The sequence below is a fragment of the Episyrphus balteatus genome, chromosome 1 (assembly GCF_945859705.1).
Source record: "Episyrphus balteatus chromosome 1, idEpiBalt1.1, whole genome shotgun sequence".
In the NCBI taxonomy this organism is placed as follows: Eukaryota; Metazoa; Arthropoda; class Insecta; order Diptera; family Syrphidae; genus Episyrphus; species Episyrphus balteatus.
Window position 1 is genome coordinate 51085247 of NC_079134.1, and position 144179 is coordinate 51229425.

At 32.4% G+C, this 144179-nt stretch overlaps 1 protein-coding gene across 1 annotated transcript; it reads right to left on the bottom strand.

Moving 5' to 3' along the window:
- Positions 1–14456: 14456 nt before the first annotated feature.
- On the bottom strand, positions 14457–94105 carry LOC129906054 (protein sax-3). Its single transcript, XM_055981685.1, has 14 exons — positions 93591–94105; positions 44897–45087; positions 41167–41269; positions 36463–36747; positions 36120–36260; positions 33142–33273; positions 32065–33005; positions 31859–31978; positions 31374–31734; positions 27397–27492; positions 25540–25786; positions 25210–25373; positions 19705–19909; positions 14457–16226 (listed from the first exon to the last, which is right to left on the bottom strand). Exons 1-14 carry the CDS (start codon positions 93688–93690, stop codon positions 14975–14977), a joined length of 4338 nt encoding a protein of 1445 aa, XP_055837660.1. The 5' UTR covers positions 93691–94105; the 3' UTR covers positions 14457–14974.
- Between the last annotated feature and the right edge of the window lie 50074 nt (positions 94106–144179).

Consider the following 144179-nt stretch of genomic DNA (forward strand, 5'->3'; position numbering starts at 1 on the left):
ATCATGTCATGTTATTAGTCAGCAGGCAGAGCACAGTCACCCCTCATCTTTGATTCTTTTAATTACATTGAATCCATCATATAGTATTTTTTTTTTGTATGGGTGGCAGAAGGACACAAAAACTTGAACCCCCTTGATACTCTTCAGCTCAGTGTACACTCCTGTTGTAATAACTTCTTCATGCTCTGAATTAATTTCGGGCAGCATTTTTGGTGTTTCCAAGCAATAAAGGATAAGAAAACGACTTAACATAGCATCACAAGCTATCCTTTTTTGAAGAAGATGATTAATTTTGGGAAATTGTTGGGTATTTCTAAAATACATGTTCATTCGTCTTCGTGGAAGATTTTTTTGTGATAAAGGTTACCAGTTACTTAGCGCATGTGTTTATAATACATATTTGTCCTACAGGCTACAGTAAACAATACAATATAAGCATTTTACCATTGCCATTGTGTTACATGGCTGAAAAAACAGACTAAGTAAATCCTAGTATGTTCTTTTTTTACTTCTCTGGTTGATTTTTATAGACTGGATTTCGAAGTTTCATGAAAACATTGCTAATGTGAACCTAGCCTGCGACTGACGTGGAAGTATGATAGAAACGACAAAATCGAAAAAAATGGAATTCCGCCGAACCACCGCCGCGACGCACTGTGGGATGAAATGGGAATCTAGCTTTGTTTGTTTGAGCAGACTGTACTAGATTAAATTGAATTGTTACACAAAATGGAGCAAGGTTTCAAAAAAACGTATATGGGAATGCAAAAATGATATGAAAACCATATCAAGCAGGTTCCAGACTCATAAAAACTTCTGCATTAGCCAAATTATTCATTTCTGAAGGTTTGCCAACATGAAAAATTTTAACAGCTGTTCGAGTCAATGCGGAGCGGACCGATTTAAAAAAAAAAAAAAACAACTTAGTTTCGGTCCCTACTTCTGCATTTGTAATGGTTTCTTTCTTTTGACGGTATCTTCATTGATCACTGGAACCATCACTTTAAAATCTTTTTGACCAAGTTGATCTAAATCTTACCCGGGTATTTGACATATTCTCTGAGCCGTATCGTTCAGAAAATCTAGCAAAAAAATTTACCCACCAACTTAGGATTTCTGCAATTTTCATAAAATAGCAGCGTTTTTTAGGTTTATGGAGTCTGATTCGATTCGATTTAAAGCTTGCGCTGTATTGCTCTACGTTTACCCGATTTATATAACTTCGAAGCTGCAGCTTCAACCATTTTAGTTGTTGTGCAAACTATATTCTAGCTGATTTTCGCTGTTGAGATCTCCTTGCACAGTATTCGAAACTTTTTGCTGGTCGACCGAAATTATTTAACCTAGCTTGTAGGATGCGAAAATTGTGGTAGCATTTCAAAATCTGCTTAAAACCAATCTGGTTTTCATTTTGTGTTTTTTTGGTTCTATGGTGTTTTGAGCGGCTGAGTATAAAAATATTCCCGATGTTCTGTAGTTATTGGAAGTATTGGCTTATCTAAGTTAGAGTTTATCCTTAATTTTTCATATAGGTAATATAATTTTTTTTTCAAAGCTGGCCTCATTTTTAAACATTAGTTATTTATTTTTGTATCTAATATTGAAAACAAAACACACCATTTAACTTTCCTACAATTTGTAACCTTCAAATTTATTTGGCACTTTTCAATTCTTACTTTTATATTCAATATAAAGTACACAAGCACCATAAAAAACACCTAACACGCACTTGTACTTGGAAGCTTAACTGAACACCATTTTCCCGAAAGTCCATTAAAGTTAAGTAATGTTTATACGACTGACAAACAATGGTAAATAGGTAGCACCCAACTTTCCAGTCAGGAAAAACACAGATGAAACGTCTGTTAGATTCATCAGTTAAAAAAAAAGAGTTAAAATGACTAAGATCCCGTGCAGAGAATCGGTAAAGTTACAAAGTTTTGTTTCAATTTTTGGGGGAGATTACTTTTCTACAGATGGCAAAGTCCTTTTTTGAAAATTGTGTGGTAAAAAAGTAAGTCACGAGAAAAAATATTATATCGAGCAACACATAAAACGAGAAAAATACAAGCAAGCAGTGGCATTGAAAACTAAAAAAATCAAAAATCAAAATCAAACCATAACATCTCATGTGACTGGGATTAAAAAAAGATGAATTTAGTGCCGATCTAACTAAAATGTTTTTGGCATGTGACATTCCTTTATATAAACTCAACCGTCCAGAGTTCAGTGCATTTATAGAAAAATATGTGCAAAAAAAAGTTCCAGACGAGTCAACGCTGCGAAAAATTATGTGGATGACTGTTATTTGGATGTACTTGGCAAGATCCGGGTCTGAAATTGGCGAAGAAAACATATTTGTATCCATAGACGAGACAACAAATAAAGCCGGGCGATGCGTAACAAATGTGGTAGTGGGGCCCTTGCAAAAAGGTGGTCGTGTTTATTTTCTAACATCTGAGGTTTAAGAAAGAGTTAACGCGACTACAATTGCTACTTTATTTGACAATTGGCAAATCTTTGCAAGTTTTATACCCCAAATTGATTCATGTCAATAGCTCACGGCTTACACAGAGTATGTGAAACCATCAGAAGCAGCTTCCCGAAAGTCGATTCCTTTATATCAAATATGAAGAAAGTTTTTTTTAAAATGCCCTTCTCGGATCGCAGTTTTCAAAGAGAAAGAACCAGGGTTGCTCTGTCTCCACAACCGGTAAATATGTTTAAAATAAACAAATAAAGCTTCAATAAAAATTTTATATTGAACAGGTATTGACTCGTTGGGGTACTTGGTTGGCAGCAGCGTCGTTTTACGCGCAGTACTTTGAAAAAATTAAAAAAATCATCGATGAAATGGTAGACGATGCAAGTTGTGTTAAATTTGCAAAGGAGTTAATTTCAGACAGAGAAGTACGAACGCAGTTAGCTTACATTAAAACCAATTTTGGGTTTTTAGTTGACCCAGAACAACACATTTTTAAAACCTTGCAAAGAGGAGGTAAGGTAATTTGAAGCTAATATTTTGTCTAAATTCCAACAGTACCTATTTTTTTTTTTTTAATCAAGGATATACGATTGGAGAAGTTCTTTAGATTTTGGATAAAATCAAGAAAGAGTTGGAAGCCGCAAGAGGGCCAGTCGCAAAAGATGTTGTTGCGAAGTTGAACAAATAAATTGTGTAGTAAATGGGGATTGGGGACACAAACCAAGAGCTCCCGGAAAATGTTGAAGTGGGTGATGTCGAGTGCTTTAATTGGGTAGAGAGATCTTTTAGCTCCTTTAAAGCACTCTTAAGGAACAATCGCAGGCGCTTGTTACCTGAAAATTAAAAAAAAAACTCATGATTGTTCAAAATTACTACAATTAATATTTACATATATTTAATTCTTTCGCTGAATAAATGCCTATTTATGCCTTTTTGGGAGTTTTATTTTGCCTTTTTTTTAAGTTTTTAGGTCCCTGTTCATCACATAATCAGAATCTCTTTTCATTTTTCTTTGAAAAGAAATGTAAGGATCTGGCATAAGCTGTAAGTGATTCATAACTTCCTTACAGTTGTAAGATCTTAAAGATTTTCTTTTTTCTCGCATGATTAAGCCTAGTTTGGCGGAAGGTTTTGTGTAAGCCTTCAAGAGCTTCCTCAGAAAATTTTCCAATTGGTGGTATGTCAAAATTTATCATCACATCTACACTATGAAAAAATTATTTGTGAACAGGACATTTTATAATACTAACCATATACAAGAAACTAAATTTTTCTCGTTTCACAGAATTCAATTTTCAAATCAATGTTAGGTTCAATTTTGTTATTTTGTAACTATTTTGATGATCAGAAAGGAATTTCCAAGCGGTGTTACTGTTTTATTTGGCGGCGGAAAGCATTGCTTCGGTCGGTCAACATTTAGCCGACATGAATTTGGCCTGTATGCTTATAAAAAATGTGCAATCAATATGCATTTGAATGATCTTGTCCACAGAGATAGACCGAAACGAAAGTTTTCTTCAATTGGTTTTTTTCTCAAAACATTTGGCTGTGTTCATTGCACCAAACTGAGTGCCACAGATATATAGCACTTAGAGGAAGAATTTGTTTCAGATAAAACATTACACACACTCCCATCACACAGTTATGTGAAACTCATAAGAAACAATGCAATTTTGCCCTACTATTTATTTCAGTATGGTCATAAAGGTTCATAAAGGTTGCATAATAGCCTCCTCTCGTCTAACAAGTTCTGAAGATTTCTTTTTTTTTTTAAATAAGAACAACAATACGAGTATAATATAGATTCAGGGCGTTCATTTGCCCAAACAGAAACGCTAGAATCGCTATTCAAAGAAAAATTGCCTTAGTTTGCCGTAGTGAAAAATTTTAGAAAGCAGTCCTTGTGCAGAGCATTCGCCTTTTTTATCAGAATTTCAACAATATTTCAAATTTACGTTCGGTCAAATCAAGGCCAAGGTACACAGAGATAAATATGACCACCTAAAAACTAACAGTGCCTTATTGTTTTTCTGCCCATATGTTTTATATTCAGTACTGACAGATCTGTAGCATATCTTAGCTCTTCTAGCAATCTTGTCCTGATCAAATCGTCAACTCTCTGTTTTTTGGTTTTGTTGCAACACTTTACAAACTCTTTTTTCGGGTTTGTCTCTTGCGAGTTATATATTGGCTTCTCGAAAACTTATCGGAGTTCTTTACATTTTTGTAACTCAGAAAAATCTTTCCCGATAAAAAAAGTTTGATATTGAGTCCAGTGTTGCCAGAGCCGGCTATTTATCCCCAAACAGGGTCCTTGAACATTTCACTCGCTCCTTAAAATTTGGACTTACGATTTATCGGAATTCGACTCTTTCAATTGTGAACATGGCGATTTAAGGCTCCTTTGAAATCAAGGGATTATACAGCAAGAATCCAAAGATGTGACCAGAGATAACCAATTTGCATACATTTTTCATTTTATGTATTACAAATTTAATTTAACACCCGTAAATGAGCATAAAAACCAGAATATATCAACAAAATGAAAAACAAATAATTTATAGGTACTTGAAGTCTGATAAACAAAAGTTTTCCTGAAAATAAAAAAAATAAAAAATCTCATACCACAAAAAATTGTTTTAAGTTTTTTCAAACCATTTTTGAAAGCGGCTATTTTTGGCTCCCAGATTTTTCAAAATCGGCTCCTTGCCTCAAAAATATTCTGGCAACACTGATTGATGCTTATATCATTTGGTGACTAGTTGTTTCGCAGAGTGTTAACAACAGATCAACCATTTAGATATTATACAGCCGACCTTTCTTTTTCCAAATAAAATAAACTTTTCTAAAATTTACAAGTCATGACGAACTTAAACTGAAAAGCTTTGAATATAAAATTGTACATCCTTTCCCTATTTCTGACCTTTCTCTTTGTCCTTACGTAAGTCGTACTACCATAAAGTTCCTAGAAAGGATTTCTCATCGCAACAGCTACAATTCCACTCCATGACTGGTTCAGTGAACGACCCCCAAGATAAATTCATATCCACTTTTGGTTATGATACTTTATTGCCATAATGAAAATCATCTTCAAAAAGTTCTCCTCATCTCATCTTGAAGGATTTTCTCTCTTTGCTGAAAATCCTTCGACACAGCATGGCGCAAAATGTGTAGATATAGGGTGGCTTTTTCTTCATAAATAGGTGGTTTCGAAGGACTGGTGTGTATAGTCTTTGTTAAAGGTAATGGTCTCTATGGAAAGAATGATGTTGCGTACTTACATATATACCAAACCGATGATGATATGAGATGGTAAAGGAAGTCCCACACCTATAATGGGAAGGATATAAAGAAGGTGGAGGTCTGAAAAAGTCCTTTTCACATCCAAACGAACGTTCACAAAAATATTATTATGTGAAGGTATGTTTCTCAATTTTATTATTTTCGTTCAAGTTATGATTACGTTTTGGTGTTGCGAACTGAATCTTGAATATTGTAAGTTTTGACAAGATTTATGTTGTTCGGCATTTCTGCGTTCAAGTTCATAATGCGAGTAATAATATTAATAATGGAGACCATTTCTTTTGGTCTGGATCTGATGGATGTAAATTTGTTACAAAGTGTCTTTAAGGACTTCAATTTTTTTTTTCTTTCAATGTTATATAGGTTGGGTAGGTACCTATTTTCTTTTTAGCTTTGAATGTTTTGAAATGGCACTTTTTTTTCTGAGAAAAATATTTCAAGACCACATGGTGTTGTTAACATGGTGTGAAGTGGAAAGTTCTTTTACTTTTTTTTTCATTTTTTTAAATATCACATGGCCTAGTTTACAACAGCTTTGGGATGAGTTTGGTGACAATAATTTATGGAATTCCTTTGACAGGGAATTGTATTTCAAGAAGGAAATGAATGTTTCATTGGCGGAAGAGGCAAAAAAAAAATAAAGGAAGAAACGTGTATGTGGAAATATGAAAAATATAAATCATTGATATTGCTGTGTTTTTCGGTTCAGATTAAGGTAAATGTATGGTGATTTATTCTTCGCCAAGAGTTTAAGGTTAAGAGCTTTAAATATAATATGTATAAGCAAAGCTGAAGAATATAACGATGCTTTCTATATACCTGCTAAAGTTTGTTTGGGTTAAGTGGAAAAATTTCAGTTCGTTTGACACTTTTCATATTCATGTATATTTATGGATACAATCATAGGTTATATCAAAATAATAAATTGTGCCCAAGATTTCAATGACTTTGATTTAAAAATTCTATGAATAGCTATAACTTACAAGGACTATACAACCTTAAGTTCGGCTAACTGATAAGGTCGTATATGAGTAAACAGTCCTTTAAATAATATTTTGATAGTGACAATGGGGTATTCATTCTTGGTTTGCTTTCAAAAGCACTAAAATTTCGAAGTTAGTGTCATTGAGACTTTGTCGTCGAGGATTTTATACGATTCCCGCAAAAGAAAACAGTCAGTATGTAGCTACTCCATTGATATTTTTGATTTTTCTAACACTTTTGATACAAGTAGGTCGTTCCTCCAGTTGTTAAGAGACGTATTTCTATCCATAAAATATTAAAGGTTAAGGTTGTTTCTTGTGGTTTTTCCAAACTCGACTCAAAGGTGGGAGATAGCAGCAATGATAACTGTCCTCGCTCTTTCAGAGAGCTCATACACATTTTAAAAACGATCGAAGAGATTTTGTGCATTGTAATTAAAATGTCGTTTAAAAATACCAATTGATCGTCGTTAATCATTTGAACGGTTTTCGCTTTTAATGTTGCTAAAAATGGAATCAGCATTAGCCTTGCAAGATATCCAGCATTTCAGCAAAGAGTTTCATGAGCTTGCAGTATTCCTTCAAATATGCTTTGTCAGATGCTGTAAAAATATCGCATTTAACCTGGGGGTTCTCCACCCCCAGGATTTGTATTACTGAGTCATACAAAGAGTTCCAGTGAGTAACCACTGGAGTCTTCGTTGAACTATTTATGAGGTCTTTGATTTTATTTTAGAGGATGTTGACCAGATTGATATCTTTCATAGCTGATTGTGATTTGATTACCCTTAGAAAAAGCCTTCATACAAAAATTAAAAATAAAAGCTAGCCTTAATTAGATTTAACAGGGAATGAATTTTAAAAATATCTAATTTTGTTTTCAAAGGTGACGTAAAATCACTTGTTGTTACTATATTTAACGTGTGACCGGCACAACGAAAATGTTTTGACAAAATAATGTTATTTCATTCATCTCCACAAAATCTATGTTTTCATTATTTTACTGTGCAACATTATCAGCAGCCTTCGTTATCTGAGCCGATTGTCCGTTTCGTGGGCTTGGTTACTTATTTCGAGGTTGTTGGAAATTTTTCTCAAGGTTTCAGGTTTCCTGGGAAGCTTTAACGAAGTTCGATTCATTATCAGTGATAGTTTATTTGTTGTTTAAGGAATTCAAATATAAAAAATTATTAAATACTAGTTGGATGTCGCCTTTAAAATTGCATTCGTTTTCGGCGCCTGCCAAATACTAATATGCCCGACCTTGGTTGCTTGAGATGAGCAAGTACTTGCCCCAATCTCCTTCTAAAGTAACGCGAGCGCGGAGAGACACGTTAGTACTATAGATTCTTGGACTGGATCTTGGCGGTTCGTTGACTGCGCGGGGGATATCTACTCGACTTCTAGATATGACTCCTCTATTTGGAAGGGCGGTCCTCTGCGGGTGCACCCGTTCGTTGATTTTGGCCCCTGACCCCTCTCTTTTCTAGCTTTGATTTTTTTTCGACTGACGAACGCCAGTCTTGTTGTCGCCGTGATAGTGATAATTGACCGTAGGTATAACCGGTCTTTCTCCGAGCCTCGGTCTCCCCTTAGCAGGTGGGCATTCGTTTGGGTCTGGCTAGGGTTTGCTTCCTGAACCACGACTGGGCTGCTTACTGAAAACTGGAGTTCGTTCCTTCAACACGTGCAATTTTGAAGTTGCGAAGATGGCTGTTAATATATCTAATGGTACTCTGATTTGTCTTTGAGTTTTGACTGTCTTCAATACAACGGTAGAGTCGAATTTCACCACTTGGCAGAAGTGAAAATCATAGCATTTGCATTGTGTACAAAATATTCATTGGAACAATGTGAACCCTAAAAATGTATTTTTGTAGTTTTGAAACAGTAACGCGTTTTACTTTGTCCTTGAAATAATATGCTATCAAACTAGATTCACAACCTCTGCAAATTTCAATAGACAAATGTATAAGTACAGATGTAAATAGAAAACCGATATGCTCTCATCAACCATTAACCAACCCTACTTCATTCCACATCATTAGTTGGATAATTACTTCTCAAAATGTCTCTCTCAACAAATCTAAATTAAGTCACCAACAAGCATTCACATTCTCGAATGTTTTTGACACGACTTTCGAGATATCCAAAAAATAAAGTAATTCCCCTTGGACACTTTCATTTCACTTGAGCACCTCAATTACTTTCGTTGATTTTGACATAATGCTAACCAACTCATATAAACAACACACTCTCATTTGTTGTACATTTTAATCGTCGACAGAACAGAACTAGACTAGACCTTTATAGCTGGAGAGGTCTACAACCCCCTTTTTACAAAGCAGCTATCAACAAAATTCGGTCGTCATTACGACGACGACGATGCTACCGGCGACGACGACGGTATCGATACCATAATTTATAGATAACCCGACTTCGATTCTTCTTCCTCGATACACAAATTGTCAGAACAGAGATAGCTAGGTACAACGAATAATTGAAGCACCCTTTTTCCATTGCCACCATAGGTTCCATATACCCGGCTTAGCATATGTGTAGACTAACAAACATCCTTTCTGTGGGCATTCTCAAAAAAAAAAAAATAAAAACGTGATAGAGATGACAAAAAAAAAAAAAAGAGAAGAGGATTCCCCGAAAAAATTCATCCATGTGGAAGGTGTTAAATCATCTGGAAATATTGCCTAATGGATAGTTAACACGATTTTTGCCTTAGAGCCCAGGTCAGATGATCCTTGTGTTGTCCCAGGGAACACGACACCGACCGACACCAGGAGAGCGGCGCGACGGACCAAATTTTTAAGCCCTTATTCATGCGAAATCCATTCAAAAATAAGAAAAGAAAAAATACTTTTCCCATTTTCATGGGAATGGGTATAAAGCGGGGCAATTGTAAGTGAGATAAGCCATACTACGTTCATGGTGGGTTCGCTTGCATTTGCAGTTCTCCATACATCTCCATCTTCATCCCCATAGCCGACCCCCTGAAAAAAAAAAGAATATCATTTTTAACTATTCAGAAGGATAAATGCCTTCAAACGGAAGGAACATTATATCAGAATCCTTATAAATCATAAACTTGTGGTGTTTTGTTTGCGTGAAAGCTCGTATCATATACAAAAGAGAAAAGGGTCGAATGGACAGATTTATTTTTCTTGTAAAACTCGACAAACGATAAGAATTTATATATGTACGAAGAAAAAGCTAACCGCAGTATGCTTAAAATTGATGGCTTGTTATTTTGAGAGGGGATAGTTTATAACATAAGCATAAATCCTTGCTATATCAAAACCATCAAAGAAAAGCTTAAGTTTGACCTTTCTTTCTCTAATCAATCCATTAGTATTCAAACGTGACAGATGAAGGATCAAAACAAGTTCCTTTACATCAGAGCAGAGTAACACAGTAGAAACAGAGGAGCATTTTGGTCCTTTAACCGCACATAACTTATTTAATTAAAGTTAACCCAAGAGGGTCAGAGATAATAATCGATTTGGGGGCTATGGAAATTAGAGACAGAAAGCCAGTAAGTATAGAGGGAAGGAAGTGTGTATACAGTTTATGGTTAGACAACGACGACGACACAACCAAAGGCAATATTGTTTTGGAATAGCCTTGAAGGAGAATGTTGGGTCATCGCACGTAATTTTCAAATTCCAGTTAACATTAATTGGTTGAAAAAGCAAAACAATGCGTTTTAGGGTTTTGTTAAATTTTATAAAAGTCTTGTAAAATTTTGTAGAAAGGTTAGTTAATTAATAGAAATGAGTGTTTTCAATAAAGGAAGTTAGGGAATTTGATTTCAAGAGTTTGCTTGGAAGTTTTTTTTTAGTAATTTGTTGGTCGTAAAGTAGGTGATTTTTCTAATCGAAGGAGCTGTACGTGCTTGGCATTCTTGGCAAGGAATAAAATTGATATTAGTATCCTATTTTTGCTGATATTCGTCAAATAAAAAATTGACAGTTCTTTGACGTTGTGTACAAAGGGGTTAAGAAATCCAGAAAAAATAAGCTCCCCATTAATTTTTTTTGGCATCAAAAATAAAAACATAAAGGAACTCCTTGTTACAGCAATAAACGTGTCAGTCCTCAAAAACTAATCGTTCCGCCCGTTATAATGACTACAACCCTTAGTACCTTCAGTTAAAGGTTTTATTTTGTGAAAATATAACCAGCTGTAAAATTTTAATTGAACAAAAAGGAGAGTTTGCACTTTGTACAAATTAAGTTCTAAATTTTAAGAGGATATGATTGGTCAGATATCATAAAAAAATAAAAAGAAGAATGTAAATTACAATTTCATATGAAAATTACAAAAGTTTATTTTGTTTTTTTTTTTTTTTATATAAAAAAAATAACAACGAAGATGCGTTCTTTAGTTTATCTTTTGATTACAATTTTAATGATTTGTGACACAAAAGTTATTATTGAGAAATAAAATAAAGGGCAGTATGAGAAAGCAAGTACGATATCAGAAACTATTGCGATATGCAAGAGCATGCCTGCAAAATTTGAACAGATTAGACCAACCCCGGGCGCCATTAAGTACTTCGTTGAGGCTATTAACAGACAAATAACTTTCTTGAAAATACAATCGACGAATTTCTTGTAAAATTGGACATACTGCGATAAAACGGTAAATATCGTCTAGTTCTCTTCTATTGCACAGGTTACATATTTGCGGCAGACGGCAGAAAAGCTATGTCCGTAGTCTTTAAGTAAAAAATTTTGTACAAAATTAAATTGAAAAAAATAAAGAATCTTAATAATAATAATAATAAATAATGAATATTTTCATGTAGTCGTTTTTGGTAGATGTGAAAATATGTTGTAAATTTTGCACCCTCCTAACCCCGCTCCACCATTTTTTTATCGAGTTAGTAATATTTTTGTATATGAATTTGAATGAATGAATTTGTTTATAAATTTAAAAAAACAACAACGGCGGTACTTAAGTATTCGGTATCACCGAGCCCGATCGTAATAAAAAATTTCATACAAATCGCCACTACGCCAAATCGCCTTCGATACGAATGGAAGGCTCCCGGAAATTACGCCAGAATTTTTTTTGGAAAAAAAGCCAAAACATTTTTCATACAAAATCTGGCTTTTTTTCTTAGGCAAAAAGTGCAAAACTTTTCTGGGAATATTTCCGATTTGTTGGCAATTTTTCCAAAAAAATTTCTGGTGCCTTTTCCAGGAAAAAAAATTGGAAAAAAAGCCAAAAAGTATCCTTTTTTTTTTTTGGAAAATGAACCATACAAAAATTCTGGCGTTTTTACCTTTTTTTTGGAAAAAGGGTCAGAACAAAAGCAATTATAAAAAAAAATATTGTTACAAGGATATTGTACTAAGTGTATATTTGCTTTGTTAAGAACTGTGAAGCAAAAATGATGTTGAGTGTTGATGGAGTGAGTTTGAAAGTAAAATATGTATAGAAACAAAAATATACTTTTCTAAAGGTTTTCGGTGTGCTGAACTCGAATCCGAAGTCATAAACAACTAATCAGCTCCCGTTTTTGAGATATTACCGTTAGAAAATGCAAAATAATTCTTCGGACCTTATTCTTTTGTATAAGGAAAATTGTTTGAGCATATTTAGTAACGTTTAAATATTTTCAATATCTTTTGTATTGCCCGAGATATCTTAAAATGAAGTAAGTGGGTTTGGCTTTATACGTCATCATAAAGGAGATAATGACGTTATAAAGTTTATAAAAATACCAAACAACTGAGGATACCTCGGGCAGTAAAAAAGATATCGGAAAGTTTTAAACAGATTTAAAAAGGTGGAAAATAGTTCTTTTAAAAACCGTTACTAAATATGCAACACTTTCCTTATATAAAAGAATAAGGCCCGAAGTACTGCATTTTCTAACGATAATATTTCAAAAACGGGAGCTGATTGATTTTTTTTGACTTCGGATTCGATTCAGCACACCGAAAACCTTCAGAAAAGTATATTTTTGTTTCGGCAACAAAAAAAATTTAATTCTGCTAACCAGTGTAATGACAGCGACCAAAAAAAATTCTACGAAGAGTTAAAGGTGCTTAACAAAATAAAGGGAGAGTGCATGAATTCCACATTAGTGTTGAATGATACAAATGCTATGATCGGTATTCACCGAGCTTTGAGAACAGTTTGCGAAAGGAATAAATAATGTTCAATTTATTAATTATATAACCATACTTAAAACTGACATTTTGACAGTAATCACGATGCTGCAACGGAATTATGTTTCCCAAAATTTGAAAGGGGTCTACGATACTTGACCACCAAAATCTTCGTTTCCTCGCCAAGGTCACCTGTAGAAGTCATTGAAGTATTCCAAAAAAAGTCGATTTGGAACGACTACGGCCTTACTAAACACGGGAGCCATCCTCGCCCGTTTTTTAAGGCATGTATTGATGAAAGCGATTTTGCGTTCTGCATTTTAGCATCTGAAATGATAATCGTAATCGTATAATCGTGATAGATGATACTTAAAAAATTGTTCCTATTGGTTGTTTTAAATAGCTAATAATTATACACATATACCTACACTACTTCGAGCATGTGAGTTAAAAAAAAAAAACATAAATATTGAACTAAACAATCTTTGTAGTTTACAGAGATATATCCAGTGTTTTTTGTTCTAATGACAAAAAAATTGGAACAATGCTATACAAAATTATTTTCCTATATAGATGAAGTTTCAAACTTAAAAGCTTTTCAGTTTTAGTGACCGAAAAAACTGGGCAAAATCATAATGACCATTTTCGAGATAAGCCTTTTGTAAACGGTTACATAGCAAGTAGCAATTTATTATTAGTTTTGGTTCTTAAAAAAGTATCTCTACTTAAATACTATAGAAAATCACTAAAAACTCATAAATACTGAGTTTGAAATAAAATAATTTATTTAGTACTTGAGGATAACAAAGAGAATTGCAGAATCAAATTTTGTTGTCTTTGCTCTATCATCGAAATGTAATGAAGGATTATTACTTTGAGATTTGTCTTATTTTCAGAGATCCTCACGCTTTCAAACGTTTATACTCGTACATATATTATGAATTAATTGCATGCTTATCCAAATATGAGAGTGGCTAGGTTTCTTCATTATGTCGAATTACCCAACTATCTAATTGAAAGCCAAGTCAAGTTTTGAGTTCCACTTTTGAAAAAAAAACAACACATATTGAATTTATATTTTTATATTTATTTTTATTTCATTAAATTTTATTTCTTTTTAAGTCTATTCCGAAATATTTAACATTGTAAACAGTTTTTATATAATACAGTATTTTGACCAGCTTTGGTTTTCTTCTAAGCAATTTGTAGGTATTCTAGAATTTTTCTTTTACTTTTATTTTTATTATTTTTTTTAGTATTTTAAAGTTACACAGTCAATCAGAAGTTTATATAATGTATATATAGTTTTTTTTCTTGTTCTGTTTAGGCCTAAAAATTAATATTAATTTATACAATATTAGATTTTTTGTTTTTTATTTTTATGTTCAGCAATGGCCCACACATTCATATTTCTATAATTTTATTAATAATTAATAATAATTTAACGAACCACTTCCACGTTAAAACCACTTTATTCACAAATAATAATAAACTTAATTATAATTAATTAATTAGTACATAATTATTAATATGATTTTATTTACATTTTTTTTATATTTTTATTAATTTTTAATTTTTTGTTCAAATGAATATCTACTCTTCTTAATTATATTTGTTTGCATTTTATCATTTGTTAAATATATATCAGCCTAACTAGAATCTATATAGAGAGAGACTCACATTAGGGATTTTTTTTAGGATCATTTTATGGCAGCTTTGCCCAAGACTATATTTTTTATTTTTTGTGGGCAAAGCTATTTTGTAGGTAAAACTAAGCAGCATCCCCCTTTAATCTACATATATGTCTTAAAATTTGCATCTCTCTTCATCAGTCTTAGTAAAATAAAAAAAAAAACAAAAGAAAAAATACAACAGTTATAGAATTCCTATTTTATGGATCTCCCTGCAACGAGAAAAGTCCTTTATCGCATAGCAACAACCCTCTTTAATAAATCATATCTCCCCAACCCAGTTCACCATTCTCTTGTTTTCTCTCCTTACATCCATTCATTCAATCTTTAATTTCAAAGAGTTTGCTTTTAGGATTTTCGCAAAGGGCTGATGACAGGTCACACGTTATCCACCTGAGTATTATAACTAATAAGACTCCGATCACTAGATGGCGCATAAATCACATCGTTATCGTTTGCCGTGGAAAGCGACGACGATGCAGCCACCGCTGCTGCCGCCGACACCTGTCGTCGTCTATTGTCAGCCACCGTAGACGACGCCATTAGATTATCACCTCCATTGTCATTCTGTTCCAGGCTTAGAGTGCTACTACCGCCAATGCTGCTGCTTGCTCCAATACTACGACTACTATACGAGCCCCGCGTTGGCTGGCCCCGCCAATTGAGGTAAGTATTATCCGGTGGATTGGTTTCGCCAACTTTTATATAAAGTTGCTCGTCCTGAGCATGCAACAGCGACGGTGATCCGCAACCACTATCGCAGCCTGTTCCGATTCCACCACTGCCACCACCAACGCCGCCACCAAATCCCGAATCGACCATTACCGTCGACTCGAAATCGAGGAGACTTTTGTTGGCAGAAGAAGCCGTCGACACGATGGTTGCGTTGTTCGCAACCGTATTCCCCGAAGAACCGCCATTGTACTTCATCTGCGATTGTGGCGGCAGAGTTGGTGGTGGTATCGCCTCAACACGTTTTCCATTGTCACCCAGATGATGGTGGTTGAGGAAATTCTGATTCTGATTCAGATTTTGTGGGTGTGCTACTTTGAAGCGATTGTTGTTCCGTCTTATTGTTCCCATGGGGCTGCCCTGCTGCAAGACTCCCGGAGCTGTACCCGGTGTTGGCTGAATTCCAACATGGGTTCGTGGGTTAAATGTAAGGCAATTTGTCATATTGTTCAGTTTGTTCTCGGTTATGTGAATCTTTTCCTTGGGATAGTAATATTGTTCGGAATAGGTGGACCTATTTGAATTACCACCACCTGGATACATATCGTTGGCGGTTTGGTAGACGTTTGACGAATTCGAATGCTGATGATGGTGATTACTGTGATGGTAGCCAGTGCTACTGCCATTGAATCGTTGATGTTGCATAGAATTTGGATAATTTTGTTGTTGTTGTTGTTGGTGATGATTGTAAAGTTGGGCATGAGTTGATTGGCTATGATATCCGGTCGATCCACTGCTGTATTCATTTGGATAACGGGTCGTGCCAACTATTGAGGAAGTGGCATAGGGGGCCGGTGAATGTTTTCCAGTTGTACTGCCTCCGTATTCACTTGGGGCCTTACCAAAGCTCGACACCTCAGCATAATCCGTCGGAATATTGGAATACTCGCCCACGTATCTGTAAATATAACAAAAAAAAGATATATTATATAAACGACCCTTGATTAATAAATTGCCAGATTATCGGAGTGCGAAAATAATTTTCTATGGATTAAAAACGATTTACGGAGTGTGTGGTGGGTACTTTGTGTGTGTATCAGTGGCCACAAGGGCTGAAGTTGGACTGTGGACAAGGACAAGGACACACATTGGGGATGCGACATGGTTTTTGTGTCCGGGTGAGATAGCATTGAATTTTATGCGATTCGACGCGACGTGTGTGTTGGTTGGTTGGTCAACGACAGTTTTACGAATGAATATTTAATTGTAAAATCCTTTTTTTTTTTTTTGGGAAGGAGTGAAAGGATATTTCCAGAATCCTACAATAGAGCAATGGTCTCTGGTCCTTTCTCTCTCTCGTCTAGAGTAAACTTTTTATCAGCCAGCAGGCACATAGGTAGAAACAATACGACAGGTAAGCCGCTTAAAATGTTTTTCATTAATATGCTCGTGGGTTTTAATGAATGCCATAAATAAATACGTAAATTAAGGATCCGTCCAGCCAGCCAGTATACAGCACAGCAAAAGGTGGACTAGTTCTCCAACGCTTTAAAATTAGGTATATAAATCGACTTTAATTTTATTATGGAAAAAAAAATCACTGAATTCGTTGGTGGTTTTTAATAAGTAATCAACTTATGATTTCATAAGAATTCAGTGCCGTAATTAACAATATACAAAGTTTAAATAAATGGAAATTGGATGAATTGATAAAATAAAAAAAAAAAAAAAACATTGAAGTTTTTTATACGAATTGTTAATTATGTTGGTAATTATCAAAAGAAGCTCTTGATTTTTGGATACCGTTTAAGCTTCAGAGGTTTTCAGATATGGAAGAATCAATGATTCACCCAGGTTTTTGTGGGAAAATATAGTCCTTAAGTGGCTCAAGAAGTATCAATTAAAATAATTGCAATTTATTTGAAAAACATTTTTTAATCAGTTTTTAAGAAAAAAGATAAAATTTTGGTATTTTAATGCAGTTACCAAAGCTTTTTTGATTTTTTCAAAAACTAGTAAGAAGACATATCATTGATAATATCTTCTCTAAGAGTCATCGACTATTGTGGCAAATTAGAAGAAACGTCCGAAGTTGTGCTTCCAACAAATTCTTCGTTCTGAGGAACTAATCGCAGAAAATTGTTTTACATAATGTGGTCATAACGAATTGCATCCGATGAGCAGATTGAAAGAACCAATTGATCGATTTGTAAATCAGACAACCACTATTTCAGCACCAAATATAGACCTATACGACTTTTGAACATCGAGTAAAATTTAATTTCAAGTGGTTTGTATCAACATTTCAAGGTTATTACTAAAAATCTAATTAGACCCTATCAATGAGTCATCAGGACTCGAGTGCCAAATAAGATTGGTGACATGCAATTATTTACCATCCAGAAGGGTACATTGTACCCCTTAAAAAATGTCTGGGTGTTTCGTAGTGATGGGAACTATCGAATGATTTGAACAATCGATAGTTAGTAACTGAATAATTGAACTATCGAATAGTTTTTTCATTCATTCATTTATTCATTGGAATAAAAACTATCGAATAAGAAAACTATTCAAATGAAAAAACTATCGTTTAATAAAACTATTTGAATGAAAATAGTAACTAAATGAATGAATGATTTAAAACTATCGAATAAATGAATGTTTTACAACTATCGATAGTTTAATAGTTTCTATTCGATAGTTCACTAGTGTCTCGCTTGACAGTCCTTCTCGCAGTAACTTTTAATCTACTGGGAACTTCTAGTTAGGCTATTTCACAGAAACTCTTCTTGAAAAAAAGACTTATGTAACTTCAGATGAAAATTTATTACTAGGCGACTGATAATGCACAATCCGCCGGGAAAGGGTTAAGGATACGATATACCAGAGGTTTTAGACAGTATCGTGTGTCTTCTAAAAGTATCCTCTTCAAAAAGTAAGGATTCTGATACTGACGAGCCGTCCGAATTTACAACAAAAAGCTAAAATATCGTTATGGTTTTTGGAAAAAAGCAGTCAATCAGCCTTTACTTTGCTATTAAACCTCATAGTCCCACAATCTACTAAAAATTATTAGGTTCGAAAGAGAAATGGGATGATAACGATCCTATTTCGAATCTCTAGGGCTTAGACCAGTGCTTTAAAGCAGCACTTATATTTTCGTAGAACCAAACAAGAAAATTTTTGTCGACTAACATGAGCAACAAAGTTAAGATTTTCTCTGCTTTGTTGGATGAGAAAAAGTTTGCGACTCTTGTTTGCAATGCAAGTTGAAGAGATCCTCAAACAATTTCTCGAGCGTTACTAGAGGCAGCTGTCTTAGGACAGTACTCGCTGGAAAAGCTTATTGGTATAAAACTAGAGTAGATTGTGGCGTCATCCAAGGACGATGGTTGCAAGAAAGAAGTGTAGCCAATTCAGTAAACATTCATAATAGTTCATTTAAATTTTCAAGTCATAATTTTATTAATACATTTCTTATATGTACATTTTAGACTACATTCTAAGCAAAAAAGAGATATATTCTTCTTTAGGGGATTAAAATGAAAGTGTGATCGTAGAGATCTTTAAGTTTATCAAATTGAAATTAATATTTAAAACATATTAAAATCTATCACAAAATTGTATGAGAGCTTAAATCTTTTAAATTGATTATAGTTGTAAAATGAGAAATATTATACATAATTGAGACTTTCATTTTGTCTGAACAATATAATGATTTACTGTCATTAAATTTCAAAATAACAAAAGTATTTATATCAGAAATTATTCGACTAGACAACAATTGGACAAATGTGTCTCTTCAACATTTAATATGTGTATATGTTTGGCAAATTGGAAAATGTTCAATGTTATTTACCATAGAAAATGCTCAACAGATCCGAATAACAACAACAAGCCTTTTCAAATATAAATTATTTATGTTTCTAGCAAATAATTACCGTTGTTGTGTATATGTAACTGTTAATGCCCTGAAAACCCAAACTCAACATATTGTTTTATCATTTTAGTGAAAATTGGCAAAGTGTGTAGTAGAGGTATAGTAGGAGTAGGGACTCGTTAGAAAAACAAAAGCCAGAAACCCTTTACAACAACAGAAACCAACCGTAATTATTGTGCACAAAACTCCAAAAACATATAGTAACTACCTATCTACTCGTACTCTTTACAAAACCCTAGTAACCTAGAGCAAAACAATATCCCTTCGAGTTAAATTCGAAAATGCATCAGTTACAATAATTTTGTCAATATTCTCGCTACAAGGACTTTCTACAGAAACTACACACACAATAGAGTTGCTATACAAACATTATAGAGAGAGAAATGTATCGCTAACAAACACAACATGGAGTTTTGTGTTACATGAATTATTTCTCTATCTCTCTCTCGTCCGTCGTTGTTCTATAAAATTCAACTCAATAGTTGATAGTACATACCTTTGATTTCGATGCTGTTCAGATGGCAATGTTGTTGTTGTTAGACAAACGGGTGCATAGTCGGCAATTTGATCCTTTTGCATGTCCATTGCATCAGTAGCTGAAGGACGCCAAACCATACCACCAGTCGAGGCATCCAACCAGAAACCATTTCCATTGCGCGATAGACTCGGCATTTTGAGGACATCGTTTGGATGATGTGTGCCTGCAGGATGAGCAAAAAAAAACATTCATAGATTGAACAAAACTGTCATAATTAATATACACAAGGAAACAGGACTAAAAAATAAAGGAACAAAATAAAAAAGCATAAATGTCCTGAAATTATTATTAAAAATAAAAAAAAAAAAAATTGAAACCGATGTACGAGTATATAGGTTGACATACAGCAGCAGTGATGATGTCCTGAATGAATTCTTCTGCCAAGAAAAAGGATGAATACACAACAATGTGTTTAAATTATGAATGTTGTGATGGTGGTTGTATACATATGTAGTGACAGTTTTCTTTCGAAATTTATGGCATGCTAAGTTTAATTTTTGCTTTTTTTATTTTTTTGTTGTTGTATATTTTTTGGTTGCCTATATTTTTTTTAATTAAAAATTTGTCCGACTGTCAACTGGGTGAAAAAATGGATAAACAACATAAAATGTCCTGTCTGTTTGGATTCAGATACATACAGGCGAGATATACATATACAAAATACATGACTATACATTGTCAGCTACTGAGTGGGTGGATAAATGGTTGGGTGGGAAGCTAGCAGGATGTATGGAAATGAATCATCATCATCCATTTTGGTAGACCAAAAATGCTCATACAAACAGGGATGGATTTGGTAATATCTGTATACAGGGCTAAAAACCCTTTTAAGTGAATTCAATGACTGAAGAATGTTAAAAAACGCTGCCGACGTCGGTGATTTTGCTGGACAAAAATTGCAAATAGCGGATCGACGAAGTTCAGGTGTAGAATTTTTCATACAAAAACGCTTTAGACAGCGTTTTTTGTGGTTGGTCTTCATTCGTCCCAAAGGCTTTGGAGATATATATCAGCGATACTCTTGGAAGCTTTTGTCAATTCTGATATGGGTTTCCCTGAAGCAGCGAGGAGTTCCAGAAATGTACATGCGGATGATTATGGGACATGTACGAGCAAATAAAAAGAAAGGTAAGATGCCCCGCAGGTGTCACCAAAGAGCTCCCAATCAATGTTGGTGTGTACCAGGGAAGCGTTTTGAGTCCTTTATTCTTTTTCACAGTCTTTGACTTTCTGCTTTAAGTATGAGTGACGGATCCGAATGTGAATCAGTAATTTGCTAATGATGAATCCATCGTTAGTGAAAATTTTACACTCTTGCAACGAGCATTTGATGTATTTCTGGAAGAAGGGATGTGGATACCGCATTAGCTCGAAAGAGCTGCTGTCCAGTTTCAAACCTAGATGTTCCTATTCCGGACAATTATTTGAATGAAACAGAAGCAAGAAAATTCGTCAAAAATAGCTTCTTTGACGTAATAAAGCATGGCCGACTAAGCTGGGACTATCATGCATAAAGAAAATACCCTGAAAGCTCAGTTCAAAGACTGATAGTATTATAGCACATCGCGAAGAAGAAGCAGACCAACAAAACTCATGGAGAGAACAATGCAGGGCAACTACATTAAGTAAGCTTTAGACATGGAACATTGAAAAACCGGGAGGCTTATCGAAGTTTCCTCAGCTCAAACCAGCAAACCCCACATTTAGAGCCGTAATGTTAAGCAGTAAAGTGGGAAAGTTTTCATCCCATCAGAGATCATGATTGTCGTTGATAATAGAGAAAAACTGTACCCCTGAAAAAGATGTCAAGGTGGTATTAGAAACCAGGGCCTGTGGCGTGACAGGCGATCAGATTATCTCGAAAAATGGAAGGCTAGAAATGGAGGAATCAACTTATTATGGTCATTATTAAAAATAATCAACTTATTGCAACTCATGAAAAAGTGCTTCAAAAATTTATTTCTTTGAGGACACTTTAAAAAAACTATGGACCAAGGCCCGGAAGTCAAAGTGAACAGCTTTGATGTTATTCTCAAAGGTATATCCCGCGTCAGCAGGACAATGACGAGGTACAGAGAATTGGAACCCATTTCAGTGGTAGGTAGGTTTACGAAGCGCGATCAAACAGACAAAAGTGCAATTAAACAACGCCTTTCTACCTTCATCGTCATCCCAGCACGACAGAATAAAGTTAAAAAATAAAGAATAAAAAAACTGTATCTTCTCTCCCTCAAATGAAAAAACAATAAAAGAAAAAAAAAAAACACACCAGAGAGCATTCAACGAACGAGCTTTATTTAATTTAACACTGTGCTAACGTTATCCTTGGCGTTTTCGTGTTTGCAGTTATTAAAGCAACGCGTGTAGATGTATATATATTTGAGTTGTGCTATTCCGACTTGAGAACTGTTATGTGTTTGATAGGATCATGGGAATGCCACGCGTGTGCTAGACTTTCCTGTTTTTTTTTTTTTTCAGTTTATGCAATTTTCATTCATATATAGATAGAAAGTGTAGAACGAGTATGTGTGAACAATTTTTAAAAACTGCCACATAACCATAGCAGAGGGCTATCCTTTGCAACTTCCCACATTACATTACCTGAATGCTGCTGGTTGGCACCATGAACGCAGTAAAATAATCAAAAAAGAATAACATGATGATGAAACACATACAGCAGCTAGCAAACGAATGAATAAATGCAAAAAGGGGATTTAAAGTAGAAAACTGCACAAAACGGAAGCAGTTAGCACAAATATTACAAGGATCAAAATGGAGAGATATAGGTGAGAAGAGTAGGTAGATATAGGGTTTGGTTGGGGAAAGTCGTTTCATTCGTAGTCAGTTTTGTTTTGAACTTTTTTTTTATTTTTCTGGTGAAATTTTACAATTTTGAGTTGAATATTTCCACAGAGATAAATGTAGGTGGTAAGGTAGATATGTATAATAGAACGTGTCTAGAGAAATATTGAAATGTGAATTGAGAGAGTAGATATATCCCACAATGAGCGTAATTAATTTAATAAATTTATATTAAGTTGGTTAAAGTATTTAGTGGGAGTATATCTGGTTTTAGATTATACTTAGATATCTAAGAATAGGTTCCTGGAAGAGAATTAACTGAATTGTGATTTTTTATTATTCAAAGTTCAGATTTCTATTCATTTGGCACTTGAACTTAATTATGAAGATTTTAATTAAGAGGTTTTTGAATATGTAAACGGCCAACAGTCATAAAATTTACCACTTAAAAAGAATGTGTACTTGTATAGTAACTACTTTTAATTATGATATTTAGCTTGAAAATTAACAAAGTTTTGTAACTATCAACAGTTATGAAAAACTATTAAAATTGGTGTTTGAGAAGGTACTTCTATTCGGTTTTTTTTGAAGATCACATATGTACATGTATTTTTTTTTCTTGGTTTTTCTGAATTGTGAATTAATTGTGATATTTGGTAATACTGCGGATAGCGAAAGAAAAAAATATTAAAAACATTTCCGCCGTCAACACACCGTTTGCTTTTAATTTCATATAAAAAATCCTCAATTAAATTTATGAGCAGTCGTTCATTGCTTGAAAAATGAATAGTTCATTAAGAAATTTGTATGTAGAATATTAATTTGAAAATGAATGAAGATTTTAAACATTTTTTATCAACTTTTTTTTTTGTTGCGTATACGCCCCAGTGAACCAAAGTAGAAAAGATATCTATGGGCTTTGTTGTGATTTAAATATGTAATTTTATTTTATATACTTGAATGAATAATTTAAAAAGTCAGGTATATTTACGGAGACCACGCTCAAAATTTTAAATACTTTTTACGGAAAAAACCAAAAATAGTTGCTGGAAAATAAAAGTTTTTCAAATTTTTTTTAATTTTTTAAATTTGTTTCGTCAATTATTTAGTTCCGGCATGTGTTTGTCTGGTTGAAAAGAACCCAGCTAAATTTTAAAAACTTTTAAAAACTATTTAAATTTAAATTAAATATTACAAATTTCAAAATCACTTAAAATAAAATTAAAATGTTAAAAACAGCTCTCAAAATTTTTATTAAAAAAAATATTTTCTTAGAAGTTATTAAGACTAGCTTTTATAAAACCGGTTTCTTGATTTCTGACTCCCTCGTAAGCGACTTAAATGATTTCAACAAAAATGTACCCAAAAAATGGTTCAAGAAATCTTGACATATAAAAATTAGGAAAAAATTATAAAAACTCATTTTACGAATTTTGTATTTGTCCAGGCTTTTTAAACAAATATAATTTTAATTTAAAAATAAAAAGAATTAAAAAAAATAAAGTTCGCTGTTCAACTCTTTTGTTCGAAGGGGGCCGAAATACTTGGTTTACTTTAGCACGCGATAATTGAAATCTGGTTTTCTCATACATTTCTCTTACTGGTAACCATTTAACCATTTCAACGATAGAAATTTCTTTGGGTACAAACTTAAGCGCATAAAATATAATTTTTTTTAATTTTTTACAATTCATTATTTCCTCACTATCCATATATTTAATGAATGAACTCAAAAATAGCTTGTGGTATTTTATAATTACTCGCACATAATTAGCATTGGATTTATTTTATAAAAAAAAAGAATATAAACCTAATGGATTTTCTGTTTATGACTTTTTTTTAAATACAATTACTTAAATTTGTTAACTTTTTAGAAAAACCAACTTTGATTATATTTAAGGGTATTATTTTAGTTAAATTATTTATTCAAGCCGATATAATTCACTAAACAATGCTAAATTTAATTTTTTCTTTCTATTTTAATAAATTAATTATGTAATAAATAAAACATATAAATAACTAATAGATTTTTTTTTATATATAAATAATAAAAAAAAAACAACAATTGTTTTTTATCGATCGACTAATCCAAACCAAACCAAGCAATAAAAAACTGTTGTAGAAAAAAAAATTATAAAAATTCAATTCCATTAATAGCTTCATGCTCATTTACATTCTCCCATTCCTACTCTCTCTTTCTCACACTCTTTTATCCCTTAGGTTCAACTAGCCGCAATGATTTAATTTTCATCTGATTAAAATTGATAAATGTCCATTAATAGCATTCCATATATAAAAAAAAATTACTGTGCGTAAAAATCAAAGTTAAAATTAAAATTAAAAAAAAAAAAAAAAAAAAACAGATTTACCATATTCACATTTCGCAGTCAATTTAACACACCAACCAAAAAATAATATATTCAGTGTTCATTTGACTGCACTTCAACCATTCTCGTAACAAAAATAAAAAAAAATAATAACAAAAACAGAAAAAAAACACAACAGGAAAGCAAATTCCACTATGTTTATAGAATTTTTTGTTACAGTTCAGCAATTAACCCTTTTTTTTGGGGGGTGAAAACAAGGATGAGCTACTGTTGTGAATGTCTGATACAAAATTTTTTGTAGTATAAAAAATGTTGAATATCATATATAACTAACCTCGAATTGAATTTAATGCCGATTGCTTCATCAGCATATGTTTCCTCTTCACAAATACCATTGCACCAAAGGACAACATCATCACAGCCAAAATTGTTCCCAATAATATGATGAACCATGGTTGGGTAAGGACATCATCCACATGTTCTTGATTGATGGGATATCTATAAAATGAAATAAAAAAAAAAAAAAATAAATTTAATACAACTTTTGAAAAACAAAAAATTTAAAAGAAAATAAAAACACTCACAAAGGGAATCGGTATCGATCGAAGGATTTTTTTTTTTATTTTTTTTTTTTTACTTTTTTATTTTGTTCACTCAAACTCACCTTTGATTAATAAACGGATCTAATCTCTTTGTTATTGGATCCAAGCGCAATGTTGCTGGTGAACAATATGGCCCAATGCCAGCTCTATTACCACCAGCCACACTAACCGTATACATAACCCCTTCGGTTAAATTTGCTAGCACAAGGGTTGGTGATGCAGCATCGATTGTTACGTTCGTGAGGATACGAGATAAATTCATTTTCATGTCGACTCCACGAACTACAATATGATAGTGAAGGAGTATTCCTGCAAAATAAAAAAAATCGAATTGATGAAAAAAATAGGTAAAAAGCAACTTAAAATGTTGGTATATCCTTAAAGCAAAGGTGAATTTCATCAGGTTGAGATTTAATATCATTTATTGTATTCTAACCACTTTGAAATGAGATTTTGACCCTTTTTTAATGAAATTTTTATCATGACCGACGGACGGCAAAACAAAAACGAGGGTTATGATTTCAACGTTATCTATGAATGTGGGTTTGTATGCGTGTTCGAATTTTTATTTTCACACCTCAAAATTGATTCTCCCGTGGGCAAAATTTTTTTCCGCTTCGCGTTTGGCTTGTGCAATTTAAATAGATTCTCATGTGAGCAAATTTGTTTTTAATCTCCATGTGATAATTAATTAGCCCGCTTTGTTTGCGAGATAGTTTCCCAAATAAGTGGCGATTATCACTATGAGACTCCAAACTAATCTTCTTTCGAACAAAATTTTTTGTTCTTCTTTGCTTTGTGCGAGTTTTCGAAAATTACTTCAATAAGCTTTACAAACAAAACTCGAGTCAGTTAAGAAAAAAAAACATAAAATTAAAAAAAATTTATAAAAATAACTAAAAAATCAATTTACAAAAATTGTTGAAAAAAATTAGCGTTTCAACATTCTTTACAAATTAATATTCCTTAAGCACCTTCCACATCTTTTACGACATTATGAAGTTCTGGCTCACTTTTTTGTGGGTTTCTGACACCCTTGGGTGGGTTGAAAGTCCATAATTGATTTGTGGACTTATAACCCACCCAAGTGAGTCACTAGTCCATTATGGACTTTTGGCTCGTGGACTTATGACCCTGCACCTGTCTTATCAGATTCTAAGATTCGTCTCTAACCAAATATCCCTGCCCTTATTACGATGACCTGTGGATGCAAATCTATGTGGATTTTACACAAATTTGATTAATTCCGAAATTCTTTCCATTAAACTATTATAAACCACTGCATTAAAACGTTAAATTGAAAATAAAAAGAATTGAAAAAAAAATAAAGTTCGCTGCTCAGCTCTTTCGTTTGAACGAGGCCTATTTTTAAATTTTAATCTTTTATGAAAAATAAAAGTGAAAAACAAATATAAAAAGTGATTTCATGTACATATATTAACAGGAGATATTAAAAATGTCATTTTTTTTCAAACTGCAATTCAAAAATTTGAACTTGGGATTTTAATCAAATTTGAATTATAAAAATATAAAAAAACACAAAAAAGGTAAGTCTATTGATTTCTATTAAGGTAATATTCCTTCGGTCAGTTTCATCAAGCCTAAAATCATTTGGCTATTGAAATAACACTTTCAAAAAAATCAAGAATTACTTCCTATCTTCAAAGTGAAACCCTATAAATTAGGTCAATCTTTAGAAATACATGAAAATTCATTGTTAAATCCAATTCACATCTATTTTCTTTTTTATTTTAACATCAATGTTTTTCTCAAGTAAGTAAATTTACCTCTTTTTAAGAGAATGAAAAAAAAATACAAAGCACCCTATATCGCTTCGCAAAGGATATAATATAAATACAATACAATACACTTCTAACCCCCAAGTAGATTATATTGAATGACCATTTTTTAGTACTCACCGTGGTTTTTTTTCATTATTGGGGCTTTCCATTTCAAGAATACAGCCGATGAATTGACTAGAGCAGCTTCCATTCCATATGGAGGTTCAACAGGAGCTAAAAATAATAAAAAAAACAAGGAAAATTCATTTTATTTCTTTTCGTTTTTTTTTTTTTTCTATCAATTTGCCAGACATTTACGCGCATTTAAAACAGAGCTCTAAATATATTCATCCATCAAGTCCTTTAGAGAAAAAATAAAATAAAAACAAACAAAAAAACACAAACAAAAAAATCTACTACCTACATAAAAACACGCTCCTGATTGCTATCACCCGCACTCAAATCAACCCAACAACACACAGGAATCAGGATAAGGATTCTTTTGCTGTTGTTATTTTTATTTGCTTGCTCTACGAGCGGCAACCGAAAAAGGATGTCAATCAAAGGGATACTATCGGGTAATATATGGATTTTTATTTCAAGTTTTTTTTTTTTAATTTTATAATGTTTTGTGTGTGTGTGGGGGTTGTTTGTTCATACATATTTATTTGATCATCAGAGGGATCATGTCGACGGGCAGGAAGCAAAAATTGGAAAATTGATTAATTTTTTGGCTTTTGCCAAAAGACGAGAGAAGTGCAATGCATATATCGGATGTCAGCACTATATGAATATCGTATCGAAAAAAATATAGGGAGGGTAGATTTTTCTGTTCATTTTTATTGGAATATATGTTTGTGATGCATATGTGCAAAATTTCATTAAAGGTTTTTTTTTTTTTTGAAGAGGTAATGGGCAATTTTGAATAGGTAATGTAATATTTTTTTTTTGAGATTTTAGATTTCAATTTTGATTATTACAGAATTGGTATAATGTTGACCCAGGAAGAAGGACTCTTTTGTTATTTGGGTAATTTTTATTTTACCAAATAGAAAATGTGTGATGAATATCTAATAATGGGGTGATGTAAGAATTTTGAGGGAATTCACTATTATTACAGGACATCTGTTGACTTAATGGCATTAGATAAGGAATAAATTAGGAAATGACTTAAAAATGAATAGAGTTTTAGAAATTTGAAAAAGATAATTTAATTCAGTTTTTCAATCCTTCTCCAACATTTTTAGCCATGATTTCATCCTTTTCCAGTTCCTTTTCACCATTATTCTTGTGGGAATTAATTTTTTCCAATTTTAAGTCTCCTTCCAAATATTGCCCCAAATACATCCTTAAAAAGTGCACTTAATCTGAGACTGTGTTACCTCCAAGGCATTTTTCAGACGCAATATCCACCCATGTTTGAGAATAATAATTAAGCCCAATAATGTATCCTTACCAAACAGCCCCAACAACAACAACAACAAGAACAAAAATCAAGCTAAGTACAGGAAGTCAAAGCAGGAAAGCAATTCATTTCTCCCACCAAATAAACTTCGCTTTTTCCAATTGTCAACATAAACAACTCAGCACAAATGAACACACACAAATATACAATAAACATATACACCTGCAGAAAACATTATACACACCAAAATACTCGTATATAAAAATTGCTCAAGTGAAGAAGAAATTAAACAAATATAAAACACCATTGGGGAGACTCTTTACCTCTGTGTTATTTAAAGGAAACAACTCAATTGTCTATGTATGGTTAGGGAAGAGAATCCTTTTTTTTTGTTGCTTTGTTTTTGTTTTATCAAAACACCGCTTGTTTCTTTCTCAAAACAAAGAAGAAGATAAAAAAAAAACAGATTCAGGATTCAGCAGACGTGTGCTTTAGTTCTACCATATACATATGCGTGTTTCTCTGTTTTTTCGAAGAGAAGGAAAAGCATCAGACATTGTTAACCAAAGCATCGCAGGTATTTAAATAGGAAGTCCCGCCGCCGACGACGCTGCAAGCTTTTTTTTTTTTGCTAAAAAAAGCAAGGACTTTTGTATCTTTTCAGCAGTGCTTTGCACAAACTCTGTGTATCCTTATATAGAATACCTACCTATTTCTACATATATGCAAAGGAAACCAAAAATAAACACTAAATCGACAAATAAAACCGCTGAACAAAGAGACAGACAGATAGATTCATATACTGAAGCGGTTCTATAATGAAAAAAAAAAGAAATACAGCAAGAAAAGGGTTTTCGCCGGTAACTCCGTCTAGAGGTAGGTGATGTACCAAAAGTATACCAAAAAAGGATGTGAAAATCCTCGGGGATTTCCTTCCGTCCCAAAGCTGAAATAAAGTTAAAAACAAAAGCCCGCCAAAACAGAAATGAAACAAATGAGGAAAAATCGGGATCGTTAAGAGAATTCGAAGCAAGAAAGATTCTTAAAAACAGGGACGAATCTTGAGAATTAGGTTTTATAAAATTTTAGATTTTTTTCAATTTTCATTAAGCCTTGGAACACTTTGGCTGTAGGTTCTGCGTTGCTAATTTTCTATAGGTTTTTTCCCTTAAACTATCAATTGAATCTTTAATTGTTTTTAAGTTTGAATCTTTCAGTTGAGTAACAACTTTTTTGATGAGGATTAGGTCAATTTTTTGAACCTTAAATATTAAATATCCTAGCTAAATGTTTAAAAACTAAACAAAATCCAACTTAGAATCCTAAAAAAAAATTATTTGAAACATCACTTTTCTTGATCCACTCAAAGAACACATGTGAGCTAAGAGGTCATATGGAAAATATTCAAAACTTTAATTTTGAAGGCCTTAAACTGTCTAAGGAATAAACACTGGCGATGAAAATTAACACAAATAAAACCTTGAGGTCTTAAGCAAATTTTTCAAATTTCGTATTCTAGTTGTAGATCACAAATTTCCAAAGTTTTACTTTGATTTTGAGAACCTAAACTTGTTGAAATTGAATGAAATTTAACATAAAATTTTATTAATTTTGAGAAGCAATGCTTAGAGGTCCAAGGGCGTTTTTCATTTTATTTATTTTTAGGACCTTTCACAATTTTCAAAAACTTCGAAACCAAATAAAATTTAACACAAAAATTCATTTATTCAAAAATAATAACTTATAGAGGTCTTGCGGAAATTTGTGGAAACTTCGATTTTAAGTGCCAATCAATTTACAGAATTTAAAAAGTTGGGGTAGAAAGTAGCGACCCTAAAAGGATTTTTGTAGTTAAAAACAATTACATTACATATTTTATTAATTTTGATAAGCACAGCTTAGAGGTCCTATGGTGTTTTATCAAGTAGTTTATCATTTTATTTATTTTTAGGAACCTCCACAATTTTTAAAAACTAAATAACCAGTAGCGAACTTAAGTATTTTCGAAACCAAAAATTTAACACAGAAAATCATTTGTTTAAAATTAATTAATTAGAGGTCTTACGGAAGTTTGTGGAAACTTCGACTTTAAATGTCAATCAATTTTCAAAAATTTAAAAGTAGAAAATAGCGACCACAAAAGGATTGTGTGGTTAAAAATAATCTAAGAAGCTCCATTACATATTTTAAAACCTCGATTCAAAGAAAAACTTTATGACCCTAAGGTTAATATTTGATTCAAAATTGAAAATTTTACAACCGTATGATTGAACTTGCCACTTCAGAGCTAAAATTAACAGTATTTAACCCTTTAAACTTCTCAAGGCCGTTAAGAACCTTAAATACAGCCCCTAATTCATATGTATGCTAAATGAACTCCATTTAAAGATAAAACACCAAAAACAGTCTTCTTGCTTTGGATATAAAAGTTTTGTTTTTTGTATTTCTTTCTTTCAAAAGATACCCAGACTGTGGAGAATCGACTTCAATTTAAATAAAAGAATGCAATGAATGAAAACGAATGAAATGAATCAACAGAGAAGAACAGTTTAAAAAAACAACAACAACAAACACAAGAAAAAGACAAACAAACATATTATGGAAGAGGCTCTAGCACACACAAGCTCCCTCACAGCTCCACACAAAGTTAAGCAATGAAAGCACAATCACACACACACACATTACGAACAACACAAAAAGGATAACTTACCATCCTCTAGAGTACGTGCGATCCTTGAATTGGATGGTTTCCCTTCGACAGACTTATAGAAGGGTACGATAAAAAATTCATACCGTGTGTACTTCATCAGACCGGTAACTGTACATGTTGATGCTCCGCCACCGTTCAGTATCGTTAGCATTTTGTAAACGGTACCAGAGATACTCGTCCTGATATTCCCAATACCGCCACCGCCGCCATTATTTTTGGTGGAATGTTCGAGAGCAGTTGGTGGGTCTGTTGAGTCTGGTGCTGCCACCAATGCATTCGAGCGTGTACTGACGACGACCGATGAATCGGGTAATTGTCGTGCATAGATGTAGAATCCTTCTACGTATTTGCCATTGATTATCTGCAAAACAGAAAAAAAGGATATACACAGGCATAGAGTTTTGTACATTTTCGTTGTAGTTCTTTTTTTTTGTTATTTGCTTGGTGAAAATAGAGAAGAGACAGAGTCTCTTTATACTACTAACCTGCCACGTTAATTTCATGCTTGTCGATTCTGGAGATGTCGCATTGATCAGTTCCACAACGTCGCCCGAAAGAAGGCTTGCCCGAGCCTCACTTAAATCCAAACCGCTGTTAAAGCTCTTCTACAAAAAGGAAAAGACACGTTTACCATATCAGTTGACTCGAAATCGACTCGTTTGTATGCTGCAAACTCTTTGTTGTTACTTACCATTCCAACAGCTATTGGTTCCGACAAAGCACTTGGCAGTGATAGGCCATGCGAGTTTTCGGCACGTATCACAAAAAAATAATTGACTCCCGCATTCAGGCCTACCTGAGTAAAGGTGGTATTCTGAATACGAGCCCCCACCGCAATCCAACCTTCTGTTTCGTTCTTCCCAAACATTTCCACCACGTATCCTTTCAAAGCAGACGCCCCGATTTTATTGCTACGAGTCCATGAAATCGTGACCGTATCTTCTGTTTTCTCGACCACTTGAGGCTTTCCCGGTGGTCCAGGATATGTCGACAATTCTGGAGCTCGAAAGAACTTAATATTCGGATTGGTTGGGGCTTCTAACTTGAGATATCCACTCCACGAGGACTTTCCATTTCGATTGCTTGCTATACAAGTGTACAATCCTTCGTCTTCTGTCTTTTGTAAGTCGCTGATGGTAAGTGCCCCTGACTCTGAGATATTTCTTCGATCATCATCGGGACTCTCATCAACTGGGATACCATCTCGATACCAGGACACCATAGGAGCTGGTGTTCCAACTGTTCGACAGGGTAAAGTTACAATTGACTTGACTGGCAACGTTTGATTTACTGGGCCCTGAGCAATTATCGGTGGCGGTAGTTCAAACTGAGTATCGACTGTCACAACAGTTCGACTGCTCACACTACCGACAGCGTTAAGTGCATTACAAACAACCACTTTGCCAGAATCCTCTCGAGCGAATCGAATAATTGACAAAACACTTCGTCCTTCAGGTGTGAGGGTGGCTTCCATGCGGCCATCCCGATAGCCGGGAAACATCAGTGAGCTATTTCCTTCGACGGACCAGTAAAGTGTTGGCTTTGGATATCCGGTTGCTTGGCACTCAAATAGTACTTCATCTCCAATTTCTACAAGTTGATTTTTCGGACGAGTAATGAACTTTGGAGGAGCTTAATGGAAAACGGATGTCAGTTAGTTAAATATTTTATATAGAGAAGAAGAGATACTTTTTTTTTCTATTTTATTTAGCTTTTGATGCTTCGACATCGTAGAAAGTTTAATAGAAATAGAATATATATAACTCACCATGTACTGTAAGGGTTCCAGTGGCGGTAATTGAACCGACAGCATTGTCTGCTTCGCAACTATACTCGCCCATATCTTCGAGTGTAACATCGTCTAATTTAAGGCTACGATCTTCAAGAATGTGTACACGTCCTAAATAAATAAAACTTTTAGTTAAACAGCAAAATATAGACGAAAGTAGTAACAAAAAAAAAAAGAGAATAAAACTACATAGAATCCAAAGGAAGAGAAGAAAAACAAAATTGTTTGTATCACTGTGGGCGATGATGATTGTGTTTTGAGGAAGAAAAGGATAATATAAATGCGCGTTCAGCAAAGGACGAACTGACTGTTAAACAACGAAATTAAAAAAAAAAAAATAGAGATTTGTGCGATGAGAAAAGTTTTTGTGAGTTTTGTGTGTAATTGCACACTTTGACACTGAGTGTTAGATGAAGTTTTAATTAGGAAGCAGTAAGCCGATGGCACAACACGCGGTAACGGCCCAAACAGTTTAAACAAAAACCAAAAGGAGTGAATTTGGTTTTTGTGGTGGTGACGAGATGGAGAAGAGAGAGTTGGAAACATATTGAAGTGATATGATTGAGATTTTTTTTAAATTGAGGGTAAGGGATCCTCTTGGTTTAGAAAATTTTATCTTTTAGAATAATGACAATGGTTTTGAGAGAACTGTCAATTGGGGTTTTAATTTATTTTTAAATTTAGAGAGACTTACTGTGAGTACGAAGAAAGGAAATTGAGTTTGTGAAGAAAAACAGATAAATTTTTGGCTTGGTTGGAAGAAATTCTTGAAAGTTTTTAGTTAATATTATTTACTAAAACAAAATTTGGATATGTAATTTAGAGGTTCTACAGTAATTCTTCAAAACTTCTACGTAAGGGTATATCCCACGTAAGTGAAGAAGTGAAATTAGAGTCAACTACCGTAAGCCCCTAAAAATTATCGAAATTGAGTGAAATTTCACAAAAAGTCAATAGGTCTTATTCCAGCTTTTCGAAACAACTATTTATGGGACTAACTTCAATATTCAGGGTGAAATGAAGAAGATTTAAAGGTGTCGAACCGAGTGAAATTTAAAAAAAAATTAAATTTTTCTTCGAAGACGGTAGTAAAAGGTCCTTCAGAAAACGTCAGTTTTAAGGGTCAATCACAACTTGGTGAATTTGAAATTACGGAAGTAGCCTCTTAAATCTGTTGAAATTTCATTCAAAAGAAAACTTAGTTTGGAGGTCGTTGGGAAATTTTAGGTATTTCTATCCTCTTCTTCGGAAGCTGACCATACAATTTTAAACAATGTTCAAAGTAGGAGTACAGCAGTGTGGTTGTCAAGTTTATTCTATGACTGTGACAAAAGGTTTTGACTTCCGACAATAGATTTCTTAAGGCACTGCAAGACACCTGATATTTGATATGAAGGTCTCAAGGTAAGAGAAGCAAGAGAAAGTCTTCGTCACTACTTTGCACTTTCTTAAGTTTTTTATGTTATATGCTTTACTGAGTGGAGGGCTCCCAGACAATGGAGCTGTAAGATGTAAGTTAGGTCTTATATTCTTAATTGATTTAAGTCCCATTTTTTTAAAACTTGCTTGAATTCTTCTCTCCTTTACCATGGATATAATCTCCATTTCTGATGGAGTTCTCTACTTCAAATATCACTAAGGCCTCGAGAAAAGACTCGGTTAGGACATTGGTAAAAGCTCCATCTACATTTTAGAAGTTAGCTAGAGTATATACCGCGAAGGACTGTTTCCGTAGATTTACCCATCATATAGGCGTACTACGAACTCGCCAGGGACATCTTTTAAAAATGGCTCAGATGTGAGTTTTTTAAGCTGATGGGCCGAAAATCTTTTGCTGATGAATGTGCCATTTTACCCACATTGGATTACATTTACTTGTCTCTACGACTTGGACACATGGTTAAGAAGAAGACAACCTTCTTAGAAGTTTTCAAGCCAATGGATCTGAATCTTTTCCTGATTTTATAGCATGATAGACAGAATACCATTGGGTTCTGGAGATTTATACGGATAGAAAGTGATAAAAGCCCCAGGCTGATTTATAGCAAGTTGAGATTTATGTTCACTTCTGGGGTGCTGCCACTAACACAACGGAAATGAGTATTCGTTATCAGTTCCAAGGACTAAGCTAGTGATATAGTAAAGGATCCGTCAGACTTTTTAAGGAACGAGGGAATGAAATGGCAGTACTCCTCCCAGGTTTCTTTTTTAAATGATGCTATGGTACGCTTATTGACTCTTTAGAAATTTGTATAGTTTGAGAGAATTTGTGTTTGTGACAGATGTTGAAGATATTTCTAGTCTTTTTCTTCAGATTAGACAGGTCCACCAAGGAGGAAAGGTTTACCTGCTCCTATGTCTTACCGGGCACGAGCCATTAAAGGTGACGGTAACGATATACCCTCAAAAGTGTATGCAAATTATACAATACAGAATTTGAATAAAATTTTTATTATCAACTGATAACATTTTTCTTTAAAACTCCAACCACTTCTTAATATTTTTGAATGGATAACAGTGTCAACTCAAAAGCTTTTTCAATTCTCAAAAAAAAAAAAATATATAAAATATAAACAAATGAAAATCTCAACTAGAGTGATAGTCGGCTGTCAATTAGCGGGATTAAATACAAAATGCAACCAAACGTTATAACAACACAAAGACACAAAAACACAAACCCATCATATATAAAGAGAAGAGGACTAAAAATATTTCAAAAACAAAAAAAGCAAAAAGGTAAAAAAAGACAGCTAACACAAGACGTCGACAAAAATAAAACCTCACGCCATCCAACTTTTTTACTAATTGACAATCTGATGAGGGTTCATCGCTTTTCCCATCGTTCAAATCCCCCTTTTTTCCCTCTTTAAAATTCAAACAATTTATTTCTCTTCCTTCCATTGGATACATATTTTGTTGTTTTTCTTTTTTTTTTTAATTTTTTCATTTATACTTACGTAATGGCATATTGCCACCAGATGCAGTTCGACGCCACAGGACATCAGGCAAAGGATCACCACCAATACGACATTGAAATATCACAGAGTTGCCAACCACTGCGGTTTGATTTTGTGGTCCTCGAATGAGGAATGGTTTAACTGCAATTCAAAAAAAGAATAAATATATCAGTACAAAATATGTATAGGTATAGAAAAAGGGCTCGCATACTCTTGTTATTTATGTATGCAAAATGCAAATCAAAAGGACACTTAAATAGTGGCAAAGTGCAGACAAAACTACCTTCAACTAAACACTAATATACAAATACACACAACATCATCATTCTCTCTCACAACTCACCATGAACTTTTAGAAATGCAACCGCAGATTCTCGCGTCCCAACAATATTCTTTACCACACACTGATATCGTCCATCGTCCGATTGTCGTGCATCCTGAATTGCCAGATTACCGCCATCCACAATGCGTATCCTCTTTGATGCACTCAAATTTAGTGTTTGTCCATTTTTACGCCATGTGATTGTGGGCTCGGGCGAGCCGCGTGGTGCACCGCATTCCATCAGTGCTACATCACCCTGTGCAACACGGGTGTTTTGTGGTTCCAAACGGAATTCCTCACGAAGGACTAGGAAAATTTTATAATAGGAAAATTATTATTATTTTACATACATAGGTATATGGTAGTCTATACATGCTAAATTAAAATCAAGGATTTGTTAAAGGTATGTGTGAGTGTGTGGCACATAAAATTAAGTTTAAGGGATATTTGTTGTGGTTTTTAGGGTGACCAGAAACATAGGTTTTGCTTGTTTGTTTATTGAATTTTTCAATCGATTGGAAACTGATTTAAGGGAAATTTGCAATTGATTTTAAACTGTTTTTTTCCACAAAGGATTGGATTTAAATTAAGAACTAATTGGAAACAAATCTTTACTGATCTTCAACCGAATTTTGAAAGAGTAAGAGTTTTTATACACAATCCGAAACTATTTGGGAAGAATAATTTTAACTTACATGAAACCGATTTGAAACTTATTTGCAACTAGTAACTTGATTTAACTTCCAATTTATTTTAAACATATTTCGGGATACATAAATGTTTGTGAAAAGCAATGTTAACTGATTTGAAACTTTTTTTTAACGAATTTGATTCTTATTTTTAACTGAATGCAAACAAATCAAACATGTTTTTAAACTAAGGCCTGAATTAACTGTTATTTTAAAAAAACGAATTTAAACAAATTGGAAAGCGAACATTTGCAACCAATTTGAAACTTTTTTTCAACCAATTTGAAACGAATTTAAACAAAGTTGTCTCCATCTTTAAAATATTTCGGGATAAAGTACAGAATTTCAAGATACTCGTTGTACAAATGTGTTTCAACAAAACAAGTTTTACCAACTTGCAACCAATTTCAAACTTATTTCCAATCGATTATAATCTAATTCTGAACTAATTTTATGCTCATCTTCAATCATTTAACACAGTTTGAAGTTTTAAATCAATTTTTGTAATTTGTTTTCTCATAAATAAAGTCATGGTCACCATTGTAATTATAGATAAGTTGGAGCACAAATCCCCCCACATTTATAGCCTTTTTAGATTTGTCATGGTATTATAGAGATAAAGTCCTTGCGTCGATGATGGAGACTTTTGTGTAGAGAGGCAGATAAAATGCAACATAATAATAAGGGCTTTGATATAATTTCTAATCGATTTCAAGAGTATGGGCATTTGGAGGGGGGCTGAGATATATTGTAAACGAGAAGACAAGAATAATTCAGTTTAACGGCAATTACTGGTGGGGTGGTTGCAATTTATATATCTTTAGCTTTATTGGAGATAAATCCTTAAGGGCAGATGAGCTCTCCCCTAAGAGACAGAGATACCTATCGTTTATTTGAAGTAAATCCTTCGTAATTGGCTATGTATTTGGTGGTGGTGAGATATAAAAGTATTTCTATATTCACAAAGGAAATGTGATTTTTGACATACTCGCAGGATGATACTTTCCATATTTACCGTTTAAGATCTATTTACAAATAATTTATAAATTTGATTTTGTAATTTTTTGCTTCGTTGCAGAATCCTGCAAGGAAAAAAAATGAGAGGATTCCACAGGTATAGAAGTTCCTTCTGTTTTTTTTCACGGTTCTAAGGGATGCAATATTCAATTGAGATCGCTTCCTATTATCTTCGCTCCTTTTTTTTGTCCTCGCAACTCCTTTTATGTATTTTTTTTTGCGTTATACAAGGAGTCAGATAAATTAAATTCAATTACTTGTTGGCATCGACTTTTATATTTTTATTTGTAGTACAAAAAAAAAAACTGTACAATCGTTTGAAAAAACGAAGTAAAAGACACAAACAAAAAAAATGTAACGATGAAGACAGGCAGAAATTTATACCCAGAAAAGAGATGATGATGTAGGTGGATAAGGTCTGTTGCTTTTCATCTGCAGACGACGACGAAGGATATTCCTAAGATGTCCTTATGAGGAGTGTGAGTAATTTTCTTTTTACTTTAGTTTTTTTTTTTTTTTGCCTGTTGTATTTGTTGATGGGTATGGATTTTCTTGAGACTTTTTTTTTCTATGTACTATATTTTTTTTCGATAGAAAGGGAAAGCATTTTTTTCTTAAGAAGGCTTGTGTGCACTTTTGAAAGGATGAGTAATTAGGTAACATGGATGTGATGATATATCGATGAAAGAAAATATCTTGATATCAGATGTTCGGCAGACAGAAAATATTTTACCAATAGATATAGACGAGTCGGGTAGAAAAACTGTTTTTTGTCGGTGATTCATTGTTAAGAAAAAGTTATTTAATTTAATTGGATCTTTAATGATAGTGATTGGAATTTGGGAAGTTTTTTTTATGGAAAATTTATTTTTTCTTCAAAGAATTTTGGCGACAATGTATGACGAAAGTAGGTATAATAAAGTGATTTTTTTAGGAGACATTTCGTCAGGAAATATGGCTTTTTTTCGATAGAAATGTCTAAGTTTTTGAGATAATAAAAAATACTTGTCAATTATCTATATTCCTAAATAAATAAATTACTCTTTAAGGAAAACAAGAAAAAAAGGTATTTTTGGGGATTTTTAAATTTTCAGTAGATGCACTGTGGTGTATGCGTAATATTTTATGGGAATTTTTAAAATTAGTTTTTTGAATTTCTCCTAAACGTAGGGTGTACAAACGATGCATTTTGGTTTATATAAAAAAAAATGTTTTTTGGGGATCTTAGAAAAAAATAAAGGTAAATAAAGGAGGGTTGACAAACGATGATTTTTGATATATGTAAAGAACTTTCTTTCTAAAAATACAAGTTTTAAAATTTTGTTCAAGTTTCAAGGCCAATCCGGAGGCAGAAGATATTAACCGATTTATTTTTTAAACTCTTCTTAGTCTTCACCATTCGCAACTTTTCCGCGCTATTAGGATTTGAAATTCCAAAAAGTGTTTTTCTGACCCACTCTAATGTATACAGAACTCGAGGTGGACAAACGATTGCAATTGGTTTTATACGTCTATCTAAAAATTTGAGCGTTTTAGGCGATTTTTCATTTTGCAGACTTCTTATAAAAAAAATTGCCCCAAACTTTTTTTGAACGGTATAAAAACGAAAATTTTGGGTTGACAAAAATGGTCAACCGAATTAGAAAAGTCTGGTTCAAAAATTTTGAGGTCGGAGTTCTTGCTTCACGGAGCTGAGGTTAAATACTCCAAAAAAGGAAGTTAGAAGGAAGGCAGGCCCAAATACTTCTCGTACAATTTTTGAGTTGAATCCGTGGAACCACACAGGCGGAAAACTAGTATGAAGCAGATACGAGGGAGAGTTACGATCCACTTTAAATCGAGATTATGTATCGTATAGTTTCCTCGAAAACTCTTTTCTTCTCTAGAATCGACCTAAATTGAACTAGAACATTCTTGTTGATGAGAATAGATCTAAAATGTCTTAAACTAGGAACTTGTAGAACATAATTGAAGACATAGAAGGCTATCAGAAGAGTGTATTTTTTATAAGTGGCTAAGTAAAGTGGTTTTGAACTAATTAATTGTAAGTTTTTTTCGTTCAAAAATGCCGGATTTTCCCTCTGAATATCCTAAAATTTCTATTCGCTTACACCCTCCCGGAAGATGATGAGGGTATACCATGACAAAAATCCTCCTTATTTTTGCCTCAACTTTAATTAAAAAAAAAAAGAAAATTACAAACAAATCAATAACTCAAAAATAAGAAAAACCGCTATAGTGTTGACATCTCTGTTTTAATGTCTAACCTTTTCTAGATTTTTTTTTACAATTAGGGGTTTCTACAAGTATGTTACCAACTAACAAAAAAAAGTATCTATTTCAGCTGTTACCTAAAAACATATCTCTCCCTCCATACTGTGTCGTCTTTTATTTTCTCATTAACAATATAATACAAAAACCAAACTTAAACCTTTTAAACTCGTGTCTCGTATGTATAACTTTATACATCCCATTAACCCTTTTGACTTTTAAAAACTCATTAAAATTACAAAGAACAATTATTGTTAAATTAATAATAACTCAATTTGATACCCTTTTTCGTATATATGGTACGTATACACCACCGTGTACGTACATATTCTATACAACAAAAAAAAACCAAAAATCTGTTACTCATAGAGCAACACAAAAATGTGGTGTTGTGGCCTTAGACTTTTGGCGCACCCTCGTTCATAGATTCTTTATTAATTACAGAAAAACCCCCGATTCTAGGTTATAATTATTGCATCGTAAGTTACCCCCAATACCTCTACACATTGTAACATCTGTGGGTTTTAGTATCACATTTCCAACACAAAAAATCAAAGGAAAAAAAAAACAACAACAAAAAACAATCACTATGTGCTGTGTAGTGTACTGGCAATCCCCTTTTAATGAAATTAAATTAATCATATAACATTTTTTGCCAAAAGGGCATTTTTATAGAAGACTTAACGTTAACACTTAAAATATATACAATATAATCGATCATATGCACTATAATAACTAAAATACTTACAAGCAACTTGAAGGGTTGCATTTCGACTTCGAGCAACGCCAAACTCATTCTTCCCTTGACACCAATAGACGCCAGCATCACTTTCCCTCCGGGAATGGATTACCTAGAAGGATACAAAAAAATAAGGATACAAATTATATTAAAGCCATAAGTCCTGGTTTGGTGTAGACGAAAAATATAAAAAAAGTAACTATAGCGAGGGAGAAAATCCTCTAAAATTATGAAAAGATGGAGGCAGATATAGAAAAAAAAAAATAAAATTCAGAACATGACACAGAAAAAGTGCTTCGAGCAGCCTTCCTTTCATATCTACTATGTCGATGTTTTGATGTCGGTTGGGTGGAAGGCTAAGTGAGTGAATGAGCAGCAGTGAACAGCAGCGTCCTCGTCCTCGGCATCATAATTTTTGTGATGCAGACGGCGGCGGTGGCGATGAAAACGACGACGACAACGCTGATGATGACTACGATGACTATGACGACGACACAGATGACTATGATGACGGAAAAAGTCCCTTGACTCCAATTAGATGACATACTGGCGACTTTCGTTTCAAGTGCAACCAGACAAACGCACTTCAAAGTATCTTAACCAGCTGCTGCTATAACTGCTGCTGCTTAAAGCAGCTCACGTTTGAAATTACAATTCACAGTAGTTAAGCGAGAGTTCCTATCCTACCTATTTTCTTTTTTTTTCTATACATTTAATTTTGATATTTTTTATACTCGCTTCAGCTTCTTCGTTTTCACCACCACTTTTATGAGGCTGTGTGCTGTTTGCTCTTTGAAGTGGGTCACAGTCGCGAAGTGCATAAATATTCATTGGAACGAGAAAAGATGAAATAAGATACTCGTCATCTTGGAGGATGACATTGCATGAAGACAATTGTGGCCTCTACTTTAGAGCTCATACCTATATAGGCTTCCAAATAAGACGCTCTTCATGATTGATGCTGTGAGCGGAATGCGTGAGCAATAATTGAAGTATGTTCTTTGAGAATAGTAGGCACTTATAGTGAGGTTGACTGATTATGAAATTAATTTAGTTACGGACGACAGGTTTGTTTTATAGTAGTTCTTGGGGATCTAGCTCATTTCCATTAAGAGAAGAGTTTTCAAGTTATCGTGAGAACAAAGTTGGAGAAGTGTATCTATTAGGGACAAATCATGAAGGTCTTATAAATCAAAGCTTGAGATTTCAGTTCAGTGTAGAATGATTACTTTTTTTTTATAATTCCTGCCGTAGAAAGAGATGTGAAGTCGGGGAATAAGCCAGTCACGAAGGGAGTTGATTTATCCTTTCTCTTTTTTTAATGAACAGCAATGACATGCACATGATACATGTTACATTATCGGATTTGGAAGTGCAGGCGGTACAAGCCCTGTGCTTCGACTATGTACAGCCCGAAGAAACCCTTACCCTAGTCGTAGAACAGCCAGCCAAAACGATGCTACCCACCATCAGTGTTGCCAGAATATTTTAGAGGAAAGGAGCCGATTATGAAATATCTTGGAGCAAAAAATAGCCGCTTTCAAAAATGCTCCAAAAAAACGCAAAAATTTTTTGTGGAATGAGATTTAATTTTTTTTTAATTTTCAAATAGCTTTTGCTTATCAGACTTTAATTATAATTATTTTTTTCATTTTGTTGTTATATTCTTTACTAGTTTTCATGCTCATTTACGGGCGTAAAATTAAATTTTAAATGAAAATCAAATGAAAAATGTAGGCATGCAAATTGGTTGTCTGTTCACATTTTTGTGGATTTTTGCTGTAAAATGCTTTGATTTTAAAGAGCCTGAAATCGCCAAGTTCAAACTTAAAAGAGCCAAAATCCGATAAATAGAAAATCGGCTTTGGCAACACCTCCCACCATAAGAAAAGTGCAGCAAGTTCCTATGAACTTTTTTTCATTTATTTCTATTCTATTAAGAAAATCGACAAAAAATGAAATGTGCATACTAAAAATGAACCTATTTTAATTTAATGTGAAAATCTGCTTATAGCATTAATTTTTGCTTTTTTTCCCAGATATTTTCTTTAGTTGATTTCAACAGAGAGCAGTGGTCAGTAATAATAGTGATAGCACATTTGAAAGGAAAAACTTAAAAATGTATTGATTTTTTTGTAAAAAAAAGTGCTTTTATTTGTAAGCTTACGTTTAGAAACATAAATTGTTTCAGTAGTTAAAAAAATTAAAAATAAAACTAATTTGTCTTACTGTTAAAAGCCTCATTTTGTACAGACTTCTTAAGAGAAAAATTGAGAAGATGTTATTATAAAAGTAAAAAATTTACTCCTAATGATATTTTCATCGAAGTATTTTTTATTTGATTCGGAAAGGGCAAAATTTTCTGAAAAAAATTAATCTTAAGACTTATTATATTAATTTCTGTGCATTCTTTTATTGAATCCCAAATTCTATTTAAGTTAATTCAATGAAAACCCACCTTAAATTATAATCGGTCCCAGCGAGGTACCCTTTGGAACGGAAATTTGTCCGATTTCATACGAATCAGAGAGTTTTCACCTGTCGTTAGTTCACCTCGAAGCGAATTTCGTATGAAATCGGCTCCGACGGATACCTCGCTAGGGCCGAATGTCTTCACATGAAAATTAAAAGATTTTCTTATTAAATTAAATGGATTCTTTTAAATTGAAACATTTAACAAATTAAGCAGATTTGTCCTTTATATTCTTTGCAAAAAATCATGCAGAAATATTCTTTATTTAATACAGAAATTATTTCTCTGTAGCATGTCTTTTCCTCAGTTTGTATATCCTTTCCAAATTAAATTTTCTTTTAACCCTCTGTAAGCACACCTCTTTTTTGTGACGTGGCACACGGGTGCGAATTTGGTTTATACTTTTTCATGTCGCTAGAACTTTTTTCGTTCACAATATTTTATAGAGAATCAAGTATGAAATTGATGTAGAATATTCCGAGGAACTCGAATATTGTATTCACAATTCCGAAAAAAAATATTTTCACCCTTATAAAGAGACTTTTTGTGACCACTTTTTTGAAAAATCATAATTTTTTTATTTTTATCCTGCCAAATTCGCACCCGTGTGCCGACAGAGGCTTAATTGTAAGCATTTCTAAACATCGATTCCATTATGTTCTGTCTTGTATCTACTGTTTCTAATCTAAGAAACACATTATTAGCTCTTTGTTTCTTAAAATTCAGAATTTTTTGTATTTTATTTGTTAACAAACTATTTTCTTTTGCACCATTTTACTTTTGATAAATTTTTCCTGGAACGGTATGAGCTATCAATCAATGAATATATAAATTTTGAAATATATTAAATTGATTTCAATATAAAATGGGTGTTATTGACAAATTATAAGCCCATTTCGTTTATCCAGATATATAGTATAGTATAGTATAGAAATATATTCTCTTGTAGGGTCTGAAAACGTTTAATGAATTATCCTTTCCAAAACTTTTTCGTGTTTCCAACAAATTCTCGAGGAAACTTCCGAGCATCATTTTATTTTTTTTTTATAATTCAAAATAAACCCCCATTATAATTAACTGCATTTCAAAAAAATGCATTCAAAAACATTAACACGCCCATCACACTTCACTGAATGTTAATTAAAATAAAACCAAAGTCATCAATATCCTATACCTACTGGGCTCATCTGCATCATCTTCTATTGAACAATGCACAATATTTTTTTTTCAACTTAATAGAAAAAAAAAAACAAAATTGGTACCCACCTTTAGAAAAAATAATCCACCAGCTGGTAATAAAAGCCTATGTGATCCCGTATCGACTTTTAATTCCTGTCCATCCTTATACCATTGTATCGATGGCATCGGATCACCCTCGGCTTTGCAATTTAACGTAAGGGGATCATTTTTTGGCACAGTCACGTCCATAGGATGTTCAACGATGCGAGGATTTTCTCCTAAAAAAAAAAAAGAAAAGAGAGAGAATAGGTAAAAAATTATTTTCAATAAAAAAAGGAAAATAAAAAAAAGATATGTAGGCACAGATTTCTATCTTGATTCTTGTTAGATAGCAGAAAATAAAAATTGGAAGCAGATGCACATTCCTGAACAACGAAAAAAATATCCCCAATCTAGAAAATATTTATTAAACCCTCAATTAGTTGGTTGAATGGACATGAAATTATGTTTGATGCAAGGCGAATTCTTATTTTTCTTACCAAGGACCTTCTCTTAAAAACTTGCTTTAATATTTGATTTTTTGGGAAGTTTGAAAGTTGCAAAAAAAACCATAAACTTGGCTAGGAAATGCTGTTTCATTTAAATTGATGAATAATAAATTGTCAATCCTTATTGTTCCTTTGCCATCAAATAAAGCCTTTATTTAACATTGTAGCTCTAAAAAGTATGAAATAATAAATTTATGCGGAAAGAAAATAAAAAAAAAATATATTATTTTCATTGCATAAATTTCAAAAATAATAATAATTATAGCACAAAGAACTCTAAAAAAAAAATATCTCATAATCGAACATAACAGTTAATGGCTGTTTACAACCTAGAAACTGACATTAATCTTATAGACATTTTTCCTTTGAAAGGGTATAGTCAAAAAGGACCTCTGTCATTCATTTCATTTTAATTTACTTAAAATCGTCGTCGTCGTCCCTACATTAATCTCTTACTTCTACAAAATAATGGTTTTCATTTTCAATAATCGTAATCCCTTTTTATATAGTACCTTTATACCTACCTCTCGTAGGTAAGGTAGAGGTAGGTATCCTGGAAAGGCAAAACAAAATATTTATACACTCTCTCATAAATATTCACTCAAAGGTATTTTTCAGTTCTTTAATAAAGCCTTGTTTATACCTTCCGGCGTCGACATCCCGGTCGTTCGTCGAGTCGGGATGGTGCGCGGCATCAAACGTCTCAAGGACATATCCTTACAATCAAAAAAACAACAACAACAAAAAACAGTAATCACACAAGAAAAAAAAAAAAGGACGAGAAACGTATTTTTGCCACATAATTGAATCCGAAGCGAATTTAATGGCAGATTTATGGTATAAATGGAATGGGACGTGGGAGTAAAGTCAAATTAAGTCCTGGCATATTTATACAGTTTTTTTTTTCCTGCTGTTTTTTTTTTAATAGAACTCACAAAAGGGAACAAAAGAAACAGGACGAAAATAAAAATCGACGACAATAACGTAGTTTCGCAGAAAAGTTATTATAGATGGGAAGAGGGGGGGGGGGGGGGGGAAGGAGGGAAGGACAGGCTTCTGTAGTGGAAGTGGAGGTAAAAATATACATAAATCCGGCCTGGAGAGAATATTCATGATAATTGCTGTTGTCAATTTGCAATTTTGTTCGATAAATTCAATCTGACCTTAGTTTCGTGTTCAATTAGATGTCGTTTGGCGAGTTGCTATGTTTACCTAGTCAGGGTATAGTACCATCTACTCCTTGCTAGATGGTATTTTAAATATTTAAAATTCCAAAAGGTATTTCTTCTCTCTTTAATTTCACCTCGAATCTTTCCCGAAATATCCTTTCTTGCTGTTTGCTTGCTTGCTTGCTTTTTTGCAAGCCCTATTTAAGTTTAAGTTTTATAACAACCTAGGTACCCTCCTTCCTCCCTCTTTTTATCTAGCTACGTATACGTATATAATCGTCCTGGTTGGCTAGGTATGCAAATTTTCTTCCTTTATTTCTCTCTATAGGATACCTTTCTATGCCATAGTTATTTTAAGGATAAGAATATATATGTATTTTTTGAGCTTTTTCCTATGGTTCATTTATTTCGGAATTGCACAGGAAGCTGATATAGAGACAATCGGGATTTTTTTTTGTTATAGTGCTTTGCTCTGTTGTAATAGTGAACCAAAAATCCTTGAAGCAAGAAAAAAAGGAATTTTCTAGTAACTATAACTGTGTAACTGGGTGCGGTATAAGGAATGCTGCAAATCCCTGCAAATTGCAATTATAAAATAAATACATTCCTTACCTATCTTTTGTCGAATATTCATATATACATATATAAATATCTATAAACGTGGATAGAATCTACCTCCTACGTAGTTAGAGATGTTTTGGAGTACCTTCTATTACAGGCTTTTTGTGTTTTTGCGAAGGAGTATAAAATCTCTTTAAACGTTGGCTGGGGCGGCCTTAAACATTTTCTAAATACCTAGTAAAGCTAATAATAGAGAGAAAGAATGGGAGAGATATGGGTATTCTAAGGCAGATGTAACACGAAAATCGGTCGGTCTTTATGGGTGCGAACAAGTTTGCATAAAATTCAAATAATCGTGGTAATTTATAAAATATAACACAAACAAAAAAAAGGACTACATATTGTATACAAAAGGTATTCAATGTCACCTTTATTGCTCCCCTAAGCAGACATGTTTGGGTCAGTAATTTTAAGGTTATAGAATTTGTAGGAAGACTGTTTTTTTTTTGTTCATAGGTGAAGATTAGTGACATATTTTTAGGGGTTGTTGGATGTTATTAAATGAGGGTGACATTCTAGGGAAACATTAGAAAATAATTGAGGTAATTTTTTTAGTGAAGATTATTTGAAGTGTGAAATGCTATAGGTTTTTGGTAACTCGACGGAAAGGAATGTAAATTTTAGAGCTGTAGCTTGGCTGAGATATTAAAGAAAGGGTGATTGCCTTTCAGCTTTAATATGTCACTTTCAATCAACAAATCATGAGTGAACAAATGTTGCATGTATGTATGATGGGTTGTCTTGGTTAGTATAATAGGTTCCATACCTGATACCTCAGTATCATGGTTTTCTGAAATAAGTATCACAGGTTGTCTATGTTAGTATCACGGGAAGCTTACTGTTGTGTTAAATATCACAGGTTGTTTCGCTAAGAATCAATATTTTCTACAGTAAGTAGGACGGATTGACCGAGTAAGCATCACTGTTTGCTTTGTTAAGTATCACAGGTTGTCTGGTAAATATCACGGGCTGCTAACGTTAGCATAAAGGTTTTCTGAGGTAATTATCACAGGTTTCTTATGTAGGTAACACGGAACGATCATTGTGTGTTTAGTATCACAGGTTATTCCACTCAATATCACAGGTTGCCGCTGTAAGTATCACTGATTTCCTGGTAAGTTCTATGGGTTGCAACTCGTAAGTATCACGTGTTTGCTCAGTAAGTTTCATAAACCGTCTCAGTTAGCACCTCGGATAACACGTAGCACGGATAAGTATCAACAGTGTTGTCGTTAAGTATCACAAGTTGTCCAGGCCAGTGTACCAAGTTCGAAAGGTAAATATAATGCATTTTTCGCCAAGTTTCATGTGCTTACTTGGCCAGTACCACGAGTCGTATGACAGTTAGTGCCGGTAAGAATCAACTAGTTGTGGTACGTAAGTATCACAAGTTGTCCCGGTAAACATCTCGGCATTTCAATGTAAGTATCAGGCGTTTTCGCGACAAGTTTGATGTGCGGGCTCGTTTAGGACAACGGATTGTCTTGGTAAGTGAAACCAAAAGCACCAGGTAGTATCAACAGTGTTCCCGGTAGGTATCACAAGTTGTCCGGGTCATTATCACAGTTCAGCATAGCGAGTATCACGAGTTTTCCCGGTGAGATTCTTGCACTGCCTTATTTAGTACCACGGTAGTGCTGTTAATAATCACAAGTTGTGATAAATATCACAAGTTGCGCAGGTAAGTATCACAAATTGTCCCGGTAAGTACTTCGTCTTGCTAGTGCCAGTATCACGCGTTTTCGAAGCAAGTTTCATATGCTACCTCTGTTAGTACCAAGTTTTGTCTCTGTTAGTGTAACACGTAGCACAGGTAAGTATCAACAATATTCCTGGTAGGTATCACAAGTTGTATGGGCCAGTATCACGGCAAAATTGATGTCGTACCTCAGTTAGTTCCCGGGTTATCTCAGTAACTATGATAGGTTGTACCGGTAAGATTCAAAAGTTGATGTAAGTATCACAAATCGCCCCGGTAAATATCACAAGTTTCCCAGGTTGGTATCATGGGTTGTCTTGAAGTTTTATAAAAGAATGAACTTATGAAAAAGTCTTTCTAGTTTCCTTTAAAATTCAAGGTAACTAAAAGATCATAAAATCAAAAAATGTACATAAAGCAGAAATACTATTGACAAGGAACTAATATTTGCTTCGAAATATGTATTTATTTCAAAAAAAAATTGTCAACCTAACGTGCATAGATATAAACCAGTTATTAGTTGCAAACAAAACAATTTCTATTCTTTTGCCAAAAGCCAAACAAAAGGTAGGCACTTGATTTGAGTGGAAACGAAGTCTTTGCACCCTTTATATTCTCATTCATATTCCACCAGATTTAAGGTACACAATCGTAGATATATGTACCAAGAGAGTATATCCAACATATCATTCTATACATCATTCCATCAGGACCGCTGCTGTATACCTATACCTTTCAACATGCCTAGTAGGTACATGAATGCTAACAAAATGCACGTCCAAGAGTCAACAATGGAAAGCACTCAAACAATCGGAATGTGTGAAGACAAAACACAACGATTGTCGTGTGATTTATACTATATCACACTCCAAAAACTCGTCGTCCCGCTGATGTTATATGTTGTATATGCCTACTACGTGTCTGAAGAAGGTGTCCTATTCTAGCACTCTTTTGCATATATTGCTCTGCATAAATAAATAAGCAAAGTACCAACATATCTTCTTCTAAAGAAAATACAACAAAAAAAAAAAAATAAATCCATGGAAATAAAGCAAAAAAAAAAAGGAAAAACTGAATATCAGGATCCTGACACGGGCAGATGAAGATGACAACGTTTGTGCTAAGGGGGTTTTGCATTGCAACTCTCTCTCTCTCTAACTGTGTTTATGTCAGAGACAAAAGCTTCATCGTTCCTCTTATACAGTTCGCTCCTTTACGAGGTGAGATTGAAGTCGAATAGAGGTAGTAGGTAGAGATGATATACAAATACATATAGGTACAACGAGGATTGTTTGTACATTTGCCTCCATGGGATATAGAGGTAGTACCTACCTACCCAAGAGCATTCAGCTTCCTTATACCTATCTTCTAATGCACTGTCATGCACCGTTATATGAGAGGGATGACGCCAACTATGACGATGAAGCTGCTTCTGATGAGAATGATGATGATAACCTGGGAATAAGGAGGTCTTTCTTGCTCCACCTAACAGAATGATCTATAGAATTAGTTGACGTTTTCTACCGGAACTGGAACTCTAAGTCATCAGGGTGGTCCTTTGGCAAATATCCTTAAAGATAAAGAAGAACAAAAACAAAAAAAAAGAAAGAAATACCAAGGACTTGTATTTATCTAGCTTGTTAGAGCGAGAGTTTACGTAGTTAGCTCAGGTGCAAACATAAAAAAAACACAACTTTACTTTACGACCAAGAGTTGTGATCCCATCCCTTCTTCATCACCCTGTGCTATTTACCTTTCGACCACCATGTAGGGATATAATAGCTAGAAGTCAAGTGGAATTTCGTCCTTTTATTTAAGTTTGTTTGTTTTTTTTTTTTTCTCTCTCGTTTTTTTTTTTTTTTCTTATTTTTCATTACCCAGGATGTTTGGTTGATTAAGGTTGAATAAAGAGACTAGTGATGAATGAGAAAGGAAACCAAAAGGCAATGGCTAGCAAATAGGTTTTTATTATTCCTACCTTATATGTAAGTATATATGACGTTGTCAGTATGTCCTTACACTGGCCACATTCCCACACACCAGAACAGTGGGATTTTTTTTTGTCTCCCTGTCAGAGCTGTTATCACCAAAGAGAAGAAACGTGGCAACATCACGCAGCTGGTGGTCTTCCCGCAGATAATGAGAATACATTATGACATTGACTGTTTTTTTTTTTGACAATTTATTTTTTTTTAAGAATCCAAAAAAGATTTTCGGTATGAATGTCACGTTTTATCACCACTTAGGTAGGTATTATACTTTTCCCGCATATATTCATTAACTTTTTGCCTGCAGGTGATTCCAATAAAATAAGGTGTAAATAATCTTCCAAAAATATTTTTTTTTTTCCTTGCCAACACCAAAAAACAGGAGCAAATATTATGTTTAGAAGGATATACACGCGTCAGCCAGAGTCACAATGTATATGGGGGAAACAGGGACATCCGCCTTTCAAACAAAAATGAAACTTCATTAGGGTCTGTATCTCATATGATTTTGACTTAATTACAAGATATTTTCAACCCACCCGCTGGGGCTTGAGTCCCCTGTTTCTTCATCATCATCAGGATCAACATTCACATACAGGAAGACAAAGGAAATACTGCCTTTAGGCCAAAAACAGAGGGAGCTTCCTTACTCATGCTTAGGCAAAACAGAATACAAACACAAGATTCATCGTTTTCGTCGTCATCGTTTGTGCGAATTTTGTTTTTTTTTTTTTTTGGGAAATTTCATTTGATTTGTCCTGAGGGCCATTCAAATATTTGTGCTGCGTTTTCTTCTGTGATACAGCACACACAGCAATGGAATGTACGAACGAAGGATATGACAAAACCACTTTAGCACCACAATTCACATATAATTCTCAAGGAGTCATCGTCGTCGTTGGTCGTTCTCTCTCTCTCTTTAATGTGTATTCTTATGTTGTTTTCTTTACAGTAAGCACACACATATTAGCATAATTTAGTTTAGTCCTTTACCTTTCTACGTTCTACCTAAGGCTACAATTATTCATCAGCGCAAAAATCAAAGAGGTCCTTTTTTGCAAATTCGTATTTTTTTTTTGTTCTTATCTTTTTTTGGTCTTTAAGTGTGTCGTCTGTGTTGTTTTTTCCCATTACACATGCAGGGACACACATGTATATATAAGTGTGGGGACAAATATGCTAAATAAGGTTTGACTCAAGTCATAAGCTTATGGTTGCCAAGGTTGATAAGTTTCTATGATAGGGAAATACCTTGACGTGGTTACTTGTTTTCCTGTATATTGTTTTGAATACTCGACTTCTAAGAGTCGCAGCAAGAAGAAACATTTTCTCAGCGGCGCATGACACCCGACGGAAAGTGACCAATAATAAATGTCGACGATGAAGGCAACATTTCCTTCTTTCCCGACCAAAACGAACTGAAAAAAGTCATTCATATCCATCCAAACATAAGTCTATTAAAGCTGTTGGAGCAGGAGATGACCTAGTTGGGAGTATTCACCATCTCATTTGCAGAATATAGTCGGAATAAACCGTGCAACCGTGCACTTCCGCTGCACCACGTCTGCACTACCTTTTTGACCGCCGCACCACCGCTGCACCACGTCCACATCGTTTCATTTTGAAAAAATGAAAAAAAATTCAATGCACCACCGCCGCACCACGACTGCACCTCGTTTGCACCACTTAATTTTGAATGCAAAATTCGGTGTGGGGCGCTAGTGCGCCGAAATTTTCCGCCAAACGGTGGCGGTGGTGCAGCTGTGGTGCGGCGGTCAAGATTTTTAAAAATTTTTTTCTCCAAAAATTCAAAAATTCCTTGAAAGAATAATACAGAACTCTAACGTCAACACCATAGAAGCACTATCTTTCAAAATGCAGTTAGGTAAGGATAGAGCTGGCTGAAAAGACTTGTTTGTTAAGGCCCTAATCACCCTAAAAAAGTAAGGTTCCCAAAACATTGCTGAGTCATCGCAGCGTCACCGAACATATTGTGATGAATCGGATGCGAAAAAATTTCGATGATTTGTCCACGATGTAAAATGAGTCCTACTTATTGCCTTGCGGTGCGCCACGTGTCGTGCGCTCCCTCGTTTTTCCCTGTTTCCTTATACTTTTCAAAGCAATTCTTCAATATCAACATTTGGCAACCATGTTGATAGCACAAAAGCCCCAAAGTAGATGTAACTAACCAACAGGAATATTATCTCCTATCTCTTGGTTTTATAATGCAAATGTAAGGACACTAAAAAGTTAGAGATGGTGCTGCGCGCTGCAAGTGCGGCGATAACACATGTTATTCTATTCGTGTGCATATGAAATTGTACGCTTGTTGCCACTTGACACAACAAAGTTAAAATTCTATATATGTATGTGCATTGTATCTATAGAAGTAGAAACACATTCGGCTCGTCGCCGTGTCGTCCTGGGCTTGGAAGAAGTGTCCCGGAAAAGTAGCCCTTTAAAGCTGTTTATTCAGCTGAGTTAATTTTATTCCAGTTTCGGTGCAAGCAACGTAAAAAGAGTTGAGTTGCCATATAAAGTAGATATACACATAACTCCCTACCCTCGTCCTTGAATCCTTCCACCACTAGTTTTCATATCCTTCCACCGATCACAAAACTCTGTCTAAAATGCGCTTAAGTGTATGGGTAAAAAACTTTTCACTTGCCTTTATATTATTATACTTTCTTTATATTTTTTTTGTGTTATGCATAAAAAAGGATATTTTAGTTTCAAGATGATGCACTCGCATCGTAAAAGCTAAAAAGATGGATTTTTTTTTGTTGTGTTCATATAGAAGGAGGTAAAGATACATTTTTAGTATGCACGATGAAGAAGTGAAGCGCAGAGCATAAACAAATATGACATGGTGAGTTTTGAGTTTTTGAAAAGTTTTGCTTTATGCCTGCCTTTGCTTTTTGCCTTATATAAGAGAGAGTTGTTGGTTGTGTTTGGAAGAGAGGAAAAGCCCTTAAGTAGCGTTGGGCTGTCAATTTGAAAATTATCATTTAACTGAGAATAATGACAACAATGATGACGATGACGACGAAGAAGATGATGGCAATGGGAAAAAGTGCGGATGCAGAGGTGGAGGCTAAGTGGCTTTTAATACTTCCTGAAAGATAGTATAGTATAGTTGATGTTGATGATGGCCTTTAGAGATAAGAAAATTCATAAAATATGCTGCCTGCGATGCTGTTTGAACGAAAGAGAGTAAGAGAAATGGTGGAAAGGTGTTGTGCGTTTGGTTTTTTGGTGTTTAAAATATTTAATAAGCTGACAAAGTTGTTGACAGAAGTTAATTTTATGTTCTTTTTTTTGTTGTTGTTGTGTTCTTTGATTCTAAAGAAGTCATTCTTGGTGGGCGATTAGGATCCGAAAGAGTCAGAAGCAAACTAAGTGTTTACTTAATCGGATTTTGGAAAAACCTTTTTGATAGTATAAAATAAAGTTTAGTCTTATAGATGTCTTTTTTATAGTGGATCATTTAATAAAAGTGGGTTTTTATTTTAGAAGGAATCGTTTTATTTTTTCTATCATCCGATGAGGCAAAGTTCATTGAGAAAAGCTTTGATATTTTATATGCGTATCATGGAAGCTGTTTGGTCTTAACTTAACCTCTATTTCATGCCTAAAATTTAAATTTGATTACATTGTTTCCAGATCCACGAAGAATTTTTATTGTAATGCGACTGCAGTAGCTAGAAATATATTTTATCATAAAAAGATTGTCATTTAGAGCCATATTTAGATTCGATGAATGAAAATGAATATAAATAAAATAAAGATTGACTTTTTGGTGAAGTTAATCCATTTTTATGTTAACTGTGTGGTGTGTGTATAATCTGATGCATTATGTTAATATTTTCGTTTAACGTTATATTAACGTTAATAGATAGGTATTTAGTAGGTTTAAGTTTTTTTAAATATAAAATATAGATCCGATTTCTTAAAAGTGTTTGTTTTTTTTTACTATCCAGCACCCACCTGATACATTTTTTGATGCTCAAAGCTTATGATACTTTTGCAAGGTGTGATGATTAAAATGAAAATAAGTTAGACTTGACGTGGGAGCATTTTTAACCAAATACTTAATCCGAGTTTTTAGTTTTTATTGTTAAGACCATAAAGTGGTTTTGCATCAGAATATTTATGGAAATTGAGGTTTTCTTTGTAAAAAATTCATTGAAATCGGTCGTCGTTAAGTATAAAAAAATGAAGTATTTGTAGGAGAATTATTTGATAACGGTTAAGTTGTCCATTTAAAGATTGTGAGTTTTTAAAATATAAGCCTCAAGCATTTTATTAAGCTCCTTATTAAGAGGCCTCCGGACAAAAGTTGGATCAATTAAAGAAGGTATTTTGTCATTTGGGGAAAATTATATTGCTTTTTTCATATAACTACACATTTAAAAATGCATTAGAAAATTAAAAATTTTGATATTTTTCATGATTATTCAAAAATAGGGCTGAAATTGAAAAAATCCGCTCCGACCATATTCTTATTTTATTCATTACCTTTAAATTGACATATATATCATATGTGTTTTCCACTTCAGTTTTTCATAAACTGTGCAAGAAAAAAGTTGTTTTGGACTGTTTTGCAAAAATTGTTACTGAAATATTAAAGTAAGGTATGAACAAAATTTTAAAAAATAAAAATGTGGCTAGACCATATTTTAGATTAAATGTCAATCTTTCATTAAAAAATTAGTTTTTTCCAATAAGTGTTCTGTGGACCTCCCAAACTGTGCAGAAATTTTCCAAATTTCTCGTTTTTCTCAAATTTTGTCTGGAGGCCATCGACTTAGACTTTTTATAGCAAATATTCAAAGATAAACCCATGAAATCACGAAAAAATTATTCTTAGTAGCTTCAGTACTCTTTTAAATATTTTGTACCAATAACTGCAGAGTTTCGAACCATTGAAAAATTTTTTTCAATTTTTTAATTGCTAGCTATATTTTCTTCTCTGATCAATGGAAAGCCGTACTTAAGCCAAATATCAGTTCGGGTTTTGAAGATTCAGAAGACCTTATAAACAATTTTTTCGAAACTGAAAACAAACTTGACTATTAAATGGTCACCACTTTGTGGCAACTGATTTAGCCAAATCAATGGTACCAAGATAATATCAACTAAAAAGTTGAATTTCTCTTTTATTGGATTACCCGTAGTTGTTAAAGCTACCACTAAGTTTAAAGAATATTGGTTGGTGGCCTGAGAAATGTAGGTTCCTACTGAAAGTCTTACTGATGGAAGCCATCAGAAAGACAGACTTTCCTGACCCACATTCCTTTTAAGCGTTTTTTTTTTCAGAACAATATTTGACTTAAAATGTTTTATTTTCAATTTCACGGGTAAATATTTAAAAGCATTTTAATCTAAGTCTCTTTCATGCATCACTCTTCTGTTTATCCCTTCATTCAACAATTTATTCTAGTTTCTTTAAAAAAGTTTATTTTTGTTTTTGAACTTTCCATCTTCATTTAAATAGATTTTCTCAAAAAGGAAAACGCTCTTTGTCTGGCAGTTTTCTTCATCAAAGTGCAATGTTTGATGCACTTTCCTTAATCTATCTTGACGCGCATTTCTCTCGCAATTTCAACACAATCCTAATTAACAAAGTAAAAAGCATCATCATCATCATCATCATACAGCACTTTGCTCTAAAGCTGTTTGTTTGTGTGTGCGTGTTGTTTTGCTACTTAGTGTATGTTTTTATTTTTTTTTTTTACTTCATTTACCTCTTAACATTATTCTATTCATCAAAAAATCTTTTTTTTTTCTACAAAAAATAAAATAAAAGCTTACTTAGAAAACTTCATCATCAAAAAAAAAAAAGTCAATTTTTCACAGTAAAACTCTAATTTTTTGCTCGTTTAAAGTCCTTAAAACTATGCAAAAGCTGGGATTTAGCAAAAGATTATTTGTATACGCCAATGTTTTTTTTTTCTTATTTTTCTATTTTCAGCAGAGTGGTGGTTTGGTTAGAGATAGATGTTTGTTGTTTTGTGTGTTAGTATGAATAGAATAAAACCCAACTCAGTGGTTTTTGTTGCATCCAGTCACGCAGTTATTCAAATATATATTCGTTCCTTTGAGTTGAACCCTCTTGATGGTTAAATGGTGGAGGATAGAATGAACAAATAGGATATTTTCCACTTCCACCAACTCCATCCATACCCACTCCACTTATTCATCCATCCACCAGATGGCCTACATTTACCAAATTGGGTGAATCTTCTTCATCATCATCATCATCCTCGTCATCATCATCATCATCCTCGTCATCATTCCACGGAATAAAACATGCAAGCCTTCACACAGTTGGGGGGCGAATCTAACTCAGAACTCAGCACAAACAAAAAAAAAAGTACGGATTTTCAATTTAATCCTAGCACGTACTTGCATCCTTTTTGCTATTCGGCTTGAAAATACCATAAAGATAGAGTATATAGAGAGTTGAGAGTGATGGCATAGTAGAGTCATACAGCAGCGAATGAGTGGTCCCGTTTGAAAAGCCGAATTAACTTAGAAAAACAACGGCATTTAGATTGCCGCAATAGAGTACATATTTCTACACAACACATATACATGCAACAGAGCAATATCCATAGACTCTTGCTAAATCTAGCTCTCCCACTCAAACCATTTGATCGTATCTTTTATGATAAAATCCCATAAAAAGCTATCTTGTTATCAAAGCAAGATATTTCTTTTTCGTCCTTGTTGCTGAGGTTTTTTTTTTTATATTTTTGTATTTTATCTGTGTTTTTCTTCTTTTTTATGAAGAGCCTCTCAAAAAAGTGGGCCACAAAAAAAAAAACACAAATCGGAACAGAATATGTATTTTATACACAATATGAGGAGTGAAAAACATCTCACAAGAATTTAATGAAATATTTAACATTTTAACTCACCACATCATCATTGGTTTTATCCACAACACAAACGTTCGCCAATGCGGCATTGTGCGGTATGGTTGGTGTAGGTGAATAGAGAAGGACTTTTGATATAAGGATAATGGAATGAACAAACAGCTTGAATATATACCTACTACTTTATATTCATATAGCTACATACATTAGGTTTGAATATTATGACTAAAAATGAAATAGGATTTAATTTGAATTTTATGACTTTGAAGAATTATTTTGAATTTCCTAGATGTTGTCAAAATTTGGAAGTTGTAGAGTTATAGTCTTGTTAAGTTTGTATTAATTTTATATCATTTTTCCGATGAACAAGAGACTCCATGGTCCATAGCCTATAGGCTTTGCTTTGAAGCTTTAAACATGTTTAATTGGCAGTTGAAATCAGTTGGAAACTGATTTTCAATCGATTAGAATTTGCATATTATTCGCTTTTATTCTTGGAAAAGACTTTTAATGAACCGATTTGCTACTGAGTTGAAACTTAAAGTTTTGTTAAGAACTGTAATCGAATTGACTTTTGCAACAGAATTTTAAGTTTCCAATGTAGGTTCAAACGACTTTAAGAGGCCTCCGGACAACATTTTGAGAAAAAAAACAAGAAATTTGGAAAGTTTCTGCACAGTTTGGGAGGTCCACAGAAAACTTATTGCAAAAAACTAATTTGCTAATGAAAGATTGACATTTTATCTAAAATATGGTCTAGCCACATTTGTATTTTTTAAATTTTGTTCATGCCTTATTTTAATATTTCAGTAACAGTTTTTGCAAAATAGTCCAAAACAACTTTTTTCTTGCTTAGTTTATGAGAAACTGAAGTGGAAAACACATATGATATATATGTCAATTTAAAGGTAATGAATAAAATTAGAATATGGTCTGAGCGGATTTTTCATTTTTGGCCCTATTTTTGAATAATCATTTCATGAAAAACATCAAAATTGCTCATTTTCTAATGCATTTTTAACCCTTAACTGATGTGGTGGGTCCAGGGGAACCACGCCTTTTTTAAAAATAAAAAAAAAAAAACCGTTGCGACTGAATTTTAAAGTGTAAATTTTATTTTGAAAACAAGTTTTCCCATTTTTTTTATTTTCTTAACTGGTTTGGAAAATGTTATATTTGAAAGTTTTATAAAGAAATTTGTAAAAAAAATTTAATTTTGTATTTTGTTTTATCATTTAAAAACACCTGGGTCCACTGGACCTACGACTTTAGATACGTCAGTAAATTTCACCACATCAGTTAAGGGTTAAATGTGTTATATGAAAAAAACAATATAATTTTCCCCAAATGACAAAATACCTTCTTTAATTGATCCAACAAAAAATTAATCAAAAAGCTACTTGTTATTGCAAAATAACACAATTAATAAAACTCTATTTTTTATCAAAAAGTTGTTACTTAAGATTTGGAATAGATTTTTGATGAACTTTCGCTCTGCTTCGAATCTAAAATTTCAAATATTGCTCGGAACAAGATGAAAAGTTGTTAGTTTGAAATGGGTCTATATTCAAACGGTTTGAAACCTATTTTAGTCGATTTGTGGGCAAATTGCAATTGATTTGAAACTAATTTGCAATTCTTTGAGGTTGATTCTTACAGTAAATTTTGCAGCAATTCCCGAGAAGCTAGGATACGTAGGTACTTGGAACTTTGCATATTGGTCTGAATTAGCGAATTTTAATTTTCCAAACTAATATGCAATCGATTTTAAAGTTCTTTTTTTTATTTTTTTTTTTTAAATATGGTTTGTAAAATATTTTTAACTAAAACTTTTATCACAAAAGAGCCTTTAAGCATTAAATACAGCTAAAAACTGGGGAAAAATGTACTATCAACTAATTTGCAACTGATTTTAAACTATTTTTATTGGATTTTTATTTAGATTCCAGATCAGATAAAAAGCGATATAATATTCTCTAGCTTCTGATTGATTTAAAATTGCTATGTAATCAATTTTAAATTGGGTTTAAAATTGATTGCAAATCGATTTGAATTCAATTGCAAGGCACTAAATAATGCATATTCATTTAGTTTAAAGCGTATTTTCTTCTGTATGTTAAATTCTACACAAATATTCATATGCACTGCTAACGATATACTCTGTTTTACATAAAATTTAAAAGATGCTTCAGGACATTTCGCGAAACTACTTGTTACTTTTTATTTTGTGGTAATATTTTGTTCATTTCGAAAAGTTGCATCTGTTTTTATTTTTCTTTCAAAAAGGACTCCATCCAACTCACACAACAACTCTTTCTTCCCGCAGGACTGATTGATTTTAATCATGGGAATTGTGTTGAAGAGAATAAACAAAGCACCTGAACGACAAAAAGGACTTCGACTATATACACGCACATTCATCACATTGCATCGCACTGAAAAGCAAACAACAACAAAAAAAAAATACACTACATCGATGTGGATGTTGCTGTTGGTTGAATCACTTTTCATCGGGAGTAGTAAAAATTTCGTATTGGTTTTTTTTTTTTGTATTTATTTTTCACAGGAAGCTCCGATGATGGTATTTTTTTTTTTTTTTTGATTTTTTTCGAGAGAAAAAAAAAGGACCTTTTTCACATTTTCAATTTTTGATGGAGTGTTGTTTTGAGTACCAGTTTGATTTTTTTTTCCCTCGTTTTTTTTTCGATTTGGCGTGGGATTGTTAAACACTGCAGCACCATGATCGTCCAGAGAAGACCAAACATCATAGTAGTATCGGATTGGGTTTATGATTCGTTTTTTTTTTTTTCGTTTTTGCAGTCTCGCTCTTGTTCATTTGCTCAGAGTGAAAGTTGTTGAAAAAAAAAACAAAATACAATCCTCGGAAACTATCTGTAAGTCCTAAGTGGGTTTTTGAAATATCCTTCATCGTTCTTAGTAGGGAGATTTTTTCTATTCTATGAGTGAGTTGCTTGTGTGAATGTATGTCCTTCGCTGATGGATATGCTATTGCAGGTGCAGTAAATTGATGCTGAATACGTATACAAGGCTTAAGTTTAGAGTTTTTTTTTATTTTTGTGTCTGCATCTGCAGTATGTCCTAATGGAAGTATGATTTCAATTCTATTCTTTTCTACAGAATTTCTATTTACGAATGACAATGAAAATTTTGTAACCATTTGGATTTATTTATGTCTTCTTTTTAGTTTTGCTTTCATTGAATCTGAAACTAAGATATGTTTTTGTAAGCTTTTTTGTATTAGGTCACTTTCTTTTTTATCAATCCGTCTGCTTGTTTGTTGGTGGAATTTTTCAATCGATTTCAATGAATTTCTCGTTGAGCTTGAGACTTTAAAAATAGCTTCAAAATGTATGACAACCCAATATGAATTTTATAATTTGCAACCAGTTTTAAACTAGTTAACAGTCAATTATCAAAAAATTGTAAATAACTTACATTTTATATATATAAATTATTTTGGAGCCTTAAAATATCTTCGAACTGAATCTACGCGTTATTCGCAAACCGATTTCAAACTTATTTATGTATATTGTTTTCGCTCTTTTTCAAATCCACTTAAACCAGTTTACAATCGGTTACCGATATTCCCATAAAAATTAAGTGAAACTCTGCTTAAAAAAAATGTTTGTAAGGCTAAAAAATTGAGTCAGTTGCAGATTGGTTTGAAATCGGTTGCATAAACATCAGGTCATGTCTTTCATTTTAAATTGTCTTTTTCTAATCTAATTCAAGTCTCTAATTAATTTAGAGGCAAATAAGTTAATTGGAAATAAGTTTAAAATCACTAGCAATTTGCAAATAAGTTGAAGATCGGTTGCAAATTGGTTGGTTTCAATGAGCTATTTTCACAGTTTCAATTTAAATCTATGTAAATTACTCCCAAGATAAACCAGAGACTTGAACGAAGCTGTAAAAACTAGCTCATCAAAACTGGATGAATATGCAATGGTTATTATTTGCAACCAATTTCAAACTTATTTGCAATTTACTCAATATTACTTTGCAACGGGCTTAAAAACATTTTTGGAAAGCTTTTTAACTAATTCCCTAAGAGACTTTGCTCAGAAATAGGATGTTGGTTATGTAATTTGATGAAAACAAAGATGGCGAAATGGTTTATATGAGGTCAACTAGCTTCTCACTAAGACTTAACATTTTTCTAATAGATTTCTGCAAACCCTAATTAAATCCTGACATTAAAATCCTCCAGGTGAAACAACTCTCCACAAAACCAAGGACATTTCACCACACATCCACTGCTTCGCCGTTTGTTAATATTTCACCCAACCCCAACAGACAATAAAAAGGATTGAAAAAGAGTATATATGGTCTTCATTAATATTTATTATTTCAATTCCGTAACCTTATCAACTTCAATTGTCTGCAAACAATTTACTTTAACAATCTTAAACGATGCCATATCCCCCTATTCAGCAGACTTCGCACCCCAGATAAATAAATAAATAAAAAAAATAAAAACTATATTTACCCACTTAATCTACGTCCTTTTCATGGAACGGGGCAGCACTTGAGAAGAATGTGCAGCAATTCCATTATTGCATTATCAAATTATGACAATTGTTGGCGCTTGCATGCCAATTTCTGCCAAGAAAGAAAGACAACTTTGCCCCTTTTATGTATGTTTGGCTGTTCTGCTCTGGTTGCTATGATGCAGTTGTGTGTGTGTACACAGAGTAGTACGACTGAGCTAATCCGACAGAGATTTAGCCAAGTCCTGTCAAGGACGATTAATGGGTATACTGGGCAAACATCCACATTTCTACACACAACAAAAGCGACTTGAATATAGCTTGATTTTTCGTTTCGTTGTCATTTCGTTTTATAGCTTAGAGAGAGTACACTACACACACATAGCTACAATATGAGCCTCGAGTATGTTTTCAAGACATCATAGGAGACCAAAAAAATATAAGAAAAAATTACACTCTCATAAATTTATGACAGATCACTGTGTCGTTTGTTGTTCCAACGAAGACGGCAACGACGACGATGGCAACTATATACGACAACGTCGACAACGACACAACCAAGAAGAAGAGAACAATAGTGAAGTTGAAGATGTTTATGTTTAAGCTATATGGAGAGGCGACTTGTCATCATAGTCGCAAAAACATATTACTCAATCCGGTTTATCCGGCACTATTTTGTATGCCAAAAATTTTGTTTGAAAAAAATACACAGTCAAATAGACACACAAACAGACAGATAGACAGACAGACAGACACACAGCATCAGTCTACATCATCTACACGACGACAATTGCGCGCCGCTGCTATACAAAACAGGAAATTCTCAGCGCCCAACTTGTGGGCTAAATTGGAGACGACAAAATTGGGTATCTCTTTGCAAATTATCTAATCCTACGACTATCCAATCAACCAGAAAATGACAAACACAAATTTAGGCTATTCAGATCTGAGTTTATGCTGCCGCTGCTGGTGGGTTTTCAATGCGTCGTCGTCGTCGGTCGGTCGTCCGTCCGACAAACCAGCTATATTGCTATCGGCAATGGAGGCTAATGGTTTCTCTTCGAAAAATGTGTGTGCGCCTTTATATAATAATTTTGTCGTTGCCAGCATTTCAACACACTGACTTGAGACTGATAAGGGACTAAATACAGGAAAGGATTTGATGCTATGGAAGTTTTAGGCTCTAGATTGTTTTTTTTTTTAAATAAATTAATTATTCGCACCTATAAAGCTGATATAACACTTCTGGAAGGAGTTACTGGTGCAATAAGAAGAAGATTTTGCCCATTATTTAATCTAAAACTAATTGGAATACCTATCATTTTACTCCAATAACGCTTGTATAACACACCACGACTGCACCACGTTTGCACCATTTCATTTTGAATGAAAAATTCGGTGCACCACCGTATTGATTTAAGCAACAAATTGCCAGTTCGTACAAACATGACTTGGTGGTCGAGTGGTTAAGGCGTTGGACTTCTAATTGAAAGTGCTCTGGGTAGTAGGGTTCGAATCTACTTCTCGTCTCGTAGTTTTTTCTTTATTTTTCAACAATCCAAAATTATGTATCATGGTGTAGTGAATTTTTCATACAAAATTAAATCGTGCGGACGTTCTGCAGTCATGGTGCGGTGGTGGTGCGCCGAAATTTTCCACTAAAGGGCGGTGGCGCATCTGTGGTGCGGCGGTCAAGGTTTTTTAATTTTTTTTTTCTTTAAAAAATAAGTTTCTATTTTAACTTGGGAAGCTTTCTTTAATAATACCTTATAAGAATAGTATTTAAATTGTACAAAAAAAGTGAAAAAAGGTAAAGGTGAAAAAGTTTTGGCCTTAGAGTTTTACCTTTTAACCAAATACAACCGTTAGAAACTTTGAATATACAGCGAGAGAGACTAAGTGCCCCCCCATCTCTCTATTGGGTATCTCGTCACAATCAACCCCAATCTGCCAAATCAATTGAATTCTTGGTGCCTTTAAGAACATCCCAAGTGAGCAGAGAGAGAGACCTTATTCGGTTGACAGATTTCTTTAGGATTGTCGTTTAATTTTGTGTTTTCTTTTTTTTTTCTTTTCTTCATCTTCTGTGAGTTGGTTCATTGTGAATTACCCTCCAATTCATTGATAACCGAAATGATTTCCCTTTTTTCATGAAGAGTGATTTAAAGGAAATTAGTGTTGTTGTTTTTTTTTTTTTTTTTTTTGGTACTGCGTAGACAGGAAGATGAAGAGAATATTATAAGGTTAGGTTTATATCCTTCAGGATGCTTATTTTGAGTTTAGTTTATTTCTTTATATATTTGTGCTGCTGTAGCAGACAGAAAAATAAACCCTGTGGAATCAACACAAAAAAAAATGGCCAATATTGTGCGGTAATTATGGCTCCTTGAGGATACTCTCAAATCTTATTATTGTAGATATAATAAAAGTTGTTTTGGATCTATTATTTGGCTAAGATTGCCATTAAGATGTATATATGTCTGCTGAAGAAAGGGGGAGGGGGGATTTTCCCCCCTTTTTTTGATGTTTGTTTAGAAAGTATAATTTTCTCAGTATATTAATCAATTTGAAATGGGTTTTTGTTGTGGTTTTTACAACATAAACAAAACCATTTATTTATCGATTTTTTTTTCTTTTTGTAAAAGAGAAATACTACTTGAAACCACAAAACTAAAAGTGTTTTTATCTTTTTATGTTTAGGGCAGTGTGATGTTGTTTTTTCATATCATTAACAGATATTTTTATACTTTTCTATTTGGATTTTATGTTTTTATCTCAAGTTAAGTACTTGAGAGCATAAATTTTAGCTAAGAAAAAATCACATAATTTTGCGGCAATTTATTGATAAAGTCTTTTTGTATTTTAAGGCGAAAGAAAGTGGAAGTAGTTCTTTTTTAAGTGATGGGAATTTTCGTAAGCGATTCGGATTGTGGTTGAATATTTACTTAAGAGATGTGAGATAAGCAAAGGAGTAGTAAATTTTTGTTTTATTTTTAAACTGACTGAAACCCAAAACACGGTCCATATATTGAATGCGTTTATTTTTAACTGAACAACAAATAGAAATTGAATTTTTAAAGAAAAAAATTTTAAAAAATCTTGACCGCCCGCACCACAGCTGCACCACCACCGTTTGACGGAAAATTACAGAGCACCACCGCACCACGACTGCACCATACCCGCACCATTTCATTTTGAATGAAATATTCGCCGCACCATGATACATACTTTTGGATCATTGAAAAATAAAAAAAACTACCAACTCGCAGGAGGAGAAGTGAAGCGGTGGTGCGGCGGTTTAGAAATTTGTCAAATAGTGCGGACGTGGTGCGGAGGTTTAGACATTTTTGATCATGGTGCGGACGTGGTGCAGCGTAGGTGGCGGCGGTTTAGAAATTTTTGAACATGCTGCGGACGTGGTGCAGCGTAGGTGCGGCGGTCAAAAAGTGCTGCGGACGTGGTGCAACGGTGGTGCGGCAGAACTCAGGAATTATAAAACTTTAAATTCAAGTTTATAATAAATAACGAGCAATTTTTTAGCAATTTCTAGTAGTATTTGGTCGCTTCACGACAAAAGCACAAAAACTGGTAATACTAAAAACATGTAGGCTATATATCTGTCAAAACTTATACAATGTTTATTTTTGTGACTTCTTAAGTTTCCAACTTTAAATCAAATTCAAAATATGTGAAAGTAATGACTTCTTCTTTGTAGGAACAACCAAGAATATATTCAAAAACAGAATTCGTTATTTGGTTCTATACATATCTTTTATTAACAATAATCTATGTTTCTCTAAAGTTTCTCAAAAAACTTCACTCCCATTCATAACCACAATCATATTTTATCCTGCATATCTACTCATTTCTTCATCAGAAAAATATTATTATTTAACTTCATACAGTAGAACGAATTTAATAAAATACCAATCATATATATATATTTGCAAAAGGTTATGATATGTCATTTTCCTAAAAGTCACATAAATTATTTAGAAAATTTATTCAAAAATATAAATGTACCTACGTACGTATTAGGGTGACATTTATATTAAATGCTTGCTATGGACACTTTCAAGTGACATTCTACTATTTCATATCTGCAAATGATTTATATTTAGTATAGGTTTATGGAATCCATTAAAAAAAAAGGGAGAACAAAATCTTTGCAAAAAAAAAATAAAGAAGGCATCAAAAGACACAAGACTTAACAAAAAGTTGAAGTTCATCCACCCTCCTGAGTCATAAGTGAATTTGTTCAGGAAATTACAAAAACTGATGACAGAGGGTAAATATCAGTATCACGAATGAGTAACACCAAAGATATATATGTACTTAGTAAGGATAAACAAAACAAAAAAAAAAATAATAATTGAATCCATTTAAGCGTGAAATCAATCATTTTCACTAAGAAAAACAAAAATAAAAAAAATTGAATCCTCATAATACTAAGGGGTGAATATTTCTTGGAATTTATTATATCCTTTGGCTCAATGTCATGTCAATAAACAAGGAAATATAAGATGCAATTCTTTGAAAACCCTCCTTAACTTCTATAGAATACGCAATATCCTTCAAATGCAACTATATTAATTCGTTTGCTATCGCTATGGTAGGAAGTCAGCGCCCGAGGGCGGTTATTCAGCGAAATAATGAAAGGCATTATATTGCAGCAGACAAATTCTAGAGAAAATGTAATAATTCTAAATCAATATTATTTCTTTCATAAGGCTCATAAGCTGGCTATCAAGATTGCAAAATCCCTACCAAAAGGAGTTTTGTAGCAGAATTCCGAATGTACTGAAACAAGCAAAACCACAAAAGAAGTCTAAGATTTCTACTCTTTTGTTATAAAGAAAATGAAAAGGTTACTGTTTTCAAAAGTAATAAAGGAGATTGAAAGAGTGAAAAATCCTTAAGTTGGAACCATGGGCAAAATTGTTTAACGAAGACCAACGGAATTCACTACCCGAAGTAATGTTAAACATCTGGAAAGCCTATTCCAACTAACAGCAATTAAAAATTTTACCATCATTCAGCAACAAAAATTCAACCTGGATTGATAAACTAGAGTCGCAACCATCGACTTTATAATTAAGAATTGAAGCCTCTCTCAGAAAGAGTCAAAGAGTTCCCGTTAAAAGCACTTTACTGTTTTTACTAAAAAGGAAAAAGATACAAGTACAAACTAAACAAAGCTGTTCAAATTCACTTTAGTGGATAGAAAGCTACGAATTGAACCTTCGGAATGTCTGATATATAAAAGAGTACTTGAAGACTGACTCCTAAAGTTTTCTAGAAAGGACAAACGATCATCTCCGATGAAACAATCAGGCTGTGGGTGATCTTCAAAGACTTGTGGTGTGCCATTTGAGAAAATTCCATAAGAATTGAGCTGGGTGAGACTATTGATTCTGATCCCAATGCATCCTACAGAGTCTTTTGAATTCAAAATATTAAGTCCAATCCAAATACCTCTTGGAAGTTTAAATTTGATCGAATCAATAACACGTGGAAGAAACAAACGAATCTCAAAAGAACAATACTTATAGTTCTGTTTGTCCTTATTTTCTGTTCCATTCTTTTCCAGCAGCCCCCAACAGTGAAAGACGCAATCAAAAATTCCACAACTGGGATTTCCTCTCCTTGTTCTATTTTATTTCTGCATCCATTTCTAAGTACGAAGAGAAAATTTGGACAATCTAAACGATAACGTCATTACACATGTATGCACGCTTCGTTGGATCAAATATCGCATCATTTTCAACCAAAAAAACTGAGGTTAAATGAAAAAAAAACCACCCCAAGACAAAAAAAAAAGGAAACCCTTACTTTACAATAAAACAGTTGATTTTGTGTTGTTTCTGCACGTTTTTTTTATTCTATTTCTTCTCAGTTAGTTTAACTTAGAAAATCTAACCGCCCCCTGTGGCTCTATAACTCTACACCACCCCACTAGAACCCTCATCATCATCGTGTTGCAATGCACTGCTTCGTTAGTGGTATAATGGAATCTCACCTAAAATGTGGTGGTGCCTGGTGCTAGCTGTGCCCTGATGTGCGAAGGAGCACATTATTGAGATTCATCCGAATTCACTGACAAGGATGAAAATTTCATTAATTCTATTTCCACTTGCCTGATGCCATATCCTGAAGATACATTTACTACCTCATACACACCATATAACACAGAACACCACAGTAACATTCAGTAAAAAATAAATTGCACGACTGGGGTCGCACGTACTTGCTCTTATGCTTAAAGTAACTATAATGTTAAAGCTTTTTATTCAAGAAATTTAAAATTCGATATTTTGAAGAAATTTCATAAGTAGTATAAAAAAATTAAATCTGTTTTTATAATTAATAAAACTCCGTTTTAAAATATCTTAAAAAAAAAACAAATATGCCATTTTATTTCTCGTATAAAAAGGTATTTTTAGAAAAAAAATTTTGAAAATTGTAGGAGCCGTTTTTTAAAAAAATAATTTTTTATATATAAAATTTTTTTAACATTTTTCAAAAAAAAAGTTGGTATGCCATTTTGAAGAAATAATTAATTTACACATAAAAACTAAATTTCAAAATTTTTCATTGATCCGTTTTCAAAAAATTGATTTTTCAAAAAAAAATTTTGAAATATTTTTTAAAAAACCAAAAATGCGTTTTTTGAAAATCTTCTAAAATTTTAATATTATATTTACTTACACACTTTTGTATAAAAATTTTCATTTAAATCGGGTTAATTTTGAACGAGATATTCAGAAACGAAAAAAACCGTTCTATGACAGGTACCGTTAATAACGGTACAAAAAATATTTTTTTTATATAAGAAGTTGGCCCTTATGTGTAGTATTACACACAAAAATTTTAATCAAAATCGTTAGAGCCGTTTTTGAAAAAAATTAACTTTTATATTTCCGTTATATGGCAGGTACCGTTAGTTTTGGTCATAAAAAAAAAATTTCAATTTCCCCTCTAGGGAATCACCAAAAACTGCTAACTACCAAGTTTGAAGAAAATCACTTCACTCGTTTAGGCTGCAGCTCCAGATAGAGACAGACGGACAGACAGACAGACAGACAGACAGACAGACAGAATTGCCGGACCCACTTTTTTGGCATTCTCCATCATCGTAATGTCATGTAAAATTGTTATCTCGAGTTCGATTTTTTTTACGAATCCTAAACTTGCCCTATAGTACCTATATCGCAAGTAAAAAAGAAAGGAAAACCTCCTTTTGCTGCACATTTAGTTGTCAGCGGTAAATTTTCTAGCGGATGGTTGATTTCCCATATAAATTCAACACATCATGAGAAGTATTATACGATGTGTATAGAGTATACAGAAAAAAGGATACTTACTCTAGGATGTGTTTTTTCTTCATGTTTATTTTTTTGTTAAAATTCATGAGTGCAACTTAAAAAGGACTTCTTGGAAGGAGAACAATATCTAGAGAGATAGTGTGTGCAGCAAAAAATGAACTTTTCCCTTAACTACTACTAAAGTCGATTTTCTCTATTTCAAGGATGATACCCAAGAACTCAGTACAAGACTTACAAAAAAAAACATCAACAAGAACAACAACATTGTGACTGAAATTTGATCATGACAGTGGAGAATAGAGATAAACATTTTGTTTATATAAAATTTTTTGTTTTTTTTTTCGATTTTACTCCTTCGTCTTGTCTTGGTGCACTTTTCCATTATCTGACCTTTGGCATGGCATTCGGTAACGGTATGTTGTTACAAAGTGATGTTGTATATCTAGAACAATGGTGGTGCTCATAGCTACTCTATACTGTACCTACACCACTCAACATGAACTTTTTCAACTTTGTTTTTTTTTTTTTTTGATTTTTTGGAAAGTATCTTTTTCTTCTGTATATTTTTTTTTTTGTAGAGGACATGGGATGGTGAACAAAATTTTCCGGTTAAAATTCATAATTTCCATTTTATGAGATTTTCATCACGGAATTTTTTGTTTGATATTTTTAAGTATTTCTTCCGTCGTGGAGTCGTTATAGAAAAAGTATCTGGCACTTCTGTTTCAATTTTTATTTTTCCGATAGATAGTTTGGAACTCAATATTTTTGTTTTCATTTGGAAATAAATTGTTTTTCATTGATAAACTTTGACATTGATGGGAAATATATTGGTTTATTTTTTTTTTTTTGTTCATTGATGACATTGTTGACGGATTAAAAAAATATATAGGTACCTTCATTATTATTATTTTTTTTTTTCAAAAAGGGAGACGATATTTTTTTATATTCTACTTATTGAGGAAGTAAGGGTATTTAAAAAAAAAAATTTAAAATAAAAATTAATGTTATATGTGACTAAGCTATTATTGGTTGGGAAGATTAAAAAACAATTAAATGTGGGTAATATGTGGTGTAAGTTCATGATAATCCCTAAGGTAAAGTTGCAGCGCACACACAGGCACACATATCACAAAACTACCTATTTATTATTATTACAGGGGATTTGTGAGTTGGATTTCATCATCATGCTGTGAATATTGATTAAAAATATACTTTTGAATGCGGGTCGCTATTGAGGGGATGTTTGCATTAAAATGAGAAGTTTTTTTTTCTGTCTTTTTCGAAGAGGGAATTTCAAAAGTTAAATATACAATTTTTTCAGCTGACAGTAAATTTTTATGTTCATCTGGTTGTTAATGCAGTTTTAATCATTAAAAATATTTCATAATTTTAAAAATAAGTATTAATAGAGTTTTTAATTACGAGTTTCGATAGAATTTCTTCCAGTTTTAATAAGTTATGAAAACATTACTTTTTTTTGTAATGGAATCATAAATACATTTGTAAAAATTCATTAAATTTATATTTATTTAATTAATTAATTTCCTCGTAATACTACTTTTCAGTAGACATTGTGAGTAGGACATTGGTCCCAAATTCCAATATTTTTTAGATTTTGTTTTAACGAAATAAGTCAGAAACCACATTTTTGAGATATTTTTCCTGTCGTGACCAATTAGTCGAGAACGCGGTAACTTTTGTAAGAATTGTTGTACCTAGTCGAAATTTGCAAATGCCAAGAACATAAGATTTCAAGTGGTACGGTACACTTTGAGCTCCTATTACGGGATCCGTAAAAAAATCTACCTTATTGTCACCCAAATTTTTTATAAGTGCAAAAATTGCATTTTTGTTAAAATCTTTTTCATATTCATATAAGTAAAATCCACGGACTTTACCAGTAGGTACCTATCTTTTTTGCTACTTAACTATTACTATAAACTCTTCAACCAAGCCTGAGAAACTTATCCATCATCTTCAGAGATTGTATGTTATTCTTCCGAACTTCATTTTTCTCCCAAGTTTCGCAGATGTTATTTTATTATTAACAAAAAAAATTTACTAAGCAACAAGTCTTGCTTAAAATTCAATTTTCTCTTCTTCGTTTTGGTATATATTTCTTGGAGATACCTTACCAAGAAACATCACCAAGCATTTAACTTGAAATAAGAGGCTCCCTATGTTGGATTCAATTACAAAATACATTTTAACTCCATTTACATACTCGACGTCCTTCGTCAAAATGTTTTAATTACTAAAGGTTGTTGATTGTTAAGAAAAAGAACTCACAAGAAGTTTTTTTTATATCCTTAAGCGAAGAAATACTGAAGATGTGTGCTGTTTTTGTTTAAAACCTTACCCAATACCTTCTCATGTGAATGTAGATGTGGTTGAAGTATAATACCTGGATGAATATTGACTGCGCTTTATTCAGCTTGAAAAAAAAATATTAATTACTGCGACAAACCCCCATCCTACTGCCATACATCATCTCTTGACTTTACATATTAATTACTGGATTAGCAAAGCAGCGCACTTTAGAAACCACCCATTGCTCATAAACAAGTTGATTAAAATTGGTTGAACAAGATTATTGCTTTTTCTTACCAAAAAAAAAAAGAACAAAAAATTGACAAACCACAAGATTCTTTTATACAAAAGGCAACAAATGATGCGGTCAATTTTTCGTTGGATGCACTGCACCAGCACAGTCCACAGTGCATCCCATCCATATCTCTCTTTAGCTTTTATCTAGGTACATTCTTGGTCTTCCAGGCCACCGTTCGACTTCGGTCATGTAAAAATTACAACTTGTTTTGTACTGTATCTTCTGTGTTTTTTTTTTTTCTTCTATATCAAGGATGGGATAAAAGTCTGTCTTGACCAAAGCCTAAACCACCAATCAACCGAAAACATTTTACCTTAATTGAATACCGATTCTATGCACGGTATCTGGCATCCACATATACACAACACACGTCGAATGCGGGAATTTACATTCAAGCACTTTCAAGCACCGCACTTAGGTTTTTTTTCTTTTTCGATATATAAATATATGTAGGTGATTTATTTGAACATGATTATGATCTTAGTGCAGTGCAGATCGATGCTGCTGCTGCTGCCGGTTGCCCAGTTGCAAAGGTCTTTATTTCTTAAAATGCGATCAGTGTTGCCAATAGAGGTAATACAATTTATTTATGACCCAAATATCAAATATAAAAATTTAAGATATTTCAATAGAATGGTTTTTTTTGTATTTTTCAGTTGTTGGAATAAATTACAAACTTTTGACAATACTGCGACTAATATTGACCATATTGCATCTGAAGTGACTGCGTAAGAAATTGGCTGCATTTTTTAACAGTTCTGCCACCTAAAATCTGTTATAATAAAAAAGTTCAGGAGAATATTTCAGCAATCCGAACAACGCAGTCAATGAGGCTGAGTTTAAAAACAATTAAATTTTTAGGGGGAAACATTTTTAGGGAATGTTGAATCATTTAGCTAAATTCTTCTTTTTTCGATTGCCTGCACCAGTGTGTTTGATCCTTGAGTCTTACCCTTGGGCTTTTGGCTTCAGCTGCTTTGGAGAAAGCGGCACTTTTGCCTTCTGGTTCTTTCCATCTTTTGTCTCGACTGGTGCCTCACTTTTGATTTCCGACTTCGCAAGAAGTTTTCGAATCCAACTCAACATCTTCTTCGGATCACCCTTGCCATACCTTCTGACGGATGGTTCTCCTCGCCTTTATGATCTTTTTGAGATCTGGATCTTGTTTTGTTAGCTCATTTTTTTCATTTTGTCGGTATTGACCCATGTGAGCATTCATTTTCAGGATCGGTATTTCTCAGCGTCTTGAAGAACCCTGGCCCTGAACCATCCTCACAAACTTCGGTTTTTACACATTCCCCAGTCCTTTCGGAGTCAAAATTTCATTGGCTCCTGTCAATGTTATGGTTTTGGCCAAAGTTTTGTGTTTTTCCAAACTGTCTGAACTGAAGAAGGTTTGATATTCGTCCTAGTTCAGGATTCTATTTTGACCACCATCTCCAACGAGCTCTTCGTCCTCAGAGTTAGTAAAATCCACAAAATACTCAGAAAATACCTCATCAATCCTACCGGTATTCCTGCCAAAGGAAGGAGTGCAATAGTAAGTTTTTGACAATACTTATAGGATTTGATTTGCAAGAAGTTCTTCTTCCAATATACTAACCCTAGAAGTGAAAAACTGCATGTAAAGTGAAGAATTGCTCAAGTAAATGTTACTAATTTTTCGTCATAAACTGATATTAAAGATATAAAACACTCAGTAGAAGTTGAAAAAGTCCTGTTTTGGATATCCTGAAAAAGTCAAATTTCGAGGTGCGCAATGGCTATATACATAGATTTATAGTTATGTATTCTTATTTCTTCGTAAAGGCTTTCAGACTTAAATATACAATTAGAGATAAAATTTTTTTTTGTTGGCAACTTTGAACTTGACGAACTCTCCTCTTGGTCGTTGGTTATCTATGGAAATGCATTTTTTTTCAGGCTCTCTGAATATACGTATATAAATCTATAGAATGGAATTTTTAATGGCCCCGATCGACAGAATTCCAACCAGCCGACAAACAACAACAACAACACAAGATTAGTTTGAATATTAGATTTTTTGTTTACAATTAAGGTAAGGTAGTGGTGGTGATGATGGTGTGGTAGTATGGTTGTTCCGGAACCGATGATGGAAACATTAGAAAAAAAGATTCATCTTTCTTAAGTGCCTTGCACGTCGAAAAAGGAAGATATTACCTATATAGACGGTGTCTTGGCGACGACGACCGACACGATGAAGACGAAGACGGTGGTGGTGGTGGAGATGTCTGCGATGACGATGGCTCCACCAAAGAGACCACCTCTGCGTCGATGATTGTTCTCGTTTGTTCTTAAATAAACCAAACGAAAAAAAAAAAAACTTCTTTTTATATATAAATTCGATGATTGACTAGAGAGTAGGTGGAGAGAGGTGTGTGTTTGTGTGTAGGAAGTTGAAAGCGTCTAGAAGATCCCAGCCACCATTAAGCATCACCAAACCAAACCAGCCAAAGCGATGAGAGAAGGTCTTATGAATAAATAAATAATGCGGCGGTTTGATGGTCATATTTCTTTCAATTTATTCTTCTTTAACAATTTTTTTTTTTCGTTTTTTTTTTTTTGATTTTTAATGAATCGGAGACTATTGAGATGTCAATATTTGATTAACTCTAACATTTTTCTTTCTTTTCTTCTGTAAATATCATAAATGGATGGTTCTTAATTTTTTTTTTCAATTTTTATTTTTCTTTGGCACTTTTAGGGGCTTGGTCTGTGATGTGAAATTAATTGTTAAACATTTTTAAGTAAAAAACATTATTCATATGAATCTTGGATATTTATTGTAAATTGACTAACAATGAGATGAATGTTGTGTACTTTATTTATTTTTTTTTTCTTCAATCTTTTTGATGATTATTTATTTACCTAATGGAAAATGAAGGTACACGATAAATTTGTAGGGTGATGACCTTTTAATAGAAAAAATAGGTAATGCTTAATGGGTTTAGATATTGTATTGAATGTTTTCAATAACAGGTGAAGGAAAATAATGTAATTAAATGCCTACCATTAAGTTCACAATTTTACATAATTAGTTTTAATATCTTAAACGATAAGCTCTGGCATAAAAATCGCACCTATAAGCCCAAATATGGCGTGTATACCGATTTCCCATAAATTTAAAGGTATACCGATAAGTACGAGACCAGTTCATTGTTTCCACGAGATGGACACCAAATTAAACCTTTTTTGCTACAAGAAAATTCAGGACGAATAATTTTAACTTCCGATTTCATGGATCGGCTGATTTCGAATTTATTTCTCCAAAAAATAAACTTTAAAGACTTTACCACTACCGATTTTACTAAGCTAAAAACAAATAAATAGAGCTTAAATTAAAGCATAAGTTTAATCCAAGTTAAATCTTAGTGAAACAAACTTCTTTTAATATAAAAATAACAACCTTATAGCGCTTATAATAAAAACTAAAAATAAAAAAAAATAGAAGAAAAAGATTAAAACACCATAAACCAGTTGCTATTATTATTACATCCTTAATTCTTTTTTTTTTCTCTAGAACAGGATGTGATATCTTCTGTCAACATTTGCCATCATCATCAACAAGCAACAACATCCTTTTTGACTTAGTTAAGTTTCTATTGTTCTATCCACACAACAGCATTGTGTCGGCGACGTCGTTAGTTGTTGTATATAGTTGGTGACGGTATAGTGACAAAAATAAAATATTAAAACAAAAGGAAATCATCAAATAAAAGAAATATATATATTTTTTTGTATTTAAAATCAAGAAAAAAGAAATGAAAAGGAAAGAGAAGAGACGAGAAGAGAATTGTCTATCAGAGATCTGTGTGCATGATTTTTGTAGGAAGTTTCCTAGGTACCAAGACCAAACCATCTCTGTACATCAAAATTTATAACAATGAACAAAAGGACGATTTATGTTAACAGTGAACATAAAAATTGCACCCCAGTTAAAAATCCTGATGCACTTTGTGTATGTATAAGTACAAATATATCCTTTTTTTTTGTTGTTCCAATGTCCCTTTGCAGTCCTTTCCTTTTAGGTACATTTTCGCAATAGGATTTTCCACATAAATAAATGTAGAAATAGGGTATATCTATACACATACATAATACAATACCTACCTACAATTTCTAGGAAAGGTAGGTTCGTGTACTAGATATATCTACCTTTCCTCTATAGAAAGAAAGAAGGTAGGCGGATGGAATAGTTACAGATACAATGTTTCATTACGCGATTATCCCCTAGATTGGTTGCCGCTTGACTACCTTTTAGGTATTTTTTTTTTTTTTTTTGTAGGTATGTTCCATTCTTTCTTCTTTGTGTGTTCTGGAAATTGCCTTTTTTTCCTTTATTTTTTTTTTTTGTTGTAATGTGCAAAAATAAAATTTCAGCTACAGCTGCTGCGGGTAACACACACAACAGTTGAGATGTTATAAAACTTTATCTCATAGTGAGAAGAACAATTCAAATAATAGTTGTTTCTCTGCACAAGGATATTTTAAGGAAAAAATGAAAAAAACAAAAAAAATTGAAAAACAAAAATTACAACTAAAGAAAAATACTGTAAAGGACAAAGCACATTTATTCCTAGTTATGTGTAGGTACCTATGTATGTGTGTATTATTTGTTATTATTATTACTCTCATTACAGTTATTTAAAAACAAAAAAAAAATTGTTTACTTCTTTTACGGTTTGTTTTTGTTTTCTTAAACGTCTTCTTGGCATATCTTTGAGGACCACCCAGAGATTGTGTTGTTTGGACAAACACTTTTTCCATCTTTTGAAGTTCCCTACTTTCATTTGCACTAAGAAGTTTTGTTTCCAGACCCAAAAAGATATATGTAAGTAAAATTTATTTTTTTTTCTTCTTCTCAAACAAAAGATGAAGAAAAAAAATAAAAGAAATATAAAAACAATTTCTCCCTTCATGGCCGTCTACAATAACACTAAGCAAAAAAAAAAAATATATATATATAAATAAAAACACAAGAAGGATGTTAGAAGGATGCGAGCCAAAATATAATTTATCATCGAGATACAGCCAAGCCGCGCACCGCACATTCAAGACATCCAACATTCTTCAAATGGAGAGGTGGTAACAAAAGAGATATGAAAAAAAAAAAGAAGCACCAGGGCAATGTATCTCCACTCATATAAGAAGATGAGCAGATATATTTTTATATATAGACACATTATGTTAAATAAAAAGAAAAAAAAAAGAACTAAGATACATTATATACAAAATGAGATAAAAAACGATGTGTGGTGTCAGTTAAGCGAGAGTAGGTACCTACTACCAACCTCGTCCTCGGTACTAAGTAATTATTTACAATGGAATGGAAATATTTTAAATTGAATTACACCAAAGAATAGAAATACCATCATACAAAAACTGAGCTCCACAACTCATCTCCAAGAGGATATATCGCACAAAAGTAATAAAAGCCAAACACACCACTGATTCTATACATCGTTACCTCCTCCCATTTCAAGTCTCACAACTCTCCTTTTTTTTATTTATTTTATGATTGGAAAAACTGAGGATCACAGGAGGTAGGGTATAAATGGAGAAGTTTGATGTGGCAGAAAGGAAATATTAAACAACTTAATCAATTTGCCATGGACCAGACCAGACAGAGCGCGAGCTTGAATATTATTTTAATCTTTTCGAAATTTATTATATGGATGCACTTCATTTGCTTCAGTAAAGTGTACCTATTAATTTATTATAATTTTTCTTTTTTTTCCTTGGATTTTTGTTTAAAAAAAAGATTATAAATGGAAGATTTCCTTTGCTAAATTTAACATGTGCTGGAATTTATGGAAAAAGAGGATATATGTGATTATTCCATGAATACAAATAATTAGCAAGATGTGTTCTTACTAGTTTATACTGACCGAACGACTTCATATACTAAACTCTCATACAAAATATCATGTTTTCTAAAATCTCGAAAAAATATCAAAAATTCAAACGGCCATTGTCCACCTCGAGAAATGGATAAAAAACAAAAATTATTGTTTATCCACCCAACGTTTAGGAGATATTCAAAAAAACTAATTTTCAAAATCCCCAAAAAAAGTAACGCATACACCGCAGTGTACCTACTGAAAATTTCAAAGTCCCTAAAATAACCGAAAATATTTTTTTTTCGCTTGTCCACCCCGAGAAATTAATACCAACCAAAAATCATTGTTTGTCCACTCTACGTTTAGTAGATATTTAAAAAACAAATTTTGTACTGAAAAATTCAAAGTCCCCTAGAATCCCCAAAAATTACTTCTTTTCAAAAACTCAAACTGTAGACAAACGACAGAAATTTGAATTTTTGAAAAAAGTAATTTTTGCTGATTTTGGGGGACTATGAATTTTTTAGTACAAAATTTGTTTTTTTGAATATCTCCTGAACGGAGGGTGGACTAACGATGATTTTTGGTATATGTAAAGAACTCGAGGTGGACACATTATTGCAGTTGGTTTATACAGCAATTTTTAAATTTGAGCGTTTTAGACGATTTTTCATTTTTCGGAAAGAATGTGCTCTAAAAATTTTTAAAAGCGTGGACAAACGAAAATTTTGGGTGGACAAACGAATTAGACAAGTTTGGTTCAAAAATGTTCAGGTCCAGTTCTGGCTTCACGGAGCTAAAGATATTCTAAAACGTATTAGATAACCCGCTATTTAAATAATAAAAAACGCTATGTCAAATATCAGATAAGAACTGTTTCATAAAAAGTCTGTATGCTAAGGCAATATATATTAAACAAGGCTGTAAATATCATTTCTTAATGATCCTCATCAAATTCTTCAGAAGCTCATTTCTACGACTTCATAATTTATTAACATCCTTTCAAATTGACTGCATCTAATCCTTATTTATTCCTGCTTTGATAGTTCCTTCACACTTTGTTACTCATCATAAAAAAACTCGTATAACACCCGCGTTCGTAGCCCGGTCAATGAACCTACATTGTCATTAACATCCGTCAGTTACACAAAGCTATGATGGTTCACCTCATATCTTACCGAAGAGTTTGCCCTTAAAACGAGAATTTCCATATACAACATCAATTATTGTAATTTTATTTTCTCATCATAACACATGGCATCACTTTATAAAAAATTAATTTTCTCTCCACCAAGCGCAAGCCCATCAAACCGTGATCGCGCTCGTTCCATTCCGATTCCATGCCAGCCGAAACCGATCACATTGATCATCTTTTTTATTTTCTGTCAATAAAAACAGCAGGACATATCGCGCTTCCATAACCCCGAGAGTGTGAGTTCTCAGTTGTTCCCGAAAATTGTATTCCTCTTTTTTTTTGTTCATTTTTAAACAATAACCGATCTCCAGCAGATTGCTTTTCTCAAAAGATTGATATATGAGTTCTCTTCAAGCCATATGTGGTGCTGTGTCTGGTTTACATAAAAAAAGAAAACAAGAAATTTTGTCTTTTAGAGAAAAATCGTGCCCTGGCACGATCAAGCTGCCTGGGGGATTAATTGATTATTATTATTTTTTTTTCTTTTCAATTTTTGGGATTTGTATTTGCATTGTGGAATGCGGGTCAACCGAAAAGAAATATTTTATTAGGGCTTTGAGAAATGATATGTTTGAAAACGATATAGCATTTGTATAAGCGGAACGAACGCGCATTTCCCTTGCTTAGTAAAAAAAAATCATAGCTTAGTGATCTTAAATTAGTCTGTTTTATTATTATTATTTTTTTTTTCTTCATCTTATTTGATCCAAATTTTTCAGTGGGTAGAAAGGAAAGAAATTACATATCTTTAATCTGAACGAGGAAGACAAGTCTGCTAAGTCGTCTTTGGTTATATGTGACGCACGACCAGTTTTTCCTATATAAAACAAAAATTAGTTTATTTTTATAGTGTCGTCGGACCCCGGACAACGGACGCGGTCTAAAAACCAAAAACATATAAAAAAAAATATACAAAAGATGCAGAGGCACAGGTTCTATGATGCTATTTCAGAAACATGAGTACTTGCAACGTACACATAATATCTTGTATACAACAAAGTCACAGTACGAATATCTACGAAACCAATGCGACGACGATGATGTTGACGACCATGATGCCAATGATGATAGGAGGCATGATGAACGGGACAAATAAACGCAAAGCAGCGTGGCGGCCAACATGAAAATCACACGCTCCTCGTGCCCAGCATCCCCAGTATTTTTGTCGTCGTCTATGCATGCATACGGAGGGTCGGTTTTTTGTTTTGCAAGGCTAATAAATCCAAATGAATGTCAACCTACGCGATTGCAACAAGTATCGGAGAAGATAAGAAATCTCAAGCGTTTGGGGTTAAAAGAATGCGTTCCTGTCGCCCATTTACGCGCAGTCGATGTTGTGTAATTCGATATGGCATGGCTCTGTCTTTAAAGCAGTTGGGCTTGGTGTAAAGGGGAATTTCACAAGGAAAAATGTTGTGTTAAGTGTTTTGGCTTCCGGATGTGCTATCAGACTGTGACATAGGAAAATTGTCTGCATGGTGACTGAACTTGCAGTTTGTTGATCAACCAAGTTTATTGGGCGAGAGCTATTCCATGAGATGGTGGCATTTATTTTTATAGTAGAACGAAATAGTTGGTACACTGTGGTGTATGCGTAACTTTTGTTGCGAATAGAACTCGAGATGGACAGACAACAAAAATTTGAATTTAAAAAAAAAAGTAATTTTTCGGGAATTTTAGGGGATTTTGGATTTTTCAGTACAAATTTAGTTTTTTATAAAACTCCTAAACGAAGGGTGGACAAATGACGACTTTTTTATACATACGTAAAGAACTCGAAGTGTACAAACGACAGAAATTACCTACCTAATTTTTGGAGATTTTATGGGACTTTGAATTTTTCAGTACCAAATTTGTTTTTTGAATATCTCCTAAACTAAGGTTGGACAAACGATGATTTTTTGTTTCATTTCTCGAGGCAGACAAACGATTGCCGTTTGAATTTTTGAAAAAAAAAAGTAATTTTTGGGAATTTTAAAGAACTTTGAATTTTTCAGTACAAATTTTGTTTTTTAAATATCTCCTAAACGTAGGGTGGACAAACGATGATTTTTAGTTTGTATCCATTTCTCGATGTGGACAAACGATTGCCGTTTGAAATTTTTAGGGACTTCTTAACTTTCAGTAGAGGTACACTGTGGTGTATGCGTACTTTTTTGAGTTGCTATAAAAAAATTCTTTTTGGAATATCTCCTAAACAAAGAGTGGAAAATTTTTGTTATGCGTAAAGAACTCGAGGTGGACAAACGACAGCAGTTTGAATTTTTTAATAAAATTAATTTTTGTGGATTTTAGGGGATTTTCAATTTTTCAGTGCAAAATTTGGTTTTTGAATTGCTCATAAACGGGGGGTTGAAAAACGATAATATTTGGTATGTATATAGAACATGAGGTGGACAAACGATTGCAGTTGGTTTTATACGTCTATCTCAAAATTTGAGCGTTTTAGACGATTTTTCATTTTTCAGACTTCCTATAAAAAAAAAAGAATTTGCTCTAAAATTTTTTTGAAGGGTAGACAAACGAACGTTTTGGGTGGAAAAACATGGACAAACGAATAAGACAAGTTTGGTTCAAAAATTTTGAGGTTGCAGTTCTGGCTTCACGGAGGCTATGTGAAGTTGGCACCCCCAAATGCAAATTTTTTTTTCAAACCTATATGGTTCGATTGCCCAAGGTTAGCCCAGGATAGCCCAAGATTTTTTTTCGTTAGCCCACCCTTAGTTTTAAAATTATAACGGAATTATTTTTTTTCACCTCAAAAATCACAAAAAAAAACTTTATTTTATTCTGTGAAAAAATTGTTGGTCTTGCACTGTGGTTCGATTGCCCAACGTTAGCCCAGGATAGCCCAACTTTTTTTTTCTTGATTGCACTGTTTTTTCAGAAGATACAAGTAAAAACTTTTTTTCATATCAGAAACCGAAAAAATTTAAATTTTTTTCTCCTGTGAAAAAATCCTTAGTTTAAAACCGTGGTTTGTTTGCCCAAGGTTAGCCCAGGATAGCCCAACTTTTATTTTTGCTATTGTAAGCTTAGTTTAAAAATTATAGAAGAATTAGTTTTTATTCACCACACCAAAAAAAAAAGTACGTATACACCTCAGTGACCCTTTTTTTTTGTTTCAGTGTAAAATTTATCCTTTTTTCATTTTTCCTCAATTAACCATTCTAATTCCATCTAATTACATCACTTTTTTTCGCTAGCCCACCCTCAGTTTAAAAGTTATAGCAAAAAACTTTTTTCAAAGTACCAACTTCTTAAAAATCAAACATTTTTTTTTTCAGTGTAAAATTTATCCTTTTTTCATTTTTCCTCAATTAACCATTCTAATTCCAGCTAATTACATCACTTTTTTTCGTTAGCCCACCCTCAGTTTAAAAGTTATAGCAAAAAACTTTTTTCAAAGTACCAACTTCTTAAAAATCAAACATTTTTTTTTTTCAGTGTAAAATTTATCCTTTTTTCATTTTTCCTCAATTAACCATTCTAATTCCAACTAATTACATCACTTTTTTTCGTTAGCCCACCCTCAGTTTAAAAGTTATAACAAAAAACTTTTTTCAAAGTACCAACTTCTTAAAAATCAAACATTTTTTTTTTCAGTGTAAAATTTATCCTTTTTTCATTTTTCCTCAATTAACCATTCTAATTCCAACTAATTACATCACTTTTTTTCGTTAGCCCACCCTCAGTTTAAAAGTTATAGCAAAAAACTTTTTTCAAAGTACCAACTTCTTAAAAATCAAACATTTTTTTTTTCAGTGTAAAATTTATCCTTTTTTCATTTTTCCTCAATTAACCATTCTAATTCCAGCTAATTACATCACTTTTTTTCGTTAGCCCACCCTCAGTTTAAAAGTTATAGCAAAAAACTTTTTTCAAAGTACCAACTTCTTAAAAATCAAACATTTTTTTTTTCAGTGTAAAATTTATCCTTTTTTCATTTTTCCTCAATTAACCATTCTAATTCCAACTAATTACATCACTTTTTTTCGTTAGCCCACCCTCAGTTTAAAAGTTATAACAAAAAACTTTTTTCAAAGTACCAACTTCTTAAAAATCAAACATTTTTTTTTTCAGTGTAAAATTTATCCTTTTTTCATTTTTCCTCAATTAACCATTCTAATTCCAACTAATTACATCACTTTTTTTCGTTAGCCCACCCCCAGTTTAAAAGTTATAACAAAAAACTTTTTTCAAAGTACCAACTTCTTAAAAATCAAACATTTTTTTTTTCAGTGTAAAATTTATCCTTTTTTCATTTTTCCTCAATTAACCATTCTAATTCCAACTAATTACATCACTTTTTTTCGTTAGCCCACCCTCAGTTTAAAAGTTATAGCAAAAAACTTTTTTCAAAGTACCAACTTCTTAAAAATCAAACATTTTTTTTTCAGTGTAAAATTTATCCTTTTTTCATTTTTCCTCAATTAACCATTCTAATTCCAACTAATTACATCACTTTTTTTCGTTAGCCCACCCTCAGTTTAAAAGTTATAACAAAAAACTTTTTTCAAAGTACCAACTTCTTAAAAATCAAACATTTTTTTTTCAGTGTAAAATTTATCCTTTTTTCATTTTTCCTCAATTAACCATTCTAATTCCAACTAATTACATCACTTTTTTTCGTTAGCCCACCCTCAGTTTAAAAGTTATAACAAAAAACTTTTTTCAAAGTACCAACTTCTTAAAAATCAAACATTTTTTTTTTCAGTGTAAAATTTATCCTTTTTTCATTTTTCCTCAATTAACCATTCTAATTCCAGCTAATTACATCACTTTTTTTCGTTAGCCCACCCTCAGTTTAAAAGTTATAACAAAAAACTTTTTTCAAAGTACCAACTTCTTAAAAATCAAACATTTTTTTTTTCAGTGTAAAATTTATCCTTTTTTCATTTTTCCTCAATTAACCATTCTAATTCCAGCTAATTACATCACTTTTTTTCGTTAGCCCACCCTCAGTTTAAAAGTTATAGCAAAAAACTTTTTTCAAAGTACCAACTTCTTAAAAATCAAACATTTTTTTTTTCAGTGTAAAATTTATCCTTTTTTCATTTTTCCTCAATTAACCATTCTAATTCCAACTAATTACATCACTTTTTTTCGTTAGCCCACCCTCAGTTTAAAAGTTATAGCAAAAAACTTTTTTCAAAGTACCAACTTCTTAAAAATCAAACATTTTTTTTTCAGTGTAAAATTTATCCTTTTTTCATTTTTCCTCAATTAACCATTCTAATTCCAACTAATTACATCACTTTTTTTCGTTAGCCCACCCTCAGTTTAAAAGTTATAACAAAAAACTTTTTTCAAAGTACCAACTTCTTAAAAATCAAACATTTTTTTTTTCAGTGTAAAATTTATCCTTTTTTCATTTTTCCTCAATTAACCATTCTAATTCCAACTAATTACATCACTTTTTTTCGTTAGCCCACCCTCAGTTTAAAAGTTATAACAAAAAACTTTTTTCAAAGTACCAACTTCTTAAAAATCAAACATTTTTTTTTTCAGTGTAAAATTTATCCTTTTTTCATTTTTCCTCAATTAACCATTCTAATTCCAACTAATTACATCACTTTTTTTCGTTAGCCCACCCTCAGTTTAAAAGTTATAGCAAAAAACTTTTTTCAAAGTACCAACTTCTTAAAAATCAAACATTTTTTTTTTCAGTGTAAAATTTATCCTTTTTTCATTTTTCCTCAATTAACCATTCTAATTCCAACTAATTACATCACTTTTTTTCGTTAGCCCACCCTCAGTTTAAAAGTTATAACAAAAAACTTTTTTCAAAGTACCAACTTCTTAAAAATCAAACATTTTTTTTTTCAGTGTAAAATTTATCCTTTTTTCATTTTTCCTCAATTAACCATTCTAATTCCAGCTAATTACATCACTTTTTTTCGTTAGCCCACCCTCAGTTTAAAAGTTATAACAAAAAACTTTTTTCAAAGTACCAACTTCTTAAAAATCAAACATTTTTTTTTTCAGTGTAAAATTTATCCTTTTTTCATTTTTCCTCAATTAACCATTCTAATTCCAGCTAATTACATCACTTTTTTTCGTTAGCCCACCCTCAGTTTAAAAGTTATAGCAAAAAACTTTTTTCAAAGTACCAACTTCTTAAAAATCAAACATTTTTTTTTTCAGTGTAAAATTTATCCTTTTTTCATTTTTCCTATTTTTTGCTATAACTTTTAAACTGAGGGTGGGCTAACGAAAAAAAGTGATGTAATTAGCTGGAATTAGAATGGTTAATTGAGGAAAAATGAAAAAAGGATAAATTTTACACTGAAAAAAAAAATGTTTGATTTTTAAGAAGTTGGTACTTTGAAAAAAGTTTTTTGTTATAACTTTTAAACTGAGGGTGGGCTAACGAAAAAAAGTGATGTAATTAGCTGGAATTAGAATGGTTAATTGAGGAAAAATGAAAAAAGGATAAATTTTACACTGAAAAAAAAAATGTTTGATTTTTAAGAAGTTGGTACTTTGAAAAAAGTTTTTTGCTATAACTTTTAAACTGAGGGTGGGCTAACGAAAAAAAGTGATGTAATTAGTTGGAATTAGAATGGTTAATTGAGGAAAAATGAAAAAAGGATAAATTTTACACTGAAAAAAAAAATGTTTGATTTTTAAGAAGTTGGTACTTTGAAAAAAGTTTTTTGCTATAACTTTTAAACTGAGGGTGGGCTAACGAAAAAAAGTGATGTAATTAGCTGGAATTAGAATGGTTAATTGAGGAAAAATGAAAAAAGGATAAATTTTACACTGAAAAAAAAAATGTTTGATTTTTAAGAAGTTGGTACTTTGAAAAAAGTTTTTTGCTATAACTTTTAAACTGAGGGTGGGCTAACGAAAAAAAGTGATGTAATTAGTTGGAATTAGAATGGTTAATTGAGGAAAAATGAAAAAAGGATAAATTTTACACTGAAAAAAAAAATGTTTGATTTTTAAGAAGTTGGTACTTTGAAAAAAGTTTTTTGTTATAACTTTTAAACTGAGGGTGGGCTAACGAAAAAAAGTGATGTAATTAGTTGGAATTAGAATGGTTAATTGAGGAAAAATGAAAAAAGGATAAATTTTACACTGAAAAAAAAAAATGTTTGATTTTTAAGAAGTTGGTACTTTGAAAAAAGTTTTTTGCTATAACTTTTAAACTGAGGGTGGGCTAACGAAAAAAAGTGATGTAATTAGCTGGAATTAGAATGGTTAATTGAGGAAAAATGAAAAAAGGATAAATTTTACACTGAAAAAAAAAATGTTTGATTTTTAAGAAGTTGGTACTTTGAAAAAAGTTTTTTGCTATAACTTTTAAACTGAGGGTGGGCTAACGAAAAAAAGTGATGTAATTAGCTGGAATTAGAATGGTTAATTGAGGAAAAATGAAAAAAGGATAAATTTTACACTGAAAAAAAAAATGTTTGATTTTTAAGAAGTTGGTACTTTGAAAAAAGTTTTTTGTTATAACTTTTAAACTGAGGGTGGGCTAACGAAAAAAAGTGATGTAATTAGCTGGAATTAGAATGGTTAATTGAGGAAAAATGAAAAAAGGATAAATTTTACACTGAAAAAAAAAATGTTTGATTTTTAAGAAGTTGGTACTTTGAAAAAAGTTTTTTGTTATAACTTTTAAACTGAGGGTGGGCTAACGAAAAAAAGTGATGTAATTAGTTGGAATTAGAATGGTTAATTGAGGAAAAATGAAAAAAGGATAAATTTTACACTGAAAAAAAAAATGTTTGATTTTTAAGAAGTTGGTACTTTGAAAAAAGTTTTTTGTTATAACTTTTAAACTGAGGGTGGGCTAACGAAAAAAAGTGATGTAATTAGTTGGAATTAGAATGGTTAATTGAGGAAAAATGAAAAAAGGATAAATTTTACACTGAAAAAAAAATGTTTGATTTTTAAGAAGTTGGTACTTTGAAAAAAGTTTTTTGCTATAACTTTTAAACTGAGGGTGGGCTAACGAAAAAAAGTGATGTAATTAGTTGGAATTAGAATGGTTAATTGAGGAAAAATGAAAAAAGGATAAATTTTACACTGAAAAAAAAAATGTTTGATTTTTAAGAAGTTGGTACTTTGAAAAAAGTTTTTTGTTATAACTTTAAAACTGGGGGTGGGCTAACGAAAAAAAGTGATGTAATTAGTTGGAATTAGAATGGTTAATTGAGGAAAAATGAAAAAAGGATAAATTTTACACTGAAAAAAAAAATGTTTGATTTTTAAGAAGTTGGTACTTTGAAAAAAGTTTTTTGTTATAACTTTTAAACTGAGGGTGGGCTAACGAAAAAAAGTGATGTAATTAGTTGGAATTAGAATGGTTAATTGAGGAAAAATGAAAAAAGGATAAATTTTACACTGAAAAAAAAAAATGTTTGATTTTTAAGAAGTTGGTACTTTGAAAAAAGTTTTTTGCTATAACTTTTAAACTGAGGGTGGGCTAACGAAAAAAAGTGATGTAATTAGCTGAAATTAGAATGGTTAATTGAGGAAAAATGAAAAAAGGATAAATTTTACACTGAAACAAAAAAAAAGGGTCACTGAGGTGTATACGTACTTTTTTTTTTGGTGTGGTGAATAAAAACTAATTCTTCTATAATTTTTAAACTAAGCTTACAATAGCAAAAATAAAAGTTGGGCTATCCTGGGCTAACCTTGGGCAAACAAACCACGGTTTTAAACTAAGGATTTTTTCACAGGAGAAAAAAATTTAAATTTTTTCGGTTTCTGATATGAAAAAAAGTTTTTTGTTGTATCTTCTGAAAAAACAGTGCAATCAAGAAAAAAAAAGTTGGGCTATCCTGGGCTAACGTTGGGCAATCGAACCACAGTGCAAGACCAACAATTTTTTCACAGAATAAAAAAAAGTTTTTTTTTGTGATTTTTGAGGTGAAAAAAAATAATTCCGTTATAATTTTAAAACTAAGGGTGGGCTAACGAAAAAAAATCTTGGGCTATCCTGGGCTAACCTTGGGCAATCGAACCATATAGGTTTGAAAAAAAAATTTGCATTTGGGGGTGCCAACTTCACATAGCCCTTCACGGAGCTTAGCGACTAAACGTACAGGAAAAGTAAGAAGTACCTAACTATTTTCTCTCTTCTAAGACTTCACTCACGTAAACTAATTTCCTGTTGAAATTCTCAAAACTCAAGGCAATGTAGGCAAAATATATATAGTAACGCAAAACGACCAAAAACCAGGCCATAAACTGTCTCAAGAGATGGCAGCAAATTAGTTAAGTGTAGGCAACAACCAGCATACACTTTATATACAGTCTACACACTCGTTACAACATGCAACAAGAAAGTAGGTACTCCTGGAGTTTTGTGCTTTGTCAGCCCAATGTCGGTCTCAGTCTCAGTGGTAATGGTGGTGGTGGTATGGTGTTGTATGTGATGCCTGTTTAAGAAGCATGTGTGGGGTTCAAGTGACACTTAAGACGAAAGAAAAAAAAAATAAGAAAACAGTACCCACCTAATACGAGAGAGAGAGATATTCCTTATCGAGGAAGTTATTTGAATTCGATGGAAAACGGCAGGAAATCATTCAGAACCAACAAGTATTGAATTTCTGGCCACAGAATGTGTGCTGTGGCAATATACACATGAGCCGAAGCCAAAGATCCAACGTTTAAGTAAGGGTTGCTATACATACAAAAAGATACAAAAATGGGTCTTATCTTTTGCCTATATTTCCCTCTTTCTAAACTCCTATAGTCGAGAGTTCAAAAAGGTGGTTATTTGAGATGACGACATAGACCCATCTGACGGACAGGTATAGTATATTTAAACGTATATTTATGTGTGTATGTGCAGTGCATTGTCGTCGTCGGTCGTCTTCATCGTCACCATCATCATCGTAAAAGAGGAAGACCCTTTTTTTGAGGTGATTTATCAGCTAGCTATGCTAGAAAACGTAAATTTTCTTTTCTTCTAATTTTCTATGCAAGAACCAAGAACTGAAAAGGTGCGACCTATCCAGCCCATAAGCGTAGGCCCTTGGAATACTAAATGAATCTTTTTCATTTAAGGTACTCTACTCATATATCTGCTGGTGTTGGTAAAAATCTATCCATGTATTTGTACTAATTGCTCTGACATTAATGATTTGTGACTGATGCATAGGTGATGGAGGTGTTTTTTTGAATTTTAGATACATTTAATAAAAATGTAGCACGTTGCATGGCTTTGACTATGTGCATTATAGACATCCAGATTGAGATTCTGAAGATGAAGATTCTTGGAAAAATGAGAAAAAAAGAAAAAAAAACCTCTTAAAACTGTGTGATATACGTGGGTTGAGTTTGGAAATTTATTTCAATGCGCGCATTTCGGAATAGAAAATGAAGGAAAAAATACTTAAAATAAAAATCCATGCATACGTATACTTTCAATCTAATAAAACGAATGGGTTGATGGTATTTAAGAAAAAAAAAAAAAATATATAAAGGGAAATCTTTAATGATGACTTAATTATTTGTTGTCATTTCAGTGAACATTTGAGCATGTCAATCAGCGGTTAAGTGGAAAGGTCGTTTGTATAAGAGGAGGAGGAGTTTTTTTTTTTTTATTAGTTTCTTTTTCTTAACGTCACTAAGACACCATAGAGTTGTGAAAACAGCCATTTTTATTGGGGAAATGAATTTATAGACTAAACTGTCTACTGAATTTTAAATTTCCTATATAAAAATTATATACAGGAAGATGATTCATTGGAAAAATAAAATTTATTGAATCATGTATTGAAATTTTTCGTTTCGAATCAAGTTTTATTAGTGTCACAGGAATCTTCGAATTTTGATGAGGAATTTTTTTAATTTTTTTTTTTAATTTTTTTAAAAAGATTAACCTATTAAATTGAATTTTTAAGTTCCGAATTGCACTTTTTTGGGTTTACGAAGTTTCGAAAGAAAATGGGAAAAAATGACGCGTTGCATTCCGAAAGTTTTTCCATAAGTACCATTGCCAAAAAAAATGGAAGCAGTGACCATTTCTAGTGGAATTATTTAAAAAACAGTGCCTTTTATGGTAAAAACTTTGAGGGAGGTTCAATAGAAGCATTTACACTTCAACTTAAAAATTATAAGAAAAGCTTCAAATTCAGCTCTATGCTCGAGCAAAATTAAAGAAAAAGCTGAGCTGAGTGCAGAACAAAGTAAATTAAAATAAAACTTTAAAATAGTCTCAAGAAAACACCGTTTGAAAAAACAGCGATATGAGATCGCACGTCTTCACATAACGAAGAAAGCTTTCGGGAACGCAATATTTTTTTGTAAAGTAAAAAAAGAATAGATAATTTTAGTCGTCATTTTTTTAATTCCAAAATATGAAAAAAAATCGTAACTAAATAAACTTTTAAAAACGGAAAAGAAATTTTTAAATAAAAAAATTTTTAAAAAATTCGAAAAAAAAATCAAAATATATTTTTTTTTTTTTGAAAAATCAATTTCTTTAAAAGGGTTCCAAGACTTAATTTTAGTTCAGCCTCTTAAAATGCCATGCGATATTTTTTTATTTTCAAAAATCTTTTATCGTTTGCAGAGATCAGAAATAAATCTTAGTCTTTTGAAAGGTACCTACTGTGATTGGGAGATGAAAGAAGATAAGTTAACAAATTTAAAAAGACATAGACACAAAACTTGAAAAATTCGTAGAAAATAATTTAATTCAAAAAAGCTTTGACAATGAAGTGGTTACACAAAAAAAAAATAAGTTTTGCAATAAAGTGGATTTTGAGAACCCTTAAAATTTTTGGATAGTGTAGGTTTCAGAACATTTTCGACCCTATAATTTTTTCTTACAATTTAATGGAAAAAGTGAATTTAAAATTGAAAAATGTTAGAAATGAAATACGATCAAAAACAAAGGGCAGACTTGTGTCCTTAAAATTGATTCGAATAGGTAAATCGATATATGGGCTTAGTTTGCAATTATTTATTGAATTAAAAAATAATTTACTTAGGCCCAATTTATTCACTCTCCATTAAATGTAGTCTCCATTAAAAACGGAAATTTGAAAATTTGTGTGTGATTTGACATATTTTTAATGGGGGCTTTTAATATAATGGAGAGGCAATAAATTGAGTCTTAATATTTTTTTTAAAACATGCTAAGATGCAGTTATTTGAATTTGAACGAGTTCGTGCACACAAAGTTGTATTTTACTTGGAAAACAAAACAAATATACGTTTTGTATATTTACTTTGTTTTGCTACTCAGTTTTAGAAAAAATCTTGCTATGATACATTTTCAAATAATACCTAGGTACCCACTTAATTTTTTTAATAGAATAATTCGAATTGAGTTACCTATTCGAAAAAAAATCGATTTCGAACTTACTTTGAAAATGCATATAGGTAAGCCGTGTTTTATTCCTGAGTTTCGTGTAAAGTGTGTAACATCATTGTACCAAATTTTACAGGAGAGCAAACAAACTTCTTACTAAAAAAACTTAGTAGTATTATATTCTTGAAATCTTTATCATTTTAATTATGAATAAAATGGGAACTCCAACTCCTACTGTTTAAGTTGCTTATAAGTTTAAGCTTTTTTAAAACCGTTTTGAATATTTTGTGTAGTTTGTTTCAAAAAACCGTTTGAAAAATCACCTTGAAAACAATAGTTTTACATACAAGTCATTAAATGATCAGTTGGGATTATTCAAACTATCATAAAATCTCAAACTGGGCGCCACTTTCAAGTAAGATTTCCCTGACAAGGATCTTAAGCTGATATTGTTTTCCATATTCCTACGAAGATATGTGCTTTGTTGCTATAAACTATTCAAACACTTTGAAAACTTCTATTAAATTTATTGTAAAAATTAAATCAATTTATTGAATACCTACAAAAAAAAAAAAAAAACGTTTGGTCACTCGATAAATATTCAAACATAATAAACTAAACCATAACCACCCCTAAGTGTTTCCCCCTCAACTTTTTAAAGTTATTTTACAAACCCTTTTAACCCCTATACACATAGGACACAAAAATTTTAAACTCAAAGATAACTTCTTGCTGTTCAACAAAAAACAAAAAAACTAAGACTTTGTTAGAAACTTTCCCTAATAATTTGCATGCCAAAGATATAAATTCAAAAGAAGATATCTATATGTATAATTTGAAATCCCATATGTGCTTTGTATTCAAAACTTTAATCAAAATCATCCAAATTCAATCAAAAGAGGGTAGATTATGAAAATGAACATAAAACTTAATGTTACGACAAATAAAACACCAATAAAAACAATTAAGTCCAAGTTCTATGGTACGAGTCTATCTGACGCACACTTGTGTGCAACTTGCCTGAAGGATAATACAACGAATATATTTATGTTAAGTCAACGCCTTAGTGACTTAGCTAAAGTTGTCCCTTGAGTAAAATAAACTCCAAAATCTCTCTCTAACACATTCAACCCTGTTTTAATAAAATCTCGTCGACGACGACTACTTGCTGCGCTTTTTTGAAACCACACGCACTATAAAAATAGAAAAAAAAATAACCTAAACCCTCCACCACCACTATATTCACATCATTTCCTGGTGCTATGTTTGTCAAGGACAAAAAAATGACGTGCGTCAAGGTTTCCCAAGGCAAAAAATATATGACAAAGTGGCAATTTTAATGTCCCTATAGTCAGTCAGGACGTGCATCTAGAAAAACGCACCCCAACCAACATAAATTTCGACTCATTAGTCATATGACTCTCTATCTTGAAACCGACACGTTTCGGTGGTTAAAAGGGGATTTCCAATAGAATACAAATAGATCCAATGGATACAAATGACAATTAGTATCTCGTAGTTATTTTTAAAGACACAATTTTCCCATCCCCCAAAACCTCAAGCTATATGGTCGATGGATGTGCATCTGCCAACGCACCATCACTCTCGTCTTCTCGCGACAATGAACGACGACGACAACACGAAAAAATCACGTCAAGCAGTGAAAGTGAGATGTCATCTCGTGCAGCAGCTATTAATGTTTCCCCCGAGAGATCTGGGGGCGAATGTGTGATGTTCTTAAAACACACACGCGACCATATCAATCTCAAAACCAGGGGGAGACGACGGCGACGGACGTCTAATCCCCTCTAAATTGCCTTTCAGCAGGCGCACCTAATTTTAAACCCATTTCGTTGATGTTGTGTTCGGTGCATGTTCGGAAGAGAGCGGATATATCTTCAAAATTTATGCGAAGGATGTTAAAGAGCTCCCTCCACGCACATGTCATCCCAGATAACAAGATCTTGCAGCTATATGAAATTTCCAAATTGGATGTTTCAACAATAACATTATGTAACTTTAGAGTTAACAAGGAAGAGCTATCTGTATCTATGTGTACCTACAACGAATGTATCTAATAACTTACCGTGTGCAGCTAAAGTCCGCTGCTCGACAAGTAGACTGCAGATTAATATCACCCCAAATGTAAGACATCGTCCTCCTTCTCTGAATGCTGTTGTCAGCATGTTTGACGAACGCAAGGACGACGCAATAGATGCAACGAAGATGATGGTTTTGTGCTGCTTGGGGGCACAATCTCTCTACACACAATTACAATTATTGTGTTGTCCTTTGATATACAATATTTATGTTATAGATTAATCCAAAAATCATTTATATGATGTGATCCGTTATAATGTATCCGTTCGTATATGGATTGTCGTTAAGTCTCACTGTCACTAGTCACTGGGATAAGGTGTATTATATCCTTTTAAACACTTATGCACTTTTAATTCCCTTCCATTGAAATTCGTTAAATATATTTTAATTCCCAAAAATATATCTAAATGGAGGAATTATACAAAAAATACTAAAAAACTATTCCCAAAATTTCCATTGCGTATCTGGGAGATGCACGCACACGAAATCCCTTAAATTATCCAAAGGGAACAACAGAAAGAAAAAAACAGAATCCAAAAAAAAACTTCGTAACTCCCGAAGATACACTCGACGAAGCCAACTTATATGGTGACTCCCGTTTAAATGTTCAAACCGAACCGAACGAACCGGCAAACAATTTCCAACTGAATACCAGCAAAATGCACCACGTATCTCCATCCGCTATTCCACGCCACACGTTGGATTCGGATTGTGTGTAGTGTAGTCTGTAGAGAAGAAGTAAAAGATACAAAGATACGACAAGAATCGGATTTGAAATTCATTGCCAGAGATTTTGGGATTGTTTTGTATTTCGTTTCAATTTGGTTCCTTACGGGAATGTGTGTGTTTGTGTGACTGTGACAAAAAGGGGATGGAAACGGGAATATTTCAAGTAGAATTGAAACATTAGGTAGGCGAAAGGGGATGGATGAACTGGTTTGGAAATGGAACATTGGGAAATGGAATTTTGACGTTTTTTGTTAAAAAAAAATTAATTTCCATGCGCCGACTAAATGGAAACCCTTGGAAATGAAACACAACCCCATTCATGGAATGATTATGAAATAAAATTAGTTTTATAGATGGCCTCGTGTTGATTGTGGGGGCTTTTGTGCAGTAGATAGAAAAAAAAAATACCTCAAGGTCTTCTGTTTAAGGACATTCATCTTTGAAGCACATTGACGTCAGGTCTGTACTGTACACGATTGTTATGTGTGTGTTGTGGTGAAGGAATAGAAAAAAAAATTGCATTCTGAAAACGAAATTCACCAGTCCTTTAACCGAACGAAATATTTGCATTGGTTAATTAAAAGTTCGGGTTGCATCTTTGCATATTTTTATTTGACCTGACCTAGGCTATGAAAAGATATAACCTCAAAAAATGGAAGATGTCGGAAAAGTTTTCTTTTCTTAAATTTCAAACGGAAATTCGAGACAAAAGATGATGATGATGAATTCTCATCTACCAGAGGCATTGTTCAAAAATATGGAAAGAGGTTTTTTTTTAGATGTTTTTATTTTTTCAATAAGATGGTTTTTCGTCTTAGCTCATAGAACAGTTCGTAGTTAGTTTATTTTGTTGGGAAGGAAGAAGAAAATAAAAAAAAAAAATCTAGGGCGCCCTCTCTTGTTAATATTCTCTAGACTGGATGTGATGTTTTATGTTAATGAGTTGAGTTCATTATTATTATTATTGTTTTTTTTTTTTGCTTTTTTTGATGAAGGTTTGGCTTGTGCCAATATACGAACTAGCAGAAGAGGGTTTATTTTTGAATACGTAATCGATTATTGTTTTGTTTGAAAACACCCTGTAATTAGTATCCAGAATGAACAAAGCGGATGAGTTTGTGTTATTTGAGATTTTTAATAATAAAAAAGGGGAAACTGAATTTAGATAATGGTATGGCGTTTTTGGACGACTGATGGGTACTTAGGAAGGTACCTAAATTTGGTAGGTAAAAAACACTGTTAAATTATTCCAGGATATGGGTGTATAACGGATACAATAAGGATATGGTATAGGTAATTAACTATAACACAAATAAAAAATCCGTAATTTCGATTTATAATTTCTAAATTTGAGCAGTTGTTATTTAGAGAGTATAAAAAGTGATAATTTTGATTTTGGGGTTGGAGTCAAAATTCGGTATGTGCCAAAATTCGGTTTTCAAAAATCTGTATTCCAAAATTCTGTATTTAAAAAGTCTGCAAATTCAAAATTTTGTATTCTAATTCTGTGCAATAACAAATTTCTGGATTTCAAAATTCTGTATTCCGAAATTCCAATTGCATTATTTTGATTCTTTATGATAATGGATATGAAAACCTTCATGTTTCCTCTACCATAACTTTTAAAGGTTTTTCGGTAGTAAGTTTGCAACTGTTATAATTTGGGTTAACAGATTAAAATCAGAGACGTCAGATTGACCTTGAAAATCGCGACTTGCGGACATGAGATTTTTCTAGACTTTTGAGTTAAGTTATAGAATGTCAAAACGAAGGTATTGAGCAATAAAAAAAATCTATTAGCATTTATTCCGAGGTTTACCCCTTTTTTCATCTTATTTGACTGTACTACTGTTATTTTAATTAAATAAAATCAACTTCTACAATATTATTAAGTAACGTAGACTATTTTAAAAGGTTTGCCAGGAAGCTTCATCATGTTATTCATTTGTTTATTTATTTTCTTGGTGTGAGTCATGAAATTCTGACAAAACAAGGCATTGGAATATTTTGGCGTTCTTAACTCAGTTTTGAAAAAAAAAACAGCATCAGAGCGGACTATGGTATGATTTACGTGTTGGTTACTTTTTTAAAGAACTAAGAGTCAAAATGGTTTATTTAAATACATATTAGGGTGTGTCACTTTTGTGCGGCCGAAAAAAAGTATCTACTCTAATTTTGCAACGTATTAGTGGTCAAAAGTTATATTATGGTCTGATGGTCTGAGGTCTGATAAACCAAGGAAAAATTAAAAGTTTTCAAAAAAAGTTAAATTTTGAAAAAAAAAGCTTTTTATACCATTTTTGGATATTTTTCCTAATTTTGAAAATGTTTTGTTTTTCCTTGGTTTATCTAAAACTTAAACGATATTTATCAATAAAATGTTGAAATAAACTCAAAAGAATTTGATTTTGCTCATAAAAAAGTTCAAAGAAGTAAGTCATTTAGACCTGCAGAAATATGGTGTTTTACTTCATCTCAAAAATTCAAACCCTCACAACAGAAAAACTGCTTGATGAATAAGTCTGAAACTTTGCATATTAATTTCAGGTATACTAAACTAAGGTAATTAAGCCTCAGTTTATTATTATCACCCATAGAAATTAAATAGCGGTACATTTTCTAAAAAAACCACAAAAATGCCTATTTTGATAGCTTTTCCAAATGAATCTCAAAAATAAGAAAACATTTTGTTTAACAAAGCAAACTTAATTTCTTTGTAGGTAATTGAATGAAGTTTTCAAAAGTGTCCTTGAATATTCTCTACAGTGATCCGTTGTTGAGATATTGATAGTCAAAGTCAAAAGGATGGTTGTTTGAAACAAAATGAATCTTCAAGCCAAATAAACAGCTTTTCTAAAAATAATAATCATTTTATCAGAAAAAATTTTCCCACTTTCTTAAGAGAAAAGTAAAAACAAAAAAAATTGGAAAATTTAGGTTTTTGAACAGTTCTAACGATTTAGCTATTTTACCGTTAAAAAGAAAATATTTTAACATTAAATCCTAAGACTAGAAGAATAGAGCTTTCTCATGCTTTTTATTTTGTCATGATGCGATCATTTTACATTTTACTGAGATACAGCCTATCGAAAATCACTAAAAAAATTACGATTTTTTCTGTTCCCTTAATTTTTTGGGCTAGTGTATTAAAAGCTATAACATTTGAAAATTTCATACTTGAGCACTTTGACACACCCTAATACATATCCAAAATGAAAGCAAAGGGTGTGTTGTATCTTTGATAAATAGGTTCGATTATTAAAATTTTTTGATGAAGAATATTCCGAAAAAGTGCCCGAAAGCTGGTGTTGACAATACTCCAAGTCTTACTTGATGTAAGAGAATAGCCTCAGAAGTCCGAACCCAGATTTAATCATCACCACAATCAACCAATTCAAAACATTTATGAACGAACATTGAACATTTATGGGATCATAACAACGACATTTACTGAGAATTTCCTTGTGTCTTTTGGTTTTGTGTATGCCAATAAAGATAAAGGAATAAAATTAATACAGCTTAATCTGTTTTTCAATAGCCGCATTTCAGTGGAGGTGGTAAATTATGAGCAGATTTTAATTACATTTACTGCTATCTACATTTGTCCATGCTCCCATGAAACATCGCTGGAAATGTATACTCATGACTGGTTTACCAACTCCAAAAAAACTCGACTAATGAAGTAAAATAAGTAAAATATTTAGATTCAAATTAATTTCGGATTTGTTTTGTTCCAAAATAAGTATTTATTTGAAACACAATAGCTGTTTTGACCGAACATTTTTAAAACAAATACAAACTGTCTGGAATTTTAAAACACAAACAAACAATGAAGATGAAACAGAAGAATCTCTCATTTAGTGTTAAAAATCAACCAAGGTGCAATGTTTCATTGTTTGATTTCCAAGAATTTGCATCCGACTTGTTCTTGCCGTAGTCGTTCATCACTGCTTCCAAAGTCAGAGATGTTTTACTTTTAAATACGAACCAGCAAACAACTGTTGAAACCCTAGGTACATGGAAATTCCATCTCTGATACATTCGTTTTTATGTAGTTACCTGTTGTACCACTGTCATGATTAGGTTTGGTTAAGATTTTTTTTTTCTTTTTTAAATTCCATACAAACAGATACAGATGTATAATAAAATAAAGAACTGGTCCTGGTCCTTTCACAAAGGACATACATTTCTGTAGGATGTAAATTTTTGGTCATATTGTTCTTCAGCAAAAGGCGTCAATTTCGAACACAAACCGGGATCAGCAATGCATTTTTGTGTAGATGGTTTTCAACTTTGTTTATAGAAAGAGTCCCATAAGATTCTATACAGTCATGTGTTTCAGGTTGGGTCTTTATTTTGTTGGTTTATATACCTGCGACGACGATTTCTTATCGAAATCTATTCTCACCCAGCACCTGTCGATAAATATTTGCTTGGTATAACATTTTTTTTTTTTGTTCATTCTTCTTCTTCGTTTTTGATTGGGATATCTTTTACAGGACAAAAGAAGGAAAAAATTCTATCAGCACATTGTTAAGGAAACGAATCGACTTCCTTTCGACGAAGGACGCTTTAAGTGTTTTTTCTTTTTTTTTTTTAATTTATAGCTTACCTGAGTTTTTTTTTTCTAGTCAGGGAAACATGGTTATTTTTTTTTCGGTATTTTATGACCTAAATACCTATATGCATTTTAAAATATATATGAAGGTACTGGAAAACCGGTTGTATCTTAACATTTGATCTAATTGGCTTACTCAATAAAACTAAAATAGGTACCTTAATAGAAATTCACGCTTCAATTAATGACAGGCACTTTTTTACATGACCAACTATAACTACATATCAGGAATATAAATAGGTATGTAAGGGAGCGTATCGGAATCCCGCTTTTTAAAATCCCGTTTTTCGAAAATCCCGAAAAAAAAGTTTCAAAATCCCGTTTACTAAAATACCGCTTTTTTAAATCCCGTTTTCTGAAATCCCGCATTTTATAATCCCGTCAAATCCCGAAAATCCCGATTTTTTTTTACAAAATACATGCTTAATTCACAGATAAAAAAATCATGAGAAATAGACAAAAAATTAGTAAACTGATTTTTTGCGTTGTAAAGCCCACACAATATGTACCTTCAACACATTATGAAAACGGTATTTCTTTTATAAAAACATAAAATGATTAAAGCCTTAAATTGAGTTCACACATAAAAGAAATTTCATTTATTTAAATATCAAAATTGTTGAAATGCATCCAAATATAAGTTGAATTATATTTAAATGAAATTTCTTTTGATTATGTAGTGTGTACTTAATTTAAGATGTTGTGATCATTTTATGTTATTATTAATCTATGGGATTATCACGATTTGATTGTTCTTCTGAAACTTTAAAGTAAATATTAGTTTGTTAATTGATTTCTTTTTAGTATCACATTCCTTACTTTTTCTTATCCTTTTTATATATTATACTTTTTGTTAAAGGTTCTAATTAAATGCGTTTAGAACAATCTCTCATTTTTTAATTTGTTTTAGTATCCCGATTTTGCAAGCAAAACAAGTTGTTTTATTTTAAAAAATCGCGCGATTTTTTAAAATAACACAACTTGTTTTGCTTGCAAAATCGGGATAATAAAAAACGGGATTATAAAAATCGGGATTATAAAAAGCGGGATAATGAAAAACGGGATTTTAAAAGCGGGATTTTAAAAAACGGGAATATAAAAAGCGGGATATCGAACCCAACCCGTATGTAATGTAGGTATACTTTTAACATTTGGAACATTCAACAATTTTATGAAACTCAACATAAGAAAACAGTCAATTGCATTTTATCCTCTAAAAATATTCATCAACACAAAACGTAGGTACCTATATGAAACAAGTTTGAACCAGCTCCATTTATATCGGGATGTACGTGTAAAAACTCCAATGCACTCTGGATATAAAAAAAAAACTATTGAAATCAGTGGGCATCAGGCTTTGGATACGAATATCTTCTAAACGGTTAAAAAAATCGATTTCTATCAAGGACCTTTTTTGTAGAACGTTTGTGCCCCTACAAGAATAAATCTTGCTAATTTGAAAATAATAAATTTTCATTGAACTAGAAAAATTTTGAAAAAGTAAAAAAATGTGTTTATAAATATTTTAAACTTTGACCTGGAATATCTTTCTTTAATGAAAAAGTACACAAAACATATTTTGTAGAGCAATCTGTTTCCTACAAGAATATGTCTTGCTTGTTTGATAACACTAGTTTACAAAAAAATAAAAACATTTTGGACACCAAGTGCCGTTATACTTTTCGAATAGATTTGAGCCCAGAAAACTCGAAAATCTTATCTAGAAATTAGGCTTGTGTAGTTCGCGAACGAACTAGTTCAATGAACTAGTTCATCTTGGTGAACTTAGTTCACTTACTTAGTTCAATTTAGTTCGCGAATAGCGAAAAAGATTTGTTTCAACATATTAAACAGCAACCTAAGCAGTCGTAATATGACTTTACGAAACAGCTTGCGCTCACCTTACATTATCATTTTTTTTATATATTTTTTTGGGTGAAAGGAAGTCCCATCTGAATAGGGAATTTTCAAATTTGGTCCTTGTCTCCTTGTCTAATACGACGACAGCGCCCTTTTAACCCGACAGACGTTTAAAGAAGTAGTGCAGAACCAAAGTGCATATGAAAATGCACCCAATTCTTTGTTGAGCGAAATCAGTTCTTCTGCTCTACCTCAAGTTTTAGATGTAAAACAAAAGGTCGCTTTTGCCAGTATCAGCGTTTCTGCTTCAAGCACCACTTACCATTATTTCTGAGCAAGAACAAAAAACAAGTAGCATCTTGGTCCTTGAATTACTATGATTTCGATTTAATGAAAGCAAAACGTACTTCTTCTAGACTTTTGTCAGGAACCAGAAAGCTCGACAAGTATATGAACGAAATTAAGAATTTTTATAGAAAATGAAATATGTACATATCTGTTATTTTTATGTTGTATTTGTTTTATTATGTAGAATAGTAGAATGTGTCAATTTTACATAAATTTGGATACAGTTTCTACAAACTAGTTTTGTTTTTTAATTCTAACAAAACCGGAGTGATTAAAATTAATTGAACTAAAATGAACTAGTTCAGTAGCGTGATTTGAACTAAAGTGATCGATCACTCAAGTGAACTAAAGTGCCCAACTCTACTAGAAATATATTTATGGATAGGTTTTCGAGATATAATTTTTCAAAGTTTTTTTTTGTCGTTGTTTTTTCCAGCTTACTAAGTATTCGGGATATATCTTGAGTAATAAATAACTAATCTGAACGGAAAAGCTGGCACCTGAAAGCTGAGTAAAAAAGTAACAAACACTAGAACAACTTTTCTGGGTCACTCTAGATGTTTAAGTGCAATTTATTAACACATTCTAAAAAATCGATTTTTTGAAAGAAAAAATCAAAATCTATCGAATCCTCATAGTTTTAAGTATAGTACACTTCTTGGCAAAGATAAAAAGATAATTTTCTTCAAAATCTATGGATAAATTATAAAGATACACCGAAAAAAAAATTTGATAATAACAGCTATCAAATTAACATTTTTCAGTGACAAAAGTCGTCCAACAATTAAAATATCAATTTTGATATTTTATCATATCATTTTCACATTTTTTAATTTCAGGTGGGATAGTGAAAATTTCAATTTGACAATTAAAACATCAATGTTGACTAGATTTTAGGTTTAAGTTTATTATAATGAAACCTATTTTCTTCCTTTTCTTTTTTATTATTTTTATTATTTTAAGAATTTTCTTTCTTTTTTCAAAAGTCAGCTATTACATGAAGCCTCAAGAGGCGCGCCTCTTTTCAAACGTAATGAGTGCAAAAGAGAAAAAAGATGAAACAAAAAATTATCCGACCAGAGAGTCGTGGGTCGGGATTCTGAGACTCTTTTTTGACGTTTCTTTTTCCACTTTTCCTTTTTTCAACATTCTCTTTCATTTCTTTTTGCTTCTTGGTGCAATACAACAACAAATTTTAAATCAAAAGAGAAAGTTCAAATTTGAGTCCTGGACTCAAGAGGCATCGTGTAATAGTACGCGCCTCACAGAATGATTATCAAAAGAAAATTAGAAAAAATAGTCCGGTCAATTTAGACATCCGAGGTTACATTAATTCCCAGCAAGCTGAAAATTGGTAGGATTGTTGGAAACACCATCCTAAATTAAATCTAAAAAGTCCTCATCGATCCGAGGTGTGGAAAAAAATTTACGGGGGGTCAAAGGTCAAAAAAATGGGTTTTTCACGATTTTAAGCAAAACGGTAAGTCTTATCAAAAAATTTTCAATGCAAGAATTGTAGACCAGATTATTATATATAAAAAGTGTCATGACACTTTTTTTCCTAAAACCCACCGTTTCTTAGGTATAACTATTCAAAAAGTTGAAGTTGAGTTGTAATCGTCCTAATCAGGCCTATTCTGAAAAAAAACTCCTAACTGAAAAGTTCCTGAAATTTCATTATTTTTTTAGCTTGAATTTCGTTCTTCAATGGTTAAGAATATGGGGAAAGCAAAAAAAAATGGAAATTTTCGCCATTTTTCAAAATGGGGGCCCTTCTCCCGAAACCATTTCCTTGGGAATTTTTGTTTAGAATATGTCTGAATATATACAGGGTCTGCAATAGAGAATGGACAACCCTTAATTGGCTGATAGCTAGACTTATGACTGTTCTAAAAACAGATAGAAAAATGTTCTATCGCAACCAGTTCATAAAATATTGGCTTTATTTCGTTCAGTGTATTTTAAATTTTATCATCTTATGTTTTCGTTCACTACAACCACGAATGAATGAATTTTATTTATTTCTTTTTTTTATAATTTTCTACATTAATTATATGAGTACATAAACGCTTTAAAAACTGCAAAGCTATTGCACATTTTCGTAAAAAAAATTTTGAAATCTGTTTTTTGATGCAAAATGTAAAAAAAGTATTTTATGAAAAATTTTAAACACCTGTGGTATAAAATAAATCTATGGAAACCTTAGTGGCCAACTTTCTTAAAAATATTCTGGTCTAAGGGGAATATTTTTAAGAAAGTTGGCCACTTAGGTTTCCATAGATTTATTTTATACCACAGGTGTTTAAAATTTTTCATAAAATACTTTTTTTACATTTTGCATCAAAAAACAGATTTCAAAATTTTTTTTACGAAAATGTGCAATAGCTTTGCAGTTTTTAAAGCGTTTATGTACTCATATAATTATTGTAGAAAATTATAAAAAAAAGAAATAAATAAAATTCATTCATTCGTGGTTGTAGTGAACGAAAACATAAGATGATAAAATTTAAAATACACTGAACGAAAAAAAGCCAATATTTTATGAACTGGTTGCGATAGAACATTTTTCTATCTGTTTTTAGAACAGTCATAAGTCTAGCTATCAGCCAATTTAGGGTTGTCCATTCTCTATTGCAGACCCTGTATATATTCAGACATATTCTAAACAAAAATTCCCAAGGAAATGGTTTCGGGAGAAGGGCCCCCATTTTGAAAAATGGCGAAAATTTCCATTTTTTTTTGCTTTCCCCATATTCTTAACCATTGAAGAACGAAATTCAAGCTAAAAAAATAATGAAATTTCAGGAACTTTTCAGTTAGGAGTTTTTTTTCAGAATAGGCCTGATTAGGACGATTACAACTCAACTTCAACTTTTTGAATCGTTATACCTAAGAAACGGTGGGTTTTAGGAAAAAAAGTGTCATGACACTTTTTATATATAATAATCTGGTCTACAATTCTTGCATTGAAAATTTTTTGATAAGACTTACCGTTTTGCTTAAAATCGTGAAAAACCCATTTTTTTGACCTTTGACCCCCCGTAAATTTTTTTCCACACCTCGGATCGATGAGGACTTTTTAGATTTAATTTAGGATGGTGTTTCCAACAATCCTACTAATTTTCAGCTTGCTGGGAATTAATGTAACCTGACCCCCTTATTTTAGTCTAATTTGACCGGAAGCCTCTTGAGGCTTCATGTAATAGCTGACAAACATTACTGAAAGGGAATATTCTTTACAAAATAATGGTGATATTATTTTTTCTATTATAGGTGATATAATTGTTATATTATTTTCTCCCAAACTATGTGAAGTAAAATCTTAGTGCCGATCAAATTTTCTCAGTAAATCATACATTTTACTTCGAAAAAACACAAAGCGCCTTTAAATTAGTACACATTAAGATTTTTTTATTTAATATTTTTCAATAATTTGGAATGAGAAATCGATATGAAAAAATGATAATAAAATATCAAAACAAATTTCCAAAATGTGACATTTAAATATCATCCTGATAATAAAAATGTTGTTTTAACATTTTAGATATCATAAAACACATTTTATAGAGCATTTTTAGCTGATATTTAAAAAATGTTAAATTGATATTGGTTTTTTTTTTTCGGTGTATGACCATTTTTGTGGCAATCAATATTTTCGACTTTTTCTGTTACTTTTTGAGTTTTTGTCTATAACTTGAAAAGCAAGACCAATTTGAAAATTTTTCAATTTCAATTTGTTACAAATTGAATTTGTTACAAAAAACGAATTTTTGATTATTTTGTCTAACTTTGGACCTCGAATATCTGTTATACGGTTAGATATTCCAAAATGTGTATAAGACCTTTTTTGTAGAGCGTTCAATTTTCTACAAGAATATTTAAAGAAATCTGCTAAAAATATTTTTTATTGAAGAAAATTGTAAAACTGCGAGGCGAAAGATCTTCCCATTAATATAAAGAGCTCATATTTGATGAGTATATTTTAGAGGTGTCTAGCAAAAGATATTCGATTTTTTCTACCCACCCTAATAAGTAGGTACACAGTACACTTAATACTGGTGAATATTTGTTTGGTTGCTGGAGCTGGTGTTGTTAACATAAGTAAATTGATGTCACCTTATTACAAACTATTTCGAAATTCGAAAGCCCCACCCGAATTTTTAGCCATTACCGGTTGAGTCTAAATCCAATATATTTTAAGAGATGAAACACAGACCTTTCACATGTGAATTGGAACGTGATTGGGCACAACACAGTGTAGCCAGGCCCATTGTTTCAGAATTCAGAAAATACGGAGTCTCAAGAAGTATTCTCAAAATGTACCAAGTTTGAAAGAAATAAACTTCAGAATCCTGATTTAAGAAAATTTCATCTGACGTATGCTTATTGCACAATTGTGAAAACCGTCAATGAGACAAAATTTTAAAGTGTTTAGATAAACATTTTACATTTGAGTAAAAGGACATAAATTAAAAATTCAGTCAAATAAAAAAATTGGATTCTTCAAATCTTTTTCCATGGCAATTATTGGAACAAAATCAGCAACTATTAATATACAGGGTGTCTCGGAATGAGATAAGAACATTTTGAGGGATGATTCTTGGGTATAATCTAAAAAAAAAAATTGTTCTACAGTAACTCTCTATCTGCAAAGTTGATACCCCCTAGCGATGATTTAAGAAAACGCTAACTTTGGCATGCCTTTACTCATGTTAATGTTAAAAACTCCGTTAATACTTATGATAAAAACTTCATTAATATCTTCATTTTTAAAAGAAATTCTATTCTTTGTAACTGCATTTAAAAAATGTTAATATCTTTTTTTATTGCTCAGATATTAATTTTTAAAGGAAATTATTTTTTTTCTTACCCATGATCATTTTTGACTTTGGGCCGATTTTCTTCTATAAATGTATAATAAACAGTGTTTTATAAATTTATTCTTATGAAGAAAACAATAATGAACAAAAAAGTTGTTCACAAGTTTGCCAGAAAACTCATAGATTTTATGATATTTAAGAAAACCTGCACCAGGCAAATTCTCTAAAAAATGTGTTTTTTTGATTTAGTCAAAAATGGGTAAGAATTAAAAATTAATTTTTGTAGTTTTAGTCTATTTCTGTTTATGGACTTAGTTATCACAATTATTTAAAAAGTGCTCCTTGATTTTGTGTGCTTGATAGAGCCGGTTTTTTTTTATTTTATTGCGAATATGTAAATACACTATTAGAGTGTCAGAAAAACTACTTTTTCAAAACATAAAACTCAGTGTTTTTCTTTTTATACTTCACATTGTTTAAAAGCATGATGTAAAAACTATTATTCATTAAGCCAGAACTATAATTGGCGGATGGAGTCGGAAGCTACTGCCAATTTATGTTGTTTTCTTTGACTTTTCGATAAGTTTTCATCCGTCGAGCGCGGTTGCGAGCGCTGTTCCCCTCCGTTTCATCCGACGCTTCAGTTCTGGCTTTAGGCATATTAAATTCAGATATCTACGTTATTTACCTACGACAAAATATTTTCAGCGTTAAAATTTCAGTGCAAAGAACAAAAAATTATTCTTGAAAAGAATAAACAAAAATATGTATTCCTACCATATTATGTAGTTTTTTTTAAACCAATAAACATTTTCAACAGAAATTCGCTGAATGATATCAAACGTTTGTCAACCGCAATGGTATCACATTAAAAACGTATTAAAGATATTTTTCATCCATTTATGTCATTAACAGTCTTTTGGCGAAATAAATTGAAGTTATAAAAAAGCCGATAATAATATTTTAATACCAATCTGAATATTTCAAGACCTTCGCCGAATGGACATAAAAATCTTATATCAAAGATATAAACCAAAGTCACCGCAAAGGCATTCGCCAACTTAGTTTAACTACATTCTCAGAATGCCTCCGGTAATAAAACCTTGACGAAGACGAAAGGCTCACTTGGTTATAGGTTCAAATTTCCAATAACAAATTTTACGCAGTCGCGCACATGCACAAGCCTCTCGCGGTCGGTATGTATTGAATTTCATATGCGCGCAGTCTGCGCCAACTGATTTCCAACTCCATCGAACAGTAGAAGGCGTTAAAATTCCAATTAACGCCCCTAGATTCTTTATTTTTTTTGTTTTGTTACTTCTTTGTTTTTTGAATTCAAATGTCGTATCGTGGTATCGTATCCTTCGTTATGTATGGAAGATGGTATCTTTGGAACGAAATTCTTCCTTGAAGGCTGCTGCACGAAATCTGAAATCAAATAAGCAGATGCAATAATTGATTTAATGTCAGAGTGTGGATGATTCCGTGAAATAGGCGGACAAAGGGATAATTTCCATTTTGACCAAATGCTACTTTTTTTTTCTTCTTTTTGTATCTTGATACAATAATGTGAAAATACCTTTTTTCGTTTTTTTTTTTCTTTGATTCAGGTGAGAAAATTGTTCGATTTAGCTGCTGAATCAATACGCCTACAATTCCTCTGCACTAAGCCGCTTTTTATTCGTCGCTTAATTTATGAGAATTTTCTTCAAGAAATCCTGGGAAATATTTATCCATTGTGGTTCCTTCTTAAGTTCGAAATTCGAATTAAATTTATTGCTTATTATCATTTTATTGGACATCGTTTACGGACGGGACGAATGACGACGACGTAGAACCTTCAATGGACAAGTTTTATTTTATGGCATTTTCGAATGCCCACTCATTTGTCAGGTTCTTCTAGGGGGCAGCATCGGTGGCGGAAACTCGTTTCAACCGTTTTATGACTTAAATTTCCTGGACACCTGATTGTGCAATGTTGGTTTATTGTCGTCCAAAGTTTTTAAGGGATTATTATTGAATTGGTTGTTGGTTTATATGATGTCGAAAATCAATTTGCAGTTAATGTCACTTTGGAGTGATTTATGAAATTATTTTTTACTTTTGATTTCTAGTTTGATACTTACTAGGTGAATCATTTTGGTGTTCCTCGGGGGCATTATGTAGGTAGCTACTATAGGCCGGGCTAGGTATTTATTCATAAAACTAATCGAAGCCGAGATAATAATAGCATTTGGCATCACGATGATGGAGAATATAAATGTGTATTGTAAACCATGAATTTAAAGAGATTTTAGAAGTTTGCAATATAAGTAGAAACTTGTTGGCATCAACTTTTTAAATAACTAAACGGTGTTTAAAGTTTTGCAGCAGAACAAACTAATCTTTTGGAATGTATGATAAAGTGCGATAAAGCTTTAAAGAAGTTGGAGATATTCTGAACTGAACGATGCAAAATTTAATAAATTGTCAAATAAAGATTGAGTTGAATTAAATGAATTATTAAATATCATAGCGCCCATTGTCTCTTAAACCTTGAAATATTTGGCATTTGTTATAATCTCTAAGTCAACGACGTCAAGAAATCTGATTCACACTAGATCTACCTTTCTTTTTACTGTAGTTAAGTTAACGGTGCGTGTTGGTGCTCATTAACCGTCCTGTTGTACTCGTTGATAAAAGTGCACCAGTCCTTTTCAGGAGTATGATAGCCTTAGATAACAGATAACTAATAAATGAGACAAGAGCCTTTCATTATTGTGGTCCTTAATTACGTTTAGTATTTTGGTCTGTAATTTAATAATTACGGTCCTTAATTATGTTTTAAATATTAGGTTCCCCTGTGAACTTGCAAATGTAAGCAGAAGTGCATTTAAGTTACTCTGTTCGTGCAGTGTTTTCTTTAGTGGATTTTTTGGAATCCTAGACATAAATCGGGACAGGATTATTGGACAGTACTCCTTTAGAGGTGACAAGTCTTCGAGGCGAAATGCTTCCTCAAAAAATGCAGTTATTTGATTTATATATTCAAAAATTCCTACAGAAAGGCGGTAGCTTAGCGACAATATTTACCAAGTGAATTCTCTATAACTAAGAAATACAAATTTTATATTGCCAAGGTCACTCAGAGTTCACTAAAAGTAAAACCCAGTTATTTTCGTACTATTTTTGATATAAAATTGAACATCGGTTTTAAGGCTCCATCAAACGGATCTGTGTTTTAAATGTATTGAGTTTGCTGAACAGATCAAACACGAAAAGAATGAACATAAAAAGAGAAAGCTCATGGTTGAGGAGCTCATTGTAAAAAAAACATGGTATCTAAGGTCCTTGATCACGTTGCATAAACATCTTGTCAATGTTATATGTACAACTTTGGAGTTGTTTTGGGAAACTCAAAGGCCTCTTTGAATAAGGAAAAGAAAATGTGTTTTTCGTCACTTGGATAAAAAACTTGTTTTCAGAATTATCTAATCAGATTTCTATAGCTGTTTTCAACCATTTGTGCAGCCTTAATTTGAGCCATATTCAAACAGTACGCTAGGTCTTTGATTTGTGCGGTGGTCAAAACAAAAACTACACCATGTTTTCCATCACATCTAATTTGCTTTTTAAAAAAGCTTCACAAAATGTTGGAAGCCATGAAATAATTTTTCCTGTATCTGGATATTCTTACATTCTCTTGTTAAAAAACAGTTAATTTTATTATGATCTTTTTTAAAATGTTTTTGAACTTGGTCCATTTTTAAGGTAAGGAAAAAACAGGCAATGTTAACGTTAACAGAATACTGTGAAGTTCATGAAAGTTATTCATCTCTTACGATATTGCTATTTAAATAATATTTTATAAAATATTAAAACTTCATACATGGTTACTCTTTACGATCATGCATCTGCATTGACTCCGAAAAGAAAGATTTTTATTATTATTTGTTTTCAACATATCATTTATTTATTATGTAGCTATTATGTGTTCTCTTTGAACAGAAAAATCGAACGATTTGTTAAAACGGTTTTATTTCTAATGCTCATTGCTTAATGTATAACTGCATTGTTTTTTTATTGGAAAAGCTTATTCAAAGCTTTAATGTGTTACTGAATTCTGATTATGTTTGGCATTAGAATTTAAGTTAGTCTTAATAAATATTCATTATGACCCTGGAACTGTGTATTGCATCCGCGCACTAACCCCAATGTACATAATGATGTTAATTTGTAGTTTCCAATGAAATATTTGTTAAATCTAATTTTTTGCTTACTTTCTAAATCATCCATTAAGCCTACGGCAATGGAGTTTTAATATAAATTGTAATGAAATTTATCAAACATAAAATAGTGTAACCAAAAACAATAACTATCTCATTTCATATTTCAATATTTTAATATGTAATGCACACATAATTATCACAAGGTACCTGCTGTTGGTGTTTGTTTGCCTCATTAAATTCAAATTAACCAAACCACATTTACCTGCAATTGCATTTTATTTATTTTTGCATTAAACAAAGAATTTTGGTCTTAGTTTGTGTAGGAATGGAAAATTAATCATAAATATAAACAAGCTATAAGCTTATTGGCTTCCATTAAAAACGTTGTTTTTTTTTATTTTATTGAATCTTTTATTAATATTTTTTTATTTTGTAAAAATCTGGCACGCATTAACTTAAACTATATAAAAATAGGAACATGGACATTTTTTAATGTCAGTTCGTGACAAAATCGTATTCGAGCAGCCAACCGAACCCGAAAAAAAAATTAAAAATTAATTTCAAAATCCACCTTATTTATCTGAAGAGGATCATAAGATCGTAAATGCTTATCTCGGAGATACTTTCATTTTATTTTATTTACATTTCGTGTTTAAATTCAGTCTTCGTATTCGTATTGGAAGTTGAAAGTGTATGCATTAGCATCTGATGCATGTGGGTGGGATAGAGATTTCAAATTTAAATAGCTGACAGGCGGTTTTCTCTTAATAATGCCGCTTTCCCACCATAATCATTGATCGAATAGAACGACAAGCATTATGGTTGGTTATTTTTATTGCTTCCCCAAAAACCAACCAATCCATAGCCCAATGTTTGTGTGTGTATTTTTTTTATTATTTTCTTTGTTTGTTTAATTTAAGTTAATCCTTGATTTCTTCATTCATATTCAGTCACTCTCGCGTTGGGAAATAATAAAAAATTAAAAAAAAAGAACTCACAATAGATGTAAATATTTGATAGATATTGTCGGAAGAACTGAAGAGTGCCTTTTTTTCATTTTCACTTTTTTCCAATGTTTATAATATAAAAAAAAATATAAATGTATGTGTATAAAGCATAAAACGAGTACCTAATCTAAACATTGAGAACAAATGAACTGAAATGACTAAGCACAATAGCTATGCATATATGCAGTCAAAGCCTCGCGCATCCTCTAGCGCCTTCATTCCACATTGTGAAAAGGCTTATTGCATCCGTATACCGTATATATCCAATTCACATACAAAAAAAAAAACATTGCAGGACGAGGACGACTCTGACTCTGTGCAAACAAATGTGGCGGCAAATTGTTTGCCCTGGTGCTTAGTTTAGAAGGATTTATGATTTAGTTTTGTTTTGTTTTGGTTTTTTTTTCATTTTATTTGTACTCTGATTTGGAATTTTTATTTATGAATAGGAAATCAGCAGAATGCATTTAATTGGTGTAATAAAATGAGATAGAAAGGAATGAAACATTTGCAACATCATGTTATTTTTTTCTTTTGGAAAAAAAAAACAAAATCTGTGTAATTACTTTTGGTGGGAGAATTTGGAACGAGTATGCAAAATAGAAATAAATTGCCAAATAAAAGGCCTGGGAAGGTCAACAGAAACTGTAATTATACGGAGATTGGATGGGAAACTATTCAGTATTAGGTAGATACGCTTGCGTTACATACATTTTTCTAATTTATCCTGATGGATTTTAATTTCATCTATATTAAAGAATTATGTTGATTGTTATTTTCTTTTAACAGCCAAAGATATTGAAAACGATATGGGTCGACAAAAAATTGTATTACGGTCATGGCATCTATTTAATATTCGCTTAATAGTTATTTTTATATGTTCCACATAATTTTGATGATAATACATTAACAATGTTAGGGCTGCCAGACGTCTCGATTTCGTCGGGGCTTTATATCGGGGCTTTAACTGAACTGGCAAATAAATTTCAAACCACCTAAGTTAACACAGTTTTAAAGTATGTAATTGGAATCTATGGTGGGTCGCGTTATTTATACCCCGTATCGAAGATAAATCTTCCAACTCAATCATCCAATCGCGTTTCACAACAAGCGAGGATAAGAAATCGACCTCGAAACGACATTTTATTATCATACGCTGAAGCATTTACAGTCTTATAACTCGGGGTCATGTACTCCTCTACTTTTTAAGCATGGAATGCGCAGTACAATTGAATCATTTATTTGCAAAACATGATAAGTCCACTTTTTTTCAAAATTCGTTTTTTTGACTAAATTTGTACTCCAGGGATAACCACGTCTGTCTTTAAAATATGAAGTATCTACTCCATCTATATCCGATTTTACAGCTACGCGAAATATTTTTTTAGTATCAAAAACAGAATAAGTCCCGGACTTATCATCTTTTGAAAATAAACTACAGCTTCTTTTTGTGTAAATGGTATATTAGATTAATGGCTGAAAATCTTAAGTTTAAAGCTACTTTAAAGTTAAATAAGCAGTCCGGACATTGTATTTTATTCTCAAATACAATTGTTTGATAGATTGGAGCTAAAAGCAAAATTGCATATCCATTTAAAAACTAATTTCACATCCGTTTATTTTCAAAGTATGATAAGTCCAAAAGCGTTTTTATTTTTTATCTTTTGAGCTATCGATCCAAAAATTAAAAACGAAACGGTATTTTGTAGCTAGGCAAGAGTTCTACAGAATATATTTTTTATAAATTTTTCTACGCATATTAAAAGAAAATAGAACGTTTTTTTCTTCTCCTGAAAATTTTAAAATCATGGACTTATCATGTTTTGCAAATAAATGATTCAATTATCGTACCGATTATCGTACAAAATTTGAATCGCATTCGATAATTGTATCGTATGTGTGCACCAAAGTATCCGCTGTATCCATATCGCACGGTCGAATGCTGATGATGGAAAACAAAAGGTGGTATGCGATTGATTAGATGAGGGTTGTACCGTGTGGTGGGTTTTAATTCACCTATGATTCAGTTTTGAGATTACATAAAATTTTTTAACTAACATCCAAATAATGGATAAAAATGAGAAAATTTGTTTGACAGATAATGAAATCGCATGGTGTATGTGCTTTCTTTCGATATTGTTAACGATATCGGTACATCTCAAGTCGTGTACGATGATTGTATCGTGTATTCCATGCTTTAAAGAATTGTGCCCAGATTGTCAGATTTCAAAATCATATACATGTTCCAGAACAAAATGCACAAAAATTTTGGTCAGTGTTATCGCCGCCGCTATAGAAAACATATCCATTTATAATAAGTTATTTGTGTTAGAAGTGTTAATTTTCTGAAGTTTGTATCGTTTTTCAGATACCTCGTGGAACAACAAATCCATTCTTTTGAGTGTCGAAAAACAAAAATGAATCTGCGGAATCCGAAAATTCTTCGGCGATTTTTTAAAGACATAGCTAAAATAATAAGAGCTAATGATGTTTTCTTTATAAATCAAGCTCAAAAACATGAAAATCAGGTGCAACAAAAAGAAAAGCTCCACCGGTCCAGGCCCAATGTCTTGACCATATTAAAAGCTAAAAATATCTGAAGAGATCCTCAGAAAAGAAGCACTCAATGGGGATGTGACACAGCTTCCACATTTGAACAAAAATTATAGAAGAAGAATAGTGTTTGAATTGTCAAAACTTTATGAAGTTTATTTAATTATGGAAGTGAGAAAGTTTATTTTAAATAATGATAGGGAAAATCTCTTCCTTTTTGTAGTAGCTGGCTTGCTAACAACAATTTCTTCACTTTCTACATTATGCAAAAATTGATGATGACAATATAAAGGAATGCTTTTTCAAACATTGACATTTTTTTATCAGTCCAAATAACTTTCCCTCCATTGTCGTTTCTTTGGAAGTTCTTCCCCGTTTTAGCGCACAAGTACCTTAAGGTCGTACACTTCATTAGTTTCAAGCTGATGAATCTTATAAAGCGGTTTTGACTTCTTTGCCAGCTGAATAATGGGCACAAGTTGGTCGCAAGTAAAAATTGGGCCTGATTATAAGCACCTTGCTTTGTTTTTTCCTATCAAGGAGTGCATTTTGTCGCCTTCATTCTGCGTATGCCCATGCCAATGCTATAAGAAACTTTTGCGTTATAGATTTCACACTGTGAGTTTGCACAAGCTGAATTAGAGTGACAACATGAACTTACTTTTATTTTTCCCAAAGCAATTGTCCGACCAGATAACTAGGTGTTCTATATCTTCTGCGCATTTATCAAGGTAGATCTTGAGGCTTGCACTTGCACCAATCTCGTCGGATCCTTTATGGGAAAAAGCCTTCATAGAAAACCACTTCAAAAATGGTAAAGTTGAAACAAAGCAGTCTTCTTTTATAAAAAAAAACATTACATCCCCACAGGGTAGTTCAAGTTCCAAAGCATTAAAATCGTCTGGGCTATGCATTTGAATATGATTATGTAAAATACAATTCGCCATTTTTGATTTCGCGACATCCAAATATTTCAAGCGACGAATCGGCCCTTGAGAATACCAAATGTCCGTTCAATTGTAACTCGGGCACTACTTACCCGAATATTAAAATGGTTTTGCATCTCCGTCAAGGGACCATTATCACAAAAGGGTGTCACCAAGTTAATTTGTAGGGAACAAGCTGAGTCCCGAAGTAAATAGTATTCCCCCGATACCAGTTCATTAATTCGATCAGAAATTGGACTATTTCTGAAAGCCCGTGCATCATGGAGTCGGCTCGTAGCTCCTACAAATATTATTATCTAGTTTATTTTTTATTTCTAGTAGGCACATTTTTAATTGTTGTTTACTCAAGTTTATGAAGATTTTCAGCTGAGGTTATGTTGTGTCAATGGCTTTTTATTTAAATATCAAAATCAATATTTTTCAATAAAAACATTGAAGTCTCATACAAACTCGTACAAACTATGCAACCGTTCTTCGAAGATTCTTTTGTGTGTCTCTGTTTCTCTGAGAATATAAAATAACTTTAAACCTTCACTTTCGTTTCAAATAACCTCTACCTACCTTAAAGTATATATAATATCGAACGATTCAGCAAAAAAAAATAAGCAACATGTTTCTAGCCAATTACCCAGATGTCACAAGATATTTATATATCATCTCCAAAAACGAAGACGACATAAGGATGGTTTTAAGCTCTTTTAACTATACCAACAGAGACTAACCGTCCTTAAAACTTTATTTCACATGAAACTGTTTTGCTTTCGTTTATAAATTATTAAAAGTAAAAAATAAGAAAAAATAAAAAACACATCATTTCGTCTACACAGATATTTATGTATGAATGCAGGAAGACCAAAGTCCATATATGTACACGAGGAGCATCTTTTTTCTCTCTTATAATCGGATCAAGCATAGATCATTGAACAATTTCTACTGTCGAATGAACGTATGAACGGACTTTATACTAAAGAAGGGACACACTGGTGTTGTTATGGTCAAAGGATTTTTTGTTGTCAAACTTTTGCACTCATGTGCTCAAGAATCTTAGTCGAGCTAACTTATAGCTTTAGCCTTTGATGGAACTCTTAAACCGGAGATGGAATCCTGAAAGATTTTTGGTATTTCGACATATATTTGCCATATACCTACTATCAACTTTCACATTACACTCAAATAACAAGAAAGAGTTAAGAAGAAAAAAAGGATAGACTGCCCATCGGCCTTTGAATGTTTCCTATACATTTGAGAAAGGACACTAATCCGCCGCCACTATACCATTGCCAACGAACGGTACAATATACCTTCTGTATAGCAGAAGCAGCGGTGGCTTCTCTCTTCTAGCCTAATTAATAATTAATGTTTGATTTTGTATGTGCAGACTAACCGACCGCCAGAAAGAACGACGAACCAAAAGAAAAAAAAAAAAACGAAGAGAAGAATCAAAACAGACATAAACCATGAAGCTGTTGAAGCCGAAGCCAGTGCAATTCAAGTTCTGGGAACCGAACAATACAATGCGAATATGTGTGCATAAAATTTTGTATTTATGGGCGAAGGATATGAATTATTGTACTACATCACCAAATCCGAAAGAACCAGAGTCCTTGTTTTTTTTTTTTTTGTTATTAAAAATCCATGCAACAAGATTCTGCAGAAGCCACTCAAGTTCCCGTGGATAATCTGTTGGTGTTCCCTATACACACCGTTCACAATGCTTATTATTGATCACATCACATTCATGTAGGTCCCTTTCCTACCAACAACATCTTTCCTTTGACCTTAGATCAGAGATTTTAAGATATCTATACATTCATTTTTTTGCGTAGATACCTTCCTATAGAAATTTTTGACATTCGAGTCAACTCAGCGTGTCGAAATTACCCAAACAACTATTCAGCTATCTGAAAAAAAAGGATCCATTTTCTGTAATAATATACTTTTACCTAGATTTAATGACAAAAAGTGCCAAAAGTGAACAAAAAGAAATTATTGGTTTGTGTACAAAGGACACACACACAAACACAAGAACGAAAACGAGATCAAAAGAATTTTGGTAACATCTGGTCTGGGATCTGCAATAAAGCAATTTCAATTTGCTATTATTTTCAATGTTTTCAAAATAACTTGAGAAAGGGACTGTGTTATAATTTTGTTGTTTTGTAATATTTTAAATGTATTTTTTCGATAAAAACCGATATGTGATATTTATTTTTTTATAACAGATTTCTTTTTTTGCACCTAATTGTTTTTGGCCTTTACCTTAAAATAAATCGAAATTTAAGGCAATTTGTCTTGTTTTGGCCGCTTAAGCGAAAAATTTTCTAGAACGTATAAAAGAAGCCGCACTTGATGCCGAACTAATTCTGTATTAAACTCAACACCCTAAGGATCATTCAATGAGTTAAATAGATATCAATCACCAATACACCTCACCTACTGTTCATGGATTTCGAGAATAACGATGAGATATTGTCCTGCATGGACAAAAATTATCAATCTTATTTAAAGTTCAAAGTGGAGTCAGACAAGGCTGAATGGTGTCACAAATTTTGTGTTACTAATAACGAGTGTCGGAAAGGAAACTCAAGCTAAGCACTACAACTTAAGAAGGAGACTTAAGAAACTTAGCTAGCATAGGAGAAATCGTTTTCAAGAAATTGAGAACACTCTCTTCTGCTATTAACCACTTCACCGAGAAATTAGCCCCCTAGACAGTGTTGCCAGAATATTTTCGAGGCAAGAAGCCGATTTTGAAAAATCTTGGAGCCAAAAATAGCTGCTTTAAAAAATGCAAAAACTTTTTGTGGCATGAGATTTAAAATTTGTTTTTTTTTTTTTTAATTTCAAATAACTTTTGCTTATCAAACTTCAAGTATAATTATTTTTTTCATTTTGTGATGCTAAAACAAACGAAACAACGTTTTAATACAGTCAAATAAGGAGAAAAAAGGGGTAAATCTCGGAATGAATGTTAGTAGAAATTTTTTTTTATCAATATCTTCCTTTTGCCATTCTATAACATATCTCAAAAGTCTAGAAAAATCTCATGTCCGCTTGTCGCGATTTCAAGGTCAAATCGCGAAATGGAGATTTTCAAAATTAGCAAAATTAGGCTATGGTATTATATACAGATATGATACATGATTTCAAGGTATTTTTTTAATGCTGATTCCAAAAAATCTAAAATCAAGAAAAAATCTAAAAAAATCTGATGTCCGCAAGTCTTAATTTTCTTGGTTTGAAGATAAGGTGCAGATTTTAAAAAATTGAAAAACTACACTTCAGACATTTGTGTCAGATCAACATGAATAAGGTGCATTATTTTTCAGGGATGGTCAGGCTGACTTGTTTGTGAGTTTTGTTGGAATAAGTGTTAAAAAATACCTTTAAATCATGTCGCTTATGTTGGTATACATATAAAAATTTAAACTTTTCTTATTAATTTTTTTAAAATCTGCACCTTATTTTCAACCAAGAAAATTAGGACTTGCGGACATGGGATTTCTTTAGATTTTTGAGGGTAGTTAAAGAATATCCAAACAAAGATTAAAATGAAAAAATTAGCCTATTAGCACTTATTCCTACACTGAAAAAATTATTATTCTTAAAAACTATGAATCTTGTTCATAAACCAAAATTCATACATTTTTAAGAAAAATTCATTAAATTTAAGCACAAATTCTTAAAAAAAAAGTTTAGATTTAAGAAAAATTCATAAAATTTAAGAATGAGTTTTCATAAAAATTTTCCTATGGAAAAAATTTTAATGAATTTTTTTTAAGAAAAAATACGAAGGTTTATGAATAAATTCATAAACTTCTAGCTCCAATTTGAAAGAATATTTTGCTGAATCATAGAATCTGGACATACTTTTATGAATGAAATTCACTATTATTTTCCATTCAGTTGTATTTTGAGTTAAAATAATTTTTAAAATTGACTTTTTTCCCTCCTAAAATTGAGAAAAATCTATTTTTAAAATTACATTTGTAAGGAGTTCATAAATTTTGTGTTTTTAAGTATTTTTTCTTAAAATGAATGTATTTTTTCTTAAAATGAATGTATTTTTTCATTAATTGAAAAATAACGAAAATTTTACCGTTATCCTGCATTCGGTATTAAGAACTTATTCTTAAAATCTAAGAATCTGTTCATACTTTTTAAGTTCGAAATTCATATTTTTCCAAAATTTAAGAATTAATTCATTATATTTTATGAAAGTATACATATAATTTATGAAAAAATTCTTACCTTTTGAGTTTTTAAGTATATTTTCTTAAAGTCTATGTATTTTTTCATCAATCTAGAAAATAATAACTGTTGTTTTGAATCTATGCCTTCGAAGGATTTCTCTGCGGATTTAGTTTAACATCTGATATTCAAAGTGGACGGTCGTTGCCGAAACAAATTTGTGAATAAAAAACAATATTTATTATGTGTTATGCATTTTAAACCACGTAAACAATTTTGAAGAGTATAAGACATTCAACAGTTAAAATTATTGTTGGTTCACGTTGCCTCTTTCTCATATTTAGATATTGTGTATATTGTGATCTTTCCCCAACTTATTCAATTTTGTATTGTTTTTTCTTTCAGCTGCAGAGCCTAATGCTGCCGATTACAATAAGGTAAAAGATAATTCTACCTCCTATTTCGATTTTTTGAACCAAATATTACATAGTCATTTTACCAATACAAACTTTTTTTTATCTTTCCAGATGATGCATCAATTAAAAAAGAAAAATTAAATTTAAAAATTAATGTACAGTGACAGTGACCAATAAAACATTTTTATTACGTTTAAACTCAATCATTTCTTTTATTTTTAAAAATTATTTCATTTGTTTTTTTTAGATTTTGGGTTGTTTTCTTTGGCTGTTTGTTTGATTGGAATACAATTTTTTTCAGGAACAATTTAAATGCTTGGAATGGTAATGTATATTTTATGCATCTATATAAATAAATGCATACATTTTAATGAAAAGTGTATTACATTTTATGAAGACAATCATAAAACTTTAAGAAAAATTCATAGTTTTTATGATTTGTTTCATAAAATTTAAGCAACATTTCATTTAAATTTTAACGAAATTTATGAAAAAAATCATAAAATTTAAGAAATAGTCTTAAAATGTAAGAAACTTTTCTTAAAATCTAAGAAACTCTTCTTAAAATCTAAGAAACTTTTCTTAAAATCTAAGAAACTTTTCTTAAAATCTAAGAAACTTTTCTAAAAATCTAAGAAACTTTTCTTAAAATCTAAGAAACTTTTCTTAAAATCTAAGAAACTTTTCTTAAACATGTTCAAAACTTTTCGAATTCGTTTATGAACAGAATTCTTAAAATTTAAGAACTTATTCTTAATTTTTAAGAAATATTCATTCCCTTATGAATTTGTTCTTAAAAAGATTCTTAAATTGAATGAATTTTTACATTGGCTCATTTGCCATGAATTTTTACATTAATTTAATGTACAAATTCATTAATTTTATGTACCTTTTTGGTTCAGTGTAAGATGAACAAGAATCTTCTTTAGTGATATCTTAAAATTTGCCCCTCCATAAAAAAATACCATTATTTCGTAGGTATATATATTTTTTGTAATGGATTGTTTTGATTTTTAATAATGATGGATTCTAAAATCTTCATGCAAAATTTGGTTCATCTACCATAACTTTTAAGGGTTTTTCGGCAGTAAGTTTGCAACTGTTATAATAATATGAGTTGACAGATGAAAAACAGGTATAACTTTTTTCAGAGACGTCAGATTGTCTTGATTTTAGATTTTTTGGAATCAGCATTAAAAAATACCTTGAAATCATGTATCATATCTGTATATAATACCATAGCCTATTTTTGCTAATTTTGAAAATCTCCATTTCGCGATTTGACATTGAAATCGCGACAAGCGGACATGAGATTTTTCTAGACTTTTGAGATATGTTATAGAATGGCAAAAGGAAGATATTGAGCAAAAAAAATTTCTACTAATATTCATTCCGAGATTTACCCCTTTTTTCTCCTTATTTGACTGTATTAAAATAATTTTCAAAATTATTCAAAGGAACTAATCGTGGTAAGTAGTAAACAAATTTATTAAGAAAGGGTTTCAAATTAATAAATGTTTTCTTTTGAAGTGGGACTTAAGGATAAGGAATCTATAAAGAAAATTGAAAGTGAAACTAAAACAAGAATGCAAGACAGTTACGATATTAACATTCCACTTCAAAAGAAACCGCGCATTCTGATTGTTGGAATGAAAGAGGAAATTGCAAGTAGTGATCTTCTTAATGCTCTTAAACGTCAAAATCAGCTGGACGAACTTGATATTAAAATGTGTTCGTGTATATATGTCACCTAAAACCAAATGGTATAATGCGATAATTGAAGTGGATAGTGTTGCCTATGTGCAAATATTGAATTGTACTAGGATAAATATTGGATGGGACTGTTGTAAAGCTTATACCCATTATAATATTTTGAGGTGTTATAACTGTTGTGAATTCAATCATATGGCCAAAGACTGTAAAAAAGAAAAAGTTTGTGCTCAAATAAAAATTGCAACTTTGAATTTAAAAAATGTGTGAAATTTTTACCTTTGCCCTTTTTCACTTTTCAGGTCAATAATGTAGTTATATTATAAAGCTAGTGCCGCAAAGAACATATACCTACCCATAGGTATAATTTTTGTTTTGCTGAAAATATCCCGAATATAACAGCCCTGGAAAGTAAGTCGGAGTAAAAGAGCGGGAATGGCAAATTCTTGCCATATACCTAAGAGAAAATTTAATAAAAATGACGGCACAACGAGACTCGATAACGACATGTTATTCAATATCCACCCCCACTCAGAAGGGTTTGTTCTAATTTAATTTAACATAAGTTCGTAAAATACCTTCTTGTTTATACTTTAGGAGAGGACTTATTAGTCATTGAAGAAAAAATGTGACATATAAAAAAAAAAAAAACATGGACGCCAAGGCATTAGAATGAGGACCACAGTCAATGAAAACAGTACAATTCAAATAGATGAAATGATTGTTTTTGAAAATAAGAACCTTACTGCCAACAACATGATGGTTACAATAATTTAAAGTGAAGGCGCAACTCAAATGATTACAGAAGCCCTTCATGACTCTTGGGAGAGAGTCAATCCAGCAAAGTTGCGGAAGCCCCGAACCCTTTCCTAACCAAAGGTCGCAAACGTACCGCGAGCGCTTCCGCCCACTGTATACCCGGAGTTTTTACTAAAAGCTGTGTTAGAATATAAAATTATATTATAGGCGAACAAAATTTACTAAAAGCTGTGTTAGAATATAAAATTATATTATAGGCGAACAAAATAATTCCGTGGTTTCACAGACTAATCCGTTGTGGAAATTAGTTTCACATCAAGTTTTAGATAAAGTTCGGCCAAGTTCTTATATTCGTAGGTGGTAAATGATCGATTTGGTTTAATCGGATAATCACATTCGACAAACTCATCCCTTATAGTAAATGGTCGAATTTTGTTTCCAAACATGCCGTTGGTTTATTCTCCAATCTCCAACAGAAATGAACTAGGCTCATAAGACAGGGTTGGCCGTGTCGACAGATGTTCTATATACCTAAGTCAACTTCTTACGCGTCGCCATCAGGTGGCGCCACGGCGTGTTAGTAAGCTTCCCAATTCATTAGAACCAGAACAACCTTTAAGTGATATTACCATAACGAGAGACAATCACCGACAAAACGGGGCAAGGTCAGCAACGACCTGCGGCTGATTGGCAGGAATGACTGGAACTGAGGCGAATGATACGAAAATTTGTTAGCTCATATACATTATTTATTAATTTTTATTTTCAGTGTTGCACATTGCACTCAATAAGACCTTTTGTTTGATTTACATAAATCACAAAGTCTCATAATTTAAGATAGCGTATTCTCCCGTATGCAATATTTCAACTGCCTCTTATAATTCGGAAAGGAACTCTAGATATTGTTCTTGTAAGAACTCGATTGATATCTCTCATTCCTTATTCAAGATTCATATGGATTAACATCTATAGAATAATTATAACATCCACATGCACACATCTAAAAATAACTTAAATTACTTAAAATCTAGGTCAAACTTAAGCTTAACTTAAATAACTGATCTCCTGGCATTGTTGTAAGAAACAAAAATCTTTTTTTAATTAATAAGCTGCAACCCTTTGATTGATTTCAATCCCTCATCTCATCGCAGCACCTACTTGAAACTATATCTCCAGTATCTGTAAACACACTTTAAAATAATTGCACTCACGTCAGAAGCGCCACTCACATCGATTTTCCAATTCACTGTTTCACTGCATTTCAAAAAGGCACACAGCGAAGATGATTCTTACACATTCCTCCTGCCACGTCCCACCCCTCCTTTGGCCATATAATGGAGTGCTCCAACTTCTTCAACCTTATACTTTTAACAACGAAGTTTAATGTGAGTGTGCATGTGCATGTGCGCCAGCAGCAGCAGCAGCAATTGTGCACGGATATCCTATTTGCTCAGTTTCCTTGGAATCCATGAGATGAGATCTATATCTTTACTTTATGTGAGATTCGTATCTATAGAAATATATTTATATGTAGGGTAGGTCTAACGTGAAACACATGCAGGCAATGCAGTGTGAAAAGTGAGAGACACCGTTCACTCTACTCTACTTCTTGTATACTTAAATTTTATAGAAATAGAAGCTCATAGTTATAAGAGTTGAACATGAATTCATCCAATCTTTGCAGTACATCTTCACAAATTGATGCAATCGTTTTGAATGTACAAAACTATGTTCCTTCTTTTTCTTCATTTTCTTGTGTTTATTTTTCCAAAAAAAATAAAATTTAGATAAATCTTTGCTAACCTCAAAAATACATGTGCAGAATAAATCGAAAACTTCTTCAACAAGATATCAATTCTAAGGAAATGAAGAATTGGTTTTGAGGTTTGCAATCAGAACAAAAGTCAATTTAGTCGAAACAGACAGAACTTTAATAATGTTCGTACCTATATTTTTGCCAAATAAAATTTGAAAAAGTTTTTATCGAAGCAATACTTTACCTAATAATGTGAAAATATTTTTTTATATATTTCAGATGAATAAAATTTTGATATGAGAACTTTTAGATGGTTCAGGATACGTCTGCTGAAATATGAAAGCCCTTCTATGAGAATTTTCATAGAATCACATTTTCTGAAATAAAACTTTTTTTTTCTATGTGTGCACACATCATTGAAAGTAATATATCAAGTCATATTAATTAAATTCCAAATATCATCGAACTCAACGGGGAATAATTATTAGCGAGAGAATGATATGCGAGTGAAATAATGCATCCTGTAGGGATGTTGATATTTATGATGAAATTCCTAGAAATGTTCTCCATTACTATCACATACTTGGTTCCTACTGCGAAGCAAGTGCATACAGCAATTTTATTCTGCTGTTTTTAAACAATAGAGACATTGGACAAAGGACTTCATTTAACATTTAAACAAAGGTCATTTTTGGTTTAGAAGATCATACAACAACCAAATATGTGATTGTTTTGCTCTTCATTATAAAAAATGGTGCAATGAAATAAAACGCAAAATAATTCAATCTCTACAAATCAAATAGAAAATATAATAATATCAAAAAAAAAAACCGTCATTGGTCTTGTTCGGTTCTTATCAACATTACTTACTGTTTTCAACATAAATTAATGCAATTAAGCTCAATGTAAATTTCGGTTCTAAGAAGAGCCCGAACGAAAATATTGGTCTTATGAAGACGAAGGAATATTAGTTTGCTCAAAAACTCCAAAAGAAATCATCGTACTTTTCTTTCGACTTAAATAAATATGATATTATTATAAGTTTGGAAAAGAGATGAGATATAATAACACTGGTCAACAAGGTTTTTGTTACAGACACCAAGATATACTTTTCTATAGGTTTTTTGGGTGATGAGCTCGAATCCGAAGTCAAAAAAATTCTATCACATCACGTTTTTGAGATAATCCCGTTAGAAAATCGAAAATGCCGCTTTTTACCAGTTTTCGAGATTATTTCTTAGCTTTTGGTTATTTGTTTTAAACAAAATTGTAACGGTTTCTTATAGAACTAAATCTTGTCTTTCTAAATCCGTTTAAATCATTTAAAAATCTCTTATCTTCTTTGAGAAATCTGAAATTGAAATCAACGTGTTTGGTATATCTCATGTTTATTTACTTTTAATAGCGAATATCGAAAAGTTCTTTGCCAATCGCTTTAAAATTTTGACACAACGTTTCATTTACATTCCAGTAAGTTCTTATCTTGTTTGTAACAAGAAAAAGAATTATATTTTTCTCACTAGTAATTATTTAGTATAAGTATCTGACACGGTCACGCTTTGATGCATCTCACTGCGATTCACCACCTTCGCAAAAATAAAAACTTGCAAGATTCTAAATGGAACGTTGTGTCAAAATTTGAAAGCGATTGGCAAAGAACTTTTCGATATTCGCTATTAAAAGTAAATAAACATGAGATATACCAAACACGTTGATTTCAATTTCAGATTTCTCAAAGAAGATAAGAGATCTTTAAATGACTTAAACGGATTTAGAAAGACAAGATTTAGTTCTATTAGAAACCGTTACAAATTTATTTAAAAAAAATAACCAAAAGCTAAGAAATAATCTCGAAAACTGGTAAAAAGCGACATTTTCGATTTTTTAACGGGATTATCTCAAAAACGTGATGTCATAGAATTTTTTTGACTTCGGATTTGAACTCAGCACACCAAAATCCTATAGAAAAGTATACCTTGGTTTCTGTAACAAAAAAAAAGTTTAATTTTGTTGACCAGTGTAATTTAAGGACTACAAATGGAAGGATAAATTAATAACACATGGCTTAATAGCCCAAAATAATCTTTTTTCACAACACTTTCAAAAATTCGAGTGCGTTATCATAATACATAAAAAATGCTTTATTTGTGGAAATGAGCACCAACATAATTATTAAATTATAAATTATCGAGAGAACCGGATGAAAAAATATTCAATTTTAGCATTTCATCATTGCATTCTTGGATTTTAGATTTTGAGTGCCTCTTGCACATATCCTATAAGTTGAAAATAAAAAGTGGTAAGCGAATACTTAAAAAAAAGGTGGCTGCAACAAAATAGTCTTCAATCCCAAGTTTGATAACGAATGAGGCTTTAAGTTGACTTGCCAAAGCAAATATACTGCCCAAAAAACAATGAAAGCAACACTGCAAGAAAGATTTTTCGAAATCCAGAAATGACTTGGCTAATTTTTAACTTAGTCATTATTTTTCGAATTTTATTAGAAGTAATATCAAGTGAATGTGAAATTGATTCTGAAGAGCTTAGCCTTTACACCAACGAAACCAGGAATATATTACCTTCGACATTCTTTATATTATGTGCCTTCAAGTATTCATGAGTTGTTTCAGAACTAGATACGAAGCAATTTATCGAAGCTATCATTTTACCACTACTTGGGCGGTTATCCGAAGAAGGTCAAGAAACAAGCATCCGCGGATCCATATCTTTCGAGCCGTAGCGTAGTGCAAAGCTTCATTAAAAGAGGTAATAATATTTAAGTAAAATTTTTATTTTTTTTTAGGGCTAGTGTACTTCAAGCCAAAAAAAAATTTGGCTTCCACCATCAAGATCTTTCGAAGCAAATTATCCCCCCTTCCGTTTTTTCATACTGGCTGTTAGCGCTTTCTTCAAAGGAAAAATGAAGCCTTTTTCAATTTTAAAGTCAAACCTTTACTTTAAGGGGTAATAACACATTGTAAACCATGAAACCGAGCGTCATTTTCATCAGCGTATAAAACAAAGAAGAAATATTATTTTTTTTGGTGTTTGTTAAGTTTAATTAAGTATATTAATAGGTAACAGAATAGGCTAATGTTAAATTTTGTAATTATGTGAATTTTTTTAAATGGCGGTGTAGTTCAGGATGATAGCAAAATCCTGTGCTTCCATCGGGCCAACTAACTCCTACATTTTTGAACCTATCGGGCTGAAATTTTTTGTGTAGCTTAATAATACTATAGGCTATTGATTATGTAGTTAAGAAAGGAACTAAGACGTTCACGAGTTTTTATTGCAGGAATCGTTCAATGGGTTATAAAAGAACATAAAACCGCGGAGTGCTATTAAATGAGAGGGTGGAAACTGAAGATAGGGGTGCAAAGGCCCCCTTTTTGGTTTTTTCAATATACCTCGTAAGCCAAGCAAAATTTTGATATATTGTCTATACAACTTTTTGTAGAGAATTAAATTTCCAATTGGAATAATGTTTTTTAAAAATTGAAAAAAAAATTTCCATACCAAAATAGTCGAAACAATCATAAAAAAATATCAAAAAAATCGATTTTTTGAGATTTTTTGCTTTTTTAGTTGTACATTTTTTTTTGGGTTGAGATAGACATAAACATTGTTCTAAAGAAAAAAATAAGATTAAATTTCCTTCAAAATGCTGTACTCACTAAATTTTTTCATTGAAAATTGACCGAAATATGGCTATTTTAATCTATCTTTTTTTCGTATTTTTAGTTTTACTTAAGTAAAACAGAAACATTTGAGGGAAAGTACGATTACTTAAGCACTAAGAACTGATAATGAGATTTTGTAGAGGGGTTAAATACAATCATTGTTTACTATTTGAGGGAGGGTCAATGTCCCCCCGTTTTGGAGGGAGGGGCAATTTTCTAAAAAAAAATACTTAAAATTAAAAAAAATTATTAAAAAACAACGGCAACACTTACAGTTTTGGTTGATACTTTTTTCAAAAGCTAGAATTATAAACTTAATATTAATTTTAAAATGAAGTTATTTTAATCAATTCTTTTTGAAATACCCGATTTCAAAGTCAAAACTTGTAAAAAAAATGTTTAAAAAGCACATTGAGTACAATTTTCACAAAGACTGTGGACTTCAATACGACAAAGTAAACTGCCTTAATTGATTTCTTATCAAATCATGAAAATCATAATGTTCCTATGCCTTCTACTTTTTGAGAAAATTGAAAAATAGACAAAATACTTTCTTTATCGGAATCACTCGTTTATTTCAAAAAGAATTGATTAAAATAACTTAATTTTAAAATCAATATTAAGATTATAATTCTAGCTTTTGAAAAAAGTATCAATCAAAACTGTAAGTGTTGCCGTTGTTTTTTAATAATTTTTTTTAATTTTAAGTATTTTTTCTTAGAAAATTGCCCCTCCCTCCAAAACGGGGGCACATTGACCCTCCCTCCCATAGTAAACAATGATTGTATTTAACCCCTCTACAAAGTCTCATTATCAGTTCTTGGTGCTTAAGTAATCGTACTTTCCCCTCAAATGTTTCTGTTTTACTTAAGTAAAACTAAAAATGCGAAAAACGATATATTAAAATGGCCATACTTTGGTCAATTTCAATGAAAAAATTTAGTGAGTACAGCATTTTGAAGGAAATTTAATCTTCTTTTTTTCTTTGGAGCAATGTTTATGTCTATCTCAATCCAAAAAAAATGTACAACTAAAAAAGCAAAAAAACTCAAAAAATCGATTTTTTTGATATTTTTTTTATGATTGTTTCGACTATTTTGGTATGGAAATTTTTTTTTCAATTTTTAAAAAACATTATTCCAATTTGAAATTTAATTCTCTACTAAAAGTTGTGTAGGCAATATATCAAAATTTTGCTTGGTTTACGAGGTATATTGAAAAAACCAAAAAGGGGGCTTTTGCACCCCTATCTTCAGTTTCCACCCTCTCATTTAATAGCACTCCGCGGTTTTATCTTCTTTTATAACCCATTGAACGATTCCTGCAATAAAAACCCGTGAACGTCTTAGTTCCTTATTACCTTGTTTTTTTCGACATAATCAATAGCCTATATTCCCTAGTGAAGTAAGGATTTTTTTGAAATATTAAAATTTAAAGATTTTATGGTCTTTTTTTCACCGAATTTTGTTTTTGGAATAAAATAATTTTTTCAAACTAATGCAATTTCTTTAAAAATCAATATTTCAAAAAAATTTCCTCGCACTTTATTTGTTTTAACAAAGGTGTACAAAGGTGATCTGCTTAATATTTTTCAACAATCTCTCAGCAATTGCGTGAGATAGTTCGTCACAGCACTAGCTTTCAACAGATATTTGAAGCCTTCAAAATGAAGCAAGAATGTTTTTAGAATTGCCAGATCTCCTCAGTGCATTGCAGCGGACTACACACAAATTAAAATTAAAAACCCAGGTGGCCAGTTTGTTTCTCGCCATAGACGCCTAAAGAATTTTTATTTAATGAATGTTCAGGTAAGGGTTCTTTTAATTTCAAGTTCCTATTTTAGGTTCAAAACAATTAATTCTTACTTTTTACGCACAGAAACTATTTAAACTTAATGATTAAACATGGTAAAAATAGAACTGTTAAGTAAAAACGTTATCAACCTCTTATGCAACAGCTCAACACTGTGAAGAATCCAGGACGTTACTGAGGACCACGAACAATTAAGGGGTCAATATTGTTACATTTTCTTCATGACTCCTTTTTATATAAATCTACTCTTGCATGCGTTCAGGTGTGTTATTTATATTTTTGATGTTTATTTTCTCGTCTCAATCAAGATACGAATACCTTTTCACGACTTTTTGATATGTCAGTTATACTTCCCGTGATTGTATATTTCTGAGTCATCCTGTAAATTTTTCACAAGTATTTCTAGACGCAAACAAATATGTTTATTTAGTTGGTGATAATTTTGTTAAAAGCCGCCATAAGTCGCCAGTTGATGTTGGGTGTTGGAATACAAATAAGTTCAGTCAACAATAATGAATGCACTCATTAGCACCTCTAGAGTCAGAAGAGTAGGTAAACATAAGAATTCCAATGGTATTTACGATCTCCAAGGAACTTCTAACTCCTTAAGCCAATACACACATCTTCAGCAAACTAAAATTTTCATATATCATCTGCCAATGTGCATAAAGATAACTTGGCCGCAGCAGTTGCAACACAAAAAGGGCATAACTTCAATTCTCGCCGCATATATTTCAAGAGTTTCTCAAGTAGAATAATGCATGATCTGTAATAGCAATTAACGCCGTCGAGATTCTACCATTCCTCTGATGAAGATTGGAGAACATTATTTGTAAATGTTTTTTTTGTTTTTTAGTGGCGGCTGTGCCTTTTTGTATCCGAAAATAGATTTGCACAAACTTAATGTTGCCTTGAGTCGGCTCGGCTGTATATTTTAGACTTTTACACACGTTTTGCATTGGACATGGGCATTTTGGTCTTAAATTAGAGCATCGTTTAAGTGTTTAGGCTGATTAATTAGTGCAGTGCACCACAGTCTCTAAACCAAACAAACAAAAATCTTCAACCATCTCTGAGAGCATACAGAGACTATCCACTCTATCGGATGGAAATCATGATGATTCACTTTTTTTTTCTTGTATTTTTATTTGTTTTCCGCAATTCTGAGCTCAAAACTTTTAGTCACCTCTATTTTCAGGATGAAGTGGCATTTTAAATGTGTAAATGTCGTAAAAGTAGTCCGATATTTATAGTCTTTAAGGTAAAAGATCGCTGTGACTGATGAAAGATTTTCGGAAGGGAACTTCATTATTTTGCTTGTGTCGTTGCATGTGGTGGCGTTTAATTGCGTATTTGCGGTGAGTTGTTCTAATTTATTCACAAAAAAAAAATAAAGAAATGGAAAAAGAAGCGACAACAAACAGATTTAGATCGATGCTCTGTGAATAAACATTAAAAAAGTTTTTGGAAATGTAAAAGGGTTTCGAAATTTCGCTATGAATTTCTTAAAGTTATTAGGTTGAAAGTTTAAGTTTAATAATAATTTAGCGTAGTAAATTTTTTTATAAGAAAATGTAGTTTCGATATAATTGCAAAATAACATAATCGTACTACAGTTATTCAAGTGACATGACGGCGAAATTTAGCGTGTTTTACCTTCAATCAGCGATCCCTAGACCATGGATGACTCCATCGGCAATTTGTCTTGGCCCCTTTTCTGACCATCCCTTTGTATTGTTCCTGCATTCTTAGAACGATTTTGAGCGCTAATGTCTACTGAATTCTGTAGCGAAGTGCTCAAAGTCTACTGTGGTGCAGAAACTGTGGCAGCGATCTGAAAGAAATTTTCGCCGACAGCAGCCTATAAAATTTCTTGCCCCTCTTAAAATTCTAAATAAACATACATTTTCATTTTGCACAGTACATTACTCTAGTCTAGTTCTAGCATCGTTGCCAGATTCCACGATTTTTCGTATTTCTTCCGATTTTTGGAGCTATTTACGATTGCCCGATTTAATGTTTAAAGTTTAGGTTTTCTCCCGATTTTCAACTCAAAAAAGTATTTGCATACCTTAATCGTCACTTTTTTCATAGAAACATTTAAAATTTTGTTTAAAGCTAACAGAACTTCACTTAAACGTTTTAAAAATTCCTTTCGTTTAATTGGTGTTCTTATTTTTAACAGTTTTTGGTTTAAATCTACATATCTGTTTCATTCGCTATTTGTTTATATAAAATGGAAAAATATTTTAAAAGAATACGTGAGTACCAAAAAGGGTCATTCCGCAATTCATTATCGACAGGCGACATGACGTCAATCACTTAAAAGCGATAATCAATTTTTATCAGACGATATTGTTTTGACGATTGATTAAATTAATTTAATGCAAAATATTTTTTGTATAAGTTTTTTATTTTATCTAGGTAAGTTAAAAAAAATGGAACAAATTAATTAAACACTTATATTAAGTTCTCTACGCTGTCTAAAACAGAAATTTATCTACTTTTTTCAACATTTTATACCCAATTCCTGTTTGGGTGTTCTAGATTTATTTTTGAAGATTCTCAAACTGTGATGTGGCAAAAAATGTTGACAAGACTAGGGATGGGCTTAACTGCTACTTTTGGATAACCGTTACTACCTGTTATTGCTACTTTCCAATAACAGGTATAAATACCTGTTACTGAAATAACAGTTAGTAATACAATTTTCACTAAAGAACGAGAGTGCAATCTCATTATTTTGAGAATGATATTTAATAAGAGCAGAAAATTATCTGAAATTGTGGCAATTTAAGTAGTTATAAAATGCGTATCTTATGCAAAATATAACTAAAACCTGAAATTGTTTTTTTTCTGTAATTATAATGAAACCATTAATTATGGATACCCAAAATTACAGGTATAGAAATATTTCTTACAATAACAGGTTTTGGGGAAAACGACGAAATTTTGGTATTAATTTTACATTTTCTCATTTTTCGTATGTAAAATTATACCAAAAATAACAGGTATAGAAATATTTCTTACAGTAACAGGTATTGGGGAGAACGACGAAATTATTAAAGAGATTTGATTAGTATTATGCTTTAAAAAAGTGATGAATGACTTACATATTTGGTAGAGTCAAGTTTTTTGACTCTTCTCCTCTCCGACTGTTTACTATTTACTATATCTTCTTGACATCATTTTCAAAGAAACAAGATTATCGCTCTTAGGTTTTCGTTATCAATAAATATGAATCCTAGGGTAAATAAAACATACAAAATGAAAAATTACAACAATCCTGGTTTGTTGTTTAAAGTGCTTATCTTTTTTGAAAAATTTGGCGAAGCTCTTTTAAAAAAGTTCATCTTCTTATTGGTTGCTTAGGTGCTGAATGCTGTTGCTGACAAACGGTAAAATAACGATACTTTTTAATTGCTCTAATTTGACAGAAATAAAGGCGGGATCAACAAAATTGGGCTCTTTTTGAGACTGTCTTTTTCTTTTCTCTTTCTAATTTCTAAGTTGGTGAAAAAAACAAACCAAGATCATAAAATAGCTGCGTTCCTTTGGAAACATTTATTGAACTACTTTTTCAATACAGTAAAAGTATCTGAAAGCAACTTTAAGTACTAGCAGAGAGCAGTTTATTATATAAGCAGTAAATGCCCACAAAGGAACGTCGGTAATAATTGAGGAGCGACTTTCCAAAACCGGATACAAACACTTTTTGTCATTTCTCAAATCTGATATATCAAAAAATCGAAAAAAAAAACTAAATGATAAATTGTGATTTTTCATACGATTTTCAGATTTTGCCTGTCTTTTGTGTTAACTTGGTGATTAAACTAAGCAAAGCATTTGAATGTAAAGAAGAGATCTACATACTTAGTTTTAAAAAAGTGTAAAGTGATTTTATCCCCTTTTGAAAAGTCACTCCTCAATTATGAACTAAATTCTTGATTTAAGCCAAGTACGCAGAACGAACTAAATTTAAGCTAGCATACAAAATTCTCTCCAAAATTAAGCCGCGTTTAAATGTTTTTCAGAATATTAGCAGAGTTGTGTTTGGCTTAAGCTTTAACCCTAGTACGCAGCTGAAGCGAAACAAAAAATTTTGAAGTCTCCAATCTCAAAAGCGAACACGTTAACGAAAAAATACCATCGGGTAATAGAGCAAATTAAAAATAATAAAAATACAAATAAAAAAATTCAAGAAAAACATCAGAAAATAAGTTTTAGAGCAAAAAAAAAATTATTATAAGTTCCTTGATAATTTTGAGTAAGCAGATAATTTCCGAGTAACAGGTATTATATGAGCATTTGTGTTTTTAACAGATTATTCGCCTGAACTAAAAGTATCAAAGATGAATTTTATCAAAAGAAACAGGTATTATAAATTCCTTGATAATTTTGAGTAAGGAGATCATTTTGATCCGAATAACAGACACTATAGGAGCGTTTGTGTTTTTAACAGATTATTTGCCTGAACTGAAAGTATCAAAGAGGAATTTTATCAAAAGTAACAGGTATTAAAAATTCCTTGATAATTTTGAGTAAGGAGATCATTTTGATCCGAATAACAGGTACTATAGGAGCGTTTGTGTTTTTAACAGATTATTTGCCTGAACTGAAAGTATCAAAGATGAATTTTATCAAAAGTAACAGGTATTAAAAATTCCTTGATAATTTTGAGTAAGGAGATCATTTTGATCCGAATAACAGGTACTATAGGAGCGTTTGTGTTTTTAACAGATTATTTGCCTGAACTGAAAGTATCAAAGATGAATTTTATCAAAAGTAACAGGTATTAAAAATTCCTTGATAATTTTGAGTAAGGAGATCATTTTGATCCGAATAACAGGTACTATAGGAGCGTTTGTGTTTTTAACAGATTATTTGCCTGAACTGAAAGTATCAAAGATGAATTTTATCAAAAGTAACAGGTATTAAAAATTCCTTGATAATTTTGAGTAAGGAGATCATTTTGATCCGAATAACAGGTATTATAGGAGCGTTTGTGTTTTTAACAGATTATTCGCCTGAACGGAAAGTATCAAAGATGAATTTTATCAAAAGTAACAGGTATTATAAATTCCTTGATAATTTTGACTAAAGAATGGTACGCTGCTCGCGCTAAATTTTAGCTCCCATACAAATTATCGAAAATTTTTAGCGGAGATAAAATGGATCCCATACAAGTTATCGATAACTTGTATGGGAATTTTATCTCAGCTAAAATTTAGCGCGAGCAGCGTACCAGGCTTAAGCAGATAATTTTGATCCGAGTAACAGGTATTACAGATTATTACCGATAAAATTAATTTTTTGTGTAGGATAAGAGAAAGTTGTTTAGATAATTAGTAGGTATTTTTCATTTTATTAACCTTCTTATTACCGAAAATTTTCTTGGATTGCAAAAAAAAATAATTTAATTTAAATTTATTTAGATACTGAAAATATTAACTGTTATTTCAGTAACAGGTATTTTCCCTGATGAGTAGCAAGTTGTTATTGCTACTTTCCAATACCTGTTATTCAATACCTGTTACTGAAATATCAGCCCATCCCTAGACAAGACCGTAGTGATAGAGTTTCGTGAAGCAAAAAACGGACAACCACATTAACGATTTATCGTTTTGTCGATTTTATTAGTTCAAAAATTACGGAACGACCCCCCATTTCAAACCTCAAAACATCTCAAAACGATAAACAAAATCTATAACAACAAACAATAAAGGTTCTGTTATATTTAAAATTTGGTTTTCTTAAATTTTTACTGATTCCCCGATTTTCCCCGATTTTTGATGTGGTAAACTCCCGATTTAAAAAAATATTTTATGGGAACACTGAGTTCTAGGTTCCCTGGTGTATGGCAGACGTGATTCGTCTCTCCTAAAAAATCACAAAAGTTCAACAGAGTTCAAAACAAATAATCAAGTTTCCCAGCCGTAATTTATTATTAAGTAAGGAAGCCATTTTCAAGCAATAAAGCCCTTTGCCCAAGAACCACGAAAATTCATGGGGAATAGGTATGGAATGGATATATAGGAAACAAACTGTGCTGCACTCTTTAATAATTTAATTTCAAAATCAAACCAAAAACTCTATTCTGCTTTTGAACTCATTGTACCACTATCTAGTAAAAAGTTCAATAAAATAGAATACAAAAATATTAACATAAGTTTCCTTCTCTACTGCGACATAAGCCTGAACAATACAACAATCTTTAAAATAGCCCGGAAATAACTTCTTTTTCAAATGCTAATTCCATCATTACATCATTTGAGAGAGATAGGCATAACTTAACGTACACTTCATAGATTTACATGATTCAATAGATCATTAATCAATTCTATTATAACATAGAAAGGTACTTTGTTAGAGATATTCAAACAAAAAAGTACCTTAAAAAAAATTGCCAGATCATCTGCGACTTTTGTATTCCCTCCACTTCTATGGACCACCGAGACTGACATGGACAATTACGTTCAAGCATCAATTACACTCTATAAACGGCCAATATTGGCCTTATCGAATTGCTATACAAGCAGGTTAATACTCTTGAAATATTATACAGTATATATCAGTCTAAAATTATTACAATCGGAGACAAAAAAAAAATAAATGTCTGGTTTTTTTGAAAGTCAAACTGGAAAAAAATGTTTATTTTTTTTTTTGTTTTGTTTGATGAAATTCAAAGAATTATGTTCGTTGCCGAGATGCAATGCGATAATGTAACAAAAGGCCACCACACCACAGTAATTAATCTTAACTCATTCAATGGCTCTTTGATACCCTCTTTAATAAGCTGATATATCTACGCCAAAGGCATTGAATTGAAATTGGAAGGAACAACACCAAAAGGCAACACAGAGACACGACAGACGACAACATATCGCTCAGATTCGAATTGAATGAGGAGGAATCTTAAGTGATTCTATTTTTGAAGTGACCGATAAAAACTTTAGAAACACCACCATAAAATTATTTGTCTTCTTTGTCGATGTCAAACAAACGTACGTGCTTTTAGGTTTGCTCAAAATTTCTTGCCTAACATCACATACTTTCATTCTCTACTGGTACATGTACTTTACTTTTACCATGCCATTGGTATATCGTTCATCTTAAAGTTGGACGCCTGTCTGTCCAGGTTTTGAGAAATATTTCGTGCGTAACGCACTACTTAGGTTGGGAGAACAAGGTACCAATATACAATCTTTAACCAACAATGGTTTGGAATGTGAGTCTTTGGTTTTAGCTCTTTAAATGAATACACTGCGTTTTGGGTAGGGGAAAATGGAGTTAAAAGTTGGTTCGATCATTGTTGCAAATGCATTTAAACTGGAGACCAAGTCGAATGGGTGAAAAGTGTACTGAAATATTTTTTTTTTGATAGAAGAGGAGAAGAAATTTCTAATAGCTCAGCGGAAACAACGAAGCGATAAGTATAAGCATTGACATTTCCGTCCTTTTTGATTCCGCATTTCAATGGGTATTTACCGTTTATTTGATCGTAAGGTTCTGACTGTGGTCAACTTATATTAAAAGTGACTTCGCAAGGTTTACATTATATAAACCAACTATCCATGGTAACATTTTTGTTTGAACCATGAATTTTTTTTACTAGTTCTTTTACATAATATTCACCAAGAGTCAGGTTGCTAATGTTGGACCGCTTTCTTTCCCAATTAGGGCATCCCATCTACCATATACTTAGTACCACTGTCGTATAACATAACCGTTTTAAAACCATATTTGGCAGGTTTATTTCAAATATACATATGTATATCCTGAATGAACATTTTCCAAGAAAAGCTAATAGCTGCTCATCAACTGTCAAACAGGGACCTTCAAGAATGTAATTTTCGCGACATTTTTTGATGAATATATCCCATATTTTTCTGATTGGAGCAAATTTTTCATAAGAGATTTGTCCGACGGTGGAAACAGCACTGTTATCGAGTTAGACCTTTTTCATCGAAGGAACGGTTTTGAGCATTAGGGCAGACTCAAGCACATGGAAGTCAAAAAAGATACCATCCTATTCAAGATTCTCCTTGCATCTTCAGGCGTCGTAGGCGAGGCAGCAACCGTTAAGAATTTAAAACCGGAAGCTACCCCAGAAGTTCCATTAACGTTATTGGGACGGCAGACTGCTAGAGGATATAGTTGGACATTATAAATTGTTGATCGTTTTCCTATTTTGGTTTCTGGAAAAGGAATAGACCAACTTCTCGCAGTAGCGTTACCGAAGATCAGTTCTGGTACTCGTGAGACTATCGCAAATGATGAGGCAGCTGTTGAATGCGACATGTATGCTTCTTGAAAAAAATGGAGAAGGACATTCTACGACTGGCATGCCGTCCTCACATACACGGGATCATGTTGGAAGCAGGGGTCACGAAATCACTGGACCATCAGCGGGATCAGAAATTCTTATTCTAAAATTTAAGAAACAGCCATCAATGGGAAAATATTGCCTTTTCCAACTTAACCGCAAGAGTTTCACACTCGAGATGACTACAATGAACTTCGGGAACTGACAGTTATTTTCTTGGGAGGAATTTATTAAAAAGTAATGTCATTTAAAGTTCCAGCTGCATTACACTACAATCTACTCTCTAAGGATATGGATGTTTTGGAGTCAGTTTAAAATAACAAAGAGAGAAGAACAAGGAATATTCGATTTTTTCCTATTTGTTGTGAGATGCTACGTAAAGGTCTGGAATTAACTTCAGCTCCACGAAATAATCTAGAACTACTAAAAACCTTGGAAATCATAAGAAAATAAATGAAATTGTTTCAAAAATTTCTCTCCAAAAGATTCTTGGGGCACCTCTGGTACCTGTCGGAAAAACTTCTCGCTTTTCGATTTTTCGATGATGCAGTCTTCAATGAAACAAAGGAAGATGGTTTCAGCCCCAGAATTAGAGGAATCCCTTAAAACGAATAACTGTTGACATTGGTAATTTTTAGACCACAGGGTTGGAAGATTTTGTAAGCTCAAAGACTCGCCAGTTCTTTATATGTAACTGAATTTGCCAGAATGGAAGGAACATACAATTTACCGCCGAGTCCAATCGGATGAGCAGAGATGCTTTTTTAAGACAAAGATACTCTTAGATGCTTTGTCAAGTTCTCGCTAGAGGCAGTACCCCTGAATCGAACCCAGACCTCGAGCGCCATCGCGCCACGGTGTACACCTTTTTTTTAAATAAAAACTACATTTTTAGCTATTTTTTATGCTGCCCAATATTTTTGTTTGTGTTCCATACAAAATTTTACCCGTTTATACCCTATGTTACACAAAAAATTTCTCAGTACGGGAGATACAAATTGTTCGTCGTTTAGGTACTGAGAAAACACCCTCGTCTTATGGGCTCCGACGCGACGCGGTGACGACGAATTTTATTGACTCCTTTTGCTCCTCAAAGAGTGTGTAGATTCCTTCGCACGAAGAATAAGCGAAGCTATTATAAAGGAATGTTTCTGTTTATTCTAAGTCACCATAGTTGTAGTCTCGCACAAAGGACCGCTCATTCCTTTTCTCATCAACAAAAAAAAAACTACATATGTACGTCTCTGATCTCGTTGACAAATTTTTAGCTACAAAGGTGCATGATGAGATGACAATAAAGTGTAAATTGGAGAGGCTCGCCCCCTCCAATAAAAATTCTAGCAATACACTAACTCACCCCAAATTGTTGCCCTTAAGTGCTTCCTTAAAGCACGAACATGATTCCCAATTCTATTAACTTGACAAAACAATATCATTATGTTGACTGAGTCATAAAACTCGAAACTTAATTAGTGTTGCAGCATTTTTGAAGACCATTTGGCTTCCATTTAATTTTCGAGAAGGAGGAGTAGATTTTTCTTACCAACGAAAACGAAGAAGAGGAACTCATTAATGCTCCACTAAGATTGGGATTTCTTCTTTTATAGGCGACACATTATGTGTCAAGTGGTTTGGAATTTAAAGATACACATTATTTTTTTTTTTTTTTTCAAAAAATACTTGTCCCGAGCTGTGTAAATGACTTGTTTTTTTCTCGTTTTTGTAATTCTTTATAGCAGAGTGGGGCAGAGTTCACGCATCCGAAATTAAGTGGAGAGAAATATTTCGCAACTGGCTTTCGGGATTGTTGTTGAGTCGGTCCCGATTTGGTTTGGTCCACACCGCGTGGCCCTCTAAATACTCTTACTCGGCTGTGGTGATTTATGAATTCAGTTTGCTTTTAACATATTTGTTGGCATGATGATGTCTTTTCGAGAGCAACGTTGAAAAAAAAATCCACTTAGAAGATTTTAAGATTTACGAGTTGTTTCTATTTCGTTCGTGATACATTTTTTCTTCTTGTGTTTTTTTTTTTGTTTTATTAAATTTATTTATGTATTAAAAGTTATTGGCGGGCCATATGTAAATTTATATTTTGATTTGAAAAAAAAAAGTTACTACTTGTGGGAAAAATGGGTTTGGAAATGAATTAATAAGAAATTGTGCAGGCTTTTAAGATATTTGTGTTCTATAGTATAGTAAAACTTGAATAAGCAAATGAGTTTTGTGGCACAAATATTTAATTTTATCTTGGAATTCAATTTTTACTTAAAATTTATGAAATTACAGAATGGATTTTTACATTTACATGACAAGGAGATAAAAATATAGATGCCATAATTTCTTGTTCACAGGGAATTTGTTAATTTTGTATAATGGTTTAGTTAAGTTAAGAGAGCTTGTAAATTTATTCTTTCCCATTATTTGGAGTCTCTCGTCGAATATCTGATCTGCTATATGTATAAAGATGAGCTGAGTAGTAACGCATTTAAGACCCGCTGTAGTTCAACGGAATAGTTAAAAAGATTCTTATAAGTTGACATTTGATTTTTTCGCAAATCTTACGAATTTTCCAAATATTCTATTTTTACTAATGGAATTAAGACCCATTTATAAACCTTCATATAAATCTAATATTGAATTTTTCAGTTTCAACTTATTCAAGACAGCAATCATAGGAGTGAAATCATTGCATTTTACCTTGTAAGACTCCACTTCATCATTCTTGTCTTAAGATTCCAAAGATGAGTCGCAACTTAAAAGAACTCGGGTTGAAAATTTCTCGGAAGTAGTGTAAAACTGTACTGACCTAGAAAGAACCAAGCCTTAATTGGTCAAACTTACTAAAATATTAATGACTTATTATTGTGAAAACTAATTTACCATTTGTTTAGGTAAATGCAAAATCCAGAAATGAGCCATGGAGGAAGAGAGTAGTTAAGCCCTGATAAAGAAATTTTAATAATCGTGTATTACAATTACAAATGGCCAATAGCGAGGGAGCAGAAAATTTCTAAAGTGAAATTTTCGATGAAAATTAATTTTCCCGGCGTCATTAATAAAGTTAATCACAATGAAAAGCTCGCATTTTCATCATACTAACCTTTTTATTTCAGGTACTATTGACGGAATCCACATTAAAGTCAATACATCATCTCACTATAAAGAAGCGTATTATAACCGCAAAAAATACAAAAACATTTTAATGCAAGCTATACCTAGTTGATGCGGATAAGAAGTTTATTGAACCTGATGCAATGCATGATACTGTTCAGAAAACTATACATTTTCACAAGATCACAGAGCAGCCAAATCTCATTGTAACAGATCCACTACTCGGCGATTCAGCCTAGCCTGATAAATATTAGATTCTTAATAACAACCTTTAAGGCCATCAATAACACGGTGTTACAAAAATGAGGTTTTAAAATATACGCGGGCGGAGACCTATCACGTTTTGTAGAGCTAGTCGCACTGATTACGAAACGGTTTTTAAAAACTCCCTAACACCCCCAAACTGCCCCTCCCACCTAAACGGGAGGAGATAGACCTCCCAAAGAAAAGAATTTTTGTATTGAACTCTACAAAAACCCGTTATTAAATCCTGGCGCCCAAGTTATCCTACTACGTGCCATTTTTGTTCTAGGTATGTATACCTAAAAGTTAAAATTTCTTTATCTGGGTTGAAATCGTAAAATTTTTGTTTTCTAAGCCAATTTTAAACCGATTTTCATAAAAAATACCTCGTTTGATTTGGAAAAAAATATTATTTTAGAATATATTTTTGAAACAGCATGTTGTTAAGAAAATATATAGTTTAATTTGATGTTGAAGTTGGCTAAATGACGAAAAAAATGGAATTTTTGAACTTTGACAATGGGCGAAGGTAAAAAAAAACGTTTTTTGCCCCTAACTCCAGATTTTGGGGGTGTTAGTAGGGTTGGCAACTTTTTTAACAAGGAATAGAGTATATTTCGTTTCAGAGACGAAAAAAAAGAGTACATTTGAAAAAAGAAGAGTACCATTTATTTCAAGTCTTGAAAATGTATTTTTTTTTTTGCTTCTTACAGTACATAACAATTTTTTGTTGTTTTTAAAATATGTGTATGACTAAACGTTCAAATTTAAAATTCATATACATTAAGAGTTCATTTTTGATCAATTTCAACGAAGCCCTATTCGTCTCCTCTCGCCACTTCATATTCAAGACCGAAAATACTCTCTCAGTGAATGCTGAAGTGGCAAGAACAGATAGAATATGGCTTACAATTTTTGCTGTTATCAATATAATTCATCGAAATAAAAATGTATAAGAAGGTTAACTCAATTTTAAATACCTTGATATTTTACAAGAAAAAATCTAATATTTTCAGGTCTTAAACAAAACAAAGTAAAATAGAGAACAAAATTTGAATTAAACAAATAGGTCGTACTAAAACAACGACAAAAATTATAGTGTTTTGTACTCTCTAAATTACAATTGTTCAAATTTAGAAATTATAAGGTCGAATATTTTAAGCCTGGTTCTTTTTTTCATTCAATTCTATCTTTAGGAATATGAAAGTTATCCAGCAATTTGTAAACGTTAAAATGCTTATGTTTATGTTTTGGTACTGATTGGGAATAAAAAAAAAAGAAATAATTTTCAATGGACTGTATATGGTTTTATTTGTTGTAAAAAAAAATATATAGTTGAGATGACACAATTTACCAATTTACTTCTTAACAGCTTGAGCGATCGAATCCAAGTGAACGATGCTTGCAAAAAATTCAACTTACAATGCACAAAAGAATATGGCAACAAAAGAGAATGCAAGATTAACTTGAGTGAAAATGAATTAACTGTGTAACTGATATGGTGTGTGTGCATGAGTTTTAACATTAGATTTAAGTAGGCAAAAAATATAACTGGACAGTTTTAAATTTGTAGAAATAACATAGTGTATGATTTGAATGTTTGGCAAAATGTATAAATGATATTTTTTTTTGTATGAATTTAAGTATGAATGATTTTAAAGGTAAATTTGAATGAATTGATTGATTTAAATTAAAATAAATGAATTAAATGATTTTGATTGTTGATTAATCCTGAACATCCCGGCCCCCCTGGAACGAGTTTCAGGACATGGGTACAACTGCCAGCTTGGTGATTGCTCGAACAAAGGTTCCACCACTCGTTTTTACGGTTGCAACTCGTACTCGACCATCTGTACCTAGAGTTGTTGCTGTAATTTTGCCAAGTAGCCACTTTGTTGGCGGAAGATTTGGCTCCTTTATTATGACAAGGTCCCCTGGTTTTAGGTTTGGGGTCTGCTGCTTCCACTTTGGCCGTTCTTGAAGCGTGGTGATATATTCCATGTGCCACCGTTTCCAAAACCCTTGTACCATATTTTGAAGGTGATTCCAGTGTGAGAGTCGATTTATTGGCGTGTTTAAAGTGGTTGGCTCCGGGACAGCGGTAAATGGTTCACCTATAAGAAAATGAGCTGGAGTTAGAGGGTTTAAATCTTGATCTGATATAACACAAAGAGGACGAGAATTCAGAACAGCTTCGATCTGAGTGAGAACAGTGTACAGTTCTTCAAATGTAAGAATCGTTGCTCCGACGACTCGTCGAAGGTGAAACTTGACGGACTTCACCCCAGCCTCCCAAAGGCCACCAAAGTGGGGTGACGATGGTGGAATGAAGTGCCAAGCGATGTTGTCCTTAGCAAGTGACGTTGCAACATCTTCATTGTAAGCTTCAGATAATACCAACTTGTGCATCTCGTTGAGACATCGACGTGCGCCTTGGAAATTGGTTCCATTGTCCGAGTAAACATTCGAACAAAGGCCACGACGAGACACAAATCGACGAAAGGCGGCAAGAAACGCTTCGGAAGTGAGGTCACTCACTAGTTCGAGGTGGATGGCTTTAGTGGCCATACACACAAATAGGCATATGTAAGCCTTCGACGTCTTTGGATTGCGACCCCTGGAGAATTTGATGTTGAATGGCCCTACATAATCGCATCCAGTATGCGAAAAGGGACGACTTTGCGAGATCCTTTGCGACGGTAAATCACCCATTAGCTGCGAAGTGGTACCTTTACGCAACTTAAAGCATCTTTTACAGTGGAAAACGATCTTGCGGATAGAATTTCGACATCCCAAAATCCAAAACTGCTGTCTGACTATGGCGAATGTTGCAGAAACTCCTGGATGAAGGTTACCTTTATGGATATCTTCTATAATGAGAGAGGAAAGGTTATTATTTGGGAGAATATAAGGATGTTTTATATTAAAATTTATGTTAGCATTTTTAATTCTTCCTCCTACTCTTAGAAGACCTTTGTTGTCAAGGAAAGGGGCATATTTGAGAAGTCTGGATTTTAGGGGTAGTTCTTTTTTGAGTATTAGGGTACGAATATCTTCACTGAATGATGTTAGTTGGACCGATTTAATTATGGTTGTTTTGGCGACATGAATTTCTTTAAGAGTTAGATACGAGGTACGACGCTGACGTTTAGGTTTAGATTTTTCACACAGATAATTGAATATAAAGCGAATGACGTACGCGAGTATTCTTTGCATTCGAAACCACGACGAGGTCTTGCTGATTATGTGATCGATGACATCAAAATTTTCCGCTGAGGTTTGAAGCACTTGGAGCGGAGATAGTCTTTGCTCGAGTAATATATCGTTGTTTTCTTGTTGTAAGGTCACGAATTTTTGTTCAGGCCATGCACTTTCCTCCAGACACAACCATGATGGGCCAGTCCACCAAAGGGGATGGTTCGGGAGATTAGACGGAATAACACCGCGCGACGCACAATCTGCTGGATTTGACTCT

Bases quoted from the DNA above. Each gene is read 5' to 3' on its own strand.
- LOC129906054 (XM_055981685.1), bottom strand. From the start codon at position 93,690: ATGCTGACAACAGCATTCAGAGAAGGAGGACGATGTCTTACATTTGGG. The intron at 41,270-44,896 runs GTGGGTACCAAT...GTATCCTTCTAG, and splicing joins GTGGATTATTTTTTCTAAAG to GTAATCCATTCCCGGAGGGA. The intron at 16,227-19,704 runs GTATGTACTATC...TTATATTTACAG, and splicing joins GAACAGCATCGAAATCAAAG to ATACGTGGGCGAGTATTCCA.